Below are 139,827 nucleotides of genomic sequence, written 5' to 3' on the forward strand. Positions count from 1 at the left end.
TATAGTTCATACATTGTCTCCAATTACTTTCATGTGTCTGTTCCATCGTGTTTTTTGTTTCACAATTCTTTTGTCTCCACTGTCTCTGTCATTCACACAAAGAGTTCCCATCTGTGACACTGATAGATCACCCCGGAGGCTTCCAGCTCCATCTCCCCTCGCTGCCGACCTCTGTAGTGCTCTTCCCTTTCATCTCCCTCCTCCTCCTCCTCTTCCTCCTCTCTTTCACACCCTTATCCTCCCTCGCTTTCTTCTTCCTCTCACTTCGTCTCGGCCGTGACCTCTTATCTCATCCCTCCCTCCTTCCCCTCAATCACCTCTGTTCATTTGTATGTTTACATCTGCTGTTTGGATGGTTCAAAGCTGAGTTTTTTGACTGTTGTATCGTTACACTATAGGGCTTTTACACAGCACACACACTTTGAAATGCTGACTACGTGGACAAGAATAATGTCCACCACAAAATGATTATGTCACAATAACTAGCGCTGTCCTTGGCCAAAGAAATTCTTAGTCGACTAACACTCATGCAATTTTGTTGACTAATCGATTAGTTGATTTTATCGACAGATCTGTAACATTCAGTTTTACACCACTTTAAATCTTGTGTTTACCAGAGATGTGCTCATATAGGTTTCTTAGAAATGAGTCATTCAGCATAAAAAAAGCATAAAAAACGACTAATCGACTCAAGAAATCTTAGTCTACTAAGACCAAAACAACCGATTAGTCGTCTAATTGACGAAGAGGAGGCAACCATGACAGAAACAAGTATTATAATGACAAAGTAGCTTTATGTTGCTGAAGACATTAGACATTCACCTTTAGTAGAAAAGCGCTAGTTTTGTAGAAATCTAGCCGTTGTTTCGACATTTTGTTGATGATTTTATTTGAGCATGTAGTAACGATACGTTTCGCCTTGAAATATAATCTTTTACATGTTGTTGTATGAATTGTTAAAGCCCAGTTTTAAGATGACTTCTGGATGTCCTTTTACCTGCAAATCACCAAATTAATACTTACTGGATTATCTTATGATTTCACTTTCTTGCCGAGAGTTAGACGAGAATATTGATGCCCTTCTCATGTCTGCATGGTAAATATAGAGCTACAGCCAAAGACTGTATATAAGAAGTGGACGTAGTCCCTGTGACGTCAACCATTGGTTTGTGGACTACAGTTTTGAAGCCTTGAGTTCGGCATTTTGGCTGTCGCCATCTTGGTTTTATGGAACCAGAAGTGACACGAGAGGGTGAAGACTTTTTAGGCGACCAAAAGGTTCAAATTAACTTTCATGAACTGAAAACACACTGTGAAAGGGTTAAAGATCTAAGACGAAAACACGGACAACTCCCACACTACCAAGGCGCTACCAACGCCGTGGTAGCAACCAGTCAATCACAAGGTAGCCACGCCCTAAAGCATCCCCTGCTTTATGGTGTATTTGACTCTAAATGGGACCATCATTTACTAAATGAACATCATGCTGTATTGAAGAAGACTTGAAACTAGCGATTAAGACCGTAAACTCATGTTTACAATGTTTACTGAGGTAATAAATCAAGTGAGAAGTAGGCTCATTTTCTCATAGACTTCTATACAATCAGACTTCTTTTTGCAACCAGAGGAGTCGCCCCCTGCTGGCTGTTAGAAAGAATGCAGGTTTAAGGCACCTCAGTATTGGCTTCACTTTTCAGAATTGGAGGTAGGCGCAAGGCTCCAGCCTGCAGCCGGTTAGCTTAGCTTAGCACAAAGGCTTGAAACAGGGTGAAACAGCTAGCCAGCTAAAGTGATGAAAAGTTTTTGTTGTTTTTAATGATGTGGCTCACACTGTATTTTAAAAAAATGCATCTATAGTTCATGCAGCAATAATTACTTCAACAATTACAAACTGCTCTCAAGGTGGACGTTTAGACTCGTCACATAATGAGGCCATTAACATTATTAGTCACACAGGTGTAACTAATAACATCATTAATTGCTCGGCTACATTCATTTGTGCCAGCTGAGCCGGCGTGCACACAGAGGACTCAGCTGGCAAACCTAAATGGAACGCTATTTCCTGCCGTGCCATGACAAAATGACCACCATGAGCACCTGCTGTTTTGTTGCAGTGATCTTGACCTGTACACGATTCTGTTAACTCCTTATAGAAACATAATACCTGGTAGTTTAAACATGTTTCTTTTTTACCATTCCCCTGAATAAATCAGTCAGCTCTGCAACATGTAAAATGTTGCTTCAAGAGTTGCTTCAAGGTCTCATTCTGTCACTTTTGAAATAGTGCCACGGCCACATTATTATAACTATACTGTATATAATATATAATATAATTATATTATCATAACGTTAATCTACCAACAAACACAGGACTTTCAACCTGGAGACCGGTGCTTTGTTTTATAAGTTACAGGGCTGTCAAAGTTAACGCGATAATAACACGTTAACGCAAATTCCTTTTAACGCCACTAATTTACTTTAGTGCATTAACGCAACTTCTGATTTTTAGGTTTTTGCGGGCTCCCTTGACCTCTGACCTCAAGATATGTGAATGAAAATGGGTTCTATGGGTACCCACGAGTCTCCCCTTTACAGACATGCCCCTTTGTGATACTACTACTACTACTACTACTACTAGTTGATGATAATCACATGCAGTTTGTGGCAAGTCATAGTCAAGTCAGTACACTGACACACTGACAGCTTTTGTTGCCTGTTGGGCTGCAGTTTGCCATGTTATTATTTAAGCATTTTTTTATGCTAAATGCAGTACCTGCGGCGGTTTCTGGTCAATATTGACGTTTGTGACGTGTTTCCATATCTATGTTATGTCGTTTCCGTACGTATTTTACTTAGTTTACGTACTAATTTTAAGGCAGACCATGACGTTTTTCCTCAACCTAACTAAGTGGATTTGTTGTGTAATATTCACACCTATTACACAATTTGGCGTAATATCGGGTTACTCTGCAAAAACAGGCCTGTTTTCACTTTTGTGCCACTGTGTTTTTCTGATAATTAAATGGGTTTTTATATAGTTTATTTAAGAAATTATTCAGACATGTTGTTGCATTGCTCATTTCAGTATTTGTATATAGCCTATGTACTGTATGTGTGCAAAAATGTCCACAACCTTCTACCATGTGTTTAGATATTTATACAATTTAAAAGCTAGATAGTGAGTTTTTTGCTCTCTGGAAAGGGTGCTAAAAACAGGGCATGTATATGTGTGAAAATATGTGACAAAGCCAGAAAGCAAGAAAAGTGTGTGTATGTATGTGTGAGCCCCATTGATTCCACTGGACTGGGCAATATTCCCCATATAGTAGTGATCACACCACGGTCGCACGTTAACCTCCCAACTGCACTGTACTCACTGTGAGTCCATTTAGCCACAGTCATGCATGCATTCACATCATATGGTAGCGCCTATACGATGTGAAAGAGTTTCATGGTCAAGAGTGCCATCTGATTTAGATTTGTTTGATGGCTTCTTTGAAAGTCTATTCTCTGTGCAGAGAATAAAGAGCGGCAGTGTTTCAGGCCTGTTTAGGAATGTGACTCGATGATATAAACCGTTCATTTGATCACTCTAAAAAGGCCTATCCATATCGTTCCATGAAGTTTCCTTGAAATTGCACACATGACAAGCAATAAAACATTGCACACCACCAAGGCTCAGACAACGTTTAGACAAAAGGCACAGCTCTGCAATCACTCATTTTAACTGTTACACACCATTCCCACATCCTTCATCTCCCCCCCAAGCGCAAGCTACAAAATCTTTTCCGCTCGTCCTGTCATCTCTCCATCTGTCAACTGCTCTTTCCATCTGTCTCCAGTCTTCTGTGGCTTGTTCATACACTCTCCATCCATCGCTTCATTCTCTCATTATCCATCCCCCCTCCGCTTGCCTGTTGTTCCCTTGTTAATCACAGCTCACCCTGAAGACGGCTGCTTATTGATTAGTTATCCCTCTTTCCTCTTTCTTCCTGCCAGCTCTCTCTCTTCTTGCCATCATTACCGAGCTACAAGACTCCAGGCAGGATAATGTCAATTAATAAAAGAAGCTGTGTATTGATCGCGGTTTGATCATTGGTAATGAAATTGTGGACAAGCTTATTTTACTTGTTCAAGTAGATTTCATTTAGGGCTTTAGGGCTGGGCAGTATGACGATATATATGATAAAAAATATATTAATTTATAGAGTTTTTGACCCTTGATTGGTCAAAGTCTCCCGCCACGGGCTAAAATTTTTAAAGCCTGAAAACAGAGACATTTGGAGGCGCAGAAGTTTAGTTTTCTCTTAGAACACTTGAATTACGATATGCTGAAAGGTTATTATGGATTTTTTTGCCCAACAATGCCACAAACTGTCTGCCTATTGACACTTTAATGGCATGCAAACGACCCACAGCCTCACTCTGCACCTGAGTGGATCCACATGGATTCGACCAAAAGCTCTTACAGGTTCCAACTTGGAAAACATGTTTATTCACTTTCACCAGTGCAGTCGAATGACAAAACATCAACAGAAACAAGACAAACATGGAGTAGCACTGCATTACACAAGTCAAGGTCAGTTAAGGTCGCAACACCTCGGCAGCAAACAAGAGCAATGGAGATTTTGTTGCGCAGCCTGATGTGAGGTATTATACATGTTGTTATTTGAAGGGGAACAGAAATAAAACCTTGTGGTTTTTTTGGGTGGTTGTTTGTTGTTATGATACGATGCCACCTGCTGGTGAGGAGGCAGCTGTACAGCAGCTGGATCAGGAATATATTTAATATTTTATACATTTTCAAGCTTTAACTGTAGTATCATGTCTGGTATTTTGTCTCAAGCCTGGCCTTAAATTCAAACCGTAGCATTATCACCTGCCAGGTGATAATTTGTTAAATGTTTTTTTACATCAAGTTAACACAGTCATCTAAAAAAACAATTTCTCTTACAATTTGTTTTAACATATTGGAGTGGCTTATAGCCCTGAGTTCAAACATACAATGTTATACATCGTTACATGTATCCTCAACTGAACTTGCATTTTGTCTAAATGTAACACAATCAGTTTGCATTTATCCAATGGCAAAACATATCCATAAAAAAAAAAAGTCAAATAAAAGAATGTCAGAGAAAAAGTAGGAAAAATCAAACTCGTACATTGTAAAATCCAGAAACAACTACTAGACTAATTTATGAATGTGTGTGAGAAAGCATTATCTACAATACGCTGTTTATAAATGTCCAGTCAATACAGCAGATATGAGCACATGAACATTGTGTACAAGTCTGGTGTGGAGATACGATCATACACAATCTGTGTTGTTGTGTAAGTGTGTGTGTGTGTGTGTGTGTGTGTCTGCCTGTGTAGTGTTTAGGACTCGTCTCCGTTGGCGCTATCTCCGTCGTCCTCTCCTTCCTCGTGCTCCTCGTCTTCTCTCCCTCTCATTTTCATCTGCACAGGAGGACAAATAACACTTTATTCATCGGTTCTTAGCTCCCGTCCTGGTTCCCCTCCCTCTCCTCTCCTCTTCCTCATCCCCACCGCTCACCTCGTCTTCGTCCTCCAGCAGATCTCCCTCCTCGTCCGAGTCGTTCAGCCCCCGTTTCAGGTCACCTTTCTTGCTGGAGGTGGAGGAGTTGAGGGGGGACACCTCGCCTGGTTCTGGTTGGCTCTTCATGTCTGAGGAAAAGGAGGGAGACGGTGGGGAAAATAGGATAAATAAAGCGAGGAAACTCTTATAGTAACCACAAAGCTGATTTGCAATTTGCGATTAATACATATTTTAATTGATTGACAGCCCTAGCAGTAGTAGAACGAATATTTGAACACCAATTTTGACAGCCCTAATTTGCAAAACTTGAACTTATCTCTGCACTAGACAGAACATCCTCTTTGTTTTTATTTTTTTCATTTTCTGTCTTTCATACAGCAGGTATAAATAAACTTTGCGTCACCATCAGCCCACCTGACTTCTTGCTGTGGTCCTTTTCCATGCGCTCTAAGCTCTCCAGCAGGTAGTCCACCTTGTGTTTGATCTGCGTGAGCTCTCTCTTGATGGTCTGCAGGTCATCGACCTTCACTGCTGATGGGAAAAGCAGGGTAGAATTACGACACTGATGTGGATGTGACGGAGAAGGCAGCTGACATTATAAGTGTGGCACCTTACTCGCACGGGAGGTCCTCTGGCTGGTCTTGGAGGAGGAGGAGAAGCTGGTTTTGGTTCGTCGGCTGCCTCCTCCGCTCACGCTGACCCTCGGACGCTTCGAGGGGATGACGGCGCGGGACAGGGGCGGAGGGGGAGGCGGCACCCGGGACTGGTAGGAGTACATCCTGAGATACACAGGTGCAAAAATATAACCAAAAAAACTTTGATTTTGCACAGAAACATTTAAACTTAATTCAAAAAGGGCTTGGAAATGGGCTGGACAATAAGGACTTCAGCAACAACACATAAACATGAGCAATTGTTCTTAAAAATATAAAGAACAGACAGCTTACCTATCATAATAATCTCTTTGAAAGTCATAGTCCAGGTCAACAGATGAACTGCGGAGAGAGCAGAGACAGGGTAGAGATATTAACTACAGCACTTATCTTTAACATTAAAGGTCCCATATTATAAAAAAAGTGAGATTTTCTGGTCTTTTATATTATAAAGCAGGTTTAAGTGCTATATAAATACTGTTAAACTATCAAAACGCTCAATATACGGAGTAATACACACAGCCAGTATTCAGAAATTGTGAGTTTGAAACAAGCTGCTAGGATTTCTGTCCATTTGTGATGTCACCAATATACAATATTTAGACCATTACACGGTTTTAAACGTAAACATTCTAAATGTGTCCCAGTTTATTTACTGTTGCAGTGTATGTGAAAGACATCAGCTGACAGGAAGTTAACTTATGGACCCAAGCTGTTGCCTAGCAACACAATTCCGTTGCAATACACTAAAACGGAGCGTTTCAGGCATATTCAGGCAGACAGTATGAGAAAAATAAAGTTTTTTTTTAACATTACAGCATGTAAATGGTAGTATTTAAAATGTTCTAGTAGAAACACAAAATACAAGTATGAACCTGAAAATGAGCACGATATGGGACCTTTAAGTCATTTGCGCTTCGAAGCCTCTCTGAATTACAGGAATTGCTGTGTTGCTGTTTTGAGCGTGATCAAGTGCGTCCTCACCTGTACATGTCTCCGGCAGAACGCTTCACCGTCTTCGATCTGTGAGGTTTTGGCTCGCCTGCCAGGTTGATGTCTGAGGGAGAAAAAAAAAAAGTAAAGGAGGAGTTAAGGGTTGCCAGGAGTGTGAGAAAACAGTCAGAAACATGTCATGTCAATTAACACATTTTATTGCTCCGTCCCTTCAACTGATGGTATTTTATTTTGGAGGACTAACACACGTTTTATCCCACTACCAGCTGATATTTGCAAATAAATACTACCATTTATTTGAACCTGTGTTACGGAAATTGTGGTGTTAAAGGTTCACGTGCATGTAATCTGAATGAAATGTAATCTGAATGAAAAGCATTCTTATAGTTTTGTAATCTTTAAGAAACAGATTTAAGCTTTAAGATGAAATAAATTTATAAAAACTGCAGAGTGTGGGAAAAGAGCTGGTGTTAGATTTCCTTTTGTTAGACTATGGAGGATGTTAACACCTGGCATAGAGAGGTGTTTTATGGTTGCTTTTATAAAGCTCTATGTCACTTCATTGCAGGGCGCTCATTCACTAGGAATGACACCAGGTGTGCACGCATTAAAGATCTAGACAGCAAACTGATTTTAAGTTGTAGCACTAGAGGGCAGCACAGCGGCTCAGCCTGCTCTACTGTATTGTGAAACAGAAAACAGGGTCCTGGGTTTGAATTGTAAAGTGAACTGAAGACTGTAAAATTGTGACAAATGTGACTGTAAGAGTGAATATATGTTTATCTGTTTGTGTCTAGGCCTTGCAAGAGATTCATGGCCTGTTCACGGTGTTTTCTTATCAATGTTATATTTAGTTTAATTTAAGTTCTTGTCATTCTGCTAACCCTGTGGCACACTATTCAATTACTTTTTAGAAGGGCGAGGTTTGAAAAACAGTGAAGTGCCAAGGGGCCAACATTTACATTTCCTATCTGATCTGCAAAGCTAGGAATTTAAATATGAAAACAAAATCTTAGTAGATTATTGTTTTAATAAACACAATGTTGTATTTAACATCTTTTTTTTATTCAGTTTGACTCTCCTAAATTCCCTCTGCTTGAATGGCCTGGGTTAAATAAGTATTTCTGTGCTTAACAAACATAACTACTTATTAGCCTACTAATAAAATGATTAATCAATGGTAATCACCCATAAACTTAAGAAGATAGCAGGTTATCTAAATTTAAAACACAATGATATAGCTTTTAACAAGCGTGAGTGGTAACGTTTATGAACAGGAATAAACTCTCTTATTGGAAGAAATCATTTATTCATATTTATAAATTATTCAAGGGGCAGTTTGAGGTTGTTAAAGGGCCCAAGGGCCGCCAATTAAATAGGCCTGCTTTAGAATAAACGTTGTATTACCAGGTTGTTGCCTCTGAGAATTTCGAGTTAAGAACATTGTGGTATTACATATGTGACCTCAGACTGTCTGCATATTAAGACACAAATATTATCAGGAACAACAGACTTATAAATTCTTGTTTTTCTTTAGAAACCTGTGAAAAAACGGTAGGTTTGGTGAGAATATTGCACTTTTTTTTCAATACAGCATTATCTGTCCCACCAGTGCTGATTTTAAGGCTCAGTACTGGACTTCCTGTCTTTGTATCTCCCATCACCCCCCCTTCCGCCTCACCTAGCACCTGTCCCACGATCATGCGGCCGTCCTCGCTGACCACGGCGTTCCGGGCGTTCCTCTCGTTGGCGTACTGCACGAAGGCGTAGCCCTTGTGCACGGAGCAGCCCACCACCTTGCCGTACTTGGAGAAGATGGCCTCCACGTCGGCCTTGGTGACCAGCAGGGTGTTGAGGTTGCCGATGAAGACCCGGGAGTTGAGGGAGCGAGGGTCAGTCTTGTTGGTCACATTGCTGCTGGCCATCGGGCTGGCGGCGTACGAGACGGGAGGCGAGAGGACGATGGGTAAGGAAAGGAAGAAGAACAGCAGACGTGAGATATTTTTTTTGTCTTGCTGTAACATTTGTAGATTCTGCACCAAGGTCAATGTGAGGTTTGACCTTGTAGCTCTTTAATAGTGGGCTGCCTAAGCTTTGAGCATGTGTCCAATTTAAAAAAAGATTTTCAGAATAAAGTCAAAATATTAGGAGAAAAAAGTCATAACTTTACGAGAAAAAAAGTCATAATATGATGAGAATAAAGTCATAGCAAGTCATCATTTTGCGAGAAAAAAAAGTCGTAATATTAAGAGAAAAATGTCATAACCTTACAAGAAAAAAAGTCATAACTTTACGAGAAAGAAAGTCGTAATATGAGAAAGTTTACGAGAAAAAAAGAAAACACGTAAAATTACTACTTTATAATATTATTGAAATCTCCGATTTATTTTTTTCCCTCAATGTGGCCCTAATACTCCATCGTACCATAGACCTACAAAATTGCTAAATAATAATGAAAATGTAAAAAAAAAAACAGCTATTCATTTCCATAAAAATCCACACGGAGCCACTGGAGAGGGGCTAAAGAGACGCATGTGGCTCCGGAGCCGCAGGTTGCTGACCCCTGCACTAGTTTATAAAATGTCAGAAAAAGTCCGTCACAATTTTGAAATTGCTTTTTTTGTACAATTTACTTTCCAAAACACAAAAATATATCAAATTTAAAATTAAAAAATAGAGAAAAGCAGCAAATCCTCACATTTGAGCAGCATTTTTTTAGTGAATCACTTAAACAATTCATCAAAATTGTTGTCTTTGTCGATCAATTTCAGCACTAATGACACGTTGTATGCTCATTTACTGATGTTATATATTATATTAACAAAAAGGCATCATAATCATCGATATACACATGGAAAATTCAAGGTGCTACTTTCTACCTCCTACAATAGGAGGGGTACTTTTGTAAGTCTTTCATTATGGGAGACCGGAGCCTCTAAAAGACAGCAGATAATAGAATAAATAGTGTGATCGGGTCATGAAGCAACCAGCACTCACTCCATCGTGTCTGTACTCGGGTTGGTGGAGGTCTGCCTGCCTGTGTGAGTCTGTTGGAGAGAAGAGGGGTTGTCGAGGAACTATGAGAGATGGAGTCTGTGGGGAGACATCTACTACACCTCCAAAAAAAGTTTGTTTTCTTGGATTTTTGGCAAAAAAAAAAACCTGGTCAGGAGGTGGTAGATGAAATGTTTAAAAAAATGGAGGCATAAAAAAAAACTGTGGGATAAATGGTTATGACAAAACAAGATATTGCATTGAAAGCTGCTTCTTTACTTTCTAAATTTGTATGTGTGAAAGTGATGACTTGTTCTATGTCTCTACAGAGCGTAAAGAAACAGAAACTCTTCCTGCAGTAAACACCCCGTTACTGAAGCTCATAGCTGCAGCATCCCGTTTGATCCATGGACATGAGTATCCCGGTTATGAGGTTTATCCCGGTTTTATATCATATTCAAGAACACAGAAATCTGGTTGTTCATATCCCTGTGTATACATGATAAATACTAGTATTAGTGCATGTTATTTGCACAGGAGCCTTAGCCATTCCTGCTTGAGAAGTTGTTTTGCCTCACTGGCCGAAGTTGATTCACAATTTCTCTTTCTTTTTACACGTTTTATGATCCCTTTCTTTCGTTTCTTTAAGTCACTGCTAGTGTCCCGATCTATGCAATTCAGATCTATGTCTATATACTATATACAATATATACTGGAATTTTAATTCCTGTTTTGCCCAATGTATTGCTGCATTAAAAAGGTTTACATTTGAATTGGAATTCCTGTTAATTTTGAAGATTTCTTTTTTTACCAAGTTGCTGGTGCAGGACTTATTATTTTAATAATAAATAACAATTCAGTGAAATTATATGTGTATTTATTTATTTATTCACATTTTGCTTACATAGTTTATTAATCAAACACTGGTAATCAAAGCCCGGGTATCGCTATGGAGACTGAAAAAGTCAGATCGGTGCATCCCTATACTGACAAGTAGAACCTCACCAGCACTAATCCTAAGACACCTTATTTGATATTTGTTTAATAAAGCTACTGACTGACATGAAAAATGATCATGGTTGTTATTTTGTCCACCCCCTGCACATGAATACATTCTTCACTTGTTTTTTCTTTCAGCATCATGAGTGTACGCTGGCTTTGACCTTGTGTGTGTCTATCTTGTTGTTTTTGCTAATTCCCTCTCCACCCTGCTCATATATTATCAACCACTTCAGCCATTACACCTGCCAGAGCCCAACGCTGCTGCCAGCTGGGCTCAACTGTAACCAGCAACAGCAGCAGCCTCTCTGGACGGTAGCTACCAGCAGGGATTACAGCAGGCTTTCTGCTCTCCGCAACATGCTTTGGCCGGGATGTGTCTATTGCTTGGCAAGCTGACAGAGTGTCTACAACAACGGGTGTGTTCAGGAGGGGGGGACTGCTTAGCAAGTGTTTCTAAATCTTTGTGGCATGTTGGGGTTCAAGGGGGAATATCCAGCGTCTGATACCGACCAATCCGAATATGGGAAAACATTTATAGGAGAATTTGGTATTTATTAGGGCTGACCTGAATGCTTCGAACCTTCGACCGTTGCCATGGTATTGGACTTCCAAATCACTATTCAAATGCTTCGATTTTTTAATATTTTTTTTTAATTTAAGTATGTAAAATTAATGTATAAATCCCAAAACAGCCCATGGAATAATCCCACATCATTATATATTATTGATATTCAACATGAATGATTATTAGTTATTCTCTGAGCCCAAAAACTGGTATTCGGGAAAGCCCTAGTATTTATTCATATTTATACACTGGGTGGACAAAATAGCAGAAACATCTTACATGTAATAGCCATGTAGATGAAGAATTGTAGTGCCTATACTATTTGTTTTTTTGTGTGCGCTATTAGAGGGGTTGATTCAACATAATCTTCAGTCATTGTTCAGTAAATATCCTATTTTTTTTTTTTAGATTAGATTCAATTTTATTGTCATTGCACATAGTACAAGTGTGGTGTGGCTATATGTGGTGTATATACATGTATGTACAGATTTGCAGTTAAAGTGAAAGTATAGACATAAGTTATAGTCTGATGAACAAGTTAAGTATAAGTTGCATACAGACGAAATATTGTATAAAAAAATATTGTATAAGAGTATTATAAAGAATAAATAACATATACAGGTGGAGTTATATTTATATCTATGCACAGAGAGGTTATGTACATAGAGCTATATGCATATGGGACTAAGTGGATATATATAAGATTTTATATATACAGGTTGAGTCATAAGTTACATATACACAGGAGAGGTTTGTACAGATGACAGTATATGTCCATAGGGACTAAATTAATATTATATAGGACGAATTATACATATGAGAATTGTATGTGTCTTTTTTGCCAGTTATGATAATCTACGTGTAAAGACAAATTTTCATGCGTTTGACACATGCAGTCCACTCGTTGGAGACTTTTCTCCATGCAACATTGATTTGATTATATATTTATATAATATGATTTGGTATGCATGAGCTTTAATAAGAGTTTGACATTCACCAGGCGTATTATTGAGACTATTTGGCAACTTCCTGGAAGTGAAACGAGTCCAGATAGTCCATCAGTTTCAATCAACACGTGATAATCTCAATAAAACAATATAAGCTTCATAGAGGTGGCGTTTATTGCAGGGTTATTATATTTGATTGCATTATATTGTAAAGGTCCCCCCTAGTATTTTCATTCCAAATTAAACATCTTAATTAGTGCCGCAATTAAATGTTTACTGTGGCCCCTCATTCATGGCATATTTATTATTATTAAAACAGCAATAAATGTTCCTATCCTCTGCCTCATCTGGGCATTATGGTGTTTACTAGTAGTTTCATTCTGACTGGTGAGTGGGTTCATTAAAGACAGATCAGTTACGTGAATGTTTGTGCTTTGACTGTGAAAGACGCTGCAGCAGCATCAGCAGCTCTCGGGACTCATGCTTGAAGACAGACAAGACAAAATGACAGAGTAGATATGGAGCTGTATGTGTGCATGTGCTTTATCGATTTAGGGAATCAAAATGAAGGAAATGATAAATAGGAATATACGATCTTAACCTTAACAAGGTTTTAGAGGCTCAGTGTAACTGATAATCCAACCTTAAAAACAGTTTCTACTGAAAATATTTGGATTTAATTAAAAAAAAGAAGAATTAAATCCAATCAGAATAAGTGATGATATGTTAGTAGCTTGTGGTATTCAGTAAGCATGCTTGTTTTAATGGATACAAACTTACTTTTGGGGGTGATGACGGTGACATAACTGTTATTATCTTTTGTCTGTGTGGGCAATAGACCAGATTTGACTCCATCAAATGGCATGCACAGTCAAAAAAGACAAAAAAAACAAAAACATTATAAAAGCAAAGGCAGCATTATTTTTGCCTTTGTCAGTGCCGGGACTTAATCCAAGGACTGGATGCAGGAGGGGAGTTGAGGGAGTGTTATTCAGCTACAAATGGGGCCTCGGCACTGACAATTCTGCATTTGATTATCATAAACTGGGAATGTATGGGGAAAAGCTCATGTAAGAGGCCACTAACAGCAGTTGATCTTCTACTTTCACAGCACAAAAAGAAAAAGAAAAAACTACATGCTACTTGCTCTAAATCCAAAAGGGGGGAGAAATGGGCTGAATCACAAAGGGGGGGTGAAAACGAAAGTGGAATATAAAAAAAGTGATGCAAAAGTTGAGGTGGAAAAATAAACCAAAAAAAAAAAAAAAAAGGTTGAGACCAACTTACGATTTGCCGCCGTTCAAAAAAGTGGCATCAAAAACTAAACAGGGGGGAAACAAAAACGGAATATTAGAAAAGAGGAAAAATGAACTAGAACTATAGACCTTTTTCAAACTTGACAACATAAACATTTGAAATGGGCCCTTTTGTATTTCCTGTTGCAATGGTTGTTAATGCGGTAGCTGACAGGAAGTGAACTCGGACCAAAGCTGTTGCCCTAGCAACAGAATAGCAATCAAAAAGTCTATCATTTCCACAAGTAAGGAGGGCAAACTGGAAGGGAAACTTATGGAAACTAAGTAAAAAAAAACTTTAAAATTAAACATATTTACTTAAACTCTGTTGAGATCAACGCTCTCATTTACTCAAATGTCTACTCATTTAAAACAAAAATCACATCTTCATCCTCATTTCTAACATTATGGCCTGAATATGAACATTTATCAGAAAAATATTAATTTAGGTGGATTTTTTTCTTTTAATAGTTATAAAATGCATGTGTACAGTAAAAGATTTTTGGCTGGCTGAGACTTTGCGGGCAGGCTACTACCAGATTGAACTAGTAATTATTTAATTAATGTATGTTTATCACAATCTGTATTTTTCTGATTAGGGCTGCACAGTTAATCCAAATTTTATTGAAATCGCAATATTTGTTATTGACATTTTCATATCGCACAAGGCTGAATATTTGTGTCAAAAAAAAATGTAAATTAATATATTGTGGTGCTGCAGAGATGTCCTGGCCTACACATCTACAGACTTAAGAAAACATCTGTTTTGTACAAATCCCTGCAAAAGATTATACTTTTTTAATATTTACATATACATTTTTTAATCACACTTTATAATAACCATAATTTATAAATGGTTAAGTGATAGTTAAATTAAACTGAGTTAATAGTCATTTTAATGTTAACAAACAAAGCAATGATAATAAATAATGTCTTCTAATTATTAGTAATGCTAGAACGTTGTGTTATTTTAACATTTCATTGTTGCACACAACATTTTATATACTAATATATAAAGGTATTTGCTAATGATTAGGCTATTATTTGTAAAACCTTAAAGAAATCGTTTGTAAAACATATATAAACATTACGTAAGCAGTTCATAATTGGTCTGTAAAACGTTTAAAAACATTATTTGTATGGCTATTAGAAAGTTCCAACTGGTGATTATAATAGCTTATTAAATGGTTAATAAACACTTTGTAAAAGCATCTATAAACATTATTTAGATAGCTTGTACTTTGGCAATGGTTAATAATTGGTTTCTGATCCATCTTTTACAAACAATTTCTGAACATTTTACAAATCATTTGTAAATGATTAATAAATACTTAATATTGTATATAAAATGTTATGTATGCAACAATAAACTGATAATATATTGGTTGATACAATTTTTTAAACTAATGATTTCATGTTACACAAACTAATCATAAAATAACAAATTATATCATTACTAATAATTAGTAAACATTAATTATCATTTCATTGTTTGTTAACAGTAAAATAACTATTAATTAAATTTAATTAGCTATCAATTGACCATTTATTAATGATGGTTGTTATAAAGTGTTACCAGTTTTTCAATGAAAATGAGAATTATGTCAAATTCCCACTAATATCTCAATTGCAATATCAGTCAAAAATAATCACAATTGGATAATATTTCAGAAATTGTGCAGCCCAAATTCTGATTTTGGTTTGTTTTCTCTCTAATGCTACAACTGCTCCAGATAGTGCCAGGGTTGGTGCATCCTTTTGCCAGATTAGTTGAGGTGTAGCATCACTAGGAATTCAAACGGTCATTCAAAAAAAGAGGGAATTAAAAATCTTTCCATATAGACTACTAACTCGTCCTGCTCAATTGTGCTCAGACTTCTACGAATATGGAAACTGACGTCAACCTTATAAGCAGGAAAGGTAACACTTCATTTTACAGGTCCACAAATTTCATGGTAATTTGGTGATTATTATCAAGTAATCTATTTGAAATTTCTTTGGAATTACTGCCAAATCACCCCAATATTTACCTCAGCATTTTTCGGAAATTATTTTATTATGAACATTATTTAATAATTATATGCTAAAATAGTATATAATGGTTAAAATAGGGTCCTTTAGGTTTGAGAAGGGGCTGTGCGCTGCTCTTCATCGGAGGTGGAAAACCAAAACTAATAGGAGACACAAATCTCACCATTGTGACTTATTGTCTACACAAATGTAAACTGGTAGCTACATGTAATGATTCAGGTTTTTTTTTTTTTTTTAAAGAATTTCAAAAAGTTATTTGCTAATTATTATCTATTTATCAGCAGACATGGAAATAAAGCATATCAATGTATTAAAAAAAAATTATTAAATAAATGACCAGCTATTGGAAAATAAAATCATTAAATAATGTTTATAATAAGGTAATTTTTGATCAATTTTGAGGTAAATATTGGGGTAATTTGGCAATAATTTCCAAAGAAATTTCAAATGGGTTACTTGCTAATGATCACCTAATTACCATGAATTATTTAATAATTATATGCTAAAATAGCATGTTAAAATAGAGCCCTTAGGCTTGAGAAGCAGCTGCTCTTCATCAAAGGTGGAAAACCAAAACTAATAGAAGACACAAATCTCACCATTGTGTGACATATTGTCTATGTAGCCTGGTAGCTAATGTAATGATTCAGGGTTGTTGTTTTTTAAAAGAAATTTCAAAGAAGTTATTTGCTAATTGTTATCCATTTATCAGCAGACATGGAAATAAAGCATATCAATTAACTTTGTATTCTTTTCCAGGAAATGTATTAAATAAATGACCAGCTATTGGGAAATAGCTGAATACAATCATTAAATAATGTTTATAATAAAGTATTTTTTGATAAATTGTCTACTGATAAATAGATAATAATTAGCAAATAACTTTTTTTGAAATTTCTTTTAAAAAAGCAAAAACCTGAATCATTACATCTAGCTACCAGGTTACATAGACAATAAGTCACACAATGGTGAGATTTTTGTCTTCTATTAGTTTTGGTTTTCCACCTCCGATGAAGAGCAGCTATTATGCTATTATGCTATTTTAGCATATCATTATTAAATTATGCTTATAATAAAGTAATTTTTGATAAATTGTGAGGTAAATATTGGGAGAATTTGGCAGTAATTCCCCACAAAAAAAGTGTTGCTGCAGGAAAACATCACACTGTAGTCAGCTTCAAAGTGCAAATTAGATCATTATCAGATTATGGTGCCCTCCTTGTAGGGGGGGGCAGAGTATAAAGGGTCAGCTGGAGAACAGCGCCCCCTGCAGCCTGGAGGGCCTCCTGCTCAAGGACACTTCCAGAGGACACACTTGGGGCCAATGGGGGGGGTGGGGCACAGCAGGGGAGGGGGGGGGGGGGGGTAAAAAAAACAAAACATGGATCTTGCAGTTGTGTGGGGGCAAATGCAACTGCAAGTCTACCATGCATTCTTACTGTAAACCTTTTTTGCATACGTTTTTCACAGATATGCATACAGCTGATCAGTCATAAAGCTATAAAATGATGGATTTAATAAAGAACCAGAGCAGTGTGGAGGCCTGGTTACAGCCCCTCTGTATAGGCCTCCCTTCCTGGGTAAAAAGCAGCCCCCTCAGCTCACCATAAACTCATACTGAATGAATCTAAATCTGCAAAATAAATGATCAGAATTACCAAAATGCACAAATTCTAAAGCAATCCCAGGTGTTAATGTTCCTTAAAAAAAAACTGAAGAGAAAAAAAAAACATCTTGCCTGAAAAATTACATCACTCCTGCAAGATTTTTTTGCTGCAGAAAACCATACTGTCTCTCTCTCAGCACTGCCAAAATCACAAAGAAAACAAGAGGGGAAAAATGTCAACGACTGCAATGAAGTTACAGGTGAAAAACCTTTTAAAAACAGAGCTCCAGAAAAAGGGCGACCATCTTTGCACACTGTCCAGAACAGACTGGAACCTTCTTCCATCTTTCTTGCCTCCATCACAAATCAAGATAAACAAACGAGGTAAACACAGCAGCCCTGCAAAAATATGGAGGTTTTTTTGAAATGTCTCACTCGAAAAACAAAAGCAAAAAATCTTCCAAACTAGTTTTCTTTCTGCGCAGCTCAATATTGCCAACCACAAAATGTACGCCACTATAAAGCTCAACACAGTCTCAGCAGGGAAAAATGCATTTAAAAATGAAAACAAAAAAGTCCCAAAGAGGTTTTCAAAGTCGAGAAAAATAAAAAAAATATAGGGAAAAAAAATCTCTCGGTTAAAAATACTCACCAGGGAGCTTAATACTTAAAAACGAGTAAAATTCAACGCTGTTTTTTTTTTTTACTTGAGTAGGTAAAGATCCGTTTACAGGCTCTTGCAGGCTGATTGTATCACCTTGAAACCAGTGGACACGAAATGGCGTCGAGTCATACACACACAACAGGAGAAGGGTAACGCCCACTTGCTCAGTTACAGCTTCTGATTGGATGTTTAAAACCGCCCCTTGTTGATATAACCTGAAGGGATTGGCTGATGCGCTCGCCAGTCTGGCTCACTGATGACGACACACGTAGGCTCATATAATACGTCACCTCATGCCCACACGCTACGCATTGAAGCATTGTTTCTCAGCTTTGAAAAGTTGATACTTTGATACTTTATTATTTTGCACCCTAATGTAGCGACGAAATGGAATGTAATACAGCAATTGAATACAAAGTAACATTAATAGAATGTTGGCTACTGAGAAATAGAATGTATTGCACCAATATGATACAAAGTAAAAACCTTATTAATAGAATGTAACAATGCAGAAAAACAATTTAACTTAACATGATGTACAACTCTGAAGTGCACGGAGGACATCTCCACAGCTACAACACATTGTTTTCATATTTTAAGGCATTATTTTTGGCAAAATAAAATGCTAATGCCCTACTGATAATGTTATATATAACATTAATAATTCATATATATAATATATATATGTATTATATATATATACTGTATATACATGTATATACAGTAAAGATGCATTAAAATCTGCTATCTGTCTATATCTATCTACATATACATACATATGGATGTATATATACACACATATACATATTCAGTATACACGTGTATATATACATATACATATACATGTATTTAATGTAAATATATAATGATAATATATATATATATACACATATACATATACATGTAAATGTAAATATATAATGATAATAATAGTAATATATATATATATATATATTTATATATATAAAGTAAAGATGCATTAAAATCTGCTATCTATCTATCTATCTATACATATATACATGTACATATATACACATATACATACTGTATATACACATATAAATACATATATACATATACATATATACACATATACACACACATATATACTGTATATACACACATATACACATATAAATACATATATACATATACACATATACACACACATACTATATATGTGTGTGTGTGTATATGTGTGATGTGATGACAGTGTGTGACAGATTTTAATGCATCTTTACTTTACAAACATGATTGATAGAAATTGAATGGCATGTGAAATCTCATGCACCTGTCCATTTTCTTACTACTAAACAAACGCTGTGCTGCAAACACGTCACCTTTAACAACAATGTCATAAATAACAATTACAAACAATTTCAAGTTCTAACACCCAAGTGATCGAATGGATCTGGAGAGTATATCAGCAGGGTCACCACTTCATTTTCCGTGAGAATGGACCTGGGGAGTAAAGAAATGTGGGTTCACGATGACACATTTGACAGATAAAGAAAAATAAAGTATATAAAGTACCTTGGATGTCAGCCATCCTCCTGCGGTTTCGAGGCAGAGTGACGTCCAGTCTTGAGTTGGATTCAGGTGTTCTCAGCACTTCCTCCAGTCGACACTGCTCCTCACTTTCCTGGTGGATCAACAGATAACGGGTTAACAAAACTAGTTAAGTCTAGAATGGGGCTTCACTTTGAAAGCATTCTGAAATACAAAACCTGTGTTGGAGTTTGTTGGCGTTTCCTCCTGCCTACGGGCGTGTTAGGGCCGGGGCTTTCTGCTCCACTTTTCTGTCTTTCTTCCCTCTCTCTCTGCAGGAGGATGGCCTGCTGCATGGTCCTGTACTCCAAAGAGAAGTTGCTGATGGTTTTACAGAAGTCCTCCGCTTTGGTGTCTCTCACCATAGCTCGGGAGTAGCCCAGGAATAAGAGGAAAGAGTGGAACCTGGAGGACCAAAAATGAAGAGGAGAACTGAAAGTTTTACTTCATAACTAAAACTTAAAGGTCTTATTGACAACATTTTTAAACAGAAAAATATTTTTGAAAAAATAATACATCAACAGAGCTTTTAGAAAGGTGCCGAATATAAGTATGGCTTTTCCTGAAAAAAGAAAATGATTATGGTTTGGTTCCCACTTCTAACAAGGCTTGTGAGCCAGTAGTATAAAAACGTTGGTATCATGTGATCTCTCTGTGTAGTCAGCGATCAAGTTGCCAGTTAGTGTGGAAGAAAAACTGGGGTTTGACGATAAGTGCCTGGCAACCACTTGTTGTGAAGTGAATGCAATGGAATGGGTGAGGGAGAATGCGACATCTAGTGGCAGAATGTTATCAATAGCACCTTTAACTACTTCAGCAATAAGAAGGACAACTTTTGGCCTCAGTCTCAAAAATTTTACAGGAAAAGAAAACACGGTAGCAACTGGATACAAAGTATGAGCAAATTTTTAACTTAAAGCACCACATCAAGAGCACTTAGCACAGAAAAAATGTCAAGAAAATGAAATGAACCATGCACACCTGTTGATAACCCGACGATGGACGGCTCTCAGGACCTTCAGCCTCTCCTCGCACTCTTTCAAAATCTGTGGCAGCCGGTAACGGAACGCCTCGTTTCCTTCTCCCCCTCCTCCTCCTCCTCTCCTCTTCTCCACCTTCCCTCCTTTCCTCTTCTCCTCCGCCTTGTCCAAAACCTTTAGCTGCTCCCATGATGCTTTGCACAGGGCCTCTAGCTGGGTGAGGTTGGACTGGACTAGGGAGTATTCGAACTGTAAAGCAGACAAAGAGAAGGGATATTTGTTGCATTTTGAAGTGGATTCACAGTGAATTGTTACTTCGATTCATTTCGAATGAATCAACATAGTTTATTGTCAATTCATACACACTCGGGAGAAAAACACAAACGCAACGACGCACCTTGCCAGCTTTCGTAACAGCAGTGATGTCAGAGTAGAGGTCGGACGATTGCGGGTAGAGCTGCAGCAGCAGCACGCAGACGTGGTGCAGCAGCGGCTGGCGGGTGTGAGTGTCCCTCACCTGGGAAAGCTTCCCCAGGTAGCTCAGCTCGAAACCACGGGCCTATAGGCATATTAAAAATGTGTGTTGTAAGAAAAAAGACATTCAATAGTGCATTAAAGATGGAGATTGGGATCGCTCACCTTGCACCCATTGAGAAAGTTACCGATCGCTAACACTGTTGCGAGAATACACCTAAAGGTCTGGCTGTCTGCGAGCTGCTCCATGGCCAACTTCAGATGGAAGAGAGGCTCAGCGATTTCCTGTCACGAGGAGCACAATGTAGTGATTCATACAGACGATCCATATCTTATTTTTAGTCTGGTGATATATTCGGTGAGTGGAAGTCATCACAGTGGTGTATTTGTACTGCATGCCTATGGGGACTGCTTTTCAATCAAACAGTACTGTGACGGTGGAATTTTTGATGATGTAGCTTTTGTGGGTGGCGTCGTGGCAGTCACGCTCATGATAACCACCTAGACCCGGTTTTATTTATGGAGCGGTTTCTACCTGAAGCATGACATTGAATCACTTTTGCATCATTTAGAGGGTAAAACAGACATCTGTCTTCTCGAAATGCTGTTGATTTATACATTTTAAAGAGGACCTATTGTTCTTTTGTGCTTTTCCTCTTTCCTTTATTGGGTTATAGTTTTTTTGTGCATGTAAAAGGTCTGCAAAGTTACAAAGCCCAAAGTCCAGGCCAAAGGGAGTTACTCTCCCCCACAGAAACACTGACTCCTGAACTGCCTTTTCTTAAGTAACGTGGTGATGTCACCAAGTAACAATTTGCATAATACCAGCCTGGCAGGTAGTTTGGCCCTCAAACAAAGCTAGTTAGAGCCATAGACTGTATATAAGAAGTGTATGTAGTCACTGTGACGTCACCCATTGGTTTGTGGATGGCCGCCATCTTGTTTTTTTTGCTGTCACCATCTTGGTTTTTTGCAACCAGAAGTGACACGAGAGGGCGGAGCTAAGCACAACCGAATGCTGAATAAGACATTTTTAGGCGACCAAAATGTTAATATTAGCTTTCACACTGTGAAAGTGTTAAAGTTCTAAGACGAAAACACGGACAACTCCCAGACCTGTCAATCACAGGGTAGCCACACCCTAAAGCATCCCCTACTTTATGGTCTATGTGACTCTAAATGGGACCATCATTTACTAAATGAACATCATGCAGTATTGAAGAAGACTTGAAACTAGTGATTGAGACCATAAACTCATGTTTACAATGTTTACTGAGGTAATAAATCAAGTGAGAAGTAGGGTTATTTTCTCTTTGACTTCTACACAATCAGACTTATTTTTGCAACCAGAGGAGTCGCCCACTACTGGCTATTAGAAAAGAATGCACTTCCTCATTGGCTTCACTTTTCAGACCCCAGAGTTGCCCGCTGGTTATAGAGCGGAGCTGAAGCGGAGTTCAAAGAGTTTGGTTCGGTTGACCAATCATGTCATGTGAAAGATATTCTAGTAGAAACCCAAAATACAGGTAAGCACCTGAAAATATGCATAACAGGTCCTTTTTAAGTGGCAAAATTACTTTTCATCACATGTTCATTCCACTTTCACTTACCCTCTCTAAGGAATCGTAGTCCAGAGCGAAGGCCCACAGCTGAAGCCTGGAGCTCAAATGTGGGATTTCCCCCAAAGTGAGCAGGCACAGCTCGGCCGAGGCGAGAGGGGAGTGGGGGTTCTGGGCCTTGGCCTCCTTGATCAGACACAGTTCCTCTTCTGTTGGGATTAGTGCGTTAAGCCGCTGTTTAAGAGAGGAATGTGGAGAGAGATCAACTCATACTGCAGGACTATTCACAGCTCGTAGCTGTGTCTATCCTTATCAGGTTTCATTTTGCCGTAATAAAGATACAGTGATTGCCTATCCAACGAAAGCAAACTTTAGAGGTTTAGCAAATGCTGAAGCTCAAATTCTGGGGGGACGTGACCTCTGCTTGTACCTGAACGTCCTCTCTGTCCAGCACGCTGCCGTCCATGCTGTAGATAGCTGGGGGGAGGAGACGAGGTGGTGGCAGACTGCTCAGGGCGATGGTTATGATGTTACTCCGCTTCATCCCCAACACTGACAATGACGGCTGCTTCTGTATGGCAATACAGAGAAGGATATGAGACACTTTCAATCAAGATACTGTACATATGTATTTCTGTCAGTGCATTTTAGGGTTGCCTTTAACCCCCTTTTCCCTCAACATTTCCCTAAAAGCTGACAAAAACTGAAAAACTGATGTATTGATCCCTAATTTACTAAATGCACATCATGCTGTATTGAAGAAGACTTGAAACCAGCGATAGAAACCATAAATTCATGTTTACAATGTTTACTGAGGTAATAAATCAAGTGAGAAGTAGGCTCATTTTCTCATAGACTTCTATACAATCGGATTTCTTTTTGCAACCAGAGTCGTCGCCCCCTGCTGGCTATAAGAAAGAATGCAGGTTTAAGGCACTTCCGCATTGGCTTCACTTTTCAGGGTCATGTCTAGAAGGTAACAAATTGTGAAAACTCGCAAAAACTCTTGCAAAACTCGCTGCCCGACCACCTACCCTAACCTTAACTCTTCAAGGTCAATGCCTAACCCTAACCGTCTCGCAAGAGTTTCGCAATTTGCGCGTTACAGTCTACACAAGACCACTTTTCAGAACCGGAGGATGCCGCCTGGGTAAAACACACAGTTGCTTCATAAATCTGTATTTTCTGTAAAAGAAAAACAGATATTGCAAGATGCAGAAAACATGTTTTTGTTTTGTCAGCATAATCTTGCTGTTTTCCTGAGGCAGCCTCCTGTCTCATCAATCTTACCTGCCTCCCAGAAGCCACATTAAAACTGGTGCTACTGCCCTTAGATTCAAACAGGTACTCCAGCCGGTTTGTATCCAAATGGACCGGCTCAAGTCCGGCCCAGATTGTCTGAGTCCCGAAGCGCGTCATCCTGGGAAGCGGAGCTACACTCTGCAGTTCCCTCCAGTGGAGCTTCAAGGTGCGACATTTGATGGCCGCACCTTTGTGGGAGGCCGAGGGCAAAGGTGAGGCACGCGGTGGAGGGGGAGGAAGAGGAGGCGGTGCAGGAGGGGCTCGGAGACACGCTGACGATTCACTGGTTGAACTGGCTCCCTCGTCCTCTGTGCTGTCTTCCTCGTCCCAGAGGTCCGAGAAGTCCAAGGTGTCGAGGCAAAGACGTGCAGCTGGTTTTAGGAATGAACCCCAGGATTGGTCGAAATCCCACGTCAGGGGGTTATCCTTGGTTTGGTCCGACTCCTTCATTGGGCTTTCGGAGCTGTCTGTGAAGTTCTGCTGATATTCAGTAGCATTACCTTGACAAACCAGGTTATAATTAATGTTCTGTGCTTGAAGAAAAAGCATGCTCCTTCCTCATTTTAGATAAAAGCAAGACCTTTTTTTGGATCAGATCAGATTTCGTCCTTATGTTCCACACAGCAGATCCCTTCCTTGTCTCGTCCTCTCACCGTGCAGTCAGCAAAACCCATGCAGTCAGATGCACATACAGAGTTATGTGCATCTGGACGTCTGTGGATGCTCAGCCTCACTTGTCAAACCACAGAGGCACATAACTCACACGACCAAATCTTCAATCTTCGAAACCACCTGTGGGTGTTCTCACAGCACCGTAACCTGCAATTGCCTCGGGTGCAGTTCTAAATCTAAAAACTCCGATGCTTTGATCCAAAACTCCACTGTGACCTCAGTCAAAAGAAAAAGAATTCATGCGAGTTGTTTTTTTGACGGGTTGTGTTTAGTCCTTCATCCAATTCTGATAAAGAAAAATCCAAGAAACGCCGTTCTGCAGCACTTCCAGAATATCCAAATGACGTGCTTCTGTGGCTATCCCTTGACTTTCATCTCTCTCTCTCTCTGATTCTCTTTCTATAAAGTGACGGCGAGCTCAAAAAAGAGAGGTTTATTTGAGTTGCACCCTTTCCCTTAATTTCCTTATCGAGCCTGCATCTCCTGTTTGTATTGCTACTTGTGTATACACAAACTTCTCTATCTGCCTCTGAAGATCTGTAACTCCCCTCCTCCTCTGCCTCCCGTTCTCCCATGTGAACGCAAAAAAAACAGCACGACTTGCCCTGCATCCCTTTTTTTTTATTACATGCAACTTTGTGGATGACACATCAGCATGCAGTAATGCAATCATGCATCCTCGATGAGACAAGTTACAAAACATGGTCCTAAATTGGACATTATATGGACAGCATTGCATAAGGGCCGGCATGGGCATCAACATCTTAAAAAGGAAGAAATATTCTTTAAGAAAACATTAGCGCGCAGTTCAGCAATTGCGAAAACATCACAAAGTGTCTGTTGAAGTACATACAGTACCCGGTTATGTTCACAGGGGTCATTTGCATGGTCGACATGCAGCCATAATGAGGATCCCTCCCTCGACCATTAGGTCGCCCCTAATTACACTTTATCTCGTTCAGTGGCCCTGCTGTCTGGAGGCGGCGCTGGGGCTCATGGGACATTTAGGCACAAAATTAGGTCTACTTGGAAAGATTTATTTATCAACAGTGTTTTCGAGCCTGCTGCAAAAGAGGATATAGAAAGTAAATGCTCTTTTTCAGCATCTCGTTTGTAATATTTTGAGTTTTTTAAGTGACCAATCTAATGACTAATGATAATAAATATGTGTTCAAATTAGAGGTCGACCGATTAATTGGCGTCAACAGGACGTTTCACAAACTGTCGTTATCGGTGGAACTGGGTTCTGATAGTGGCTGAAGGTTTGTGACCCGGCAGCCATGTTGAGATCAGTTGAGGAAATACCAAGCACTGCCCACCAGCCGGAGCACAGCCAATAGGAACACTCTCTCTCTAAAATGACCTGTGATTGGCCAAAGTCTCCCGTCACGGACTAGATTTTTTAAAGTCTGAAAACAGAGCCATGAGGAGGTGCAGAAGTGTCTCAGAACACTTGAATTACAATATGATGAAAGATTATTATGGAATTTTCGCCCAATGATGCCAAAAATATTCTGTCTACTGAAGCTTTAATCTAAGCAACTGTTAAAGACCCCATGAAAAGATCCTCTTACTAGGCACCATCTCAACTGTCCTAGCTGGGCAGTATTTTGGTGATGAGATGTCGCAGCTACTGAAACAGGCAGACGTTTCCGGGGGATTTCCTTTGATCTAACAGGCCTGGGAATTTCTCTGGGTGTCTCTTCTGATCTGTTTCTCTGTCTGGATGTAGTTCAACTCTCTCAGGGCCGCTACAGTGCAAGATAAAGATCAAGGCAAAAAATGACATGTAATCACTCCCAGTTTGCTTTGAGAATATTAACATTTTTTTAAGTTGTGAGGGTCAGGAACAGCAGCTGGGATTTTGTCGGGTAAAGGAAATTTGGAAACCACTCCCAAACCACTCAATACACACCTTTGAATGTGAAGCATTTTTCTCAAAGCAACTAAACGTCTCATTTTCCTGAAAGACAATTGCATACCGGTGTACCACACTGCTATGCACCACGCATTCATTGCAACAATACAGTGGCAGTAGGCTCCCTCCTTTGGACCTGATGATTGGTGGGTTCACAAAACTACTTTCAGATCATGACCAAGGGGCGAGAACCCAGCCTGAGGTAGAAGATAGATCAAACTGAAAGTATGCAAGTCTGGATTACCAATTGAAAGAGAATATGCACCACTAAAACACAGTATAAACTAACATAATATGCTCCTAAAGGTCCTGAAAGCTGCTCAGTTTTGTCCTGGGACCCCATAACAGATTAAACCACTGGTATGATGGTGACGGTATGATTTATATCTGTTGCTGCTTGCCTAGGGCAGTGGTTTATAAATTTGGGTCCAGGGACCTCCATGGGTCCTTGAAGGAATTCTAGGGGGTTACCAGCTTTAAGGGAAATAATTTATTTTCACTATAATTTCAGTTATAAGTAACACAATGACAGAATGTATGACTATTTTGGTCATGGGTTTCATTCACTTTCTGTAATAAAATATCTAAAAGTAAAAATCCTATGGGGGAACCCTGGGAGAAAATCTGATCAAATGGGGGTCTGTGGTCAGTTTAGGGGTCCTTAACATGAAAAAGTTTGGGAACCTGTTATTTACTAACCCAAGATGCATTTATGTTCAGTGGCTTTATAACAATATAGGGATATAAATATGCTGTAAAAAAGGTGTCAAATACAGACGCTTTGTCACAGCCATCTGAGACCGGTGGTCAAAACGTTGTCACATTTTCACTCTTTTTTCGGTCCACCACCTAAATTAACTTTGTTTTTAATTTCTTTTTCAAATTAGTAGCAAATGAAGGAAAATAAAAGTGGCAATACTAATAATAATCATAATCTTAGTCAAACAATATCACATAAAAAAAAAGCAGGGGCGAATAAGCTGGCCACCTTGACAACATATAAACAAATAAACAGACAACAACAACAACACAAAAGAGTGGACATCGACACATGTATGTAAACAAACAAATATCAACAATGACAGAAAACAACAAGTTGACAGACATAGAACAGAAACAGAAATAAAAAAATAAGGCCCATTTTTTTTTTTCAAACGTAGTAATTTTAAGCCCAACCATGTTGTTGTTTTTTCAAGTGGTTTTGTTGCCTAAACCTAAACAAGTGTTTTTGTTTAATTCACAACATTAAGCACATATTTACTGCGAATATTAATTTGAATTTTTGCATCAATTATTTTTGTAAAACATCAAAGAAATAAACTGGGGAAAAAAGGTTTGGAAACTTGGGTTTGGTGGATTATTTCTCTGTTGTTACAATGCTAATTGGCATTGTATTTTACATCGTTGGAAAGCCTGTTTATTTACCTTCACAATGATGTCCAACTTGTAAGGATCATGCATTTGTGGGATGAGCAGCACAGCTGATTATGTGGGGAGTGCCCAAGAAAAATTTGCCAAAATTCTCTGCCAATGGTCATCCCACAAATGCATGATCCTTACAATTTGGACATCATTGTGAAGGTAAATAAACAGGCTTTCCAACGATGTAAAATACAATGTCAATTAGCATTGTAACAACAGAGAAATAATCCACCAAACACAAGTTTACGAACTTTTTTCCCCCAGTTTACATACAATATATAATATGCAATATATGTGTAATATATGTCGATTATGATTAAATAATTACTTTTGATGATATTCAATAAATTCATTCATTGTTATAAAGCCAAAGAATACGGGTAATAAGGTTGATGTTGTACCACTGTCTGAAGATACACATAGTTATATTCAAACCCCTATACCTGTTGTTTGACTTTCTCAATACTGCACTTTTATTTTGAAAGTCCCAAACGGAAGTCCCCCCCTCCTGCATTCTTTGCGCGCTCCCGCGTTGCTTTGGGAACATTCGGCATCATTCGAACTGTCTGTCATCATCGCTCGCGCTGACATCACACAGAAGGATTTGCTACAATGTCAAACATTCCAAAGCAGCGCGAGCTCATCACGGCTTCCCCGCGCCACAATGAGAAGCACCGCCGCGTGCTGCTGCTCATCCTCTGAATACACAACTCCATTCACCTTTTTATTTATGGGTTATTTATTCCAGGTGCCTGGACGGGATGCGTTTGAGGTAAAAACAGGCTATTCTATTTTTTATTATTGCTTAGAATTATTTTTTTTACCATACATGTGTGTGTGATAATGATTTCATGTGTTGTAATATAATTAAAAAAAACATGATGTCTTCATGTTGAGAGCATCTTTATTTGAAAAAGTTGTCTGGCTTTTTAACATTGACTGTCGTATAGGCTATTACGTAATGCGAGTGCGGACACAGCTGGAGCAGATGTCAGTGCTTGCGTAAAGACAGCATCATCTGTCCACCACTGGAACAAAAATAATAAATAAATATCTTCACTTTGAGGGGAAAAAAAAGATAATTTTCCCAGTTATATGGGAATTGTATGTTAGTCTATATTAAAAAAAAATATGTTAATAATTATATACCAAACCCTTTATACAGATTATTAGAAAGTGGTGCCAATTAGAATTCATTAGAATAAATTAGGTCATATCATTAATTGGGACAACAGAATTGTAAAACAATAATATTATGGGATCATTATGACATATTTTTACAGGTAATATTGAATATTGTAGGCTTTCAATACTGTCACAATTTTTAAATATAATAAAAAATATATAACATAGCATTTGCAAAACAATGCAATTAGGAAAATTTAATAAGAGTATATGTATGGCTCAATAAGGAAGCTGGTTAACAATTAATAATTGACTTATGGAGAAGGGGTGGGATTAAATAAGTTTATACTTCTTCTCACTCCTTTTCGAATATGTAAATCCAGGCATCAAGTGTTGACAATTTATTTTTCTTATGCTTTTCATTGTATGTATATACTACTTGTTTCTGACTGTCCACTTGTCGGTATGATCATTCTTTTTCTTTATTTCTTTCTTCTTTTTTTTTTTGGTATTCTACATGTTCGAAATAAATTTTGAAATGAAATGAAAACGAATGAAATGAAATGAAACAATCAACAAGCCTCCCGAACATCAAATCTTCAATGTCAAGGAGGGAAAAAACTTTCACAACAACTTTGGTTAATGTTACTGAGCTACTTTCTGTGCTGTTTATGTGCAGCAGCAGCAGCAGGTCTATATGAGTGTGTGAGCCAGGTCGGAGGTCATGCTGCGGAGGGAATCTGACTCTCACGGCCTCTTTTCCTCCGGAGAGACGTCTGACAATGACTGCGAGGTGAGGTCATCTATTTTTACCTGCTACCTGCATACTTTGAGAGTTTGTTTATGATACAACAGCACGCTTAGAATCACACATTGTGGCCTGTAATAGGCACAAAGTTACACTTAAGCATTAAAGAGGACCTATTATGCTCAGTTTGGGGTGCATACTTGTATTTTGGTTTTCTACTAGAACATGTTTACATGCTTTAATGTTCAAAAAACACTTTATTTTCCTCATACTGTCTGTCTGAATATACCTGTATTTACCCTCTGTCTTAAATGCTCCGTTTTAGCGCATTTCGACGGAATTGCAACGAAATTGCAAAAGAATTGCGTTGCTAGGCAACAGCTTAGGTCCATGTTTACTTCCTGTCAGCTGATGACATTCACATACACTGCAACCAGGAATAAACTGGGACACATTTAGAATGTTTACGTTTAAATCTGTGTAAAGGGTCTAAATATTGTATATTTGTGACATCACAAATGGACAGAAATCCTGACAGCTTGTTTCAAATGCAGAGTTTCTGAATACGGGCTGTGTGTATTTCCCTGTGGATTGAGTGTTTCAATACTTTCACAGTATTTATATAGGACTTAAGCCTGCTTTATAACAAAAAAACATGAAAATCTCACTTTTTTTATAATATGGGTCCTTTAAGCGTCGGTATCTAACTCCAACGGTCGTGACGAAGCGTCGGTATTTGACGCCCTGGGAATGAGAACGGGCTGATATACCACAATGTATTTAATTTCTGCTCTGATGTTCTTTGACTGAATCACGTGGATTTATCAGCCCTCATAACTCAGATGTCTGGCAGTGCCAGTCAACTCCTCCACTTTTGGGCAGTTTAAAACGCGAGTAGGTGGAAAAGGTTCAAATCGCATCACCGAGCCGCCGACAGGGATGCATGAAATGAGAATTTTCGCTGATGATATGTGACATTATCTACCAATGTTTGTGTCCACCAAAGCTCCGATTCTTTCCTTTAACTTACTTTGTTAATATGCTGCTGCTGGCTTAACGTTAAAAGGGACGAGAAGCTTCACATTAGCCAACAGTAGTTTATCTTCTCTGTCTCTCTGTCTCTCTGTCTCAGATGGGGGCGAGTTGTGGAGAGGTAGATGTAGTGTGTCTGTGCGAGGCCGGTCCCTGTACACTTTATTCAGAAGCACACACGCCTACGCCGGTAAGTGCTCACACTTAAGTGTCTGTGGCCGTCGCTTCTTCATCTGTAATCATGCTCTTAATACAAACCTTTCACTTCCCGCTGACCTCTCTCTCTATCTATCTGCTGCTGTCTGTCATCTTTACTGTATGTTTTAAAGGAACTGTCCATGAGGCTGTCAGATTGTCATATTTCTTCGCTTTCTGTTCTCAGGACACACTGCTGTGTGAACACTGTGGAAAAAACAGGGTGATGATAACCAGGTACTCGGAGGGATACGGCACAGAGGTAATGTGTGACATGTGTTTCTTCATGACAGGCGTGCGCATGTAACGATTTACTTCAGAAACTTGTAGAGTGTGACCTTTATTTGAGCTTGCAGCTGTGGTTTCATTTCAAGGTTGCAGCATGTGAGACATACAGTACATGACAAATACCAGGGTTCATTACATGTAGGCCAAAAAAAAATGACAGAGATTTTTTGAAACTGAGATAATTTATGTTCCCAGTCACAAACAAACCTCAGAGGACACAGTGTTGTACATGGGAGCCGTATTGCTACTCACAATAGAATTGGAAAGGATACTTTTGATGTGTTTCCACTGTTTTATTTAAAGGAATAGTTCCACATTTTGGGATATATGCTGGTTCATGTTTGGTTCACGCAAACTGTTTGTGAAATATGAAGCTTCAGCCAGGAGATTAAAGGGGCTCTATGTAAGAATCAGAAGTTGCTTATTAACAGTGACACCTGTGGCTGTTAAGTCAACGACTTACAGCGTCCTGTCGCTCGCGCTTGTGCTCGTACTACGATGCGAGCGAGCATCGGTCAAAACAGTGAGGAGACACCAAACGATGATCCCTCCATGAATCAAAGGCCCGGCCGATGTCGATCCTAGTTTTTCCCCCGACGTCGGTCACATTCCTATTTTACAAGACGGACTTCAATAGATATAACTTTGATTTTTGTGCTTCCGTGGTTGCAGCCAAAAATGAAAACAGGGAATACGCATATTTGCCAAAAATGTGCAACTATCATGCTTAATTAACAAAGTGTCCTTTCCACAAACGAAAAATGTAGCGTTCATAATACTACTACTACTCACTACGTTTAGGTAAAAATCCCTTGTTTTAATTTTTCGATAATACATGTATGATGTAGAGTTTTAGGGTTAACAAAGTAACCAGTACCAATACCTTATTTTATACAGGTTAAAGGTGCAGTGTGTGGGATTTGGCGCAATCTAGCGGTGAGGTTGCAGATTGCAACCAACTGACACTTCAAGCGTGTGCCAAGTGTGTATAAAACAACGGTGGCTGACGCAAAAACGTGAATGGCTCTCTCTAGAGCCAGTGTTTGGTTTGTCCGTTCTGGACTACTGTAGAAACATGGCGAACTCCATGAAGAGGACCCGCTCTCTATGTAGATATAAACTGCTCATTCTAAGCTAATGAAAACACAATGATTCTTATTTTCAGGTGATTATGCACTAAAGATACTTATTAGTATTATATTCCAGTTCTGACAATAGATCCCCCGTAATGCTACACACTGTTCCTTTAACTACTTTGTTAATTTAAGACAAACTTCAAAAATGTTAAGTGTAATTTAAACACAAGCAGTCATTGAACTTTGCCTAAATATTATATTATAGAGTATATTGGCAAAATGTTGATCTAAATCTGTAAACTGATTAAAGAATAAGACAAGACTACTTATGATACTTGACAATTTGATATTCAGATATATACACATTTTGGTTGGTACCCCAAAAGCATTGAGGTTCGATGCCCAGCCCTACCTGTCAATGACGCACAATTACGAAGATGAATTATGTTGTCCAGAACCTAAAAAAAAAGAGTGTTTTTATGTACGCAGTACTTATCAATGAATAGTGAGCTATCAAAGTAACATCAGTAGGAAGCAATGAGCAGATTAGATGTCTCTGAGCTCATTAGTCATGTAGAGGTGTCAGCTGATTCATGCATAATAACAATGGTGATTACAAAAAGTGACGCACGAGAACACGCACGCAGGCAAATGTCAAGTGTTGTTGTTTTTGGTTTACAAATAGTGGCGGTCGGTGATGAGTCACTGGGGCTCGCTGGTGTTTCATTCAACTCCTACAAAATAAAAGCCCCCATAAAGTAATGTGGAGGTTGTTTCTATAAAAGGCAATATTTGTCATGCTTAACCCAAAATAACAGCTTCTAACATGTTATATGTATATTATATTTGTCATACATTTTTTGTACTTAATTACAATTTGTATATTTTTTTGTGTCGTTCCTGTGCAGGAGGAGTGTGTATTGTCCGACCCTCAGGGGGAGAGTGATGCAGATGCTGATATAGAGGACACAGATAGCAGGTTTGATGTGCTCGCATACACAAAAAAAACGCTCACATACACGTGCATATTCATTCACACACCGTATCGCTGACCTTGTGCCATTAACCTGATTGGTCCAGACTCCAGGAGCCAGGTTCTCTCCAGCGAATCAGCTCACGGAGACGCAAGCGTCCACGGGTGGCACGGCAAGACACCACCGAGAGCGAGGACGACGGCGGGCGAAGCCACAGGTCCGATCGCTGGAACCTCAGGCTCAGTCCTGACAGAGCAGACAGCAGGACCATACTGGAGGTAGAAGAGACAGCGATGTGAAGTCTAATTAGACTGCTGCTCACCATGAGAAAATAAATTAGTCAAACTTGCTGTCTGACATTGTATCTGAGTAGCGTAGCTGCGGTTTAGAATGGGTTAAGCTGGACCACAGCTTAACCGGATGTATTTACCCTCTGAGACCCACTTAGACCCAATTTGTCTTTTTTAGGGGGGTACAGGTGGTCTTTAGGGGGAGATAAAAGGTCAGCAGTAGATGTCACATAGAAGTGGTGAACATCATCTGAAAGCTGGGAACCTGAAAATTAATTTGAGATGCAGCTCAGCACTGTGTGTCAAGTTGTTCTAGTCATAAATCAGAAATAAACATTAATGAACGAATTGAAATAAATTGTGAAAGTGTATAAGGGCTTAGAACATAATGATGGAAGTATATGATGTCCATTCCCATGCTCTATTATGTCTCATAAGTTGTTGCAGCATTTGTTATAGATTTGGTGATAAATTTAACAATTTTTTACCACTCGAGAATCGATAAAAATTATCAAAAATCCAAAATACCACATTAAAACACCAAGACCTTGAGGAACACCATAGAAAAAAAGCCATGCTGTGATTTGCCGTCCATCCTCTGAATGCCCTACGTCTCTAGTTTTTGGTTGTAACGTTTCATGAGGCTGTGATTATCCTAGAGGTCAGAACAGGTCATTTTATACAATGAATGAATGAATACAATTGGGCTCATTGGATCCACAAGAGTCTCACAAGAGTGATACCCAATTTAGATAATTCCAAAACTGTTTAGGGACCCCAGTATGCAGAAATATTCAAACACATAATTTTTAAAATAGGCGAAAATAACACATTTATACTGCATTCAAAAAACTGCATGGTTTTTGCCCCAAACTGCGTGCGATTATCATAAAGTGGGCATGTATGTAAATAGGAGACTCGTGGGTACCCACAGAACCCATTTTCCTTCACATATCTTGAGGTGAGAGGTCAAGGGACACCTTTTAAAATGGCCATGCCAGTTTTTCCTCGCCAAAATTTAGCCTATAACTTCTGAACCTGCTACAGCTTCTGAAAGGCGGTCGGGATTGCGGGTCTTAGAAATAACCTTAAAACACATGGAAATTCAGAGAAAAGCTGCAAATTAGGGTTGTATGTACATTATTATTGGAAAAATAGTTTTCACCCTCAGATTGCTGCTAAGGAAAGACTTTTAGAAATAGCACTGGAACAATATGCAGTTTGTACAATGTAATGTAAAAAATATACAATATGTCGTAGAACATTTTGTCCCTGCAATAACAACTCCCACCTCTTTCTTCTTTGTCTTCCAGGAGAGCATATCACAGGTCAGGCCACTGGTCATCTGCCGGTCAAACGTGGAGAGGCAACAGGGTGCGGTCGAACTGCCCCGAGGCTCCAAACGTCTGACGTCTCTGTGGCCATCTTCGCCCTCTCTCCCTCTCGTCCTCCTCCTCTTGCTGCCTCTCTCCCTCTCCCTCGTCATCGTCATCGTGTCGTTCCTTCTGCCGTGGGCCAGCACTTGACCCGACATTTCTATTTCAAGAGAATAGTTTCACTATACGAAAAGTTCCACTAACTCCTACAAAGCACAAAATGGAACAAGTATATGGTGCTTTACACAGTATAGTTACTTAAAGATGTTTTAAAGGGGACGTATCATGAAAAACTTCTCAGATTTGGCCTCCCTTCCTATAGACCCCTTTTCTGTTAGAAAACATGATGACGTATTTTGTGGGCAGAGCGTTAAGTGGATGCAGAATAATTCTCTGAACACGTTAGTTAACGCTGGCTAGCAAGTTTTGTTGGCCTGTTTTTAACAATGGCTGAAGAAAATCCGAGTTTCTCTCATTATGTTCAGTCACTCACTCTCCGGGACCATGAGTAGTTGACCAATTAGCTGACCCCTACGCCGCTGACAGACTAATGCTACTTCCGGAGGAGAGGACGACTGGCTAGCTAGCTTGTCCAGAGACTGACAAGATAGCTAGCTAATGCCTGCTCTCCTCACGGTGAAGCCCAGTCTCCGAAGAGTGAGGCAGAGAGTCCCTCTTTACACCTAGCCCTGCTACTGGGCTCATTTTGTGTAACCAGTGTTGCATGACAGCATGGCGGAATTAACAAGCTCGCTAAGTAGCCAGCTGGCCAGCTGCAGCGCTGTAAAGACAAATTGATGGCGTATAAATCTTTGGATGCCTATAGTCAACTATCCTACAGTAAAGTCAGTCAAAAAGAGAGTTGTGCAATATCGGCGAAGCGTTTCAGAGACGGAAAGAAAAGATTGCTAATAGTTTAGCCTTCTGCTAAACGCAGCCGTGAGCCATTGGCTGTGGTTAGCAGAAGGCTAAACTATTAGTAATATCTTCTCTCCATCATCGAAACGCTTTGCCGATATTGTAGCTGCTAGATTTCAAATGTATGCGATATTGATTTTGGCACCCAACCTTTTGGCACCCAACCACACAGCAAGATGACATTTTAGATGTGTAATTTTAGCCCTTTACTCTGAGGTGCTTCGTGTTTGCCTCCAGTCTTGCCTTTGTTTTGCCTCCAGCTAACACCGTGATGTAATCATGACGTCAGCTGTAAAAGGGTCTATGTCAAATGCAGGCTCATTAGCATATCTCAACCACAGCTTGAGAACTACCTTTGCAAAGATGCCCTTTATTTTTCTCGCAAGCCAATCAGAGTAAACTGGGCTTTTTCAGGAGGAGGGTCTTAAAGAGACACGTGCTAAAATGGAGCATTTCAGACAGAGGCTGAATACAGGTATATTCAGACGGACAGTATGAGGAAAATAATGTGTTTTTTGAACATTAAAGCATGTAAACATGTTCAAGTAGAAACACAAAACACAAATATGAACCTGGAGATGAGCATGATATGTCCCCTTTAATAGTTTATTTTTTCTGCCAGCATATACAGATTTTAAACATTTTGACTTTTTGGGCCTTCCGGCTTCAATAAAACCATAAAGGCACAGGTTCAAATACATTCGTTCTGGGCCTGTTAAAACCACTCATTTACATACAGAATATATTCACGATGAAAACGACATCAGCTTGCTTTTGCCTCATGAAATCTCACCTTCCGTCTCACTTTCTCACCCCCTCGTTTGTAAAAATAGACCTCTCGTCTCGCTCCTTATTCTAACGAGCCACAGGAGTGAGACGCGGGGGAAAGGTTTCAGGGCTGCACAGGTACATTCAGAAAGGGAAAAAAAGAACCAGGCTCAATAGGAAAATATGACGATGCTGATGCTGAACTATGCAATTCTTCTGTTCCTACCACAGCATCTTAACTGCTGTTAAAAGAAGTCTCCTATTTCTTTGGCACTGTCATCACCTTCTTGGCCCCTTCCCTTTTTCTCTTTGGAATACAGGGAGTTATGGCTCTAAAATAGAGCATGACCCAATTTAAAAAGCAATAGCAGAAGAGATCTGATATAGCTCATGATCTGCAGTGCATCTGTTGTTTTTAATGAGCGGATTACATGTCTTATTTTACTTGTTGCAGACTGACTTAAAGACAGATGGATCTTTCTTCTACTTCTTGGTTGCACTTGGTGTATGTTTTCAGTAAAATAAGCAGACCTCCTAATAAATTGAGCTTTTAGTGGAAATTAATTATGTTAAAGCAATTTAAACACTTAAAACAGTCTTACAGTTATATTTATTAATAATAATATTTATGTTATATCTGTATTTATGAATTATTATTTAAGAAGAAGCTTGACAATCAGTCACGCTACTTATTCCAAGCTGAAATAATTGGAAAAAGACGTGGCTTTTTTATGTACTCTGTGTTTAATGTTATTTGTATTGTTTTAAAAATTGTGATTATCCTTTTTTTCACACCACACTGGAGTTGCTTGCGTTGTTGTAGAGAAATATTCATTCCCATTCATTGTACTGTATGAGCCAATTTGATTCATGTTTAATAACTTCTTATCTCCCAGCCTGTTGTATTGCCTGTCTTAAATTGTATCTCCGTGTGTGTGTTCATCTCTGTGTTTTATGGGGCCATAGAAGTTCAATAAATCTAGATTGTATTTTGACAAAAAAAAAGCTTCCTTTTTGTATACAACAGTAGTGTAAAAACAGTAAGTCGTAGTTTTGTGATGGGTTATGTGCGGGACTATTTCTTTGCCGGGCACAATGACTTTCTGGAGTCTCTGGTGGTCGCCTGGCAACGTCATGGTACATCAACCCCTCTATCTACTAGCAGAATGTTATAATATTCATAACTATATTTTCTTTAGTGTATAATCACCTGAAACTAAGAATTGTTGTGTTTTTGTTAGCTTAGAGTGAGCCGTCTATATCTACATAGGGAGCGGGTCCTCTTCACGGAGCCGCCATGTTGCTCCTCCATGTTTCTACAATAGCCCAGAACGGACAAACAAAACACTGTCTCTAGAGAGTGCTTTTTGCGTTTTTACGTGAATGCCACAGTAGTTCGACACGCATGTGAAATTGCGGTAACGTGAGATGCAGAGTGCAAAACTGTGGTTCCACCAGCCGCCGTCTAACTTCCTTATTGTTATTATGGTAAGAATGGCCTCTGAGTGAGGCGAACGGCGTTACCACGGTTTTGCACTTGGTGGCTCACGTCACCTTGTCTTGGAAAGGGAGAAGTGAGCAGAGAGGTATTCAGTTGGTTGCAATCTGCAACCACACCATCTAGATGCCGCCAAATCCTACACACTGCACCTTTAACTAGAGACCACACACATTTTTTTCTCCAGGACCACATTTTACCACATTAGCTTCATATTACCTGTACAGACATACACATGTGGAACTTTTTCCACAGTTGCTTTCATTTCAGAGTAAAAGCGTTCATACAGCTTTAAAAAAAGAAAAAGGAGTGAAGGCTTTGATAAGTGAAGACAATGCTTTTTTTCTATTAAGAAGAAGGATATAAAGAGGAATGCAGCTCGGCCTCTTCTTGTCCCAGCAGTGTTTGCTGCTCTTGAGGAAAGGGCCTGAGGGGGAGGGTCCCATAACGAGGTTAACGCTCTTCACTCCTCCTCCTCTAACTGCGTGCGTCGTCATGGTAACAATCAGGACTGTGGAGGAAACAGATTTTTCATAAGTAGATTGTGAGCTGCTGCCCAGAGCAAAACACTCACTGTGGGGTGGTAATGTGAATGCCGCAACATCTGCACATCTGCTGTGTTACAAACTCAGGATGGCGGTAAACAAACATGTTGTTGCAATGGAAATCTGCTCTCCTCCAATATCACCTTGTGTTTTGCTATGTAGCACTTTAACGCTTTACTTCTGAATGCTTCAACATGTAAAAGTATTTAGCTCTCAAGTAGTTTAGTTCTCAATTTATTTAAATGCATTCTCTTTTTTGCGTAGGGTTGAATAATAACCTGACTCATTTGTCTGCTTGTTTAAACCTCCCTGTGTGTATGCACAGTAAGTATGTATATGTGTGTGTGTGATGCCTCACATGTGAACGACTGTGAAAAGAGCAGAGTCATTGTGTCCTCAGGTAGGAGTGTGTTTTAAAGCGAGGTGTTGCCCACCAGTTTCATTTCCAGCTCACCCACTCACAGCGCTTCAACTTCAAAGCATCTCAATAGAAACTCACCCTGTGTTGATAGAATTGAAGAGCTGTTATTTTAGAGCATTAGAAGCCCAAGATTAAAGCTAGGGTGGGTAATGTATTTTAACACCTTTTGTTATATTTGTTGAAATTCTCTTTACATCCCGACAGTAATCAATAAATCAAATGCTCTGACAAAAAAAAAGAGCGGAAAAAATACAGTAACTGTGGCTGTCACAGGACTGTCATAAAGCCGTCCAATCATTTAATTCGGCCCGAATAAACTAATTGGAAGGTCTACCTGCCTGTCTAACTACTTACCTTTCTCCTATGTTACCTGCCCAAACTTTAAAGACAAGATGTTTAACCAGGGAACATGGATTTGTACCAACCCGATCTCATGGGAAGGTGTAGGGTTTTCGCATGTCATTTACATGCCACAGGCTTAATGTTGTGAAACAACTTCTTGCGAAACCACTTAGGTTTAAAAAGAATCATGGTTGGACTTAAAATAAGCTCGTAAACTATGTCAAATTTGTCCAAAACCAAGTACGGAAATCACGTCACAAATGTCACTGTCCACCTTAAGCCTGGTTACAGACCTCTGAATTGTATCTTAGATTAATTCAACGATCACGGCTGTTTCTGTCAGTTGGAGAAAACAATCAACCTATCATAAGAATGGGGACATTATCAACATTCATGAAAAACAGCAACAGCAAAATGTTAAATTGTCAATTTGCTCCTATAGCAAGCACTACCACAACTGCAATTGACTCACTCAGTACTGAATGGTAAAGGCAAAACAAAACTCTATTTCCCAACTAGAATCAACCAACATCAACCAACATTAGCTTCCTAATATGACCTGTTGAACAGTAACAGAGGTACGAAATGCAGGCTACACACAAAATGCTGTTAAATAATGCTAACATTAAATAATGAAATGCTTTCCAGCAATCGATTTGACTAAAGTTGTTACTAAGAAGTATTATAGGAGCAATCTAATTTAGTACATCACTAGTTTGAAACTAGGCGGTAGTAACTAAGAATTTAGGAAGGACTCAACAAACAAACAGCTGTGAATATACGGATAGCTGATGCAAACCAGTGCCATTCTAACAATGTGGTACAATACAAGGAATGAGTCATCCACTGTCAGCTACTGTACTTGTGACCTGTGCAACTATATTTCAAGTCAAGGTGACAATGTGACCCAGCTGTTTGCTTTCACTCTCGCCGCAAAGAGCAACAGGTGTGGCGTTGTTTTGTTTCGGCCTCCTTCTTTCCATCACGTCTCTCGATCCTTGACCCAGATACCACTGCTCTTGGACGTGGAGGAGCAACGTGATCCCGCTGGTGACCCTCAGGGCATTTAATACTAATCTCAGAGTCATATGGTCCAGAATTAAGGCGCCAAGGCCCCCCCAAGACATTTTGGTTCAGACGGGAAGAAATCCAGCTGCCTCTAGGTCTAGATCATTCCCTTTTTTTATTACTTGCTTGGGTCAAATCTTTATACTATAAATTTAAGAACTGATCTCTACAAGAAAAGGCTACAAAGTGAAATCAATAAAAAACCAATAGGATAAATTGCATGGCTTGTAAATATACTGTGTATGATAGAAAGTACAAATTGAGGAAACAAAACAATGTAGTAAAGTAAAAGAAATCCGACACATCACATCAACCCGCCACAAACCTCTGTTAGGTCTCAGACTGACATCCTCAAAAAATCTTGAATCCCGATTACCTCGTGATAAAGTGTCTGAATATAGCGACTTCTTTATGAGTAATCATGGGTTCATGTGCCACTCAAACATGGAACACATGCAGGAGGAGGAGGGAGAGGCAGGAGAGGAACAAACAGACAAAACAGCTGGTGTCTGCAGACGGGGTAAAGAGGTGAAGCGGTTTGCAACAATAACAGCAGCATCCAAAGAGCGGATTACTACTTGACATGCTTGACTTTTCCTTTACATTCTTCCTCATAAACAGTGCCAAAAAGTAAGTCATCTGCAATCTTTTGGCTTCGAGAGTTGTAATTGTTTTGAGGGATTAAAGGGATTAGCACGCAGGTGATATTGGACAGTATGGCACTAGCTGCTAATCTAAGCCTCCTGGGCTGGGATGAGTGGGGGAGACAGATGCTGGAGAAGAACGAGGGGGAAGAGGTGAAGAAAGCAGAGGAAGGGGAGGAAAAGGAGAATGAAGTGGAGAGGGAGGTTAAAGAGGTTGGGGAGGTGGATGAGATGGAGATGACAGAAGCAAAAGAAACGGAGGAAGAGCAGGATGAAAAAGAAAATGAGTTTGAGAGGGAGGTGAAAGAAGCAGAGGAACTTGAGGAAACAAGGGAAGAAGGAGTAAATGAGGTAGAGGATGAGGTGGATGCGGAGGAAGATGGGCAGGTGAGGGAAGAAGAGAAGGCCGGGGAGGAAGACGACAGGGAAGAGGAGCGTATTGGACAATATCACCTTGCAGAGCAATTCAGAGAACGTATCAGAAGACTTGAGGATGAAAACATTCAGCAAAACCAAGAAAGTGTGAGGCGAGAACATAATGAAGAAAACTTGTCTGATTCGGTGGAATCCGATAATGAAGATTCTGACTCAGCGGGATATGAGGATGAATTTTACAACTTTGACGGAATAAAAAATGGAGAGAGAGCTGTTGAGAAGAAACATAAGGATCCCAAGGAACTGGAAGATCCTGATGAACGGTCATGGAGGAATGAAAATAGCATCCTAGAAACCTGTACTTCTATGGAAAGAAAAGAAGCACAAGATGAAGGTGAGAATTTGACAGATTGGAAAGAAACGGTTGCAGAATATTGGACAACTCAAGAAGAAGAGTTTCAAGTTGATCAAAAAAAGCTTCAAAATGAAGAGGAAGAGTCTACGGTAGACGAGGAAGCAGAACATTCAACGGACAAAGAAGCAGATAGTAATGATGAAGACGTGGTAAAGATTTATTGCAAAAATGATTATCGCACGGACATATTCCGTACATTGACAGAGTTCAGGGACTCCTCCCTTCTCACTGACCTTACTTTGAGCACAGAGGGCGGGAAGAGTTTCCACGTACACTCCCCTGTCCTGGCTGCTGTCAGCTCCCTTGTCCGAGAAAGTCTTAGTAGAAGTAATGTAGGTAACGATAGAGTTGGTGAAAGAAAAGATACAAGTGTTGGAGTCCACAGATGGTCAGTGTCTCTGGGTCCAGAGGTGGATCATGTTGGATTGAAGGCAGTTGTGGAGTTTGCCTACACTGGACTCTTATCATGTTTGAACAAGAACACTTTGCACCAGATAACGGTTGCGGCTCAATCAATGGGTGCCCCCAGGGTGCTGGATCTCTGCAAAAAGGAAGAAGAAAAGTCCACAAAAACCCAGAAGAAAGAGGAAAGGATCTCGGCTGCAGAACAAATGACGATCAGTCTTCGGTCCATCAAACAGCTGTGGATGGACAGTGTGGGCTGTGATGTAATTCTGGAAGCTGTTGGAGGATCACTTCATGGTGAGTAGAGTATAATAAATGCAGCAACTTTAGAGGATACGATCCTTCGATCTGTACTGAAAAAGTATAGTCCTGTACAAATTAGTTGGGATTACAGTTGGTTTATACTGTGCTTACCATCCTCCCTTCAGTCCACAGAGTCATCCTTGCTGTGTGCAGTGACTACTTCCGTGGCATGTTCACCTCTGGGATGAGGGAATCCCGTCAGCCCCATGTGACCCTTCCCTTCCTTTTGGCTTCAGAGCTGGAGGTTCTGATTGGTTGCTCCTACAGCGGGGCTCTTCCCCTCAGCTGGAGGTGTGCCTACGAGATCACCAGCACCGCTCTCCAGCTCCAGTACCAACCTGCCCTCTCCTTGTGCCTTAACTTCCTGCATCAAGAAATAAACCCTCACTCCTGCCTGGATGTGGCATCTTTTGCCGAGGCCTACGAGATGGCGCAGCTCCTTGAAGTCGCAGACGATTTCGTCCTGCGGCAATTCCAAAAGGTGGCATGCATCTCAAAGTTCAAGGACCTGCCAGCCAAAAAGCTCCTCAAATACCTGAACAGTCGCTCGCTCTGTGTTCCATCTGAGCTCGTTGTGTTCAAAGCAGTGGTGGCATGGATCCAAGCAAAGCCTAAAATAAGGCTGAAGTTTGCCAAAGAACTAATGAAAACCATCCACTTTCCCCTGATGACATTCAAGGATTTCAAAGAGGTTCAATCTCTGAACATGTGGTCTGATCACAGCCTGGCAGAGCTCTATGAAGCAGTTTTTGAGGATTTCTGCTCCAATGAGAGTCCGTGCCGAATCTATCTGCCGCAAGAGAATCTGGTCTTGATTGGAGGTGACCAGATTTCTGAAGACCTGAGTAGCCGCATCATCAGCAAAGATCTCTGGTTTGGGAATTCCCTAAGGAACCATACTGGGATAATTAAGACTATGGAGTGGAGAAAGCTGGGAGAGATGCCAGAGCTAGAGAGGGTCTGTCATGAGGTGGCTGTCCTCAAAGGACAACTATATATCTTTGGAGGCAAGAAGTATTATGGCATCAACGACACCCTGAATTCTGTTTACAAGTGAGAGAGGTGATAATTACAGTTTTAAAGACATGTTTCAATACCTCTTTACTTATATGTGTCTCATTTCACCACATCTGTAGGTATGACCCCCTTCAAAACAGCTGGGAGTGCCTGGTTGAAATGCAGGAAAAGAGATCCTCTTTCTCCGTGGTTGTTCTGGACGGAAAGATATATGCCATCGGCGGACATTGTAACCGTGAATATATACAGAGTGTGGAACGATACTGTCCCACTGGAAACTCTTGGAGGTACGTTGGAAGGGATATTAATTTTTCAAAACAAAGTGTGCTATATGCATCAAGTGTATATTCTTGCTAAAAATGTTACGTAAAACAACCGTAAGTAAAAAGCATAAAAGACTTGTTAAGACGGGGCGGCTGTGGCTCAGAGTGTCAAATGTCAATGTGTCCTTGAGCAAGACACTTGACCCCAAATTGCTCCCGAAGGCATAACCATCGGTGTGTGAATTAGTATTTAGATTAGAGTTGGCACTTTAGCAGCCTCTGCCATCAGTGTATGAATGGGTGAATGCTGACATGTAGTGTAAAGCGCTTTGAGTGGTCGGAAGACTAGAAAAGCGCTATATAAATGCAAGTCCATTTACCATTTACCAAGACTCATTCACTTGGCTACAAAAGTAGTAACATCCAATTATATTCCTTCAGGTTTACAGTACGGCCATTATAATGTGATACTTCTCATTTGATATAAATGGTCAATTATGTGCAAAGTATTTTTAAAAAATGTCTTCTCTTTCAGCTTCACGTGGCCCTTGGATCTGCCTATGGCTGGCCATGCAGCAAAAGTTTTACAAGGGCGGATCTTTGTCTCAGGAGGGCTGAGCAGTGACTGCCAATACCTTGCATCCATGTTTCTGTACCACCCAGAGACAGGAAGCACTTTTTTGGCAAACATGGATAAACCCCGAGCTCGTCACTGCATGGAGACCCTGGGCGAATGTCTTTATGTAGCAGGCGGGATCTCCGCAGATGATAAAATGGGTATTGTTGACCAGCTAGCTTGTGAGATGTACAATCCAGTAGCAGACTCCTGGACTGCCTTCGCATCTTTGCCAGTGCCACATGTAGGAGCAGCAGGTGCAGTTTTAGAGGGAAAGTTTTATGTGCTGGGTGGATACAGCCAGGAGGACTACAGCGACACCAAGATGGTCCACAGGTATGATCCCACCACGCAGAGGTGGGAGAACATGGGCAGAATGCCCGGGCCGAACAGTGACATACGAGCATCTGTGCTGTGTTTGCCACCACAATTCCGATCGTAAGACATGGTGACATATGAATGTCATTACTGTTGTTGTATAAAGTTTAATGATACTGAATTTCCAGTTACTTAATGCATGTTAATAACAGTTTTGTAATTTAGAAAACATTGTTGTTTGTAGCCGATGTAAGGATATTTACATGCAAAAAGTAGGGTATCTTTGTAATGTAGAACATTTTTGGTGCTATATATTCCAATTAACTCAAAACTGTAATGAAATTATTTGTTTTAGTTAAAGATGGGATGGCAGTTATTTCCATAACAAACAAAGAATAAAAATGTTTACACCAATTACTGCATTAACAAACTACAGTATGAACACAAGAGGGAGTTGCTCCCTCTTGTGTTCATAGTTGGCATACTTTATTCATTGCAGAATGTGCAGAAAGCTGTGTTTAGTCACCAGAGACAGGACAAGAGACAATATAAGTATTTTGCATTTATTGTTCTGAAGAAGGTTCACACATTTGTATTTTCATTAAAATGTACTTGTTGAATTGAAAAAAAATCCATGGGTTTTTTAGATTTTTCAATGAAAGCTTGTTTTGATTTTTGATAGGATAATCATACTGTGTAATTTTCATGTCAGCACATGCTTTGGAACAGAGCCACAATGTAAAAGAAAGCAAATTCACAGATGTCACTTGTTGCATAATCATCTTTCCTGAGAGTAAAAGCACAACACAATGCATTGTTTCTAATCATTTACACAGGGAAGACAAGAAAACCACTGAAGGTCGTTTGTCCATTCAAGTTGTCGAACACTCTGCCGTTATCCCACAGTTCCATGTACACCTTATCACCAGCAGCCAACTGCAGAACAACAGCATTACTACTGCTGTCTGAGCCGTCAGCTGACGGATTATCATAGGTTGAAATTTGGCGAACGCCGTCTTTCATTAAAATGGCCCCCATGACATGAGTGTTGTAGCCATAGGTACTGAAGCTAAAGAAGTAGAGACCGTTCACTGGTGCTGTGAAGATTCCTGCAACGAAGACAAACAGATGCAAGATTAGTAACTCAAATTACAAGTAGTTTATTTCAGAGGTGCTTTGGAGACAAACCTTAGTTGGTGGAGCCATTGAATGGTCCCAACAATTGAGGTTTGACTCAACTGATAACATTCTGTAATAAAAGTCTGTCACTAGTAAACACTAGAGACCTGAGTCAAACAGTATCAGCAAATTATTCTCTTTGTTTGTTCTTGTTTTGAAATACCAGAAGCAGATGTGTGAGTTTTACAGCCTTAGGACATTTAGTGTCTACAAGTAGACTTCCAGCCATAAAAAACAGGAATTGTATCTTAAAAATCTGCTTAAAGAGGACCTATTATGCTCATTTTCAGGTGCATACTTGTATTTTGGGTTTCTACTAGAACATGTTTACATGATTTAATGTTCGAAAAACGCTTTACTTTTCTCATATCGGCAGTGCTGCAGCACCTCTTTTCATCCTCTGTCTGAAACGCCCTGTTTGAGCTCCTGTTCCGCCCCCAAACAGCCCAGTCTGCCCTGATTGGTCAGCTGGCCCACTCTGTTGTGATTGGTCCATTGAACCAAACTCTTTGGACTCCGACTCAGCTCTGCTCTAACCAATTTGTTTGAGGTCGAGCCAAACTATAGCCCCTATCCAGGTACAATGCAAATGTGTTACTTGGTGACATCACCACATTATGGAAGAAAAGGCGGGACTTCAAGCAGGGCGTTTCAGGCAGTTGAGGAGCAGTGTTTCTGTGGGGGAGAGTATCTCCCTTTGACATCGACTTCGGGCTTTGCAATTTTGCAGACCTTTTACATGCACAAAAATCTATATAACACACTAAAGGAAAAGGCAAGGAAAAAGCAAAAAAGCATAAATGATCTATTATGCTTTTGTGCTTTTTTAAATAATTAAAAATAATTCTGATATTGACTGAGTTGCTGTTCTTTGTCAAACCCTTAGAAATATGTTTAAAATAAATGGTAATTATCTACAAGGATATGGACATACATGATGTAAGAGTGCACAGTACCTGTATTTTGGTCATAACCATTGCCAGTGTTTGAGAAGACCCTTTTGAAAATCAGGGCCTTGTCCGTGCAGGGTCCTCTGTAAATCTCCCCGACGTTTGCCAAAGAGGCCGAGAACGCGATCTGAGGGGCGGCTGTGGACAGTTACATGGAGAAATTAATGCAAAAGATGCAAATCGATCAGTATGATCACATATCGCATTATTTTCTGGTTTATTGGTAACACAGAAACTTAAATACTATAAGTTTGATCATCTCACCTTTGCTCTGCTTCAGCTTATCAATCTCCTCCTCTGTGGCATCCAGTCTCGTTTTCAGGCCTGTGCGAGTAAAAAATAAATGAATTTAATGACAAAATGGGTGGGAATATATGTGGTAATATTTCATCAACATGAATCATTGTACCTTCATTCTCTTTCTTCAGCCTGTCCACTTCAGCTTTCTGTCTCGCCACCTCATCTACGGTCGCATTGAGCTTGGCCTCAAAAGCTTCAACATCATTCTGCCGTTTTTCTACTTGTTTAAGTTTGTCCTCCAAGTTCTTTATTAATTCCACTTTATCTCTGAACCACTCATTGATATCCATGTCACCTTTGTCCAAACCCCAACTCCACAAACGAGAGTCCCAGGAAGGTAAGCAGAAGCGAAGCCCTGAACTCCATTTCCTCGATCTTTAAATCTGTAGTCTCTTGGATACTGTCCTCCGCAGGTTTTGGAGGGTGGTTTTTTTTTCAGCGGCTTATATACCACTGAGAAAAGTCCTCGAATGTCAGTGAGTAAGCAGTGTTGAGGCCCCTCAGGGAGCCCAGTTCTGGTCGTGTCCCAACAAGCCTACTGGGAGGACTTTGTGAGTGTGATTGCCAGTAAAATCAGTGGAGGATGTGACATATTTATATCAATAGATATCATATAAACCAATGATTCTCAAAGTGGAGTCCGTGGCAATCTGTTAGGGGCTCCGTGAAATAATTTGCTATAAATGATAAAATTGTGCTGTGTCATTAAAAAGTACATATCTACAGATGGGGTCCATTTGCGCTTATAAAACAAGCATATTGTGTCCATTACTCCCACCCACGTTATAGCTTTGGGGCAAATAACTCCGATATGATTGTGACACATCACGCCAATCTGCCATGAATCCGTCACTTCACTCAGGGTGCAACGAACCAAAACATTTTGAGAACCCCTGATATAAACTATGGATAGTAAACTATGTCTGTTAAAGTAATCTGTTAATGTTATTCTAAAGAGCAATAAACCGAGCAAATTATCATATAGCTTAGTTTGGAGACTATGTTTCTATGAGCTTCAAGAAGCAAATGATGAAACTAAAAAGCAAGCGAATGATAGAAAGATGAGAGATTACAGTGTTCTTTGTGCAACATCTCTGCAGAGCAGCAGAGGGCAGTGTTGCTTGAAACTACTGACACCTGTACAGTATAAAAAGCCTGTATGTATGTATTTATGATGTTTTCACAAGTCATATTATTGACAATTTATTCCTTATTTTATGAGAACTTATTTTAGAATTTGTTAAACAGCGCCATTTTTTAAAAAGATAAAGGTCTATGGTGTGTTTTAGACCAGTGTTTCACAAACATTTAGCTGGGGACCCACGTCTTAAAAATGACAAACCATTGTGACCCAATAATATATATATATATATATTTATATAATTATATATATAAAAAAGAAAAAAAAGAAATTCAATAAATAAATACATTTATTTATATAATATATTATATTGTGACCCAATATAACATATTATATATGTATATAACTATAAAAAATGGAAGAATTTATTTGATGTAATATAATGTCCTTAGACCCACCTGTGGGTCCCAACCCAGTCTTTGAAATGACTGTTTTAGTCTGTCTGATTCACAGTTATATCATCACTTAATCATCCCTATCAAGTGATAAGGCAGGTTTGACTTGACATCGTGTGGTTGATGTGATCTGTCTGTTACCATAGCAACCTGTGCCATCACTCATCAGTAGCCTATAGAGCAAATTGTCTCGTCTACATCCTCATTCCAACATGAAACACATAACCATTGTTTTTCTCCATCTCATGTTCCTCATTCTTCTGACAGCTGACATGACAGAGTTCACTGTTCCTCAGTGAAAACTATCAAAGTGTAACATGTGATTATCCAGATAGGACTGTACTGTATTATCAGATGATTTTGGCTTGTTTTTAATCACATTATTATCGACCTGCAGTGTCACTTAAAGTGTTATGTGCACAATAGAATAGAATAGAATTTATTTATTTATTGTCATTGCACAGAGTACGACGAAATTAAATAGCAATCCTGACGGTGCATGCACATATATTAAACATTAATACAAATAACGAAGAGTAAAAAAAGAGATCGATTTCTCAGTCAAATTCCATCAAATGGAAGAACTTTTTAAAAAAAAACTATGATTGATTGTTTTAAAGAGATTTCCTGTCTGTTTCCTGGTTGTTTGATTTCAGAGGCGAGGGGCATTCCCTAGTGTAAGAAAGCTCTTGTTGTCATGAATGGGCTGTCCCATCAAAGGTAAAAGGAGCTGCCTCAGAGCCAGCTCTGGCACATCTTATCTCTGAAAATGGTCACCAAGGCGGTTTTCCTTCTTGCACTATTTGGAGTTGCATCTTCCAAACTCCCACACAGACGGAGGTGTGACCCGGAGCAAAGACGAGAGACGCCAACTCTTTGCTCAAATTACAAAAACATTTTACACCTGGATGATATCCAGACAAATCTCGAAGAGAAACAAATGCTGCTGCAACAAAGGATGGACGCTATGGAAGGTAAGACCAGACTGCAGTTCGAGTCGTCAAACGGCAACATCAGCGCACTTCAGAGATTAGTGACAAACCTTTCAAGTGCACTAAAGGAACTTGAAAGGATGAAGTCACAAACTGAGATGGAATTCAGAGACGCAAAGACACAGCGGGAGAGACACGAAGTTGACATTGGCAGCCTGAAGAGAAAAGTTGGAGAACTGGTCGAACACAGGGAAAGAGTAGGGAGAAACTTCAGTGAGATTGAGGAGAGACTCGATACAACCGAGAGGCAGTTAAGAGAGGAAAAAGCCAAGCTCGGAAATCTGGAGACTGAAACTGTGGCTGCGTTTAGTGACACACAGAGACTCCTGAATCTATATAAGGATGAACTTTCCTACCTTAACTCGACGGAGAAGGAGCTTGAAGTCAAAGTCGAAGCCCGACTGGATGCCACGGAGATGCGACTTGAAGCTAAAGTGAAGAAAATACAAAACAACAGTGAAGGTAATTTTAATTCTCAACATTTAAAGGATCAGTGTGTAACAGTTTGGGGTATCTATTAGCAGAAATGGAATATAATATTCATAAATATGCTTTCATTTACCAGTATATAATCACCGGAATCGTTGCGTTTTCGTTAGCTTAGAATGAGTCCTTCATATTTACATAGGGAGCGGGTCCTTTTCACAGAGTCCACCATGTTGCTCCACCATGTTTCTACAGTAGCCCAGAACGGACAAACCAAACACTGGATGTAGAGTGCAAAACCGCAGTACCGCCAGCTGCCATCTGACTTCCGTTGCTCCTAAAGTGATGTTATTATGGTAAGGAGGTGAACAGCGTTACCACGGTTTTGCACTCAGTGGCTCACATTACTTCAGTCTTGGAAAGGGAAAGGTACTCATTGGTTGCAATCTGCAACCACACCATTAGATGCTGCCAAATCTTACACACTGTACCTTTAATATAGTCATGTTCACTTCTACGATCTGAATGCGCTTATGGTAATGTACGTTAAAACTGTTTTCATGAATTGGATTTGAAATTTGATAATGCTCGAACTCAAGCTTTCAGCGCTAAACTGAATGAAGAAAAAGCTGCAGTTGATGGGTTTAAGGATGAAACGGACAGCAAATTCAGGAATGTTGACGGACAGCTGAAAACACAAAAAGCTACAGTGGACCAGCAGAATGCTGACATCGACGCTCTCAAGAGCGACACTGCAGGTACATGTAAAAGTCACCAAATACCCCTTGAACCCCAATTACTCTTCCTGATGGAGTCTTTTCAACTTGTACCCTGTAAATAGAGTTGCTGCTTTTTTTCATAACTGTGGACATTACCTTTTTAAATGACGATCTGTTTCTGTTTATAGGAATAAAACACAGACTGGGGTCAACTGAAGAAAAGGTTGCTGAACAAATTAAACTCAAATTGGAGGTGAACAGCCTTAAAACATATGGTAAGGACAATTAACGATAGTTCAAGATGCTATACAGGTACACTACTGATCTTAACAATGTTTGCTTTACTTTCTTCAGTCAACGCCAAGGTGGCATTTTCTGCAACTATAATCGAATCTCACGATGTGGTCACTGGACCCATCACTGGCAACACCAGCATTATTCTGATCTTTAACAGAGTCTTCACAAACATTGGTAACGCTTACAACAGTAAAACAGGTATGTTCACAGTACTAAGAGTGGTTATTGATCTTCTCATCTAACTGAGAAGCTAATGGTTGTGTTTCCGCCGAGTAGAAAAACATATCAAAAATCCTCAAAAAGATGTTTTTCTAACTTGTTAAAATCATATGATGTCATTGCATTATCCTCGTTTCCTCACAGGGATTTTCACCGCTCCACTGAAAGGGGTTTACCACTTTTCATTCATGACTTTTGGCTACAACAGCCACACTTCAGGAGCCATCCTGGTGAAGAACGGGCATTACCAAGTGAGCACCTGGGAGTTCACAGGACCAGATACCAGCGACACCACCAGCAACACGGTCATCCTTGAACTGAATGTCAGAGAGACGGTCAACATCATCCTGTGGGACGGTGGAAAAATACATACAAGTGTCTTCAGTGGGTTCCTCGTCTTCCCAACGTCGTAGATGTTTGGGGGCTAAGAATGTGAACAAGATGCCAAGGGAGATGCGTCTCTTCTTCTTCTTCTTCTTCTTGCTTTCAGCAATTTGTCATATAAAGTGTAATCACGCTGAGAATGATTTCATATCAAGTATCATACATACTGTATCTTGAAATAATAAAAAAAAAAAAAAATTAAATAAGGGTGAAATGGTGTTTTTTGGCTTGTTACTTGTTATGCATCAGACAACTGCTACTACTAGTTAAAATATATATATAAACAGTACTGACGATCATGATGAAAAATGTGATAAAATGTATTTTATTTTTATCATTATCATAATTATCATTCTGGTTCTGTAATAAAATACCACACAAGTCGAACGCACAAGTTCAATGGACTGAGTTTGTTGAGATGATTATAGTGTATGTCTATCAAAAAAATAAAATTTTAAAATGTCTGATGTTGTGTCTAGTAGTATTTCTTTTTAAAAATTATGCTAACGGAGTCAGTAGATTGTATGTAACTGATTCATATACATTAGTTAACATTTCATTTTGTCACTCAACAATAAGGTACATGCAGAGATTCATATCATCATATTGTGAATATATACTGTGAATATATACTACTGATACATACTATTGATAGATCATTTAAAATAATTCTATTAATATAGCAACTAGTATTTGGGATTGTATATTCGATCCTACTCTTTAGGATACTATATTATATAGAAAGAAAAAAATACATGGTGTTTAAAACAATCATTCTGGATATAAAGTTCTATAATTTAGACAGCAGGGTATTTTTTACTGAACCACATTTGCTTATAATACATTACATTTGGGGAATAGATCACACCAAAAATGTATGTCAGTTTGTAAAAATTATAATCTTGACCAGCCAGTTACTAAAGTCTAAAGTGTTGGGGCAATCGGAGCAGACAGACCCGTATGTCAGTAACAGCCCCAGGCAGTTTGCCCATGTTCTCCCATCGCTGTGTGCTGGGTTCGAACCGGTGGACCAGTCCAGACTCACTGTAATCATCCTGGCAGTACCCTCCCAGTACATAGATCTTCCCCTCCAGGACGGCTGAGGCTGCACCCACATGGGGCACGGGCAGTGACGTGAAAGCTGTCCAGGAATCGGCCACAGGATCATACACCTCGCAGGCTTGTTGGTCAGTGTAAAACGTCCTCAGGTTACACACGCCACCGGCGACGTAAAGACGGCCTCGCAGGGGCTCCATGCAGTGCTGGGCCCGGTCATGGGTCATGTCTGCCATGTAGGTGGTTCCTCTCTCTGGGTGGTACAGGAACATGGACACCAGACATACATACTTACAGTTGAAACCTCCAGAGATGTAGATTCCTCCATCTATGACAGTGGTGGCATGGCCGCTCAGAGCCTGGTCCAGGGGCTGAACAAAGCTGGGAAAATGAAATAAAAAGGCATCAGACAGGAAGGGCAGTGGAGGGGTAAAACATTTCTATATCCTTGAGATTTCAGTACAAACTAGACAGGATGGGCAATTTGAGAGCTATTTTAACACCCATTAGAATAATCACAGTCATTCTACTATATAATTTACCATTAAAGTAAGGTAAGGTTTTCAATGCACTGAAACACTTAGAAGCAACTGTGTTGCAAATATTTCAGTCTGTAAGTATTTGATATAGTCAAAATGGTGACATCTGCTGGCCAACCTTTGGTATTACATTTGTATGGAAGGAGAGAGAGTCAACATATAAGTGAGCTCACAGCTTTCATCCTTGATATTTTGTCCAATTTTACATCATAAATATTGACCACTTTGTAATAGTATATGATTGCTTGTAAATATTGTGGCAGTTTCACACTGACACATCCCTGATTCATGTATTTTTGGGCATGCAAGCTTGGCATCGATATACCTTGCCCCGATATTTTAGGTTTTAAGATACTTTGGGATTAGGATCAAGGACTAAGTCAAGTCAAACCGTTCTTACCCCCAACTCGTCAAATACCGCTGCTTGGTAAAAGTCCCTCGGCTTCGGATATTGACGCACGGAGGCACCTTTTAGTGACTGTATGCGACGCACCGGGCTTTCAACTAACTCCATTGTAAACCCACTTGTGGCATTATTCGACGGTTAGAACAACTGACGTAGTATAAAGAGCGTGAGAGTCAAAATAAACAAACAAGACTTTCAACTAGGAGACCACAGTTCATGGCCCGTGTGAAACTGAAAGTAGCCGCTGACTTATTTTGTCACATTAGTCATTATTCACGTGGGTCGTTAGTATCGTTAGTTCTGCGAGTCATGTGAGTCACCAGTCACATGAGCCGTTAGTCACTCGGTAGTCACGTGGGTTATTGGTCAAATTAGTGAAGTTAACGTCAACCACAACCATTTCCTAACCCTACCTAAGTGGTTGTGTTGCCTCAAACCTAACCCGTGAAAATGTAAGTCTACTTTGAAAGGACACTGTGCATGTAACGAGCGTATATTGACATGTCGTCCCTGACCCGTCCAACAGTACCTCAAGAGGGGTACCCCGTGCGTCAGTACCCGATGCCAAGGGGCACTGACCAAGCAGCGGTACTTGATGAGTTGGGAGTGACCATATGTTGGTCAAGAAGTCTGCTTCAAGCGTAACATCACTAATCTTACCTCCAGGAGTCGTTGTCTGGGTTGTACATCTCAACGCTGTCTAGGTTGGTGTTGATCTCTTTATCTCCACCAATGGCATAAAGATGCTGGTCTTGTACCACCACTGAGAAGTTGCTTCTAAACTCCTGCATGTCAGCCAGCCTCTTCCAGCTGTCCTGCACAGGGTCATAACTAGCATGTGTGCGATGAAGGTAAAGATAAAGATTGATAAGGTGAGACCAAGGTTGTGCATCTGTGTGACTATCTAGGTTATTGAAAGTGAGAAGAGCATATTTGTGTTTCTTTTTACCTGTAGGTGGATTTCATCATGTCATCCTTGCAGTAGTAGTAACATCCTCCAAACACATACAACCTCCCCACCATTGCTGCCACTCCATGCCTGAACTTTGGCTTGTCCGGCATCTCACCAAACCTCCTCCACTCCATCACCTTCACTAGCCCTGTACCACTGCGTAGGGAGTTTGCAAACCACAGTTCCCTACTTGGTATGCGCTGACCCATATCTGGGTTCAGCTGGTCTCCCCCAACCACAACCAGAGTGTCTTTGGGACGCCGGACCCGGCAAAGATCCTGGGTTTCTGGGAGGCTGAAAGCAAATTCCTTGAGTGCTGAACCATGAAGTTCCACCTCCTTGTTTCCAAAGCACTCCAAGCGCAGGTTTATGGCCCTGACCTCCCTGAACTCTCGAAAGGTCATGAGGGGGAACCGGACTCCGGTCATCAGTACGCCAGCCTGGCCCAATCTCTCCTCAGGATCAGCCTCAACCCAGGAGATTACGGCTCGAAATACAGCCAACTCTGAGGGCACGCACAGATCATCACAGCGGAGGATGTCGAGAAGCTTCTCTGCCGGTAGGTCCTGAAACTTTGACGTGGCTGACACCTCCCAGAAGTTCCTCAGCACAAAGTCATTGGCTTCCTCAAGCAACTCCGGCATCTCGTAGGCTTCAGCAAAAGACGCCACATCCAGGCAGGAGCTTGCCTCCATTTCCTGTTGCATGAAGTCAAGGCAAAGCGAGAGGGCAGGCTGGAACTGAAGCTGGAGGGCTGTGCAGGAGATCTCGAAGATACAGTCCCAGCTAAGTGGAAGGGTCCCACTGTAGGAGCAGCTAATCAGAGCCTCTAACTCAGAAGGTGACAGGAAGGGAAGGGCAATACAGGTCTGATGGGATTCCCTCATCCCGCAGGTGAACATGCCACGGAAGTAGTCACTGCTTGCCGCCAGGATAATTCTGTGGACTGGAGACAGACAAAAGAAGAGTTGGTTGATCACTATCAAATGATCGTCAACAAGATACCTACAGATTTCATTTAACATGAATGTCTACTAACCATGGAATAAAGTCCCGTCAACATCCAAAATCAAATCGCACCCCACTCTGTCTGCCCACAACTGTTTAATGGACTGAAGAGTATTTTTTATCTGTTCTAGGGCAGAGATTGTTTGCTCTTCCTGCTTAGAACTTCCGCCTCCTTTCATCCTCTCCTCTTTGTTGCAGAGATCCAGTACTCTAGGGATGCCCAGTGCTTGAGCTGCAGCCATAATCGAGGCCATGCTGTCTGAATTGAGAGACGACACAGCTCCAGTATAGGCAAACTCCAAAACAGCCTGTAGCCCAACATGATCGACCTCAGGAGACAGAGACACTGACCGCTTTTGGACTTCCACATCCTTATCATTTTCTGATCGTTCTCCATTTTCATCCCTCAGCGTCTCTCGGATGAAGGAGCTGACAGCAGCAAGGATAGGGGAGTGTGCATCAAAGCTGTACCCGTTATCAGTGGTCAGAGTCAGGTCTGTGAGAAGAGATGAATCCCAGAATTCCTTCAGGGCCATGAATACCTCTTCAGGATAGATTTCACTGCGATATGTGTGGACATCATCAAGTCTTTCATCTCCACATGTGTCCTCCCTCATTTGCTGCACAATTCCTTCCTGACTAGTACCACTCACCGTGTCCTCTGACCCCTGTTTCTTACCCCTCCGACTCGTCAGCCCAATCCTGGAGTCATTATAAGCTACGATCCTTCTTAGCTCATTGTTGTCCTGTTCTATCCCTTCTTCGCCACCTTCTTCAATCAGTCTTTTCCTCCTCTCCTTCTCTCTCCTCCATTGCTCTTCCCATTCCATTGGAAGGTAACACCTGGTAAACTCCATGTCTGCTGCTCGGCTTAAGTTTCTCTTTGAACTACTAGCCACAGTGGTCTTTCTGTGGTATTAATAATTACTAATAGCATCCAGCAAATCGCTTGTCTTGATGAATTTACTTCGCTTTCTCATATTTACTTTTTCTGCCTTTACAAATCTTTCTGTCCCACTCAAATCCTCTATCTCTCTCAGACTCAACTTTCCTCATTGCATAAACAAGCAGCTATTTATAGATATTGGGTCAGAGAGATTCAGTTTCAGCCGAACCTTGGCACTCACTTCATTGTTATGTTCATCAAGGAAGAAAATGGAGATGAACTTGTTGATTAAGTTTATTGGAGTCAATAAAGAGCCAGGTAAAAGATTTCCCCATCAGTTCTGAAGAACAAACAACTGTCAAGGAGCCAGAAAGAAACTGGCTTAAGTGTATTTATGATAACTGAATGTTGCTGTAATTTCTGTTAATGATTATTGCTAATTGTCAGGGATCACACTTCAAGTTAAATGTCAGGTGCACAATTCTGAACGATAAGTGAACTAAGCTGATCTTATTCTAGAGTATGTATTTTCTAACATAAGAAATAAAGGATCTGGTCATTATGGACCTTGGTCATCTTGTTCCATCCCTTCAACTTCTTCATTACTTTTCACCTCCATCACTCATCTTCCCGCTCCATGGCCAGGTAAAAACTTGTATACTCATACGTGCCAGTGGTAAAGCTTGATTAAAAATAAAGTAATGGTGCTACAATTACTAATGTAACTCAACAAAATCCAATTCTTGTCAGCACGATCATTTTGATGTTCTGTCTTCACAAATCTTTCTTTTTTCCCACATCCTCAAATCCTGTCCCTCTAAACATCCGGGATATAAGCAGTTAGCTTTTAATAGCTACCAGAGACTGAATATAGGCACCTGACCGAATTAGCGCCAACTTCTAAGATTCACATAGCGGCAGCGAATGGAAACGTGCATCAATTTGCGTTTTCTTTTGCCAATTTTCTGTAAATTTGGTTGAAATTTGCTCTACGTTTGGATGGAAACCTGGCTAGTATCAAAAAACTGTTGGCATGCACTTTGTTTATCAAATTGCGTGAGATCAACTTCCACTTCAGACATCAAATATTAGAGGGCAATTAAAAAGCATAAAGGTAGAATTGCACAACACATGGACCTTGACTTGCTTTGATGTTGACTGATTAAGTCGTAATAAAATCCTGAACAACTGTCCGGATGCCATGAGGAAATAGGAGGTATTTATGCATTGCTTCCCACAAACAATTATTAACCTGGACTTTCTGAACTTTATTATAAATTCATATCTTCCCGCTGTCAGTAAACAGTCATTTCAATATATCTAAGAAGAACCTTCCAAGCTGAAGGATGGAGAGATTCTCAGTGATGATGGTTGTGTGTTTGCTTGCTGGTCTATCTGAGTGCAAGTCTGGATGTAAGGACAATCAGACCCAGATCACAATGCCAGACATTGTGACAACAAACTCACCAGCAACCCAGCCGAGCGGTGAACCAACCATCTACACAGTGCTGGAGGAGCTGGGGGCTCTGGAGAAAAAGCTTGCAACTACTGTGAGAGCTCTGGAGGAAACAAACAAAAAGCTGGAGGCCAGTGAGAAAAAACTGTCTGCGCTTGACAGCACGGTAACTGGACTATGTTCAGTGAATCAAGGTAATACAATATACTATACTAAACAATTGTTGTGTGAAGCTATACTTTGCTATACAAACCACCTGTTGTGAGCTGAATTATGCGCTTACACCAAAGTTGTGGTTGCACATAATTTCTTTTGGCAGAAAAAACCCTAATGTAATGAGTTAACCCTAAGAGAAACTAGAACCTAAGGAATCCATTGGTACCAACCATGTCATGCTAACATGTCGGAAAGGAAGCTAAAAGGAAAAACTGGCATGGCCATTTTCAAAGGGGTCCCTTGACCTATGACCCCAAGATAGGAAGATGAAAATGGGTTCTATGGGTATCCACGAGTCTCCCCTTTATAGACATGCCCAGCTTATGATAATCACATGCAGTTTTGGGCAAAAACCATACCGTTTTTTTCATGCAGTATAAATGTGTTATTTTTGCCTATTCTAAAAATGGTGTATTTGAATATTTCTGCATACTGGGGTCCCTAAACAGTCTTGAATTACATAAATTGGGTATCACTGTAAAGCTGAGACTTTTGTGGATCCAAAGAGCCCAACTGTATTCATGTGTGATGATGTTAGTCCCCATAGTAGCCATTTCATTGTAGTGAGACCCTTTTTTGAAACTTGACCTCACTGTATAAAATGACCTGTGGTGACCTCTAGGATACTCACAGCCTCATGAAACGTTACAACCACAAACTAGAGACATAGAGCATTCAGACGATGGATGGCTTTCCTAGGTATATTGACAATAAGGGGGTTTCTGAGCAGTTTACAGAACAGAAGTGCTCGCCATCTAATCGCCGAAAAATGCAGAAATCTTTGCAGAAATCTCAAAATGTCAGAAGTTTTATATACCAAATCACAGCATGGCTTTTTCTATGGTGTTCCTCAAGGTCTTGGTGTCTTAATGTGGTATTTTGGAGGTATTATTGATCATTCTTATCATTTTTAGATTGGTGAAAAATGGTTAAATTTAGCACCAAATCTGTGTAACAAATGGTATCAACCGAAAAATTGCTGCAACAACTTATGAGACATAATAGAGCATTGGAATGGCCATTTATTTCTGATTTATGACTAGAACAACTTGACACAGTGCTAAAGACCCCTAAAAAACACCTTAAAAAGACAAAAACGGGTCTATTAAGGGTCTCAGAGGGTTAACTGTGTTATGAATAAATCAAACGACATGACATCTCTAGGCTTCAAAATATGAGAAACCTTCTCTCGTACACTCTTGCTCAATGCATATCCCTTTGAAGCCATAAGCAGGATTTTCTTTTAAGGGGAGCTTCCCACTAAATTATTTTTGTTTTGCACTGCACACATCACATTGATATTTGTTGTCATATTATGCGAACACAATTATGCCAGCAATATACATACTTGTGTAATACATACATACTGGGGGCGGCTGTGGTTCAGTATTAGAGCAGGTTAAATGCAGAGGTTCGATTTTAGGTATGTATACTATACATGTGATGATTAAAATTAAGTTTAGTTTAGAAAAAAAAAAACTTTCTGCTAAAAAAAATTGCTTGTATGTGTCTGCTTGGATTTGAAAATGTGGATGTCACGCGTCATCAACGCATCATATCTTTGGGGTACAACACATGCACAGTAAAATCTGAAGCTGAGCCAATAGCGATGCACGACTGCAGCTCCAGTTAAACTGTGCATGTGTCATACTCCAGAGCTCAAAACCGTGTCCCAGCCTCTTTCAATAGGCCTTGGGTAACAGAGGGAGGAGGACTCAAACACAGACAATCAGGCAGATAAGAACAGTTCAGGTATTCATAGATATAATTAAGGTACATGAGCTTACCGGCATGGGTAGGAACAGGACAGGGAAAAGGTGCAGGCAGCAAGGCAAATATAGATTCCGGTTAGGTTCTGGTACAGGTTTTGGGGGCAATGACAATCTGGCAGCTGGATGGGGAAAAGAGGCTGCTATACTGACCTACCGGCTAATGAGGCAAATGGAGAACAGGTGATATGAATGGCAGGAAAAGGGTTTACTACAGGGCAGGAGGGAGTGGCTGGATTGAGGTGGAAAAGTCTGACGACATCTGGTGGACAGGTAGAGAATGGCAATGGCTAGAGGTAGGGATGGAGAGGCAGAGGTCCAATGTCCACACTCACAGACACTTTGAGGCGCGTTCTCGCAAAGTCCGTGACGGTTTAGGGCTGTCCCACTCTCAAATCATCAAGTCCTTGAGACATTTTCTTTATGAACACTTATCCCTGTAAGTCCCTGAGGGTTCAGGGCTTAAGGCCTTAGGAGGGACATCGGGATTGGGCCAGAATGTGACAGAAAGTTTAGTTTAGCATACATTCAGGCCAGGAGAATTATGTTCGTGGTACATTCACTTTCTTTCCCTGAGTTTATGCTTCAACTCTGGCTTAAATAATGTTTGTGGATACTCTATGTTTGAAAGCATGACCATGAAACTCTGATGTGCCATTTATTTTGAAGGAAATAAAAAAATTCTGAATAATGATGTATTCACGTTTATATCTCTCAGGACAGCCTCGGGTTGCATTTTCTACTGCAGAACCAATTGAAGATGGCACCATTGGTCCTCTAAATGTTCCTTACTCTCTTGTGTACAGACATGTTCTGTCCAACATTGGAGGACATTACAACCCAATCACAGGTCAGTATTTGGTGTGTACTTTTTTCCGTAAAGTACTGCCTGGTAACTCATTAATTATATTTCGTTGTTGTTGCAGGTTATTTTACAGCACCAGTGCAAGGAGTCTATTATTTCACCTTTTCTTCTTTGTACTGGGGTGGTGATGGAACCACTGGTGGCAGTTTGTACCGAAATAGTCAAAGACTGGTGTCATGGTATGGTCACGCTCCAAATCACCCCCTCTCTGGATCTAACAGCGCTATCTTGCACCTACAAGTTGGAGACCATGTCAACGTTCGTCTCTGGGAAAGTCAGAGGATCAGTGATAATGGAAATAAGTACTCTACATTCAGTGGATTTTTACTTTTCCCTGTGTGAAGTGTACGGAAAATATTGTGATTTCAAACAAATCAAACTTTTAATAAAGGTCAAAAGATTACAAAATATTGTGTGACTTTCTGCAGCTGTAAACACTTCATGTTCTATTTGTCAGTTAAATTTGGGAATGCAATTCTGTTTCATTTATTCTTATTTAAGGAAATGTGTAACATTTCGGGGATTAATTAGCAGAAATTGACTCAGTTGGATGCAATCTGCAACCACATCACTAGATGTCACCAAATCCTACACACTGTCCCTTTTACTGATATATGTTAGAGCATATTGGGAGCAATAATTCTTGTAAATTGTATACTTTTATAGATTAAGCAGTTTCCTTTTGAAAAACTATTTGAACATTATTTCTTTTTTGGTAGATACGTTGAAATGTGTGTATTCTGTACTTTGCTTTTACCACCATTTTCTGAAACCTTTGAATCATAATGAACCACCATCTGGAGCCGATCCCAGCCGACATTGGGCGAAGGCAGGGTACACCCTGGACAGGTCGCCAGTCCATCGCAGGGCTGACACATATAGACAGACAACCATTCACGCTCACATTCACACCTACGGGCAATTTAGAGTCCACAATTAACCTAACCTGCATGTCTTTGGACTGTGGGAGGAAACCGGAGTACCCGGAGAAAACCCACGCTAACACGGGGAGAACATGCAAACTCCACACAGAAGGGTCCCAAGCCGGATTCGAACCTGCAACCCTCTAGCTGTGAGGCGCCAGTGCTAACCACTGCACCACCATGCAGCCTATAATGAACCACAGAAATCATAATTTTAATGTGTTAAAAATGATTTGTAAATTATGATTTTTTTTTTTTTTTCATAATGAACCACAGAAATCATAATTTACAAATCATTTTTAATTATAAATCTTTTTACATTGTTAAGAAAGGTGTACTCCCTCTAAAATTGTTAATAAATGGCACGGTTACAAAAACAGACACTGCTCATTCGCTCCTGTATTCTCTGCCACCGTTCAAAGAAAAACCCTCTCTACTTTTATAATGTCTGAAATATCTTTACTTTGGATTCCTCTGTTACAAAATCGTCATCATTTAATTTGATTTTTTTAAATCAATATATTTACTACATATTTTTGGAAGTCTAGCATCAAAAATTGTACTTCCCAAATAACCAATTATCATGGTGCAGATGATTTAACCCCTGCTTGTTTGATGTTGGCTTATTCTTTTTTGCATGTATTGTGTATGTATGTGTATATATAGATATATAATATTTTACATAATATTCCATCAAAGTTAATTGGATAAATAATGCGCTAAAACTTAAGATGTATATCAATAAAAAAAAAAAATTAACCAAAAGAAATACTTCTCTCTTAAGTACTGTATCAATCAATGAGATCAAATAAATGAAAACACAATAACCCTTAAAGAACATCTTTGCCAAATTAACACACCGCTTATTAGGAGTTACATTACGATAACATAACATTTGCAAATACTGCTTTCAGATTTGGAAGATATTGAATATTTCAGGTTTTATATCACAATTTATATCACATATAAGTCAGAAAAATAGGATTTCTAAAAAAGAAAAGTATAATTTTGAGGCATGTTTCTGGGGTGCAGCTTTGTCCTTCAATACAAGGCTGACTATCTTGTCTATTTGTGACCACATCTGGTTGTTTTTGTTATACAATACTGTAAAAGGGCTTCTGTGTTGTTGGGAAATGAAAATGGCTGAAAATCTGCTCAGGAAAATACAAATTGAACATTAACAGAGAGTAAAAGTGTATGGCACATTCTAAGGTACAACTATTTTTGGTACTATTTAACCTGCAATCAGTTTTACTCATTTGAAGGTGATGAGGTATTCTGGGTAGGCCTGGTCATCGTGGAAGATCACAAACATGGCGGGCTGCTGCAGGTTGTTCACCAAACTGTCGAAGCAGTCGGTGGGGTCTGAGCCTCGGGCAGGGGTGCCTTTCATGGAAGAATTACCGAGTGTGTAACGGCCGGTCAGGACACGAGCCACGTACAGCCTCTTCAAGCCGGACGTGTCTGCTGGGGAAAATCCATTTGCTGAATAGTTTGCATTGACTGCAAAGTAAACTCCCTTTCCATACGCAGCAGCTATGATAGAAATACACAAGAAAAAGACACAACTTAAAGGAGTAGTTCAACACACTTTTCACTTTGTTACTGAAAGGTAGATGAGAGGATCGACACCACTCTCATGAAACTACAGCCCATAGACTGGATATATAGATGGACGACATGTCTCCACTTCTACAAAAGTGAAGTTAAAATATCCCGGCTAACATGGAGGGGGCGGGCTTTATGACCTGTACTGCAGCCAGCCACCAGGGGGCAATCAAGATGTTTTGGCTTCACTTTTGGGGAGCTGACATGTCGTCCATCTTTATATATAGTCTACAACCAGAAGCCGGTTAGCTTAGTTTGGCATGTGACAACATTCCTTACCATTTGCTCCAGCGTAGCTCCTGTTAAATCTGTCCCTTTCAATGCAGTCGCAGGACTCTGCTGATGTGCCGTGGTAGAGTTGCTTCTCCCCGAGTTCTGCTGGGCCATTCTTGGCAAGTATACGCTGCCTACTCAAAGCATAGGCGTGCCACAGGTAGAAGTTTTGCACACGCTCAATCTGAGATCAGAAAACAATCCATTACTTCTTCTGCACTGCAGGTTTTTAATGCTACCGTCATGTGAAACCTGTGTTTTTGTTTTATCATACTCACTTTGCGGATGTTGTATTTAGCCGTTTTGAGGAAGCCCTTGGCTACAGCCTGGTACTCCGTTGAGTTAGGCCGCAGCTCGACCTTTTTAAAGACTTCTCCGTGCATAGGTTCCCATTGTGTTGGCAACTCTAAGGCTAAAGTAGATGTCACATATACAGTATGAATATTATGGTTTGGGCATTTTTAACAAATTCAAAAAAAGAGGAGGGTTTTAACATAAGTTGCTGAAAACTAGAAAATGTGACATACTTGTTTCAGACTCGCTCCTTTTCACTTTGTACGTGATGCCCGTTAGCCAATTTGTGGCTTCTTGTTTCTTCAGGTTTACGGTCACCGTCATGCCGTCTGGTGCCGTCATTTCTACAGACACTTGCTTCTTCATGTGAGCCTCCTCCAGCATGTAGTTGTCATGCAGGCTCATCTCGTGCCACACTTTTTTTACATCCTGCATCGACCACTGGACATCGAGAGCCACCATTGCTTCTTCTTTATCTTGGAGGTCTTCGCAGAGTGACTTTTGAATTGCTCGGTTTAAAAGCTCAATGACGCTCAACACGTCCTCTTTTAGGCCTTTCAGCACATACACCTCTCTACCTGACCCCAACCGATCTCTAGCTTCAGCTCTGGCTGTGTTTCCTGCTCTGCTGTTGTTCACACCGTCAGAACTTTGACGTCTCCTGTGCTCCAGGCTTATTCCTAAGACTTTAACTTTGGCCTGCACTGCCTCCAGCTCCATCGCATCTAGCCTGGAAAAATCCTGCACATCCACCTCTCTCTCTACCAGCTGCTTCTGCAGGACGCCCTCCAAATCTCCCCTGATGGTCCTGATGGTGTCTGGACCACAACTAATCACAGTGATCACAGCCGGCGGTGGCTTTGAGGAGGTGAAGGTTTTGCTTTGAGGTGTTGAAGTTGTGGAGGTTCTTGAACACTTGTCTTGACACTTCTTGAGAATTTGTTTAGCTTTTTCTAAAAAAAAAAAAAAAAAAAAGAACAAATGTGGATGTTACACGTCATTACATCAATGATTTGAGGCCAGATGAGACAGCCTTCCCACTTAAAGCTTCAGCTTCAGAATGTTTTCGGCATCATTGGGCAAAAATTCTATAATAACCTTTCAGCATATTGTAATTCAAGTGTGCTGAGTGAAAACTAGAATTCTATACCTTATCATGGCTCTGTTTTCAGGCTTTAGAAAATCTAGCCCATGCCTCGAGACTCTGGCCAATCACAGGTCATTTCAGAGAGAGAGAGCGCTCCTATTGGCTGTTCATTCAACGGAGGTAGCTGTCAATCACTCACAAACTCCGATCAAAATATGAATCAATATTCTGTTAATGTAATGCCTATTTTCTCTCCTTAAATGTTTTCAAAAACATCTTGTAGTGTACTGTTTAGCTGTAAAATGAGAAAGTTTGCTCTGGCTGGTGGGCGGTGCTTGGTATTTCCTCAACTTATCTCAACACAGCTGCCGGGTCACAAACTTTCTCATTATCTAATCGTAAGGTCACAGTGACCTTGACCTTTGACAACCAAAATCTAATCAGTTCATCGTTGAGTCCGGGTGGACGTTTGTGCCAAATTTGAAGAAATTCGCTAAAGGCGTTCCTGAGATGCAATCATAATAATGGGACGGATGGATGGAAAACCTGAAAACATAATGCCTCCGGCCACGGTTGCGCTGTCGCAAAGGTATAAAAACAGAAATAAAACAATTATGTTGCCACAGCTTGTCTTTTTTTAACCACACGAGGTTGGCATTTGTGACTCTTCATTGGAGGACACATCTTGAAAACTATTGGTTGGATTGGCATGAAAGTCGCAACAGATATTCAAGGTCCCTAGAGCATAATTGCTAATACCTTTGGTAATCCCCAAAGTACAACATTTACAAACCATATAAATGAAAACAAACCTCTCAGGTTGAGGCGGTGAGCCACTGGTTGTCCCAAGCGGTTCTCCAGCTCTGATCTGTAAAAACATATTACAGGACAGGAAGTTTAAAAACACGCCCTGTAGACTGATCAAACAATGCAACTTTCCATTCCATTGTATGAGTGAGCTTTATATCTGACCTGAAAGCCTGGAAGACCGACGACTGGAGGATGACAATGCGGATGAGTGTGAGCGAATTTGGTTTCAAGCCCGTAATAGCTGAGGCCATGCCATCGAGCATGGCTTTACAAGCTTTGACGGAGTCCATACCAGCCATACCTGATGGGATATAAAGACAGTGATTGAGAATCCACATGGAAATGCCACCATTGATGCCACCTTTATTTTGTAAAAGCTTTGGTATTTTTCAACCTGGACCCTATTTTCACATGTTTTTGAATCTAAGCAACTAATAGGGACAACAATTTTTTAAACTTGAAGCGTCAATGTAACGTTACGTTCACCAAAAATGTGTAATGTCAGACACTTACAATAACAATCAGAGCCTGTCATGGCGAAAAGAAGCACTTTTAGTGGATGTAAATGACGGTGCCAACTTGCCCCAATAGCACTATATTGCAGCTCGTGAACAGCTGCCGTCTACAGCGCTCTCCCTCAATACTGGACCAGTTTCAGAAACTGTTGTCACTACTAGTCAGTTAGACACAAAAACATGGGAATATAGGCTCCAGGTTGAAAAATACAAAATGACCCTTAAACTTGATGTAAACCAGACATTTTTACCACATTTGGGTAGTTAAGACATATTAGGCGTTGACCATAATTAACAAATACAAATAAACACACACATGCACACAGTACAAACCAGTATTGATAGCTGGGAAGGCCGCTGAGTGGTAGCCTTTGCTCTCACACTGCTTCAGTATCTTTTTACAATTCTTCCGAAACATCTGAGGGTCACACTTAAAACTAGCATGAATGATTTCCCTGCAGCCAAGCAACCCGGGTCCTGTGGTGCACATGAGGTCTGCTGGAATGCCCACTGTCAAAAAACATAAAAACATTTGTGACTTAAAAAAATCATCATATTGGATATGTGTTGGGTGGTGAAAATGTATCAAAATGTAGCACACATTTTAACAAAATTTCCAGAAGGTCAGCAAAGGAAATGTGAATAATGCGTGTTTCCATCCTTTATTATTCTGTGAATATAAGGAGCTGCGCACGAATTCTCCAATCGGATGCCAGTAAACAATTGCAAAAGAGGAGAGTGCATGGTAATATTCCCCCCAAAACCTCTTAAAGGTACAGTGTGAGGATTTGACAGCATCTAGTGGTGTGGATGCAGATTGCAACCAACTGAGTACCCCTCACCTTTCCAAGACTGTGGCAACGTGAGCCGCAGAGTGCAAAACCGTTTTATACTCTGCGGCTCACGTTACCACAGTTTCACAAGCATGTCGGAGAACTACGGTAGCCTTCAGGTAACACACAAAAAACACAAAAGGCTCACTTTAGAGTCAGTGTTTGGTTTGTCCCTTCTGGGCTACTGTAGAAACATGGTGGGGCAACATGGTGGACTCAGTGAAGAGGACCCACTCCCTCTGTAGATAAGAAGGGCTCATTCTAAGCTAACGAAAACACAAAAATTCGTAGATTGAGGTGATTAGACGCTAATGATAACATAATTATGAATATTATATTCCATTTCTGCTAATAGATCCCTGAAAATGCTACACACTGTTCCTTTAAAAATATTTTTACAGTATTTTTTCAGCACCATCTTAAGGCTTACCTTGTGCTAACTGTGCTTGGACACTGGACCCTGCTGCAGTCAGAATAGCTTTAGACACACCTGTGGAGTTTGTGAACACACAGTTATTGTAGAATCTATTAATATAATGTATACAAAACTCCCCAAAATTACACCAGTCTGATTTGCTATGGTTCTCTGCATGTATGTTTAAAGTCAATTAATACATTTGGAAAATCAATCATACCAGCTTGGTTGGTAAAGTCAGTTGTGTTGATAATGGCATCAGTGCTCTCATGGATGATGTCACCGTGGACCATCTGAAGCTTGACTCCACCCAGCATGGCTGTGACCTCATTGTTAGTTGTGGAGACATGGCGATAAAAGGAGGCTAAAGTAATGCCAATGAAAAAGAAAGCATAATTATGGTTTAATATTTTCAACTGAATCTGCATTCATATTTTCATATTCACATTGAATCAAATCAAATGGCTCTGTATATATAAGGTTGATAATGCTGCAAAAGTGCTTTCTTGGATGCCCCTTTGGTAGATAAAACATGATGAAGTGCCCTCTAGGATGCCCTTACATAGAGAAAATACAATACAGTGCCCCCTAGGGCACCCTTAAATGGAGAAAACATGATACAGTGCCCTCTAGGTTGCCCTTAAATGGAGAAAACCCAATACAGTGCCCTCTAGGTTGCCCTTAAATGGAGAAAACCCATTACAGTGCCCTCTAGGGTGCCCTTAAATGGAGAAAACATAATACAGTGCCCTCTAGGTTGCCCTTAAATGGAGAAAACCCAATACAGTGCCCTCTAGGTTGCCCTTAAATGGAGAAAACCCAATACAGTGCCCTCTAGGGTGCCCTTAAATGGAGAAAACATGATTCAGTGCCCTCTAGGGTGCCTTTAAATGGAGAAAACATGATATAGTGCCCTCTAGGGTGCCCTTAAATGGAGAAAACATGATACAGTGCCCTCCAGGGTGCCCTTCCAGTAGAGCAAACATGATACAGTGACTAACCTTGGTCTGGGTTAGCATCGTTGGTGAATCCTCTGAGATGTATAGCTTCCTGGGCAGACTGGAAGGCCTGTAGTGACAAAGTGAAGGGTTTAATTTCAGTTCCACATGCAAAACAAAAAAAACTATTGCACTTCCTTTTTTGTTGCAAGGCACTGCTACTGCATGTTCTTTACCTTGCTAGATTCTTTGTCATTGGGGTGGATGACAATACGGACCAGGAAAGATGTTCTGCTGATTCGGTTCTGTTCAAATTCACGGACCTCCTCCAGTAGAACCTTGGATGCCATGTTGTGAGGAAACCGCAGGACTGCACCGGTCCCAAGCACAGGGAGAGCAACTGAACTAAAGCCTCTGATCTGACAGGAAGCCAGAAGTTTTCTGATGCAATGTTTCAGAGCCTAGAAGAGTTAACGATTATCAAGGTTACAACACCCCATAGTGAGGAGGAACAACGAAACGCAGACACAGAAAAGAGAAACCTGGTCGCACAAAAACCTACAAAAGACATATTTACTGAACACAATATTTCACCTGGACAGCTGTTCCATGTGGGTTATTGTCCCAGGGAATAAGGTTGAGGAAGAACACTCCTTTAGATCGAAGGGCAGGCAAGCCCTCCACTAGGACTGTGTCACCAGGCAGTGTTGCTCCACCTGCTTCATTATGAAACTTGGCAGTCAGCTGAGGTCCAACCATGTCTGACAAAGCGTTTCCAACACGGGTAGAGAGGGGATGATGGCCAACCATAGGGGATACCAGGCCATCCACCTAGGAGAATACAACAATCCAATTTCATCGAAGTTAGCACTTAAATGATCCTGATTATGGAGGACGGAATCTGTCAAAATTTAAAAAAAATAAATAAATAAATAAATAAAATGCCATTAAATGTATCAAAAATAACATTAAAAATAAATGTAGGCATTAATTAATTTAAAAATGTGACATAAATTGATATTTCTGTTTTAATTAGCTTTTTTATTTATTTACCTTTGTATTGATCTACTTTAATTTTACCTTTTATTTATTTGCATTTTTTCATTATTAAATTCATGTATTTATTTATGTGAAGCAGAATGCATAAAGAAATGTAAAAAGAAAATAATACATGAATAAATAAGTTTAATGAAATAAATAGGGGAAAATGCATGGAAAATCATGTAGAAATAAATAAATATATAAATGTAATAATGAATAAAAAAAAATGCAAAACTAAATTTAAAAGTTAATACAAATAAATAAATAGGAAAATAAAATAGAAGAGCACATAGATTGGGGAATTAATACAAATGTAAACAAATAAAGAAGCAAAGTAAAACAGAATGTCACATTTTGTTAATTAATTAATGTCTACATTTATTTCAAAATTATTTTTGGTACATTTGATAGCATATTTATTTATTTATCGAGTCATTTAATTTTTTTTTATTTTGGCAGTTTCCGTCCATCCTCCCGTTATCCCGAAAGTAGTTTCTGTAGCAATGGCTCTGCATACAAATAAACACCGGTACCCAGCAACTACATCAGATCCTGAATCAAGTAGCAAAATTTACATTCATACAACATCTCAGCAAAGTTTCTCACCTGCTGGGTCTCGATGGTTCCCTGAACAACCTCGACATGGACACCATCTTCAGGAGCTCCAGCTGTGGCTCCTCTTTGGAACCCCAGATCACTTGGTGCACTGTTTCCGGTACTTGTCCCTTGCAGAAGCCGGTCACATGCTTCCTGCATGGCCCTCACCACCTCTCCTCTGTTATCAATCAGGATGATTCTGCTCAGACTTCGCCCTCCCTGACTGCCAAACTCCTTAACAGCACTTACAATAGCCTCAGAGCACACAGTGACAGGAACCCCAAATAACCCTGAGCTGATACAGGGCATGGCTATAGACCTGAACTCCATCATCTCTGCTAAATCCAGAGCAGACCGAGCAGTTTTTTCCAGTAAGATCCTTTCTCTGCCACCTGATTTTCCACCTACAGGACCAACAGCATGCAGCAGTTTCTTGCATTTTAAGTTCCCCCCTGTGGTCACCACCACATCACCTGTAGCGATTTTTCCGGTCTGCTTTATCAAAGCTCTGCTCTCCTTCTGCACCTGAGGGCCACCTGCTTTACTCAGCGCAGCAGCAACCCCTCCACCGTGGTCCAGATCTTCATTGGCTGCGTTCACTACGGCATCAGCATCCTGTTTGGTGATGTCACCCTGACACACTAGCACCTGGAACCCATCACGAAGGCTGTAGGTAGCAACTGTTGTGCCTCCTGTACCAGATGCCAAAATCTGTCTAGTAGCATGAGGTTGTTCTTGGAGCTGTACGAGACACTTCTGAGAATGAGCAACACTTAAGATGTTGCCTCTTCCAGAGGGACTTTCGAAATACCTTATTGCTCCTGGCAGGTCAATGGTGACTCTATCCTGAACAATGGAGTCCAGAAATGGACCCAGCCTGTTTCTGACCTCAGTCACTTTGCCGGATGGGCCTTCCAGCGCCACCGTCGGCTGAAAGGAAGATGTTAAAGGATGGAAGGTAACCCCTGAATAGTCAAAATGATGCAGCTGAAGCAATTCTGGTAAGAGTTGTACCAGTTCTGGATAAGGGAGAATGACTTTGCCTTCTATGCTTGACTGGTCCAAAATAAACTGTATGACAGCTTCACTCAGCTCTTCAACCTCTTTGGTGTGGCCCAGTAGGCACACCGTGCTGTCTGAGCCAAACACCACATGAGCCCTGTATTGCCCTTGGTTCATCTCATTTGTCTTGGACTTAAGCTGTTCCCGAAGGTCAGATGGCACAGCGGAGCAGTTAGGAACATCAATCTTGACTTCCTTGAATTTCACCTGCAGTTTTTTTTCTGTATCATCCAGTTTATCAGTGGAAAGGGATAAGATACGTAGCTCTGTGTCTCGTAACTCTACTTCCAACTTGTCACCGTCAACCCCTAAAAAGTCACCTAGCACCCCTGGACCTCTATAAGCCTTCCTGAGGAAGGCCAGAAAATGTGTGCTCTTGTCAGAAACTGTCCTTTCTAAGACCAATTTCTCCTGATCAGAGATCCAATCTCCAGCTTTAAGTATCTCCTCCAGAGAACCTTCCAAAAGTAATTGACCTGCAGCTCCCTGCGTGACCTTCAATCCTGGAAAATCTCGCCCCAAACTGTGCTCAATCTCTTTCCAGAGGAGGCGAAGCTTGGCCTCACCCAGTCGACGAACGCTGGTTTGCTTCTCTCTTAAAGGAGACCCTCGTTTAAAATGCGAGCCCTCTACATCCATCAACCTGGCTTTCACCTGAGAACACTCCCCAACAACAACAGCCAGCCCAGCCTCGATGTACACCTTCACCTCATCTGTGGTCTGAGGAGAGCTGCAGGACTGACGCAAAGCTTTAACTTTGTGAGGGTCTGCCTCATAGTGCCACATGTAGCCATCAAAGACTTTGTCTACCTCTGCTTTCCAATTTCTAACTTCATCTGCAGAACCAAGTTGAGCTAAACAGCTAACTAAAACCCTCCCCTCCTCTGGAAACAGCTGAGCCGAGCAGGCAACAGAGGAGAGCTGTTTCTCTAGTTCTTTCCCAGCCTTGGGGCATTCCTTCAGGTAACGTAGAAGGTAAGAATCAGGTCGTAGCTCATATTCTTCATAACTTGTTTGCAGGCTTGAAGTAAGAACGTACTGCTGTCTCTGCTGTTGGAAAGCAGAACATCATATCAAGTTTGATTTTCAGTGCATGACAACAGTTTTAAAGAGTTGTTGATGTTCAATCCATAACAGTGTCTAATACACGCTAGAATCAGTGCTAGAAACAGCTGTTTGAGGCCCGCTAGAAACGGCTCTAGAAACAGCTGTTGATTGGGTTAATTTACCTAAACAAAAAATTATCCGCCAAGATACAGACGGCTCTTTCCCAATGTAAGTCTAATGGAAAAAGGTTTTTTTTCAGTGGCATCACGTCATTTGGCCACGACAAATTTGTTTCAAAGTCTGGCGCCCCTCCTGGGGGATTTCTCTACTAATAACAAACAGAGCTGTAAATGGTTCTAAAACAACAGTGCATGCATGTGATAGGTAAATGTCATAAAAAAAAGGTTATAAAAAATCTTATATTAGAATCCAAGTCACCCGGGAAACGGCCCCCCAACCCACCTGCTTCCGTTGTCTATGTTATTTTAGAAGACTTTCCACACTGACCTGTGACGGAGTTAAGTCCAGTTTTGGGCTAAGTGACTTGCTTGTAGTCGGGGTAGTGATGGGAGAGCAGGTGGAAGGTCCCGGGCTGTCTCGCACAGTCAGCACCAGAGGACCATCTGCGAACTTGAACACATGTTCAGCTCTCTGCAGGACTCTTTGCTGAGCTGAGAAAGGAAAAGAGACATTACCTTAGATAGATAGGCCTTTTGCCTTTCAGAACTAGTTTTCAGTTTTGTTGCCCCTCCATCCTCCACCATCTCTCCCTGCCTTTGTGTAGGTGTGTGTGTATTTAAATGTAATAAAAGTGCAAAATGGTCATTAATGACCACAAAGCAATGCAAAACTAGAAAGAAATGCAAAATGAACACAATGGAACTCAAAGCATCTACAATACTCAAAAAAATACCACAATGAGATGCAAAACAATCAGAAAGAGATGCAAAATAACTACAAGCAGACGCAAAATGGCATCAGAGTTACAAAATCAGTTGAAAATAGACACAAATTAACCACTAGGAGGTGCAAAACTACTACAAAGACATACAAAAGGAATACAAAGAGACAGAAAGCAACTACAAATTGATGCAAAATGGTCATTGATGACCACAAAGGAAAGCAGAACAACTAGGAAGAGACGCAAAACAGCCTCAGAGATGCAAAACGACCACAAAGAGACGCAAAGCATCTACAAAGAGACACAAAACAACTAGAGAGAGTTGCAAAATCACTACAAAGAGACACAAAACAATACAAAGAGGTGCAAAACAACTAAAGAGTTGTAAAAATCACTACAGAGGGACACAAAACAACACAAAGAGACACTAATCAACCACAAAGAGATGCAAAACAACTAGAAAAAGATGCAAACTCAAATACAAACAGACACAAAACAACCACAAAGAGATGCAAAACAACCACAAATACACACAAAAAAACCACAAAAAGACACAAAACAACCACAAAAAGATGCAAAACAACTAGAAAAAGATGCAAAATCAACTACAAACAGACACAAAACAACCACAAAAAGACACAAAACAACCAAAAAAAGATGCAAAACAACCACAGAGACACAAAACAACCACAAAGAGACAAAAACAACCAGATAGAGATGCAAAACAACCACAAAGAGACACAAAACAACCCAAAGAGATGCAAAACAACTAAAAAGAGTTGAAAAATCAATTAAAAGAAACACAAAACAACCACAAAAAGACACAAATCAACCACAAAGAGATGCAAAACAACTAGAAAAAGATGCAAAATCAACTACAAACAGACACAAAACAACCACAAAGAGACACAAAACAACCAAAAAAAGATGCAAAACAACCACAGAGACACAAAACAACCACAAAGAGACACAAACAACCGCAAAGAAATTCAACAACACAAAGACTTGCAAAATGCAACCAAAAAGAGATGCATTACTACACATTGGCACAAAACCACCACCACCACCACCACTTTTTATTATACGTCTGTGCACAGGAGCCCAGGCTGTGTCATAGTCCATCCATACTTTCAACCTGTGTGCAGTTTTATCATTTCAACTATCAAACTTTACAGCAGCTCTCTCTCTGTGCCATACCCTATGACTCTCCAGTAGAGGTGAAGATATCAGTGCAGTGACTTGCTGTGGTGCAGTGACTTGCTGGAATGAAGGCCTCGACATCTTTTTTTCATTTGTTGTTGATTCCTTTTGTTTTTATGAGATTTTCTCACAAATTATAGAGTTGACACACATATGAACTATTTACTATCAAAAATGTGAAACTAAAATGACATTGAAATTTAGACAGTGACAGTTCATATATAGACCTACAGTATGTTAAAAGGTTGGAAAAAAGTTTGGATGAGGCTCTGCAAGCAGTAATATTTGTCTCTTTCATTAAAAATAAATACAAAAAAAACAACAATAATCGATGATAAGATAAATGTTTTCCCAGTGCAGACATACTTTCACTTTCACCAGCGCAACACTGACGCACTTTAAAGAAAGCATCGACAAGGACCCACATTGAACAGATTTAAACATTTCTATTCTATAAACATTCATATCTCACCGTCTCGCTCATTAAAAGCGATGCTGTAAATTTGATCTTGTATGTTTGTTATCGATCCGCAGTCTCCTCCTCCTGACTTGCGACGGACATGGAAGTACTTCTCTATCGCCTTCCTTTGCTCTCCGTCCAGACTGGGACACTCGAAGAAGATAGGATACTGGTAAAGGTCCTCCATAGTGTGAACTCTTAATAATAAAGCTTATACTGCAGCAGCAGGCTGGTATAAGAGAATAAGAGCGCACTAAGCACCGGTCGAACCGCATTGAGCGCACCGCCTCGGTCTCATGCCACCAAGTGCATTAGTGATGTGTTGGTCGAAAACGAGTCGGTTCAAAGAGCTGGCTCTTTTGAAGGGACTGTTTGTAACTTTCAGAAATGCTTGTTAACAGCGACACCTGTGGCCGTTAAGTCAACGAAAGTCAGGGTCAGGCTCGCGCTTGTGCTCGCTCTAAATAGACATGACCGAGCATCGCTCAAAACAGTGAGGCGACACACGTCAGCTAAAAGCACAATATCACTCTATATTTCAGCTGCTTGGCAGTAATGTTAGCTGACCAGACTAAGGTCTCTCCATGAATCAATGCTGATCCTAGTGTCAATGCTGATCCTAGCCTCCGGGGCTGAAGCAGGAAGAGAAACGTTATCGTCTCTGACTGGGTGCCGGTGTCTCCCTCCAACACCCCGTCGGAGACGATAACGTTACCCGCTGCAGAGCCCCGTCACTTCACAAGACACGGAAAACCTCTGCAGGTCTGGAGGAGCTGCCACATTTATTTCTGCACAAACATCCACTGTACATTCACTAGATATTCTCAGAGTTATACTAACTCTTCTGCAGTGTGTAGTGTGCGCGCATGCACATCTAGAGGCGGAGCGAGACAGCGAGAACGCGTGTGGTGTGTGAGTGAAGGCAAGCAGGCAGAGGAGCAGAGACTCCGGCCACACGCAAGCGCGCACATGCAAGCGCGTATATGTGAGCGCGCATGGGATCCCGACCTGGTAGATTTATAAGTGATATATGTGCACACCCGCTAATCATAGGTCAAAACAGCGCTAGATTTGGCTGAATTATAAAAAGCAGAAGTGGTAAAACGAAGTGCCGTTTGAGAGCCAAAAGAGCCGGCTCTTCTTGGTGAGCTGAGCTCAAATGATCTGGCTCACTAAAAAGAGACGGAATTCCCATCACTAAAGTGCATGCGCGCTCCAGTATTTATAGATGACGTCTAGAGCAAAAAAAAAATTCAGTGACTTGCAATAACACTTCCTATTTCTCTGCAGGCTTACTTGTTGACTCAACAAAGCCAAAAGGAATGTGGCAGAGCCTCTTTCCTCACATGGGCGAAAGTGAAAGTAAATTTACTTCTTAAAGGAACAGTGTATGATATTTCGGAGATCAAGCAGAAAATGAAATATAATATTCATAACTATGTTTTCACCAGAAGTGTTTTTTCGTTGCCTTACAATGAACGTTTATATCTACATAGGGAGCGGGTCCTCTTCACGGAGTCCGCCATGTTTTCTACAGTAGTCCAGAACGGACAAACAGAATTTCTGACTCTAGAGAGAGCCTGTCATGTTTTTTACTAGGGCTGTGAATCCATTAAAATATTTGATCGTGATTAAGCGCAAATTAATTTTTTTGTATCTGTTCAAAATGTACCTTAAAAGGAGATTTGTCAAGTATTTAATACTCTTATCAACAAGCAAATATGCTTGCTTTATGCGAATGTATGTATATATTTATTATTGGAAATCAATTAATAACACAAAAAGGAGTAAAGGAGTATGCAAAAATGTACATTTTGTACATAATGCTACAATATATAACACAATATATGTAGAGTAACATAAATATTAGGGCTGTCAATCAATTAAAATATTTAATAGCGATTAATCACATGATTGTTCATGTTTGTTGTCCATAGATTAATCACACATTAATCACACGTCTTTTTTTATCTGTTCAAAATGTACCTTAAAGAGAGATTTGTCAAGTATTTAATACTCTTATCAACATGGGAGTGGGCAAATATGCTGCTTTATGCAAATGTATATTTATATTTATGATTGGAAATCAATTAATAACACAAAACAATGACACATATTATCCAGAAACCCTCACAGGTACTGCATTTAGTATAAAATATATGCTCAAATCATAACATGGCAAACTGCAGCCCAACAGGCAACAACAGCTGTCAATGTGTCAGTGTGCTGACTTGACTATGACTTGCCCCAAACTGCATGTGATGATCATAAAGTTGGCATGTCTGTAAAGGGGAGACTCGTTGGTACCTATAGAACCCATTTTCATTCACATATCTGGAGGTCAAAGGTCAAGTGACCCCTTTGATAATGGCCATACCAGTTAGTATGACATGGCACATATGACATTCTAAAATAAGGCAATCACTTTAAATGTTGAACATTAAACAAGTGTCAGAGGACTGCTCGATTGTTTAACAGTTTAATCAGCATCAGATTTTTTTTTTTACATAAAACTCAAAGTTATGATAATCACAGATATATGATTTGACATATTTTAAACATCACCCAAACTTAAACCTAAAATATTCCAAAGTTAGTAACGATAGCAAAGCAGTACAGGTTGGTGTATTTATTCCTATTTTCTCTTACTCTACCACACTGATGGGATGCAAAATACAACCTCAAGAGATGCATAAAAAGCCCACACTTTAAAAACAAAAATACGACAACATCCTCATTAAAAAACAACCGCTTGTTGTTATCTCTCATCAGAATCAGGACGAGGAGACAAGAAAAACACAACTTTAGTTTAGCCTCTTTCTCTCAATGTCTGATCTGCAGGTAACAAGTCTGTTAGTCATTTTGTTTCTCCCCTCTTCGGGTTGTGATTTCTAAATATTTGCCATATTGCCATTCAATAAATTCAGAGAACAGATACATACTAGTCTAGTGTCACTTGTTGCAGTCAAGAAAAATACAGCAGAAATATAAAGTCTGTCACCAGTGATTTAGGTTTAAAGCTTACTTTAAAGCACAGATGAAATTAAATGTGGAAGTGTCAGCTCTTTTGAACCACTTATTCGGTCCATCTTTGCCCATGGCTGCAGCCATTTCACACTTATCAGCCTTTTCCTCTGAGGCCCAGTTCTCATAGCAGACCAGGTTGTCATTGACCCAGAACCATGAATCCATACTGCAGGTGTAGCGCAGTCCCAGCCAGACGTACTCAGAGACGGCCTTCTTGGCTCTCTCTTGGACCCATCTCTGCTGGTGAGGGTTAGTGATGGAGACCAGGTCACGGTGGTTGCTTCTGCAGTAATTCAAGGCTTCCATCCACTCCATTTTCTCATTGATCAGGATCACTTTATCTGTCATAGTAGAAATGGAGACAAACACAGGATCACATCAGCAGCTTTATTGGTGTTCACTCTGTTGTTGAGAGTAGGGTGACCAGATCCTAACAAACCAAATGTGGGACAAAGGGTACGTTTGTGTGGGACAATGTGGGACACGTTACCAAGGCTGAGAGGCAATTTTGATATAATCTCTATCTACCTTAAATAATAAACATTTCTATTCTGTCCCTTACCTTTTAACAACTTTATGTTTTGCCTGAATGCATCCATAAATCGGCACATCTCTTTTTGAGCAGCACGTTTCTTGTGAGACTCACATGAATTGAAAAAAAAAGAAAAGAAAAATAACTGGCAAATTAAAAAAAACAACTCTGAGAATCGCCTTCCACCGGCTTATAAATACTTATAAGCAGTTTCACAGTCTTTGTTGTTCTAGCTGCTCCTCCTTTTCTTTGTGGTCGTTTCCATCATATTTCGCCTAAATCTGCAGAGCTTGTGACTTCCGGTCACATCTCTCCTGTATTTCTCCGAACTTATGGCAAATTTTCACACCTTCTTTTCCTTTTCATCATCTCAACCTGGCACTGTACAGCATATATAAGCCCTAATGTTTCAACCCGGATGACAATACAGCTGCAGTGCCCAAAGTTGGCCATCGTGGCGCGATGCAAGCTATCGTAAATAACGAGTTTCAGAGCGCAGTTGTGCCGTTGTTGTGTTGTGTCTGAAAAAGCCTTCAGTGAGTGAGTGATTTAGAGAGAAATGGAGTAGAGAAAGAAATACTCAACCCGGGGCAAAAAATTATGAAATTAATAAAAACTGATGAATAATAGTTTATGCTAGAGATCCACGCAAGTCCACGCCAGAGGCGCAATTTAGTCAGTTTCCTTTCCTTAAGTAAAATTAAAAGTAGGCCTATATTTAACATAAAAATGCTGTGGCATTGTACTTATTATTTTGTTATTTTCATTCTTTAAAAGTCACCAGGATGCAGGAAACAAAGTCTCAACCAAAGACTGTCAGACTCTGCTGCTGTAAAATGAGAGGTTTTCTAAAGGGACTCTGGTGCTCGGAAACACTACCTCTTTTGTCCACAGGGGGCGCCAAAATCAACACAAAATTAAAGTTCCTGGTAGTAGCTTTAAATCACTGTTTCTATATTTGATGCTAATGTTGAATATCTTTAAATGCATTAAGACATTTTATTTTAGAGCTAGCAATGTCATAGAGAGGTGAAGTCCCGTCCTTTCCGGTGGACCACCATTGGACCTTATTTCGGGAAAAATATGAACAGTAGTCAACAGCGAGAGACAAATATGTTTTTATCTTGTTTGAACTGCACCGTGAATCACACATATGATGTTTGCCAATTTAAAAGATAATTTTAACTTTTTTAATTTTTAACTTTTTAACTTAACTTTCTTGACTTGCAAAATTATCTTTTAAATTGAAAAACATCATTATATGCGATTCATGGAGCAATTGAAACAGGATAAAAAATATCTGTCTCTCACCGTTGACTACCGTACATATTTTTTCCGAAATAAGGTCCCATTGTGGTCCACCGGAAGGGGAGGGACTTCGGCTATCTATAACGCAGTCTCTGACATATACAGGATTAACAAAATAAAAGGGACATATGAAGATGAATAGATCATGTAACTGTGACATGATTAACTGATATTCAAATTGTCATAATATTTTGGTTGTTGTTGTTTTTTTTTAGATTTAGTATTTATGGCTTGAACTAAGAACACAGACAGAATCCACATGTGAAATCCTGTGTTTTTGGAATAAATATATTCACCACTGAATGAAATTCAACCCAAATAAGTAAGAATACTTATTTATTTATTCTTTTTATATTGCTTAATTAATAAATATTGTTAGATTGACCTTTGCAAAACTCACCGTTGTAGCAGAAGAAGGGTTTGGTGTTGTTACAATCATCGGAGCTCCATTTTCCATCTGACATGGCCATAGCACATTTCTTGTTGACTTCTTCATCTTCAAAAGACTCCAGATCCCAGTTTCTGAAAGAGAAATTGCTCTCATCTGACCACTTCCAAGTGTCATTGAACAGGCCGATCCACAAGCTCTTATTAGACTGCGTCTCCTCTTTTTTGAATTCTTCGTCTTCTATCTGTTGGAGTCCACTGGCCAGGTCAGTGTGATGTTCTCTGCAGTAGTTCTGAGCCTGTGGCCAGGTCATCTTAATCTTAATCAAATGGAATTTTTCATTGGGTTGCTTTGCATCTGTGGAATAAACAGAAAAAAGTTAAAAGAAATACAAATTTTACAAGTAATTTAGTCTCATAATAAAATCCCATTTTCTTACTTAAAACAGGTGAAACAATGATGTTAGATAATTCAACATGATTCCGCTGCACATTCACATATTTACAAGATGAAAGTGTGTTTGGTATGATAAGGTTTATCACAGAACTTATTGTGAAATAAAAGAAAAAGAGGCTTAAACTTAATGAGCATTCATTCGTGTACACAGTAAGCAGTAATGTCACTTGAAAATAAAAAGCCAATAAAAGGCTAGGATTTAATAGTTGTTTGGGCATCTAGCGGTGAAGTTGCAGATTGTAACTGAGTACTCCCGAGCCCCAAGCGTATAGGAGAACTACGGTGTCTGACGCGAAAACGTGAAAATGTGAAAACGTGAATGTCCCTATCTAGAGCCAGTATTTGGTTTGTCAGTTCTGGGCTACTATAGAAACATGGCGGTCGACTCTGTGAAGAGTTTGGAGGACGGAACATGCCAAAATCAAAAATAAATTAATAAATAAATAAATGACTCAATGAATAAATAAATGTCATTAAATGTAGCAAACATAATATTAAAAATAAATGTAGCCATTAATGAATTGACACAAAATTTGACGTAAATTGATATTTATGTTTTAATTTGCTTCTTTATTTATTATTAATTCCCTTATTTATTTACTCTTTTGTTTAATTTTCCTTTTATTTATTGATTCATTTTAAATACATTTTTGCATTCATGTATCTATTTTTGTGTTTATTCTTTACTTATTTTATATTTATTTTTAAATGTATGTATGTATTAAAAAAACAAATGACTAAATAAAAAATAAATGCAAAAATTAATAAATACCTTTAAAAATGTATAAAAAATAAATATTTAAATAAATAAAAGGGAAAATGAAACAGAAGAGTAAATACATAATGGAATAAATACAAAGATAAATAAATAAAGAAGCAAATTAAAATGGAAATATCAATATATGTCACATTTGATCAATTCATTAAAGGCTATATTTATTTTTAATGTTATTTTCGCTAAAATTAATGACATATTAATTTATTTATGGAGTCATTTATATATTTATTCATTTATTTTTGATTTTGGCAGGTTCCATACTCCATAAAAGAGGAATCGCTCCCTAAATTAGATATAAACGTCTCATTCTAAGGTAACGAAAACACAACGTTTCTTATTTTCAGGTGATTATCCAACCAAGAAAACATACTTATTAATATTATATTACATTTTTGCGGATAGATCCCCCTAAATGTTACACACTGGGCCTTTAATTCTATATAAAATTATGAGGTATGTGTCCACATAGAAAGCTATAGTTAGACAGGATGATATGCTGTATACACATAATAATAGCATTATTAGCCATATGTTCTCACCATAGCAGATAAATTCCAGATTCTCAGTAGTACAAGAGACATTCTTCCATTCGTGATGGTCCATCCGAACACAGTTCTCAGGAGGGTCGATATTATTCGGCTCACCTTTAGCCCATCTCGTCTCGCTCTTATTGAACTCCATTCCTGGCAGAGACCAGTGCCATGTCCCTTCGGCATCTGGGTGGTTCCGCAGCCCAATCCAGGCTTCACTTTGATTATTGCCACGGAGTCTCTTCATGGCTGTCATGTCTGTCATGTCAAACACTGTGGCCAGGTCAGTGTAATGCGCTCTGCAATACTTCTGGGCTTCTTCCCAGGTCTTTGTCTCTTCAATGAAGTGGTACTCATAGAGGTGACACACAAGGAAGGAGCACTGACCTAAAAGCAGAAATAAATATTATTCAGTATTGGTGGTGATAGAATAACAAGAATCTCATTATTAAATGACATCATGCCCCTTCATTTAAATGGGGCTCTGAGTGCAGTTACGGTTAAATAGTTACAGTTAAGTAGCAGATGATCCACTTACCTATCAGAATGAGCAGAAACAGACTCCCCTTCATCTTTGCTCTGTTAGATGAAACTGATATTTCAGTGTGCAGTGAACCAAACACAATGATTATAACAGCCTGTCTCTGGACTGTTCGTCCTGTTATACAGCATCACTCTTCCTCACTAGTCTAATAAAGAAGAGGAATGGTAGGAAATATGCAAACCATAGTCAAACCAGAACTAACAATGCACATCTATGAAGTTGCTTTTTTTAGCCCATGTGAGTTACTTATTTGAATAAAATACGGATGAGGAAAAGTGCAATACAAGAACCATAGAATAAATGTTTCTGTATAGACGCTTGTAATGTTCTGGTGTTTGCTGCTCATAATTATTGTCAATTCCTTCTGTCATGAATGTAAAAGTGCAGGCTGGTCTCATACGCCATTTGTAGCTATACTTACGAAAAGTAATGCACTTTGATTGTGTATATCCCAAAAAATCAATTTGTGTGTAATTCACGTAATCGTGAACCAGAAAATTTAAAGAGCGGCGAACGCCATGTAGGGAGGAGGTCGGGTGGATGGGCCGGTCAATGTTGATTTATTAGGTGATACAGGAACACCTCACAAAATGCAATCGGTCATGAAAATTTACCAAAACACCTCTGACACAATGTCATCAAAAACTGAACCTTGTACCGTGACCTTATTTTAATAATCGATTGCATTATATTTTCAGGTGTTTCTGTTATTGTGTCCACCATTTGTAAAAACAAAACAACAAATGATAACATAGATACCTTGTACTATTACTATAAATTATAAAAATCTGGTAAAGTCTGGTAAATGAAAAATTCACAAAATGAATTGGCCTCCGTTCAGCATCAACAGTTCAACTCATATACTGTAGACCTGTGATCTATTGATGATAAAGCATAGAAAGTATATGATACATATATATACTGTACTGTACTGTACATGAAACCTCAACAGAGTTTTAACCTACATCTGGTGGTTTCATCTCTCTTCGTCTCTGACGTCTCTTGTTGACGTGCTGATGTAGACTGCTCTCAATAAAATATTGCATACGCTCTACATGTTGCCACTTTACTGTCAGTATTTGAATATTAAAACACAGATCTCCGTCACTACCATAGATTACAAGGAGAAGTCTGTATCAGTTATGACGGAGGTCATTTACATGGTGCCATGGAAAACAAACAGGAGTGGACCTTGGACTGCTGACTGTCTAACAAGCATCAATTCAAAATGCTACACTTCCGTTCAAAAGTTTGGAATCAGCTGTTGGAATCAATGTTTTTCTTCTTTCCTTCAATAATAACTATTTAAACAGTATAATGCAGACACCAAATGTATTATTAGGGCCCGAGCACCGACAACGTCGGGCCAGCGAAGGCCCTATTGAAACTGAAATGTTTAATATTATTCTTTTTCTTAAAATGAATCGCCTTTTTGAGGCCTTTGCCATGCCCAAAAAGTTGGTAAACTTGGCACACTTATTAGACTATTTGTAACTTTCAGAAATGCTTGTTAACAGCGACAGCTGTGGCCGTTAAGTCAACGAAAGTCAGCGTCGGGCTCGCACTTGCTCGCTCTAAATATACCTGAACGAGCATCGCGCAAAACAGTGAGGCGACACACATCAGCTCAAACCACAATATCACTCTATATTTCACCTGCTTGGCAGTAATGTTAGCTGACCAGACGAAGGTCTCTCCATGAATCAATGCTGATCCTAGTGTTGGCTTTTCCTATGATAACGTTACTCGCTGCGGACCCGCTTTTCCTGCTTCAGCTCCGGCACCGACCCGCTTTTGCTGCAGCAGGAAAAGCGGGTCGGTGCCGGGGCTGAAGCAGGAAGAGAAACGTTATTGCCTCCTGACTGCGCCCGCAGGGAGACACCGGCACCCGGTCGGACACGATAACATTTCTCGTTGCGGAGCCCCGTCACTTCACAAGACACGGGAAACCTCTGTTGGTCTGGAGGAGCTGCAGCAGTTATTTCTGCACAAACGTCCACTGTACATTCACTAGATATTCTCAGAGCTAAACCATAACTTCTGCAGTGTGTAGTGAGCGCGCATGCACATCTAGAGGTGGAGCGAGACAGCGAGAACGCGCGCTGTGTGAGTGAAGGCAAGCAGGCAGAGGAGCAGTGACTCCGGCCACACCGACCCTGTACATTTATACGCTTAAAAAGTTACAAACAGTCCCTTTAAAGGGTCTCGGGCTCAAGTGTTGCAAAATGGCTCAATTTGGCAGACAGATGTAACATGTGGAGACGCACAAAAAAGCCTCTTGGAGGTATGCCCAAACTAAACAGGAAGTCAGCCATCTTGAATTTATTGTGCGATTGTCGCCCATTTTTAGCGTTTTATAGGCCGTGTACTTTAACAAACTCCTCCTACAGATTTAATCAGATCGACTTGAAATTTGGTCAGGACCATCTTAAGACCTTGAGGATGAAAAGTTATCAAAATGGTGAGTTTTCACTGAATGACCTGACCGTGGCGTGGCGGCCATTTTGAGCCATTCGCCATGAAACAGGAAGTTGTTGTAACTCAACTGTACATAGTCCGAACAGCCCCAAATTTCTCAGGCATGATGGTGGTCCAGTCCTGAAGACATGAACATGCAAAAATATACTCATAGCCCCGCCCCAAGAACTTAGCCACGCCCCCTTTCATAACTCATGAACCGTTTGTCGAAGAGTCTTGTGGGAGGTGTCATATCACTCGGCAGAGAGTTCCTGTTTCATTGGTATGGTTTCCCCCGCCCCCTACACATTATCCACGCCCTTTTTCATGGCGTCCCACAGTACCCCCGACGCGCGGGGAGGTGCGAGGGCCCGTTCATCGCTGCTCGCAGCTTTAATATACATTTGAAATACTTTTGGCCCCAAAAGAATAAGAATTGAATGATTCAAACTTTCATTTCATCAATATCCCCACAGTGTTGCACGACGGGGAAAATACTGTTGGAGTCATTTTTCCCCAAAATACGCTTTGATTTTGAATTTGTTTTCTAGTTTGTACCTGTTAAAGGCCGGCAAACTTCTTTTATCGGCTGCTCTCCGTTAATTTATCTCCTTCAGAAGGAGAAGGTAAAGAAGAGAGCGAGTGAGAGAGACAGTCGGTGTGTTGTGTTAAATCTGCCGGTGGACCGCACACACAAATGTCATAAAAATAAACAAAATAAACACACTAAAGTAAGGGGGAGAAAAAATTAAAATAAAATGAAAACCCACAGTTAGTTAATGCAACAAGTTGTTCTAGTTAACTAACCAGAAAGACAAACTGACAGACAGATAAACAGATTTCTCAGTTTGCTGCTGCTCAGACACAAACAAACATGAGAGCGCCTGCAGATTGGAGGGTGACGTATGACTTGTAGCTCCTACTGTAGTCATACGTCATATTCACATTTTACCAACAACCTTCTTTTCTTTTTTTTTTACTTTGAGCACAAAATTAGGTTATTTGGCAAAAATCTTTTGGCAAACAATATGGTTTATCAACTTATTCAGGAAATGACGCAAATAAATATGAAATATCATAGAAATACCAAAATACAGTGGAGGGGGGCTTTAAGTCTCAGTAAATCAGTTTCCACAGAACACAGCTGATCATGCAGCCTGGTAGGAACAGACAGGAATACTGAGCAGGACTACTTTAAAAGACAGATGAAGATGTTTGTCCGTGGTGTCAGAGGTCAACGGTAAATGAGGCAGTAAAAGGGAAATGAGCGGACTCCCTGCTGTGGTCAGTCTGCTGCCATCTGCTGGAATGATGGAGTACAGCATGTGAAGCCACTCACATCCAAGTCTATAACCAATTCAGAGACTGGGAGCAGAGGGGAGGCGGATGGTATGCTAAAACTACTGAATTACATATACTTAATTTCACATGCATTTAAAAAAAAAAAAAAAAACACCAAAAAACAGGAATTTGAGACCCAAAATATGACTATGTTTTCTGATCTGATGCCCTTATTAGCAGGTTAAAATCATTTGTCTGTGCCATACAAAGTTACTGTTGAGAAATAAATAAGTTTCATGATGTGACAACTCTATGCAGTTTGGGATAAAATAAGCTCTTGTTTAAATAAAAGACAGGATCACTCTTTGATATAACAGTTTATTTATTGAGCCACAGAGTAAAACAATTATCTGTTTACATAAAACCCTAAAATTGTGATCATCAAAGATTTAACATAATATAACCTATAACCACCACCGGATATTCACCAAAACTTGATAAAAAAAACAAAGAAAGAAGGTAAAGTGTTTTATATTGAATACATGAAAGTAAAATCAAACCAGCATGCTGTTTAGATTGGTGCAACATATCGTCATTCAGCGTTTCGTATGATATCTGAAAACGTATTCTTCATTTTTCTGTGCTTTTCCTACAAATGTCCAGCAACACGTGTCAAATTCCGCACATCACAGTCTTTTAAAAAAAAACTTCTGGTTTCACAGGAAAAAATTTAGTTAGGTTTAGGTAACAAAACAACTTAGTTAGGTTTAGGAAAAGATCGTAGTTTGGGTTAAAATAACTACAGGAGGGGACGTTCCTTAAGAACGGAAGTTACGTGACAATTAAATCAACGTTGACTACTGGTTTCACACGGGGTACAAACATCACTTCCTGCTTCGCGATTGCATGGATTACTTTGATTGATCAAATTGATTTTGTGGGATATATACAAATTATAGTGCATAATTTTACATAGGTATAGCTATGAACGGTGTATGAGAACAGCCTGCTTTAATCCTATTCCTACCATAAAGATGGGGGAAACAAAATACAACCTCAAAAGATGAATAAAAGATACACACTTCAAGAGAAAGACAATGGAACGTCAACTTCAGAAAATAACATGTTCCTGAATCAGAATAAGGAGAGAGAAAAACCTGTTTACAGGGTCACATCATCAGTTATCTTGTGATACTTCGTTATTGACTTAAGTGTAGCCACTCTCCCTCCCCCCTTAGGTTGTGATGCCTGCATTTCCCAGAATGCCATTCAGAGAACATATATAAGTGTCACACCACTGCAAACAAAGTGAGTAAATGAATAAAACGCCTGCTACCAATGAGTAGATGGGTTTTACTCCGTAGAGCAGATGAAATTAAACTCCCCGTGGTCAATCTTTTTGAACCACTTATGTTGCCCTCCGCGGTCCATGGCTCCAGACATGTCGCATTCATCCGTCTGTCCGGGTGAGTCCCAGTTCTTGTATTCGACTGCCTCGTCACTGATCCAGAACCAGAAACCCAGAGTGCAGGTGTAGCGCAGTCCCAGCCAGACGTGGGGTGTGTTGGCCATCTTGGCTCTCTCTTGGACCCATCTCTGCTCGTCAAGGTTGGTGATGGAGACCAGGTCATGGTAGTGATCTTGGCAGTAATATAAGGCCTCCTCCCAGGTCTTGCTCTCTTTGATCAGGATCACGTTATCTGCCATGGAAGAAATGGAGACAAACACGGGATAGTGTAAACAACAGCTGTAACATTACATTATATCAATGTATTATTATCATTATTAGAATTATGTATATAACTTTACATATTTCATATTTCTATTTCATGTATTATAATGGCGTATTTTGGCCATTGTAGGTTAAAAAAAATAATAATTACGGAGCTGGGGGAGAGGGGTAATATTCTGAGAAAAAAAAAAATCTCAATTTCCGAGATTAAAGTCGTAAATTTATGTGAAAACAAATCGGGGGATTCTTAGAGATTAAAGTGGCAAATTTACGAGTTAAAAAAAAATATATATATATGTGAGATTATAAATTCATACATTTATGAGAAACAAACTCGGAAAAATAGTGGAGTGCTAAACCGTGGTAACGCCAGCCACCGTCTGAATTTCGGTGCTCTTAAAGTACTGTTATTATGGTAAGGGTGGCCTCTGAGCGAGTTCTTTTCTCGTAAATTTGCGACTTTAATCTAGGAAATCCAGAGTTTTTTTCTCAAAATATTACCCATCTACAGAAGCCCTGAAAGGCAAGTGAGAACATTTTTTTAGTCTGATTTTTTTAAGTTACTTTTTGTTTTTGAATTTTTTCACCTGTTTCCCCTAAAACAGAAACTTAGAAAAATCAGTCTAAAAAATATTTTCTCGCTTGTCTTTCGGGGCTTTCTCCCCTCCCCCAGCTCCGTGATTTTTTTTCCTTTTGCTTTTTTATCTATAATGGTCCTAATATGGCGTCGTATATGTATTGTTCTACAATTTAAGAAATCAAATCTTAGGTGTGTATGATATAGTCCGGTGTGTCGCTGGGTGGATTAAATGTAAAATGTAAAGGCGATTTTTATTCCTATTCCGTCCCTGTAGCCTAACACAGGCTCTCTGACATAAACAGGACTTTACAAAGTAGAAGATGGACACTTAAAAGAAGACAATTATTATGTAAAAAAAACAATCAAACAAAAAAAACAAAATCATTAAACAGATGTTCATGTAGACAGAATGGATGCATGGATTACTTTGATTGATCAAATTGATTTTGTGGGATATATACAAATTATAGTGCATAATTTTACATAGGTATAGCTATGAACGGTGTATGAGAACAGCCTGCTTTAATCCTATTCCTACCATAAAGATGGGGGAAACAAAATACAACCTCAAAAGGTGAATAAAAGATACACACTTCAAGAGAAAGACAATGGAACGTCAACTTCAGAAAATAACATGTTCCTGAATCAGAATAAGGAGAGAGAAAAACCTGTTTACAGGGTCACATCATCAGTTATCTTGTGATACTTCGTTATTGACTTAAGTGTAGCCACTCTCCCTCCCCCCTTAGGTTGTGATGCCTGCATTTCCCAGAATGCCATTCAGAGAACATATATAAGTGTCACACCACTGCAAACAAAGTGAGTAAATGAATAAAACGCCTGCTACCAATGAGTAGATGGGTTTTACTCCATAGAGCAGATGAAATTAAACTCCCCGTGGTCAATCTTTTTGAACCACTTATGTTGCCCTCCGCGGTCCATGGCTCCAGACATGTCGCATTCATCCGTCTGTCCGGGTGAGTCCCAGTTCTTGTATTCGACTGCCTCGTCACTGATCCAGAACCAGAAACCCAGAGTGCAGGTGTAGCGCAGTCCCAGCCAGACGTGGGGTGTGTTGGCCATCTTGGCTCTCTCTTGGACCCATCTCTGCTCGTCAAGGTTGGTGATGGAGACCAGGTCATGGTAGTGATCTTGGCAGTAATATAAGGCCTCCTCCCAGGTCTTGCTCTCTTTGATCAGGATCACGTTATCTGCCATGGAAGAAATGGAGACAAACACGGGATAGTGTAAACAACAGCTGTAACATTACATTATATCAATGTATTATTATCATTATTAGAATTATGTATATAACTTTACATATTTCATATTTCTATTTCATGTATTATAATGGCGTATTTTGGCCATTGTAGGTTAAAAAAAATAATAATTACGGAGCTGGGGGAGAGGGGTAATATTCTGAGAAAAAAAAAAATCTCAATTTCCGAGATTAAAGTCGTAAATTTATGTGAAAACAAATCGGGGGATTCTTAGAGATTAAAGTGGCAAATTTACGAGTTAAAAAAAAATATATATATATGTGAGATTATAAATTCATACATTTATGAGAAACAAACTCGGAAAAATAGTGGAGTGCTAAACCGTGGTAACGCCAGCCACCGTCTGAATTTCGGTGCTCTTAAAGTACTGTTATTATGGTAAGGGTGGCCTCTGAGCGAGTTCTTTTCTCGTAAATTTGCGACTTTAATCTAGGAAATCCAGAGTTTTTTTCTCAAAATATTACCCATCTACAGAAGCCCTGAAAGGCAAGTGAGAACATTTTTTTAGTCTGATTTTTTTAAGTTACTTTTTGTTTTTGAATTTTTTCACCTGTTTCCCCTAAAACAGAAACTTAGAAAAATCAGTCTAAAAAATATTTTCTCGCTTGTCTTTCGGGGCTTTCTCCCCTCCCCCAGCTCCGTGATTTTTTTTCCTTTTGCTTTTTTATCTATAATGGTCCTAATATGGCGTCGTATATGTATTGTTCTACAATTTAAGAAATCAAATCTTAGGTGTGTATGATATAGTCCGGTGTGTCGCTGGGTGGATTAAATGTAAAATGTAAAGGCGATTTTTATTCCTATTCCGTCCCTGTAGCCTAACACAGGCTCTCTGACATAAACAGGACTTTACAAAGTAGAAGATGGACACTTAAAAGAAGACAATTATTATGTAAAAAAAACAATCAAACAAAAAAAACAAAATCATTAAACAGATGTTCATGTAGACAGAATGGATGCATGGATTACTTTGATTGATCAAATTGATTTTGTGGGATATATACAAATTATAGTGCATAATTTTACATAGGTATAGCTATGAACGGTGTATGAGAACAGCCTGCTTTAATCCTATTCCTACCATAAAGATGGGGGAAACAAAATACAACCTCAAAAGGTGAATAAAAGATACACACTTCAAGAGAAAGACAATGGAACGTCAACTTCAGAAAATAACATGTTCCTGAATCAGAATAAGGAGAGAGAAAAACCTGTTTACAGGGTCACATCATCAGTTATCTTGTGATACTTCGTTATTGACTTAAGTGTAGCCACTCTCCCTCCCCCCTTAGGTTGTGATGCCTGCATTTCCCAGAATGCCATTCAGAGAACATATATAAGTGTCACACCACTGCAAACAAAGTGAGTAAATGAATAAAACGCCTGCTACCAATGAGTAGATGGGTTTTACTCCGTAGAGCAGATGAAATTAAACTCCCCGTGGTCAATCTTTTTGAACCACTTATGTTGCCCTCCGCGGTCCATGGCTCCAGACATGTCGCATTCATCCGTCTGTCCGGGTGAGTCCCAGTTCTTGTATTCGACTGCCTCGTCACTGATCCAGAACCAGAAACCCAGAGTGCAGGTGTAGCGCAGTCCCAGCCAGACGTGGGGTGTGTTGGCCATCTTGGCTCTCTCTTGGACCCATCTCTGCTCGTCAAGGTTGGTGATGGAGACCAGGTCATGGTAGTGATCTTGGCAGTAATATAAGGCCTCCTCCCAGGTCTTGCTCTCTTTGATCAGGATCACGTTATCTGCCATGGAAGAAATGGAGACAAACACGGGATAGTGTAAACAACAGCTGTAACATTACATTATATCAATGTATTATTATCATTATTAGAATTATGTATATAACTTTACATATTTCATATTTCTATTTCATGTATTATAATGGCGTATTTTGGCCATTGTAGGTTAAAAAAAATAATAATTACGGAGCTGGGGGAGAGGGGTAATATTCTGAGAAAAAAAAAAATCTCAATTTCCGAGATTAAAGTCGTAAATTTATGTGAAAACAAATCGGGGGATTCTAGAGATTAAAGTGGCAAATTTACGAGTTAAAAATATATATATATATATGTGAGATTATAAATTCATACATTTATGAGAAACAAACTCGGAAAAATAGTGGAGTGCTAAACCGTGGTAACGCCAGCCACCGTCTGAATTTCGGTGCTCTTAAAGTACTGTTATTATGGTAAGGGTGGCCTCTGAGCGAGTTCTTTTCTCGTAAATTTGCGACTTTAATCTAGGAAATCCAGAGTTTTTTTCTCAAAATATTACCCATCTACAGAAGCCCTGAAAGGCAAGTGAGAACATTTTTTTAGTCTGATTTTTTTAAGTTACTTTTTGTTTTTGAATTTTTTCACCTGTTTCCCCTAAAACAGAAACTTAGAAAAATCAGTCTAAAAAATATTTTCTCGCTTGTCTTTCGGGGCTTTCTCCCCTCCCCCAGCTCCGTGATTTTTTTTCCTTTTGCTTTTTTATCTATAATGGTCCTAATATGGCGTCGTATATGTATTGTTCTACAATTTAAGAAATCAAATCTTAGGTGTGTATGATATAGTCCGGTGTGTCGCTGGGTGGATTAAATGTAAAATGTAAAGGCGATTTTTATTCCTATTCCGTCCCTGTAGCCTAACACAGGCTCTCTGACATAAACAGGACTTTACAAAGTAGAAGATGGACACTTAAAAGAAGACAATTATTATGTAAAAAAAACAATCAAACAAAAAAAACAAAATCATTAAACAGATGTTCATGTAGACAGAATGGATGCATGGATTACTTTGATTGATCAAATTGATTTTGTGGGATATATACAAATTATAGTGCATAATTTTACATAGGTATAGCTATGAACGGTGTATGAGAACAGCCTGCTTTAATCCTATTCCTACCATAAAGATGGGGGAAACAAAATACAACCTCAAAAGGTGAATAAAAGATACACACTTCAAGAGAAAGACAATGGAACGTCAACTTCAGAAAATAACATGTTCCTGAATCAGAATAAGGAGAGAGAAAAACCTGTTTACAGGGTCACATCATCAGTTATCTTGTGATACTTCGTTATTGACTTAAGTGTAGCCACTCTCCCTCCCCCCTTAGGTTGTGATGCCTGCATTTCCCAGAATGCCATTCAGAGAACATATATAAGTGTCACACCACTGCAAACAAAGTGAGTAAATGAATAAAACGCCTGCTACCAATGAGTAGATGGGTTTTACTCCATAGAGCAGATGAAATTAAACTCCCCGTGGTCAATCTTTTTGAACCACTTATGTTGCCCTCCGCGGTCCATGGCTCCAGACATGTCGCATTCATCCGTCTGTCCGGGTGAGTCCCAGTTCTTGTATTCGACTGCCTCGTCACTGATCCAGAACCAGAAACCCAGAGTGCAGGTGTAGCGCAGTCCCAGCCAGACGTGGGGTGTGTTGGCCATCTTGGCTCTCTCTTGGACCCATCTCTGCTCGTCAAGGTTGGTGATGGAGACCAGGTCATGGTAGTGATCTTGGCAGTAATATAAGGCCTCCTCCCAGGTCTTGCTCTCTTTGATCAGGATCACGTTATCTGCCATGGAAGAAATGGAGACAAACACGGGATAGTGTAAACAACAGCTGTAACATTACATTATATCAATGTATTATTATCATTATTAGAATTATGTATATAACTTTACATATTTCATATTTCTATTTCATGTATTATAATGGCGTATTTTGGCCATTGTAGGTTAAAAAAAATAATAATTACGGAGCTGGGGGAGAGGGGTAATATTCTGAGAAAAAAAAAAATCTCAATTTCCGAGATTAAAGTCGTAAATTTATGTGAAAACAAATCGGGGGATTCTTAGAGATTAAAGTGGCAAATTTACGAGTTAAAAAAAAATATATATATATGTGAGATTATAAATTCATACATTTATGAGAAACAAACTCGGAAAAATAGTGGAGTGCTAAACCGTGGTAACGCCAGCCACCGTCTGTATTTCGGTGCTCTTAAAGTACTGTTATTATGGTAAGGGTGGCCTCTGAGCGAGTTCTTTTCTCGTAAATTTGCGACTTTAATCTAGGAAATCCAGAGTTTTTTTCTCAAAATATTACCCATCTACAGAAGCCCTGAAAGGCAAGTGAGAACATTTTTTTAGTCTGATTTTTTTAAGTTACTTTTTGTTTTTGAATTTTTTCACCTGTTTCCCCTAAAACAGAAACTTAGAAAAATCAGTCTAAAAAATATTTTCTCGCTTGTCTTTCGGGGCTTTCTCCCCTCCCCCAGCTCCGTGATTTTTTTTCCTTTTGCTTTTTTATCTATAATGGTCCTAATATGGCGTCGTATATGTATTGTTCTACAATTTAAGAAATCAAATCTTAGGTGTGTATGATATAGTCCGGTGTGTCGCTGGGTGGATTAAATGTAAAATGTAAAGGCGATTTTTATTCCTATTCCGTCCCTGTAGCCTAACATAGGCTCTCTGACATAAACAGGACTTTACAAAGTAGAAGATGGACACTTAAAAGAAGACAATTATTATGTAAAAAAAACAATCAAACAAAAAAAACAAAATCATTAAACAGATGTTCATGTAGACAGAATGGATGCATGGATTACTTTGATTGATCAAATTGATTTTGTGGGATATATACAAATTATAGTGCATAATTTTACATAGGTATAGCTATGAACGGTGTATGAGAACAGCCTGCTTTAATCCTATTCCTACCATAAAGATGGGGGAAACAAAATACAACCTCAAAAGGTGAATAAAAGATACACACTTCAAGAGAAAGACAATGGAACGTCAACTTCAGAAAATAACATGTTCCTGAATCAGAATAAGGAGAGAGAAAAACCTGTTTACAGGGTCACATCATCAGTTATCTTGTGATACTTCGTTATTGACTTAAGTGTAGCCACTCTCCCTCCCCCCTTAGGTTGTGATGCCTGCATTTCCCAGAATGCCATTCAGAGAACATATATAAGTGTCACACCACTGCAAACAAAGTGAGTAAATGAATAAAACGCCTGCTACCAATGAGTAGATGGGTTTTACTCCGTAGAGCAGATGAAATTAAACTCCCCGTGGTCAATCTTTTTGAACCACTTATGTTGCCCTCCGCGGTCCATGGCTCCAGACATGTCGCATTCATCCGTCTGTCCGGGTGAGTCCCAGTTCTTGTATTCGACTGCCTCGTCACTGATCCAGAACCAGAAACCCAGAGTGCAGGTGTAGCGCAGTCCCAGCCAGACGTGGGGTGTGTTGGCCATCTTGGCTCTCTCTTGGACCCATCTCTGCTCGTCAAGGTTGGTGATGGAGACCAGGTCATGGTAGTGATCTTGGCAGTAATATAAGGCCTCCTCCCAGGTCTTGCTCTCTTTGATCAGGATCACGTTATCTGCCATGGAAGAAATGGAGACAAACACGGGATAGTGTAAACAACAGCTGTAACATTACATTATATCAATGTATTATTATCATTATTAGAATTATGTATATAACTTTACATATTTCATATTTCTATTTCATGTATTATAATGGCGTATTTTGGCCATTGTAGGTTAAAAAAAATAATAATTACGGAGCTGGGGGAGAGGGGTAATATTCTGAGAAAAAAAAAAATCTCAATTTCCGAGATTAAAGTCGTAAATTTATGTGAAAACAAATCGGGGGATTCTAGAGATTAAAGTGGCAAATTTACGAGTTAAAAAAATATATATATATGTGAGATTATAAATTCATACATTTATGAGAAACAAACTCGGAAAAATAGTGGAGTGCTAAACCGTGGTAACGCCAGCCACCGTCTGAATTTCGGTGCTCTTAAAGTACTGTTATTATGGTAAGGGTGGCATCTGAGCGAGTTCTTTTCTCGTAAATTTGCGACTTTAATCTAGGAAATCCAGAGTTTTTTTCTCAAAATATTACCCATCTACAGAAGCCCTGAAAGGCAAGTGAGAACATTTTTTTAGTCTGATTTTTTTAAGTTACTTTTTGTTTTTGAATTTTTTCACCTGTTTCCCCTAAAACAGAAACTTAGAAAAATCAGTCTAAAAAATATTTTCTCGCTTGTCTTTCGGGGCTTTCTCCCCTCCCCCAGCTCCGTGATTTTTTTTCCTTTTGCTTTTTTATCTATAATGGTCCTAATATGGCGTCGTATATGTATTGTTCTACAATTTAAGAAATCAAATCTTAGGTGTGTATGATATAGTCCGGTGTGTCGCTGGGTGGATTAAATGTAAAATGTAAAGGCGATTTTTATTCCTATTCCGTCCCTGTAGCCTAACACAGGCTCTCTGACATAAACAGGACTTTACAAAGTAGAAGATGGACACTTAAAAGAAGACAATTATTATGTAAAAAAAACAATCAAACAAAAAAAACAAAATCATTAAACAGATGTTCATGTAGACAGAATGGATGCATGGATTACTTTGATTGATCAAATTGATTTTGTGGGATATATACAAATTATAGTGCATAATTTTACATAGGTATAGCTATGAACGGTGTATGAGAACAGCCTGCTTTAATCCTATTCCTACCATAAAGATGGGGGAAACAAAATACAACCTCAAAAGGTGAATAAAAGATACACACTTCAAGAGAAAGACAATGGAACGTCAACTTCAGAAAATAACATGTTCCTGAATCAGAATAAGGAGAGAGAAAAACCTGTTTACAGGGTCACATCATCAGTTATCTTGTGATACTTCGTTATTGACTTAAGTGTAGCCACTCTCCCTCCCCCCTTAGGTTGTGATGCCTGCATTTCCCAGAATGCCATTCAGAGAACATATATAAGTGTCACACCACTGCAAACAAAGTGAGTAAATGAATAAAACGCCTGCTACCAATGAGTAGATGGGTTTTACTCCATAGAGCAGATGAAATTAAACTCCCCGTGGTCAATCTTTTTGAACCACTTATGTTGCCCTCCGCGGTCCATGGCTCCAGACATGTCGCATTCATCCGTCTGTCCGGGTGAGTCCCAGTTCTTGTATTCGACTGCCTCGTCACTGATCCAGAACCAGAAACCCAGAGTGCAGGTGTAGCGCAGTCCCAGCCAGACGTGGGGTGTGTTGGCCATCTTGGCTCTCTCTTGGACCCATCTCTGCTCGTCAAGGTTGGTGATGGAGACCAGGTCATGGTAGTGATCTTGGCAGTAATATAAGGCCTCCTCCCAGGTCTTGCTCTCTTTGATCAGGATCACGTTATCTGCCATGGAAGAAATGGAGACAAACACGGGATAGTGTAAACAACAGCTGTAACATTACATTATATCAATGTATTATTATCATTATTAGAATTATGTATATAACTTTACATATTTCATATTTCTATTTCATGTATTATAATGGCGTATTTTGGCCATTGTAGGTTAAAAAAAATAATAATTACGGAGCTGGGGGAGAGGGGTAATATTCTGAGAAAAAAAAAAATCTCAATTTCCGAGATTAAAGTCGTAAATTTATGTGAAAACAAATCGGGGGATTCTTAGAGATTAAAGTGGCAAATTTACGAGTTAAAAAAAAATATATATATATGTGAGATTATAAATTCATACATTTATGAGAAACAAACTCGGAAAAATAGTGGAGTGCTAAACCGTGGTAACGCCAGCCACCGTCTGAATTTCGGTGCTCTTAAAGTACTGTTATTATGGTAAGGGTGGCCTCTGAGCGAGTTCTTTTCTCGTAAATTTGCGACTTTAATCTAGGAAATCCAGAGTTTTTTTCTCAAAATATTACCCATCTACAGAAGCCCTGAAAGGCAAGTGAGAACATTTTTTTAGTCTGATTTTTTTAAGTTACTTTTTGTTTTTGAATTTTTTCACCTGTTTCCCCTAAAACAGAAACTTAGAAAAATCAGTCTAAAAAATATTTTCTCGCTTGTCTTTCGGGGCTTTCTCCCCTCCCCCAGCTCCGTGATTTTTTTTCCTTTTGCTTTTTTATCTATAATGGTCCTAATATGGCGTCGTATATGTATTGTTCTACAATTTAAGAAATCAAATCTTAGGTGTGTATGATATAGTCCGGTGTGTCGCTGGGTGGATTAAATGTAAAATGTAAAGGCGATTTTTATTCCTATTCCGTCCCTGTAGCCTAACACAGGCTCTCTGACATAAACAGGACTTTACAAAGTAGAAGATGGACACTTAAAAGAAGACAATTATTATGTAAAAAAAACAATCAAACAAAAAAAACAAAATCATTAAACAGATGTTCATGTAGACAGAAGTGAGTGTTTTTGGAAAAGATATACTCACCACTGAAAGAAATGTAACATAAACACATGTATAAATACATAAATGCTAATATAAATACATTCAGGTGGATCTTCAGACTGTTGCCAGTGCTGGAGCAAAAAATAGTAGAGGTGTTATGTTGTATTTAAAATATTCACCTTCATAGCAGAAGAAGGGTTTCCTTTTAGCGCAGTCTCTTTTCATCCATTTGTCATTCGACTTAGTCACAGCACATTCCTTACTGCCTGACCAACTGTCCCTTTGCCAGTTTCTGAAAGAGAAATTGCTCTCATCTGACCACTTCCAAGTGTCATTGAACAGGCCGATCCACAAGCTCTTATTAGACTGCGTCTCATCTTTTTTGAATTCTTCGTCTTCTATCTGTTGGAGTCCACTGGCCAGGTCAGTGTGATGTTCTCTGCAGTAGTTCTGAGCCTGTGGCCAGGTCATCTTAATCTTAATCAAATGGAATTTTTCATTGGGTTGCTTTGCATCTGTGGAATAAACAGAAAAAAGTTAAAAGAAATACAAATTTTACAAGTAATTTAGTCTCATATTAAAATCCCATTTTCTTACTTAAAACAGGTGAAACAATGATGTGAGACAACTCAACATGATTCCGCTGCAGTTTCACATATTCACAAGATGAAAGTGTGTTTGGTATGATAAGGTTTATCACAGAACTTATTGTGAAATAAAAGAAAAAGAGGCTTAAACTTAATGAGCATTCATTCGTGTACACAGTAAGCAGTAATGTCACTTGAAAATAAAAAGCCAATAAAAGGCTAGTATTTAAAAGTTGTTTATTTGCCAGTATTTGGTTTGTCCGTTCTGGGCTACTGTAGAAACATGGCGGTCGACTCTGTGAAGAGTTTGGAGGACGGAACATGCCAAAATCAAAAATAAATTAATAAATAAATAAATGACTCAATGAATAAATAATTGTCATTAAATGTAGCAAAAGTAATATTAAAAATAAATGTAGCCATTAATGAATTGACACAAAATTTGACGTAAATTGATATTTATGTTTTAATTTGCTTCTTTATTTATTATTAATTCCCTTATTTATTTACTCTTTTGTTTAATTTTCCTTTTATTTATTGAATTAATTTTAAATACATTTTTGGATTCATGTATTTATTTTTGTGTTTATTCTTTACTTATTTTATGTTTATTTTTAAATGTATGTATGTATTTAAAAAACAAATAACTAAATAAAAAATAAATGCAAAAATTAATAAATACCTTTAAAAATGTATAAAAAATAAATATTTAAATAAATAAAAGGGAAAATGAAATAGAAGAGTAAATACATAATGGAATAAATACAAAGATAAATAAATAAAGAAGCAAATTAAAACGGAAATATCAATTTATGTCACATTTGATGAATTCATTAAAGGCTATATTTATTTTTAATGTTATTTTCGCTAAAATTAATGACATATTAATTTATTTATGGAGTCATTTATATATTTATTCATTTATTTTTTATTTTGGCAGGTTCCATACTCCATAAAAGAGGAATCGCTCCCTAAATTAGATATAAACGTCTCATACTAAGGTAACGAAAACACAACGTTTCTTATTTTCAGGTGATTATCCAACCAAGAAAACATACTTATTAATATTATATTACATTTTTGCGGATAGATCCCCCTAAATGTTACACACTGGGCCTTTAATTCTATATAAAATTATGAGGTATGTGTCCACATAGAAAGCAATAGTTAGACAGGATGATATGCTGTATACACATAATAATAGCATTATTAGCCATATGTTCTCACCATAGCAGATAAATTCCAGATTCTCTATAGTACAAGGGACATCCTTCCATTCGTGATGGTCCATCCGAACACAGTTCTCAGGATGCTTGATATTATTCGGCTCACCTTCAGCCCATCTCGTCTCGCTCTTATTGAACTCCATTCCTGGCAGAGACCAGTGCCATGTCCCTTCGGCATCTGGGTGGTTCCGCAGCCCAATCCAGGCTTCACTTTGATTATTGCCACGGAGTCTCTTCATGGCTGTCATGTCTGTCATGTCAAACACTGTGGCCAGGTCAGTGTAATGCGCTCTGCAATACGTCTGGGCTTCTTCCCAGGTCTTTGTCTCTTCAATGAAGTGGTACTCATAGAGGTGACACACAAGGAAGGAGCACTGACCTGAAAACAGAAATAAATATTATTCAGTATTGGTGGTGATAGAATAACAAGAATCTCATTATTAAATTACTCCACTTTTTCTTTTTATTAACAAAGTGGTATTTATAGAGGCGACATGTGAGGTAGGAACACTGACCTAAAAACAGAGTTTCTTGATTATTTTACTTATTATTACTATTATGCTGTCCAAGTGTTATATGAATCCCTATTAATAATTACAATAATTTCATGACAGCAGCAGTAGCACTGCCGTAGATCTGATAAGATGATCCACTTACCCATCAGGATGAGCAGGAACAGACTCCACTGCATCTTTGCTCTGTTAGATGAAACTGATATTTTAGTTTGCAGTGAACCAAACACAATGATTTTAACAGTTTAAAGGGATAGTTTGGATGTTCTGAAGTGGGGTTGTATGAGGTACTTATCCATAGTCAGTGTATTACCTACAGTAGATGGCGGTCGGCACGGCCACAGTTTGGAGAAACAGACAGGAGTTACCGCACGGAAGCAAAGTGATTATACTGCTGTGGATGGGGGCAGCAAAATGTATTTTAGACACCTATAAGAAGGCTCACCTAAAAAAAAATCAATATCAGGTTAAGTGTGCGCTATATTTAGCATATTTTCGCCGGTTTACCTTAGCGTCAGATAGCTACAGTATACAGTCTATGTTTCTGACGGAGAACTGAAGCCGTTATCTATACTCTCGCCAAAGCCACCAGACTCCATTGAAAAAAAACAGTCATTTTACCTCGCAGAATATAAGGGTCGCTGGTCTACCGCTGCCTTGAATCGATTAGTTTGTTTGTGTTATTGTGTGACTTTGGTTAGTTCGGATTTACCAAAGTCACACAATACTGCAACCATAAAAAAAAAAACTGCTCAGCAATAGTTAGGATTTAAAACATCCCTCTGACACAACAAAACAGGCAGTATTTACTGAACACACAGACAACACTTTATCATCATTAACGAGTGGTAAATTGATAGTTAATAAACTTTAGTTAATAGTTAATTTACTATTAACAAGCAATTAAGTGATGATTAATGTTTATTATTAGTCATGCTATAACTAGTTTTTTTTAACAGTGTATTGTTATACACATTATAACATGTTATATACTATATTAAGTATCTGTTAGTGATTACTAAATGTTTTGTAAACCTTTAAGAAATTGTTTGTAAAACATTTGTAAACATTACATAGACAGATATTTGTAACACGTTGTTGTAATAAATACTTTGTAAAGCATCTATAAATATTATTTAAATAGATAATTAATACTTTGTTAATGGTAAATAATTGGTTTCTGGTCCATCTACCTGTAAAAGGTTTATAGATGTTTTACGATTTTTTAAAGGTTTAAAAATCATTTGGTAATCACTAACACATACTTAACATAGTATATAAAATGTTATAATGTGTACAACAATAAATTGTTAATAGTTTACTAATGTAATCAGAATGCAATTGTTATTGTCTTGTATCAGCTATGACACAATATTTAATTAATGAAGTAATTATTTCGTATTACATAACTAATGATAAAATAACAGAAATCATAGCATTAGTAATAATTAGTGAACATAATTAATTATAATTTCATTGTTTGTTAACAGTAAAATAACTCTAAACAAAAGTTTAATTAACAATTTACCATTTATTAATTATCGGTTATTATAAAGTGTTACCAAAAAGCATTGTATTTGATTGCAACATATTGCCAGTTGTTTTAGTTATTGTGTCTAAAATTATTTTTAGAATGCAAACATGCGACTGCAAAACTTGTTTTCAGTATAAACAAAATTATTATTATTGCACAAATTAGATTTTACATGCACTGGGTTGAATAGAATATACTGTATATACTCTCCAACATTAAAACTCAAATAATACAGTGATGTCTTAACTTACATCTTCCGATTCCTGCTCTTCTCCGCTTCACTCTGCTCTGATGTCTCTCCATTCTGTGCTGGTGAACAACACTGTGCATGTTCTGTTAATACACTCTTTGTCACATTGCTTACCATTTGAATATGTAATAACGGCGGTATCCGATCGTTATCATTGCCAGGAAACTGTTCACTGTGTTGACACGAATAAGTCCTTTTCCTTTAGGACAATTCAGTTTTATAGAAAGCAAACGTATCACAATATTACATAGATGAAATGTATATTTCACAAAATGCAGCCTGTAATAATAGTGCAGGTTAATGATGTCTGAAAGAAAAGGGGTCAGAAAATCGAGCCCATTATGGGGAAAATATTGAATTTGCTTTACATGTGACTCAATGTTTGAGCTCTGAAGATAGTGATTTTTGGGATCCTAAATAAACAAATTCAAAGACAATGCTTCTCTCATGCCAGCAATAATTTTTCCTTATTTTTTTAATTATTTTATTAGGATTCAAATTTCAGACACATCTTACACAGCTTATGGCCGACACAAATAACTCACAGGCTATGTGATGTCACATCATTTTGTAGGGAAATAATCAAATATCACATATAGAACGATGTACTGTAAAAGCAAAACATTATCAAGCTAGAATCCAATTATTTGTAAAAAAAAAAAAGAAAAGAAAATTGATATTTAAAGGGACTGTTTGTAACTTCTTACACGAATAAATCAATCCGGGTCGGTGTCCCATGCACGCTCGCGTGTGGCTACGCTGTTCAGAATTAAGACTCCAATACAAACTACACAGAAGCACCAAAACCGCAAAGTTATATCTAGTGAAGCCCGTCTGTTAAACAGTGTTGGCCGCGGTCGGAGGACGCGAGGGAGACCGTAGCTTTGGTCTCCAGGGCCGGAGTCTCTGCTTAACTGCCTGACTGCCTTCACTCACACACCGCGCTCGTTCTCGCTCTTTCGCTCCACCTCACGTGCATGCGCGCACACTACACACTGCAGAAGACTTAGTTTAGCCCTGAGAATATCTAGTGAATGTACAGTGGATGTTTGTGCAGAAATAACTGCTGCAGCTCCTCCAGACCAACAGAGGTATTCCGTGTCTTGTGAAGTGACGGGGCTCCGCAGCGAAAAACTTTATCGTCTACGACCGGGTGCCGATGTCTCTCTCTGGCTGCGGTCGAGAGGCTGAGGCAGGAAAAGCCAACACTAGGATCAGCAGTGATTCATGGAGAGACCTTCGTCTGGTCAGCTAACATTACTGCCAAGCAGGTGAAATAAAGAGTGATATTGTGCTTTAAGCTGACGTGTGTCGCCTCACTGTATTGAGCGATGCTCGTTCATGTCTATTTAGAGCGAGCACAAGCGCGAACCCGACGCTGATTTTCGTTGACTTAACGGCCACAGGTGTCGCTGTTAACAAGCATTTCTGATTCTTACAAACAGTCACTTTAAAGAAATTAATAAATTGGTTATACAGTACAAGTATAAACCACTTTTCCTCAGAAAGATCCAAAGTTGAAATCTGGTAAAAACTCAAAGGTACTCCAGCATGCTTAGAACAATAATCAAGTGTTATGTCACATGTACAAATGGCTCAGTAACTAGCTAAAGTTATATTATAATATAGTTATTTACTATCTATGTTACATTTCTATGCTACATTTCTGCCATTTATTTTGCAATAAATGATGTACACTTCGTTTAATGTTCACACATACGGCAATTAGTGGTTTTTAAATACAAAATTCCAAATATGCAATGAAATTCTTGCTAAAATGTATTAATTTTGTCTCAGATTGTCATTCAATATTCTTAAACTTTCAATATATATTCTCCAGATTCGTTCTCAGATAATAGACACTCACAGCAGGCTTTTTGTTAATTGTTAACAGGCGAGATGGACCCGGTTTGTTTCGTGTACCCGCGACTAGCAGGGTAAACGAGTGCACTGTATAGCATACATTTCATATTCATAACTAGGGCACTGAAATAAAATAGCGGACATTGTACAGTATAAACTAATTATGCTATATCATTTAGTAATTATACTAATAAGCATCTCAAGCTTAGTAAATAGCACTAACTTTACAAAAACTAGCAAGTTTTGAGAAGCTTGTTTCTCAAAACAAAAAGGACCAAGAATAGACCCTTGTGGGACACCTGTACAAACCTCAAAGGGTAACTTTGATATTTTTCAAACTGGACCCTATTTTCCCATGTTTTTGTGTCAAACTGACTAACAGTGACAACCATTTCTGAAATTGGTCCAATATTGAGGGAGAGCTGCTTACAGACTGTAATATGATTCTATTGGGGCAAGTTTGGAGCGTTTGCTACAAGCTAGTATGACATGGTTGGTACCATGTACCAACGTAGTTCCATATAATGCCAGTATCTTCACTCTAGCTTTAAAACTGAGCCCGCTACAACCTAAAAATCGCAAGTTGCGTTAATGCGTTAAAGAAATTAGTGACGTTAAAACAAATTAGCGTTATTATCACGTTAACTTTGACAGCCCTAATACAGAATATAGTAAATAGGGAGTTATTTTGGAGTGATGAATTCCGTTAACAGCATGATACAATATGTACAGTATATATACATAGATGGGAGACAAATTAAATGAAAAACTTGGATAAACGACTAGAGAAGCAAAACAAACAGATACTTCCATTAATAAGCTATGTAATGAATGACACAAGCTATGGCTCAAATGCTAAGGCCTTCACAGTCACCAGATTTGAACGTTTACGAAGGATTGTGGAGCGACGTGTTAAGACGAAGCCAAATGAGGGAATGTCTTTTTCGAAGAGTGGTGTTCATCCCTTTAGTAGATTTCCAGAGATTTATACCAAAGAGCAATGTAGCCGTTCTGGAGGCTCATGGTGACCTCATTAAGAAAATCTCATATTGGTTTTTGGTGCAGTGTCAGTAGCTGCTGAAGAACACATACTGGCTGTTGCAGGGTTGGAAACCTGTGAACAACCCAGGACAGCACAGTTTGCATAGCCACTCGGTATCTCAGACTACTTTACCATCTGGATGAAAGTCGTTCTCTTTGAGTCTGGGTGCATCTTGTATCACTTTTTTTCTAATTTGGTGTCCCTGTAAGAGAGGATTCACTGGCAGTAGAAAGTGAGCACGTTCTGCTGGTTTCCTCGTATCAGCACCGCGGGGCAGTGGAGGCCACAGGTCAGAGTATCCAGCCAGGCCATGTACAGAGCACTGGGGCAGTCGCTGTGTGGCACAGGAAGGCTCCTGGAAAAAAACATCATATTTACACAAACAAATTCAAATGGCACAGCAAGAACAAACACTGTTCTTATGTGACTTACTGTATGAGGATAATTATAGTCAAATAAGTGCACGCTATGGTTTGCACGAGCCCAAAGACACATTATCTTTCCCATCTCTTATCTGCAAGGGAAATTTTGCATCCCTGTGGACATCAGACGATGTATTGTTTTCATTTCCTAATGCTAATAGAGAGGCCTGTATACATGTTTCACTACTATTATGTAAATATTAAAACTAAACTAGAAGAGAACAAGAACAAGACCACTCACAACAAACAAAAAGGTTACAATTAACTTCCATGGACCAAAAACAGACTGTGAAAGGGTTAAAGTTCTACTATGAAAACACGGACAACTCCCAGACTGGACAACGGCGCGGTAGCGACCTGTCAATCACAAGATAGCCACGCCCTAAAGCATGTGAGCGTGAATGGTTGTCTGTCTCTATGTGTCAGCCCTGTGATAGTCTGGCGACCTGTCCAGGGTGTAACCCGCCTTCGCCCAATGTCAGCTATGGATGGATGGATGGATGAGTGGGTGAACGTACCTGCTTACAACTACATTATAGTGTCCAATAAACTATTAAATAAACTAAATTTTGAGACAGAAAGTGGGAATATATCTCCAATATATCTTAATATATCAAAAATACTGTCCGCCCTCAGTTAGAAGTCAGAGGTGCAGGATCTCAGGATGTTATGTGCATTAAATATGCCCAGTTAGCAGTAAATCTGATGAGCCTTGATGTAATATTTTCATACCCTGAACTGATAATGTAAACTGTGTACTCACACAAGCACAAGAGCAGCATGTTGTGAATTCCTCCGGATGATTTCATTCAGCCTCACTTTTCTCTCAGACTGTGAAGGGAGGAAATGAATATGAGACATGTGACACAGTGGATGACACCAACCAGAATCAGAATCAGCATGTTGTTACACATGTTGGACATGAATGATGTATCCGTCAACACACACCTTAAGTTTGAAGGCCTCAAACTCTTTGTCTGTTATTTCCCATGGGGCGCTTTGTCTCAGCTCGTGAACTGAGACACCTTCCTGCTGTTCATCATGGAGCATGAAGGGGGCGACACTGTCCACAAACCTACTGAGGCTTAGAAGCAGCAAGAACAGAAGGACAGAAGTCAGCGTGAGATGAAGGACAGAGAAAAAAAATGTATTGAAATACAAACAGTTCTAACTCTAAAAGAAATTTAGTCTTGATTTTTGAAAGTTCAAAGACCTCTTAACATTTGTTAAACGCCAAGTGTCTGCCGATCATTTATGATGGACAAGTTTTGGTGAAATTTCCAGGGCTGTTTCTTATTAATCAGAAATCATTTTTTGATCGGGGGGAAATTGGTATGTTACAGTTGTTCTTATATATATATATATATATATATATATATATATATAGCATAAAGAAATATAATAATAAATAGTAAAAAAGGAGTATGTAAAATGTACATTTTGTACATAATGCTACAATATATGTAGAGTAACATAAATATTAGGGCTGTCAATCGATTGAAATATTTAATCGCGATTAATCACATGATTGTCCATGTTTGTTGTCCATAGATTAATCACACGTTTTTTTTTTATCTGTTAAAATGTACCTTAAAAGGGAAATTTGTCAAGTATTTAATACTCTTATCAACATGGGAGTGGGTAAATATGCTGCTTTATGCAAATGTATGTATATATTTATTACTGGGAATCAATTAACAACACAAAACAATGACAGATATTGTCCAGAATCCCTCACAGCTACTGCATTTAGCATAAAAAAATATGCTCAAACCATAATATGGGAAACTGCAGCCCAACAGGCAACAACAGCTGTCAGTGTGTCAGTGTGCTGACTTGACTATGACTTGCCCCAAACTGCATGTGATTATCATAAAGTGGGCATGTCTGTAAAGGGGAGACTCGTGGGTACCCATAGAACCCATTTTCATTTACATATCTTAAGGTCAGAGGTCAAGGGACCCCTTTGAAAATGCCATTTGTCAGTTTTTCTTCGCCAAAGTGTTGAGCCGGCTACAACTTAAAAATGCCTCAAAGAAATTAGTGGCGTTAAAATTAATTTGTGTTAACGCGTTAACTTTGTCAGCCCTAATAAATATATAATACAAATAAGAAATATGTACAAATATGTGCATCAAACACATACAGTTTACAACCACAGTGCAAATAAGTAAACAAAAAATGCTGAGAAGTGGGATCTATTAAGTGTATTGAATATAAATGCAAGAATAATATATGAGTTAAATAAGAATATTTCTTGAAATAAACAATATAAATGTAGCATTGGTGCCCAGTTGAATAATTGCACAAATGATGGTTAAAAGCGCATTAAAAGCCCAATGTGGTGCATTTGTCTTAAACCTAACATTTTATGTGATTATAGCATGTGTTCGTTTGTGGAACAATCCATGGGGGTGTCATCTTGGAAACCACCACTGGGGGACGCCAGAGTAAAAACTAAATACTGCACATGGAGACTGTTTTGTAGTTTGTTTGCTCAAAATTAAAGCTAAATAGTGAAATGGGCAGCCTGTTATTACAGACTGATCCGTTCCTTTATCAGCACAACTGTTCATATTTCAGTGTATGTTGTGACAGTGAATGATTTCAAATGTTTTCTGGACATACTTCTTGGCGTGTGGACGCCTCTCGCTGTCCGTCATGACTGTGACATCATTGAAATCCAAACGAAACCTCTTCAGCAGGGCGATCATCCTAAAAGCAACACGAGTCAAAGTTTCAGCACATCACTTTCCATAGACCACCTGTTATATACTGCAACACAAACGTATCCATGAAATCTGAAATGCTTATGTATCGCACAAAATATCCCAGAAATCTACCAGTTTATAATCCAATTAATCTGCATGAAAAATATATTTAATCTAAATAAAAAAATGGATTTAATATAAAACTATCTGGTTTAAAAAAAAAGATACAATTGTATAAATGCAGATCAAAGTCCCTACTGAAAATCAACAGGTATCAACGTATTTCATGGGGAAAACCATTTAGGCTGCATTCACACAAGCTCAGGTGGTGCGGCGAAAACGCAAGCTTTTCCATTGATTTTGAATGAGGGTAGTGCTGTGGCGGCCGCATGGGGTGCCAAAAAAAATGAAAAGTAGAAACAGAATTGACTTTTGGAGAAAAAAACCCAACATCACGCTGAGGTGGCCAATCACATAACCAGTGATACAGAGCTTTACAACCCAGCCATGAGGGAACAAAAGACGTTAATCGTTAATGGTCCATTAAAGGGACTCGCCCAAACCTCAGCACAACCCTGTGGCGAATCGTTGAAACGCCTGTGTGAATGCAATGCAGCCTTAGTCATTATTACTTGTAATTTTACCCATTTCCTCAATTTTCTTCTTACTTTTCCAACAACACTAAACTGTATATGGAGTTGATGTTTAATTACAAATAGGTGCATTGTGAGTTAATTTTGTAGCTCAGGAAAAGTGGCATGACCAAGACCTTTTTTTTCTCTTTTGGTGTTTTTGGTAATCATCAGGATGGGAAGCTATCTCATGCTCACCAGAAAGTGTACTTATTATCATTATATTATTATTCACTTATCCCAGAAGGTTTAAAAAGAGAAAAACCTACTCATTGCGGCCTTCCTCCATGTTTTGTTCATCTCCTACAATGAAGACCCGGACCTTACTGCGGTGCCAGCGTTTCCTCCTGGTGAGCAGGTAAGGAACCAGCAGAGTCAGACCTTAAAAGAGAAGAAATACTGCAGCTAAGAAAAGATGTGTGTCCACTGACCATTATTGTACTAAAACTATACAGTTGAACAGTTTAAAAAATATATATAATAATAATAATAATAATAAATATTGTGCTTGTTTTGTCAGAACTAACCTCCATCGTCAGCTATCCAGTAGACGTCGATGGTCTTCTCCCCCTGGTCATTCTGAAACACTGTCTTGATCTGATCACTGTCGCCTTTATCGGAGATGTCGTCAGCTGTGACAGCGTTATTTTGACGAGTTGGTAGTGAGAACGGGTTGAATGCATATAAAAATATGTGAATGGTCGTTTGATTGAAAATATTGATTATAGCCCGTTAAAAATAAAATGTGTTTCCACTGATGTCATGCGGCATTACAGTACATCTCAAAATGTACTCAGAGGATGACTGACTTTATTACGTCAGGTATGTGTGACTGACTGAGGGAGTATTGTGTACTTTATTTATGCATGCTCACCTGATTCCCTCTCAGGAGATTGCTGGTCATCGTTTTCAACAGATTCATCGGGCTCAAAGCCCTGGTTCACTGGAGGACAGACATTACATACTTCACCATTGTTGTTGTTTTCTACAAATATGTCATGTATGAAAGCGGAGAAAATTCAAAGAGTTGATGAAGTCTGGATTTCTAACCTTCAAAATCAAACTGGTCAGAGATATCCTGCCCGTCCATCATCCTCAAGATACACAAACAGTAGTTGGAGTCGAAGGTATCGCTAGAGAAAAGAGAAGAAGAGGTGATTAAAATGGGAGTTTTAAAGTGGAAATGTTGATACAAATTAATAACAATCATTATTATTGCATCTGTAACTAAAGAGACTGGAGTAATTAGTTTGCAATATTTCCACTTTAGAGAGTTTGACAATCTTTCAATGCCAGTGAAATCGAGAAAGTCAACACCATTTTTTTTGTCTTGCCTTTAAAGAGGACCTATAATGCTTCTTTTTAGGTGCTTACTTGTATTTTGGGTTTCCACAAGAACATGTTTACTTGATTTAATGTTCAAAAAATGCTTTATTTTTCTCATACCGGCTGTGCTGCTGCACCTCTTTTCACCCTCTGTCTGAAACGCTCTGTTTGACTCGAAAAGCCAAGTCTGCTCTGATTGGTCAGCTGGCCCACTGTTGTGATTGGTCGACCGAACCAAACTCTTCGGACTCCACTCCAGCTCCGTTCTAACTAGCTTTGTTTGAGGGCGTTATGCAAAGTGTGTTACTTGGTGACATCACCATGTTACAGAAGAAAAGGCGGGACTTCAATCAAGACATTTCAGGCAGTTCAGGAGCAGTGTTTCCGTGGGGGAGAGTAACTCCCTATGGTGTGGACTTTGGGCTTTGTAACTTTACAAACCTTTTACATGCACAAACAAGTATATAACACAATAACAGAAAGGAAAAAAGCACAATAGGTCCTCTTTAACTACACTTACTATATGGTGTTGATATAATCTTCAATGCTTTCAGGAGAACTGTCCCTCCAGTTTGCCTTGAAACCCAGAACCAGAGTGTTTGGCTTCAGCTTGCCAAGACCAGAAGCCTTGAAAAAATGTAGAAATGAGGAAAACAATAATATTTAAAGTTTCATAAAAGACAAATAAAAACACAGGATAGACGATGTGTCCTAAGAAAAAAATGAGAAGAGATATAAGTACGAAAAAGACAAAATTACAAGTCATCATCCTAAACAGAATCTGAAGCCAGATAAACTCCCAGTAAATGGGCTTTGTACGATTGAATTGATTCCCACAGATAAACACAAGCAGATGTTTTACCTGCAGCAAGTGTCGAGCTCCAACTCTGAGGCTGTCGGCAGTGAAAGGGGTATAAAAGGAGCGCACCTTCCTCTTGTTCATCCACTTCACCAACCAATCTGTGGCATCCTGCGGCCGAGTCTGCCTCTCCTGCTCCTGGAGGACAAGGAGATTTGATGATGAAAAGCTACTGTAAGGATGTTGAGGATTGGATCGTTTCTTTGACATATGAATCATCTCTCTTCGTTGCCTTTTTGGGAACAGAACTGTCGAGATTGACTGACCGTGATTATGTCTCCACAGATCATGAGGCTTATGTGCTTGGTGAAGGATCCAACAAAGTCCACCAGGGCTGGTCGCTGGTTTGGTGGCCCAGTCAGGACGAGACATTGTGGTCTGAAGGAATACAGATCAAATTCCAGTTAAAAAAAATGATTAGACAAATACTATGGAGAGAAATCTATATACTGACTGAGGTTTTTGGTCACTCACCTAAAATTCTTGACATGATCCTCAACACCAGACAGAGAGACGGAGTATGACAAAGCCATGTTGTATGTACCCGCCTGGACTGACGAACCCCAGTTTACCTCTGTGGACATCATAACGCACATAAGTGAGGTGACAAAAGAGCAATCATACAGTTCTGACTTGTTCCACTCTTTAATCTTGGCCGTGCTAGTCTTATCAGAACACAAACATACCATCTGTTTTGGACTTACTTGGCTTGTTGTAGTTGACGTATCCAAAGAGGAAGAAGATGATGCAGAAGGTGGTGAGAGCTGCCCACCAGGTAAACAGGAACATCAGCACCACAGAGATCACCGCTCCAAACAAAGCTGTCCATTTGCTGTAGTAGTGGAACGATGGCCTCCAACCTAAAGGGGGGCGACAATGAGAAAAGGATGACTTTCATAACACATAACCTCTAATCCACCAAGGCCTATTGAAGGAGGCTGGGTCACGCGCCAGCAGCCCATCATATCTTTGGGGTACAACACATTTACAGCGCACTAAAATCTGGTGTGCACTTGCCGAAATTGAGCCAATCGCAACGCACGACCGCAGCTCCAGTTACACTGCACATGTGTTATACCCCATACCCCAAGACCCATGTCCGCCCGTGACCCAGCCTCCTTCCATAGGCCTTGTAATCCACATAGCCACACCTCTGTCCAATATAGCAGCCAGAAGGCAAATGGCTGTCATGACTTTGCATTTAAAAAAACAATGAAAAACTTGTACCAAGTTTGATTTCTTAGAACATAACACCTCAATTTTGGGATTTTGGGCAAATATGTCTTCTTTCAGACTAGTCAGCTCTAGCCCTTTTGGTGCACTGGGCAAAATTTGGATTAGGGGTTTGAGGCATGAAGTTAAGGACCATGAAGTGCAACATATTAGGAAGGAGGCTGGAAAGCCAGAAAAGCTTGTGTGGGTCGTTTTGGAAGGCGAAGACAAACCGGTAACTCACCGGGGGAGTTGGTGATTGAAGCGTGAAAGCAGCTGAAGTTGATGAGGCCGTAGGAACACAGGAAGAAGTTGGAGATCAAGGCTGCGATGGTGTTCAGCTTAGCTGTAACGAGAGAAATCAGTCAATCAACACATTACGAATCCAGAGCTCGATAAAGCTAATCACAAACTTATGAAATTTCTGAAATATTTGAAAGAACAAAAACACCGTTTTTGGGAAGAGATTAGCATATAAAAGCAAACATGTGAATCAATAATTCCAATAACGAAACAGCGACAGTATTAGATCACATTCACCTATGAGAATGAAGGCCACGGCAATGACGTAGCAGAGTATATAGGCCCGGAGTGGCTCATCATTTTTCCCATAACCCTTTGCAAAGAATCCAATGTATGGGTATATATTGTCTCTGCACAGACACTGACAGATAAGGCAGAAAATATAAGCTTATTAATATGTGTATCATGTTAGATTTTACTACATTTATAAATATGTTAGAATAGATATCAAGCATTTAATGGACTGTTTCTATTGTTGTACATTTTCTCACATGTTGTTCCCTTTTGATAGATACATTTCACAGTCTGACATTACCATAAAAGGCTACATGAATATGACTAGATTCGACCCTGTCTTTGTCACTGGTCATGGTCCAGCAGTTAAACAATGTGATAAATCCTTGAAAACCTTAGGCTATGTCTAAATTCAGTAGGGTCTAATGATCAAAAGTAAACAATTGGTCTTAATTTAGACAGACTTCAGGTGGTGCTGTCGATTTTTTTAATGCATCAATTTACAAACATGGAGTGTGAAACATATCCGACTATACTGGTTTTCTATACTGGATAGGTGAATCCCAGCATGAAAATATCTTTATAGCACCTTTATATACAGACAATATGCCAGCTGTTTTTGTTGGGAGATACTCTACAATACAGAAGAACACATTAACCATGTTTAAAAACACAGTGTACCAGATTTTAATAGCTGAAAAGATGACTGTGGTTTCTCACCTGAAAGACTTTAGGGGCGGAGACGAGGAAGCCGAGGGCAGATGACAAGCTGGCTGCGAAGACACCAGCGGTGATGAGGTAGTAATAACCTGAAATTTGACCCAGTACCTGGTTGAAATAGTCAACACTGAGAATGAGTATTTACATTATTTCATATAATAGTTTGTGAATAGAGATAACAACATTTACACGTAAGGACAACTGGCTCATTTTACAAACCCAGGGTAAGAGTTTTGGATTTTAAAAAACATATCATTATTTCATGTTCAAGGCCTTCTGAATTGAATGGTACCTTTGAATTTTTGGCCAAACCATATTTACAAGACTGCGACTGGATGCACTCTGTGAAGTTCCAGCCCAGGTTACATCCAACACCCACACAGCCGTCAGTGATGTTTCCATTCAGAATGTCACTTATATTACCGGAGGCGTCCCGCACCACACACGACGCTGGAGGAAGATGAAGATGTAAACATGATAGTCATGATACAACTCCAATAATTGCTTTATTGGGTTTCTGGCAACATAGCTTGTGAATGTACCATTTTTCTGTAGCTGGCTCTCTTATCTTGGATGATTCTTTGTACAAACCAACACAGAAAGTTCTTAACAGTTTTCTGCCACTGTAGCTTTAGCAGATTTAGAATCAGAAAAAAGTATTGTCCAGCGTAAGGGGATGAAAATGGCTCACAAGTACAAACTAGAAGTCTTCACAGGTCTCTAGGTTCCTAGTAACTAAGACCCAACCTGGGAACCTTGATGATTTTTTGGAGGTTTGTTTCTTTGCCAGAGGGACTTTATATTGGCACCGTGGTGAGGTTTGAAGGGTCCTGTGTTACATCATGAAGTGTTTATGCCATTAAGTGTTTATGCCATTAAGTCTGTCACGTCCCTCCTTTTTCCACCATTTTGAGCCGATAAATCTTTTTGTGCAGTATGCCGATGACACTGCCCTTAATATGAGTGATAAAACCTCAGGCCTCCTATCTCTCCCCCCAAACTACCTAGCACCTCAAATAATCCCCACCAGTCCAGATAATTACACCCATGAAATGAGAAGCAAATTAATACAAGATAAAAGCATGTTGAATGAGTAGCTTACCAAGAGTTACAGATATAGCTAGATAGCTGAATGTAGTCCAGAAAATGGCCATGAGGGTGCCTTTGGGGATAGCAGTAGCAGGGTCCTGCAAAAGGAAATAACACACAAGTCAACATTCTTGTATTCCTTGTTGGTGGCTGTGATGTAACAAGTATCTCTCCGCCTTCTTTCTCTTCATACTTTGAGGTCTCCAGAGATGTTGGCTCCAGACAGGATGCCAATGGTGGAGGGGAAGAAAATGGCAAACATCTTGAAAAAGTCGCCTTCAGGTCCTCTCCAGTCGGGTTTCAGGTTCGATATGAGGATCTCACCTGGTGACAGGCAACAAAAAACACTCTCGCTGATAAATATAAAGTATATACACTCTAAAGCTGATGATGACGTGCTGTATTAAAAGGCAGTAGTTTTTCCAGAGAAGCCTGAACTTACTGCGGTATCCAAAGATGCCCTTGGCGTTCTTCTCTTGACTGGGAGGGATGATTGTGCCCACAAAATAGTTGGAAAATGAGACCAAGAGGACTATAAAGAACAAAATCTGGGTCTAACAGATAGAGACAATGAGAGAAGGGGGAAAAAAAGGAAAAGCATATGTCGAAGAGTAAAAGTTAGTGAGAGATAAGGAGATTTATGGGACAAATCTAGCAAATGAAGTGAGATGTGTCAGGATGTGCTCACCTTGGACTCCCACTCCATTCCAGCCAAAGAAATGAGCAGAAGAAGAGTCACCGTGATCACGCCCACAATACGGACGTCATTGATTGAATCAACCATGACAAAACCAAACTCCTACATTAAAACAACCAAATTTTTCCAAACATTAAATGTATGTATATACAGTCAAAAGTCAACGTTGGGCCTTTGTTTGACAGTTAAAATATTTTTGAGTTCACATATTGGTATATAACTTTGCAATAATCATTTATTCATTTCAAGATGTCAAATTCCTCAAAACAGTTTAGTCTAAAACTGTGGCAAAATTGGCAATTTCATCCATTAAAAGTTACATACAGTTGCAAAAAGTGAAGGGATCTAAATACATTCTGAAGCCACTGTATCTAATTTTTAGAGCATTTACACATAATAAGTACCTGCATTAGATCACGGACCACCTCTGCAAAGCCAACGGTGTTGAGCGCACAGGCCAGAGCGTTGGCGAAGGAAAAGACCATCCCAATTGGTCCACCAATTTCAGGGCCCAGAGAGCGGGAGATCATAAAATACGCCCCACCTGAAAATGATGTTCAACCAACCACAAAAGAGTGGCACAGAGACAAGGTTGTTATAGGATACTGCAGTTTTAAATGGGACAGGAAAAATTACTACCTAATAAATTATCATCTTATAAAATTACATATTTATTTCTTTTGTCTTCTATCTGTTTTAGTTCAAATACAAGTTTCCCGTCTTAAAGGCCCAATCAGCTATTTTTAGAAGTAAAAATTAGAAGTGTATCACATATCTATAACAACTTTGACTGACCTGAGATCACCCTCCCGTTGGTGGCGATGGCAGAGATGGAGAGGGCAGTTACTGAAGTCACCATCACAGACATCAGGATAATAAGCCAGGTCAACACTGAGACGAGACGAATGAAGGTATTCAACATTACCACCATACTACATCGATATTTTTGGGTATTTATTAGGGCTGTCAAAGTTAACGCGTAAATTCCTTTTAACGGCACTAATTTCTTTAACGCATTAACGCAATCGATCTTTCTGAGGTTGTAGCGGACTAAGGAATCCATTGGTACCAACTATGTCATACTAGCTTGTGGCTAAGGCTAAATAACTCTCCAAACTTATGCAAAATTTTGGCTAGGAAAAACTGGCATGGCCATTTTCACAGGGGTCCCATGACCTCTGACCTCCAGATATGTGAATGAAAATGGGTTCCATTATGTTTTGCAGGGAATTGTTATTTTTCCCTGACTTCAGGTTTTACCGTGCACCTGAGATACAGCTCTACCAGCAATGTGCACACACTATTCTCATGCAAAATAATGTGTAAAGGTTATAATCAATTAAAGTCATAGATGAGAGGTTACAGCCACAAAACACAGGACTGAAAAGGGACCTATGTATGGAGGGAATGAACTCACAAATGCCTGCCTGAGAGATGATACACGAGAGGCGGAGGAACAGGATAACTCCCCAAATATTCAGCATGCAACGAACCTGTGACAAAAGTTCAATAAAAACAGCTCCGTAAGACGTTTTTATAAGATTGTAGTAGTCAAACATTCAAATACACACAAGTTTTGCTCACCATGACTCCAGTAACCCAGCCAAATCTAACAGGAGCTTTCTCCTGGTCGGCTTGCGACTCCTCATTTCCACTGTCTGGCAGACTACTAACTCCTGAGTCTGTGTTGACCTCCAAGTCCGACTCTACATCCTGAGAAAAATCCATTTTATACAAAGAAAATATGTTTTAAATCTGTAAGATGCTGTGAGGTGTGAGGTGGAAAACTTACCTCAAATGCCCTACGGAGAGCCTCAAGAGATGGACGGCTCCTCGCCTGCCGGTGTGGCAGCGGGCTGGCATAGTGCTCCAGCTGTGGCACCAGGTCTAACGTGCTGTAGAAGGAAGATCTCCGCAGCTCCATCCTCGAGCCCCGGTGCTCTGATGTACTGTTGGATAGAAGGTCCGAGCAAAAGTGTTAGTTTAAAACAAACGGGGGGAAAAAATAACAAGCAGTAAATGGTGAAGGTAATTTGTAATTGTCATGAGCTGCAGTTCCTTTAATGGCCACTAGATGCTGCTAGATGCTGAGAAATGATTGTGATGTGACCAGGGTTGCAGCTGGGCTGGAGCCGATCCCAGCTAACTCGCCAGAATATCACAGGACTGACACATAGAGACAGGCAACCATTCACGCTCACATTCACACCCAGAACAGCATAAACTATAAAGGTCATTAGTTAATTTGGGTATTACTTTTATGATTACTTTCATTTTGTAGTGTAAGAAACTGATTACTCAGTTGATTTGGAAAGTGAAAATGGACACTAGAAGTTGACAACACAAACCTTGAATCCACGTCCGAGACAATGATGGTTGGAGGAATTTGGAGGTTACCATTTTGTTGTTGGCTGCTGGCGTCAAAATCTTGCGAAGAGTACCTGGGAGGTCCTTCCTCATTGGTCGAGAAGTGGACATGAGGGAGAACGCCAGGGACCAACCCGTCACGTTTGGATGTGAACTGCCCCATCGGCACGTCTGTGCAACTTTATGGAGAAAAAGGAGCTGGCAAAGTCAATAAATAATTCATGAGAAACTTGTTTTTTACAGAGATGATGGTCCTAAAAGATGCCACATTGGCCCTCTAACAGTGACCATGTCTGTAAATAAATGTTACTAAATCATCTGGTCTCACTTGGACTCAACTAAGGTGGTTTTAGTTCAATCTTGACCAGACTGGTAGGGTACCCAAAAGTCAGAAATGTCTGTTGGTCTCTTATAAAATAATAAAATGTTTCTCATAAAATGTCTTCAGAAACATCTTGTAGTGTACTGTTTAGCTGTAAAATGAGAAAGTTTGTGACTCTGCAGCCATGTTGAGATCAGTTGAGGAAAAAACTTTCTTATTTACAGCTAAACAGTACACTACAAGATGTTTCTGAAAACATTCGAGGCGTGAAATAGGCATTACAGTAACAGAATATTGATTCATATTTGTTCAGCGCTGCCTAGTTTGACCGTTTCATTGATGTTTGCAAGTGATTGATAGCTGGCTCCGTTGAATGAATAGCCAATAGGAACGCTCTCTCTCTGAAATGACCTGTGATTGGCTAAAGTCTCCTGTCACAGGCTAGATATTTCAAAGCCTGAAAACAGAGCCATGAGGAGGTGCAGAAGTCTAGTTTTCTCTCAGAACACTTGAATTACAATATACTGAAAGGTTGTTATGGAATTTTTGCCCAATGATGCTAAAAATATTCTGCCTACTGCAGGTTTAAGTAGCGCCACTTCCAGTGTTATTTTAAGCCAAACCACAATCTTTTCCTAAACCTAACTATGTAGTTTTGTTTACTAATCCTAACCGAGTTGTTTCCTATGGCGACGGAAGTTTATTTTGAAAAGACTGTAGGCATGTAACAAGCAGAAATTGACATGTGCTGCTGGATATCTGTAGGAAAACGAACAAAAAAGAAGGAATAACTTTTCGTAACATATCATACATTCTTTTATGAGAATACGTTGGCTCGTTACACGCATATGTCTTTTCAAAATAAACTTCCGACGTAGGTTTACTTAGTTTTTAGGTTTACTTACGCAACAAAAGTACTTGGTTAGGTTTAGGCAACAGAAGTACTTCATTAGGCTTAGGAAAAGATCGTGGTTTGGGTTAAAATAAGTACGTTTGGTACATAACTGGCATTAGTTAAGTAAAGTTTGTTTTTTTCATTTTCAAACTTGAAGTGTTCAGCCTTAACCGCAGCTGACTTAAGTGACATCACCTGAGGCAATTTATCAGACTTCGTGCAGCTCCCTGTGGAGCCACAAAAGGCTTTATAAAATTATCAAATATACAGTAGTACTCGAAGAACTGTAAACAGACTTTGTTTCCCTCTCATAAAAATGATCAGTGCAACTTTAAATACATTGTAAATATTCTCCACTGTAACCATGTGGATTCATTATTTCATTTCACCGATACTGATTCATACTGTTAAAGGGAACTGCTGTTTGACTAATTACTGATCCAATATAAGTCTTGAATGCAGTGTGGGCGTCAGGGCGTCATCTTTTCTTCTAGATACTGAGCTCATCTATGATGCACCTGCATAAGAAATAATGAATGTGCGCGTCTTTTATAATCTGCTAGACAACCTTCAGTTTGACAAAAGATCGTGAAATTGTTAGGGTTATATTATGTGAGATTTCCTCTGTAAACATATATCTTTCCAGTAAGGCAAAAAAATATATTAAAGGTTACAGATTGTTGCAAATACAGTAATTGAGACATAGTGCATTGGTCATAATACTGTAATAACCTATAATAACTAATGATATAACTCTGCATTTGGTTTATTTTTACCTAAATAAATTTCTATGTTGAGTTAGAAATCAAAGGACAGTGATACACTTCATTTAAACTCACATCAGTAACCTAACATTTATTCAATTCAATTAAACCTTTTAAATGACCCTGATATATAAAAACATTCAATTACTATACTATTTAGTAGAAAAATGAAAGCAAAAGTCTACAGTACTCACACAGGTTCTTTTTTCCAGATGAATAAGGTGTTGTTGAAATATGCTCCTTTTATTTCACACTGCGACTCTTTATATTTATACCATCAATGAGGTAGGGGACATCCCCTCCCATCTTCCTCAGCTTCCTCCCTTCACCTCACACATACCTTCATCATTATGTACACTAAAAGAAATGTAAGATAATTTCATAGAAGATAATTTTCCTTCTTTCTGATGTCATTTAAGTTCATGCCAGAAATTATATTTTATTATATTATTATTTTTCACATAGTAGAATAAACATTATTGAGTGATAATGCAAAAATTTGTAATATTTTTTCCAACCTATACCCAGGCAACCTCCACCAAGTGAGTGGTAAATGATGAACACCATTGCTGAACAGATTTTAAAACGTAAAAGTTATGTACTATGTACCGTAAACTCTGATTTTCTCGGAAGCACAGCAAAAACGTCACATTAATGATGGTATAGCACAAAAATGTTGACAAGAAAAAACAGTAAGAAAAAACGGTACCACCAAAATAATTACCTATTTAATTCGGCAACACTTAGATGACGTGAATATGAACATTTTTATAATGTTTGTTTTTTTTTTATTTTGGGATTTATTTTCAAAATGTGTAATTTTCACTTATTCTGGCATTCAAAAAAATGCATGTAAATTTTGTATTATTCCAATTTCTTCCAAGATAAATGTTTTAAATTTAGACTTTATAAGGATTTTTAAAAATGTTATCCCTGTTTTAGTTTTTTTAAATACAACAATAATCAATAATGACATAGTGCATATTTTCAAATGTCTAGAGATGAGGCAACAGCTGAGGTGAAGAGTTTGTTTGTTGACTCAACCTTCATTCTTTCTAAATGAGTGACTGTACATGACCTAGTAATGTTTACTACGTCAATAAGGAAACGCCAGGTCCTCCTCTACTTTCACAACATGCACACTAAAAATAGTACGTGGTATAAAAATAGTATTCTAGTATGTCTTACCTTCGCCAACGCTTCAGCGTGGACTTCAGTCATTCTAAAAGACCGTTTCATCAGTCAAACGTCTCTCTAAAGACACCCAACAATGTCAATCAATATCTATTCAAAAACTAGCTAATAATTGTTTCATTTTAAACATAGTGTGAACACAACAAATTGTGAGGTACAATAGGACTCCTAACATCCACTCACATGTAAACTCACACAGACAGTTTTTATGCTTTAAAATATGCGGCAAAAAATTGTACATTATAGCCAAATAGAATAATGTGTTACTTAGAAACAGCAGGAGTAGCAGACGGGGGTCTAGAAAGCTTATGTTGTTGTTGATGTTGACACTTATACACATTCAATTAAGTATACATTTTATTCCTGGAATCTTTTTTATTTTCCACTCATTAATTTAATTATCATTATTATTATTATTTTCTCCTTGCTTTCATTTAGTTTACCTTTTTTTCCTCATCCCCCCACTCACATAAAATACTGCTTTTGGATCTAATAGTAAATAAAAAATATATATATATATAAATAAATAAATATATACAAATATAAAATAAAAAATAGATAAATAAATACCTTACAATTTGAGAAATAGTTGTCCATAAACAAAGGAAATATCTGGTTGTTGGGTAAGTGAAGTCTGTAATACACTTAAACTTGATTATGTAGGTTTCTTGAAAATATAATATATTGAAATATGGCTGACTGCTCCTTTAATTAAAAAAAAGTAGCCTCTTTAATTTAAAATTTGCATTGAAAATAGACAAAGCTTTGTCTAAACCTGTTTACCCTTTCAGCTGGTTAGACTGTCATCAGGTCATTAAATGGGCGTTATCAGCCTCCTAGATGTGGGTCAGTAGGTGGCTAATACACCCACTAGTAGGTTTTATCACTGCTTTACATGGGCAATCACCGAAAGAAGGAATAAAAGGACACGAAAGTGACCTCTCGTGACTGTAATTATGACAGGAGCAAAAGCGAAAGTCAGGCGCTGTAGTATAGACAGCATGAAACTCCATATGGGGTGGAGGTCGGGGGCAAGACAGGACCTGGGGTTTGCATCCTGTGTGAAACCAACAACATGTAGTTGTCTTTGTCTTCACAACCTCAAGTTTCCCTTTTCAAACATAGTTATTTTAAGGCAAAACACGATATTTTCTCCTAACTTTTTGTTTCCTAAACCTAAAGAAGTTGTATAGTCTTGTTCCCTAAACCTAAACAAGCTGTTTTGTTTAAGTTCAAAACGTAATGTTTTATTCAGTTTAACAATGAGTTGCTTTTAAGTTTCGCTTTCATTATCAGCTCAATGTAGTAGGTGTAGTAGGCCCCAGCTGACCCACATCTATGGGGCTTATAACGACTGATAACGCACATTTAATGAGCTGATAACAGTCAAATCGGGTGACCCTTTGGTCTAAGGAAAAACAGACTTTTAGACTCCATACTGACTGACTTACTTAAGGTAGGAAACTTCTTGCAGTGTATTCATCATAGTGCCGGTACCCAGCTATTATTAAACCTGCACCCTACATGCTCACAATGCCATTGTGCCCTGGTCAAAGTCACTTGTTACACCCACACTGGTAGAGGAATCACTAAGGTAGGTGTCTACGCAGAGTCTTGTTCCAAAATGGGATATTAACCATTTATAAAAAAAGTGAAGACTCCACTTACAATAGTTACTGCTGGTGTAGAAATACAAAGTGGTTTTCAAATATTTGGGTTAGGGTTAGAAAAAAAATTGGATATAACTCTGATATTGACCACTGTGGAGTATAAGGTTGTGCAACAGAGCGACGGTTGTGTATTGACACATTCTCTTGCAGCATTGCTAAAGAGAGTGACTCAGTCGTAACCTCTAGTGAACTTGGGAGCGTCCGTCATAATGACATTGTTTACAGATCATTTTGTAGGTGAGGTTACATTTAGAGAGCCGAAAAAGACACCTCAGGGGCCACGAGGGCAATCGATCTAGTGACGAAGTAAATAAGTGCAATGACTTTGTATGTACAGTATGTGACACTTCCAGGAATGCAGCATTCAGACTGATCATCCCTACTGTCTCTGTTCTTGCATCGTGACAAGCAGGTGAGCCAGACATCAGTGGGTGCAGCAATACATTTATGGAGAGGAACCAAAAAGGAGGAGGAACAAGAAGAGGAAGAGGTGGAGATTGTAGAACAGATATGGATGATGTTGGGCAAAAAGGAACACCAAGGTCGCCACCAAAACCAAAAACAAACCCTCTTCACAATCCCCTTTGCATTTTTACACTCAAACGCAACTCTTTCCAAGATGCCAGTCAAACCCCTGATGTAGCTTTTGACTCCACAAAAATGTGGGCTTGGAGCATAGACTGTATATAGGAAGCGGACATACAGTAGTCACAGTGACATCACCTATTGGTTTGTGGAATGCCGTTTTGAAGCCTCTTGTTTGGCATTTTGGCCATCGCCATCTTGTTTTTTTGCAACCAGAAGTGACACGAGAGGGTGGAGCGAAGTACAACTGAACACTGAGTGAGACATTTTTGACATTAAGACATTATTTAATGAACTGTAAACACACTGTGAAAAGGTTAAAGTTCTAAGACGAAAACACGGACAACTCCCAGACTGGGCCACGCCGTGGTACCGACCAGTTGTTGTTTCCTGATAAGACAGAAGTTTATTTTGAAAATCTCGTATGCGTGTAATGAGCGGAATGTAACACGTGTCGCTGAACATTTGTATAGGAAAACTCACGAAAAAGGAGGAATAACTTAAATTTCTCTATCATATATCATACAAACTGTTTTATGAGCATACGGTGATATTTAAAAAAAAAAAAAAAAATACTTACAAAAGCAGTAGGCAAGATTGGGGCAAATATGATTTGAAAAAGTTATTTTTATAAAACGGTCACTATATCCTGACAGTAGTGCATGAGACAGGTAATCTGAAAAAAGAAATCATGTGTCTCTGTGTCCTCCAGTGCTCCTAATGGCATCTGCAGGATTTCACAGACTGGAGGAAAACAACCAATCAGAGCTGATCTGCAGCCTGATGTCTCTGAGCAGCTGTCAATCACTCACTAACTCTGAATAAACATCAAACTAGGCAGCGCTGATCAGATATGAATCAATATTATGTTACTGTAATGTCTTTAATGAGTAAAATTTCTCATTTTACAGCTGAACAGTATGTTCCTGGAAACATTTGAGGTGAGAAATAGGCATTACAGGAACAGCATATTGATTCATATTTGATCAGCGCTGCCTAGTTTGACCATTTGATCGGAGTTTGTGAGTGATTGACAGCTACCTCCATTGAATGAACAGCCAATAGGAACGCTCTCTATCTCTGAAATTACCTGTGATTGGTCCAAGTCTCCCGTAATGGGCTAGATTTTTTAAAGCCTGAAAACAGAGCCATGAAGAGGAGCAGAAGTCTAGTTGTCTCTCGGAACACTTGAATTACAATATGCTGAAATGGTATTATGTAATTTGTGCCCAATGACGCCAAAAAAAAACTTCCAACTGCAGGTTTAATAATAGTTAAATATTGTCTGTGAATGATTTCTTTTTTTAAGTTATGGCAAGCCGGTATCTGCTATAAACAATAGTTCAACAATAGATCTCTAATTTCTAATGTAACTATTGTTCACAGGTCCACAGTTAGTACGTCTTTATGTTGTTGGCCATATCACAGCAGCATTTCTGCCAGCCACTCTGCATAGGGTTTGAAAATATGCCACTTTGGCTCCATCTTGTGGTTCATACAAGAATGACCCTGTGGCAGACAGCAATTGCTGGTTCTAGCATCTGAAATGAGAGGATCTCCTTTCATTTTATGACATCGGAAGCACGATATCTTGGGGATTTTTAACTGTTTGATTTTGACAATTTATAGAACAAACTTTAAATCCATCAAGTTTGTGAATATGAGAATTTTGTTATTCACTCAATAAGGTGGTGACTAATAACTGTGGGGGTAGGTTTGACTCACCCATAGTTGCAGGATTAGATCTGTATCCTGGGTGCTAAGCAACATCCTCCTGTAAAGCTGCTGGCGTAGTTTGATCTAGGCAGTCCAGGTTTTATTTCATGGATAAAAGGTAGATGTCAAAGTCGCTAAATTGTCACACAGTCCTAAAAAATGAAACCCTTTCAGGATTGTCTCAGTGTGACACAACTCTACTCCTCTGTTGATCCTGGCTTCTCCAAGGTGTTTCCCATCAGTCACTAATTATGAGACAGAATCATCTCCTGGTGTGCTGATCCTCCGGTCTGTTCTAACCTACCAAACTAAAAGACTTTTTACAACAATAAACTTAGATTAGTGCCTGACATGCCAAGTATCCAACAACTTTCCAATCACAACGATTATGCAACATCCGGCTTGATGTCTTGAAAGAGATGATTCAAACATCAGTCACTATCTACAGTTCCAGTGAAACTGTCTGGAAAAATTGATTTCTGTTGCAATAAAGTTTTATTTCCTGCCATCTGCTCTCAAACGACTACCAAAGGGACTACTTTCCTGCTGTGTGTGTGTGTGGACGGTAACGTCTTCGCTCTGGGTGGTAACCGTGACAATAGCCTGGATGCTGTGGACACTTTTCCTGACTTGGATTAATCAAATTATGTGGTCCTCCATCCTCCATCTGTCACCGGGGGCAACTGTGCTTGATGGACCATTGTACGTGGTGGGAGGGTCTTCAGCAGACACAGCAAGGGATGCTGGGAAAACCTGGGGGCTGTGCCACATCCGTACATACATCATCTAGCAGCTTGTTTCGGGCCACTTCCTGAAGTCTTTTGCAGCAAGAGGGTCGCAGGTTCAAACCCTTCTGTGTGGAGTTTGCATGTTCTCCCCGTGTCAGCGTGGGTTTGCTCTGGGTGTAATTCTGTTGAAAGAAGGAACTCTAACGCTTTAGGGCAACCAGGCCCTATGTTGATCACATCTGGCACATCAGAGACTTTGAACACATTGAACGAGCCTCAACGACAGCAAAGCTGTAGTCAAGATCAAGAGTCTGAGCAATTTCGAGATTGGGTCAAGGCAAGACACCCCAGGCTAAAAACATCATTTTTTCATGCACTGTCAATTTTGTTTTCTTGGGCAATTTTGCTCCCATATCATGTCTTTTTCCACTAGTGGAAAGAAAACATCCAAAATACACATTCAGGTGTTTATTTTACTACTTTGTCTATTTGCGTTTGTAGATTTATCCTAAATTCACCAAAAGTTAGCATTAGATAATGCCTCATTTGCATATTTAAACATAAAATTTCAGAAAACTTGTAATAGAAAAAATAATTGTCTTAATGTCAGTAATCAACTGGGGAAGTTTCATGGTGATATCTAGTAGTTGATTTTTTTTTTTTTTTGTAACCTATTCACCTGTAGTGTCTTCAAAATGTATGGAATTTTACAATATCTGCAATTTTTCTCATACTCTGAGCCAGAAATCTCCCCTTCAGCAGCACTTACATACACCATTTTCCCAGTTTCATTGCTGTCTATATTCTGAAGGTTTTTACAGAGGGGTTTGTTCATACATCATTCATAGCCTGATTTATAGAACATTGTATTCCTAAAAACATGGCAGAAATTGATTGGTTTATGGCTGTTGACTGTATTTTCTGATTTATGGACTGATACAAAGAGATATCCAAAATTGAGATATCAAAACCCTTTGACTATGTTAAAACCAAAACTTTTTTTTACAGCTTTGGCCAAATGACATGTGCACTGACTGTCAGTAGCAAACGCGGTAATGGACAGCAGTCCCTGGTGTTAAAGTCCAACATCTTGTCGCTATCATCCACCTTGATTTTGGCTCTCTAAAACCGACACACCGAACACGACTGACGCTGTTGTTTTTCTTGACATAGAGCACTCGTCAGTCAGTAAGAAACAGTTGTTTGATGTCTTTTGTGGGTCTGAGGAAATAACCCTTTGTGATCTTGTGATGATGTCATCAGAAAACCTGTGTCTAAATGTGAACACCACATAACACTACATGGAAATGTAAAACGAGGGCACATACAGTACTATATGCACCAAAGCAGTTACCAACGTCAAAGTAAACCAACTGACATTTATGTAAATTCCAAGAACGTGAAATAATTTTTTTCCACTTCACCCACCAACACTTCAGTCAACCGCTTCAATCCAAAAGTAAGCTGAACAAGGTCACACAAGCCACAACACTGAGTCTAGGGACTTTCATACCAGTCCTTTCATCAGTGATAGAAGTTGCCTACAATTAGAACTGGGGCGGGTGTGAAGATAAGGAAATTAACTTTTATAATACTTCAAAGTATTTTCTAATCTTAAATCTTTTCAATTACATTTACTTCATCCTCTGACTTCTGTTTGGCTCTTTATCTTCTTGCATTTCCTTTTTCTGTTAGAAACTATGTCATCAAAAGGTCAATACTCTAAAGCCAGTAGCTGAGTAACCTTTTAGCCTACAGGTTTACAACCTTTTACCTTTTATTTCATCTCCAAATTTTCCATTTCAAATTCGCAGACGTCTTGAAAGAAGAATATCAAAAGGCGGTGTTATATGAACTGTAATGGCGTGCTTGATCTCAAGAGTCATGTACGGTTATCAAATCAGCAATGAGAGATGGAGGGAAAAAGATAAAGATTAAACAGAAAAGAAATGAGGCAACTGATACTGTTGCTCTTGAGTACTCTTTGGCCTGACCACAGATCTAATCATCGCTCTGATATGTTAGAGAAAATAATCAGTGATTTTTATTTCCTGCCCGGCTGCTTCTTCCTTTGTGGGCATACTTTGTAAACCTGGAAATGAGTTAGCAATTTAGCGCTTCAGGTTACCTCATCTCGTAGTCAATGGGTTTTTAGTTAGATGCCTGAAATAAGGTCTGTGATTGAGATTTTAACGTTTTGTTCGACGATATAAAATATGTCAGTAAATATCTTACTCGTGAATTTTAACTTCTTTTTTTTTATTTTAAGTGGCTAAATGAGACTACTAATCGTCATCACACTGACTCCGCCTCCTTTAGAGCCTAGTTGTGTATACTCGCGCTCATGTGACCGTGGTGTAACGTTAGCTTTTTACTTCTGCCGATTGCATTCTCGCTTCAAAAATCATAAAAAGTGGTGTTCATTTGTGAAGATTATCTCGGTGAACAAAACGTGAAAGTATCATAAACGCGTGTTTGCAATAATCCAAAACCCAATGGAAAAAACTCATTGGCTTTTTGTTGCGGGAGCACTCTATTGCGGATTTTTTTTTTTAAAGCAACTTTATTTATAACAAAAAATGTAAGGCAGAAGTAAGGCTCCCTGTCCAAAACAGAATCACACCTCTTAAGATGGGAGTTTTCAATTTACTCACAATCAAACAGTGACGGCGGATGTTATTGACGGCCCAATGGTGCGCTGCTTTAAATGTTGCTGCCGCAAGGAATTGTGGAACGGCATTATCTCCTTTTCTTTCGTAAAGGATGGTCCAGTGTATCTTATAGTAAAGGAGATAAGAAAGGAAGCATTGAAGCACCTTTCCTTAGCATTTAGACCACTTAGATACTCAGTTAAGAACCTTTCTAAGCAAAAAAGACTACTCCACTGTCTGGCAGAAAGCATCAGAAACACCACAAAGTCCAAAGTGTTGAGAATTTGTTGTCAAATGGTTAAGAATGAACCTTCAAGCTTGAGATTCATCATGGTCCTTGAAGGCCTATAACAACTATTTGAGGATAGTGTGTGTTGACCTCTTTAGATGAACGTGGCTACATCCGTGGCTATCCCAGCATCAGGCCTATCGGTTGCTACAAGTAGGGTGTTGACACTGTTACTAATCCACCAACATAATGTCATCATCCTGTACCACAACTAGGATGCTGTCATTCTAAGATCTCTTGACGTCCATTCACTGTGACTCACCAGCTTTAAATATGCCACGCGTTTCCTGTTAAATTTGATTTTGTCATTTGAGTAAATTTGAGGCACGCTCTGAAAAGGAGGCAACACAGGTGTTATGAAATAGTGGACAGAGATGATGCAGGGTACAGGGTGAAAGGAAGGATGCTTTGCTGAAATGTTTCTTATGTAATGATCTGCACATGCAAGACATTTCATTTTGCAAGCCAGTACTTCATGTACTCGTCTGGACCTCTTGTGGAAAAATACACAGCAGCAAAAATTCAATATAAAAAAAGCTTTATTAAGTTAACAAACGTTACCTTTTGTTGTTGACTACAAACGACCAAACACATTACTGAAATATCTCAAAAAGTATATGTGATAATTTACATATCCAAATAGACATAAATTATTATTATTATTATATCAAGTTACTGCCATACAAAGTTAAACATTCTTTTTTAGGTTTAGAACAAAAAAAAGACCATGACTAGAAATCATATAAAATATACAAAAAAATGATTATGATTTTGTAAATTTTTCAGACCAACCAAACAAGCAAAGACAAGTAAAAACATTTTTTTGGGGTGATGGTTTTACCTGCTTCCTTCTACACAGCCATGCTAGCAGCTATGTTAGGCACAGTGGGGCTTTGAGCAAAATGTTCACCATCTTGCACTTATTTGGTCATAAATATTAATGCGTGTACCAAATTTCATGACAATCAATCCAATGGTTTTTGAGGCATTTCATTCAAAACCACAAATGCCACCCTCATGGTGGCCCTACAGGAAAAGTCTTGGGATCACCAAAGTCATTGAGAATCATCATCTGGGAACCAGGAATGTTTTTACAAAATTTTGCACCAATGGTGGCAAAATCATATAGGACCATATATATCAATATCACACACATTCATATCACGTTTTCTCTACTGGAAGGGCACCCTAGAGGGCACCTTATCATGTTTTCTCTACTGGACGGTCATCACGTTTTCTCTACTGGACGGGAACCCCAGAGGGCACTTCATCACGTTTTCTCTACTGGACGGGAACCCTAGAGGGCACTTCATCACATTTTCTCTACTGGACGGGAACCCTAGAGGGCACTTCATCACATTTTCTCTACTGGACGGGAACCCTAGAGGGCACTTCATCACGTTTTCTCTACTGGACTGGACGGGAACCCTTGAGGGCACTTCATCACGTTTTCTCTACTGGACGGGAACCCTAGAGGGCACTTCATCACGTTTTCTCTACTGGACGGGAACCCTAGAGGGCACTTCATCACATTTTCTCTACTGGACGGGAACCCTAGAGGGCACTTCATCACGTTTTCTCTACTGGACTGGACGGGAACCCTTGAGGGCACTTCATCACGTTTTCTCTACTGGACGGGAACCCTAGAGGGCACTTCATCACGTTTTCTCTACTGGACGGGAACCCTAGAGGACACTCAGAGGCCACACTTTTTATACCAATTTTTTATAGAAATCCATCCAATAGTTGTCGAAATATTTCCAAATATAAAAGTAATGTAAGTAAAAGCTCAATAATGCAAATTACAAGTCAACACAGTCTGTGTCTAATCAATTGATAAAGTAAAAGTAGTCCAAGGAAAACAGCTTGTGTTTGGAGCATAGCTTAATTGATCTGCTCGACACTGGCCAGAGTCTTGAGTTCAGGCTCGTCGACTTCTTGGCCCGCCACACTGCTGCTTCTGTCCTTGCTTTTAAAGGGCCTCCCCAGTTTGGTCGACAGAATGCGCAGGACAGAGGTCTCATCCGGTGAAGACCCGCTGCGGCTGAAGACAGAGGTGCTCCTGCTCTCCGAGTTGGTGGCTTCGAAGAGCTTGCCCATGAAGCTGAAGCCGGCCTGGCGGATGTGGGAGCTGCCGGCGAACACGTAGAGAATGGGGTTGACGGCGCTGCTGAAGTAAGCGAAGGCCGTGACATTTGGACGGGCTGTAAGGGCCGCCTTGGTCACTGACTCACTGCCCGTCAACAGACCGACCACCTGGAGGAAGGAGAATGGGGAGGGAGGTTAGAGGAAGGGAGGAAACAGTAAAAGCCAAGTCATACTCATCACTCTGCAGCTCTGAGTTTTTTTCTCTTAGTAGGATTACTGTTCTTTCTCACTGTCCATGAAATTCAACATTTCCTGCAGCCGTTTCGCAGTAGAAGCTATGAGGAAAGGGAGGAATTATGCCCTTAGAGTCACTGTGAGTCATTTAAGTTGAAATATCTGTGCAGGAAGTGTTGCGTTTCATTGCATCATGATATCTACACCATTAAATAGTGAATGAGAACAGTATTTGTTGTTAGTAGGGCTGTCAATCGATCAATCAAATGTTTAACCGAGATTAATCGCATGCTTATCCATAGTTAATCGCAATTAATCACCAATTAATCACACAATTTTTACCTGTTCAAAACCTTAAAGGTACCTTAAAGGGAGATTTCTCAAGTATTTAACGCTCTTATCACACATCAAATGTGCTCAAATCACAACATGGCAAACTCGAGCCCAATGTGATTATCATAAATCATAAATGATATGTCAAAGTAAGCAGCACTGAAATGATGGAACATTTTAAACGGAAAATGTATATTTAAAGTGCATCGCGTCGCATTTTTTTCAACATTTTACTAAAACGTCAGTAGTTTGGTTGACTGATGATGATAAACGATGGTTGAAGGTTATCGCCGACCCATCTGTTTATCAATCACGACAATGTGGTGGTCACACTGTCTGAAACGGCCATTATAACAGGGTGTTTGGTGGATTTAAAGACAGTAATGTGTCTCTAATGTTACCTGTTATAACTGTTCTGGGTCAAGATGCATTGTGAGCTGTTAACCATAAAATAATCCCAATAACCTTTTAATGTCCTGTTATGGGAGCATTTTACCTCAAAAATCATGGGGGAAACATCACATACCTGTCTGAATACTTACACGTTTTTAGCATCTAATGGAATCAGTAGCCATTTCTAGCCTATACAATTCAAACTCTGACCCTTCAACAAAAAGCTTAATAAAATCACCTCTATGATGTTGACGATGAAATAGGGCAGCCAGAATATTGCAAAGGCAATGATGATCATCAAGATGAGGCGGCTGCCTTGTCCTTTGCGCTGGAACTTGGCGCTTTGCAGGCGGCAGATGACGGTTGTGTAACAGGTGTTGATGAGGGAGAACGGCACCAGGCAGCCCATGATGGTCTCAAACAGGTACTGGAAGACCTTGTGACCCACGCTGCCCCAGTGGTACGGTACGCAATAGCTGACAGTGGCATTGTTCGTCTTTTTCAGATTACTGTCAGAGAGGAGGAGGAAGAAATACACAAACAGAAAGTTAATGTGACACTAGATATAGCGACTAGAGACTGTCAGGTCTGTAACAAAATATAATTATTAATGAATTTATTACCACTAACTTATAACAGATATATCAACATTTTTCTTAGCATATACTAAAATATGTGACAATTGAAAGACAGAGCTTCTTAAATAGTTTTACCAACAATTCAGCTACAGGTATGGAAGTTCATTAGTGACAAAACTATTAGGCAACCCAACGTTTCCTCATACAGCGGTTCATATGATATCTTATTTTTTGTGCGTTCTTCTCCTTTCCGATTACATTTAATTTAGTTATGAAACAAACTAGAAATTCAGACAAGAGGGCAAGTATTTTTATTTTCTCACTTGCTGATAAGATATGCCATATCTTTATAATCTAGGATCTATAAAGTTCTGAACTGTCACTCAATTTCTCCAAAGGACACCCAAGTTAATACTAGAAATGACACCTTTAACACAGAGAACCAACAATTGTGCAGGGTTTTTGCTTTTAGAAAGGGATTGCAGAAAACTTTTTCTTCACTTTTTTTGACATATATCATATCACATATATCAATTGATTTGACTGTAGTTCCCTTCATCAGTGCAACAGCCATGAAAAACTCAACTTAATAGAGGAAATTTTAGTCTCACCTGCGGTAGAAAGGCATCGGCACTGCCAGGATGAACGCTAACACCCAGACCCCCAGCAGGAAAGCCAGCAGGGAGCGCTTGGTTCTCATTCTCTGGGTCAGAAAAGGCCTCGTTACGGCCATCCAGCGGTCCATGCTCATCAGGCAGATGAGGTAAATGGACACGTACATGTTCACATTCGACAGGTAATGCACCAGCTTGCATGCTGCCGAGCCAAACTCCCAGCCCCGGCCTCCAGCCAGGTAGCGCAGGAAAAAAGGGGCGCTGAGCAGCACGGAAGCGTCCGCCAGAGCCAGATTCAGCACTAACAAACAAGTCACTGAGCGCTTCTTCACACGACAGAACACCGACCAAATCACAAACAGATTCCCCGGGAAGCCCAGCACGAACGCCAGCGTCAGGATGGCTATGCCGACCTGGGCGCTGATGGGAATGGAGCCAGAGGAGGACTGCTGGGAGATGGTGGTGTTGGTGATATTGGATGCCATCATGAAAGCCTCTGAAGAATCTGAGTTTAGCTTCAAACTGACACAACCTTATAACGGACAAACAGGCAGGAAACAGGATATGTTGTGTTAAGTGAATGTGTGTCAATGCCGCCAAATATTGCACAATATAATTTTTTTCTCATCTTTGTTATTGTATCTCTGCACGTCATTTCTGGAACGTTGTGGCCAGTAATCATCAGGCAAGCAAAAGAGAGGTCATGAACTGCCTCTTTAGAATTGGTAGGGTTTGATACTGTCTCACTTTTAGTGTCTTACTATCTGATAACGATGTGGTAACATTTATTGTATAAGACTATTGTGAAGCAAGTAGGCTAATATTGCATTTTCATGTGGTGAAAGACTGATTATATTTAATTTTCTTGCATTTAGTGCATATATTTGTTCTTTTTTTTGCCATTTGTTTGGCTAAATAAGTCCAAGAAGGAGGGGAAAGCTGATGAAATTTCTTTATTTGAAAGGAGCAGTGTGTAGGATTTAGAGCCATCTCGTAGTGAGGTTGCAGATTGCAACCAACTGGATACTCACAACTCTCTTTCCAAGCATGTCGGAGAACTACAGTGGCCTTCAGGTAATGTCAAAAATGCAGACTCTCTAGAGACAGTGTTTGGTTCGTTCGTGTGTTCTAGGCTACTGTAGAAACATGGCGGACTCCGTAAAGAGGACCCGTGCCCTATGTAGATATGAAGGACTCATTCTAAGCTAACGAAAACACAACGATTCATAGTTTCAGGTGATTATACACTAATGAAAACATAGTTGTGAATATATTATTCTATTTCTGCTAATAGATATCAGTAAATCCTACACACTGTTCTTTAGGTTCTAGCTTGTGAAGGAGCACAATATATGTCGATTGAATGTGGCTAGTAATTAGAACTTGTGTAACAGTTCTGTTTTGTACCACATAATAAATAATAGAGGATCACTGAAAACCTTTCCTTTCTTTTTTTCAAATTAAAACTTTCATCAAGCTCTTCTAGTCTCTAAGCACTCATGTTCTACAGAAAGCTGCAGCCTTTGTGTTACAAAACAAAAAAGATAATTAACAAAAAGCCATGAGTATATTAAATATAAATTTTGTTTTTTCGGACTTTCATTTTGACATTTTATATAACCTACTACTGAGATTTCAGTTCCTTCTCTTATACTTGTGTGACAAAATGTATAATTACTATTATTACTAGAATTATTATGACTATTATTTGGTTTTGTTATAAAAAAATAAAGAAAAATATGAATATTTTTGTCAAACTATATGATCTCCAGTGGAAAATGTATTTTGAAAATTAGGAAAGTTTTACTCATAGAATAGTTTAATAAATTTAATTTCCATACTGACCTTCAACTGCTGATCTTTTTTAAGGCCACAACGGTAAATCCACTCCAAAAGTTAACCAATTCCCATCTATTTTACACCTTGCGTGATCGACTGTTAACTCCTGGGCTTCTCTCTTTACTTTGAAGACTGCGTTTGGAGATTAAAAAAAACAAAAAGTACATATATTGCGTAAGAGGCTTGTTGTGAGAGGAAGAGGAAGTCAGCTTGAGCTCGCTGGGTTTCGACATTTTATTCTATTATTGCTGATCAGTGGAATGATACTGGTACAGCTTTATGGAAAAATGTTGATGCACCTGCTGCCGTGTGTAGAGCAGCAACAATACGCTACAGCTGATTGGCACACACCTCATTATGGAAGAGAAAATGCGGATGACATGTAGAGCCACAAAATGTTGTGTAACATAATTTTTAAGGGAAGAGCAGGAATGAACAGCACAAAAGATCATAATCAGGGTGAATATGTGAGGGGGTGAATATTCCAGTAAACTGTCAGGATCTTGTTGATACATGAGCCAGTCATCTTCAGTGTCTGCTCTCTTGCACAAGACATCATCTGATTTACAGCATATTTCACTTTCGACATAACCCAAACTGCATCACAAAGTTGTAATGACTGCTTATGGCAGGTGGGTGAGTAGGTGATGTGGATGGGTCCAACAAACACAGGACTTTCAACCAGGAGACCGGTGTTAATGTCCCAAAGTGTTGAGTTATTTTTAAGTTATGTTAGTGACGTTAGTGGCGTGTTGTTTTAGTGACGTGTTTTCCGTGCTTCTGTTACGTTGTTTCCGTACATCTTATAATTTTATTATCTCATACTAAGGGATTTTGTTGCCTCAACCAAACTGCGGCCGTTACCGTAGTTTTGTTGCGTGGCATAAAAAATGACACACAAAAGAGGCATACAAATGACGTGCGAAAAGGCAAAAATGCATTCTCATGACACACAGAATGTCCTTGTAATGTTGTGCTATTTATACGCCTTCCCGTGAGATTGGGTTGATTTTTCTCAGGAGACCAAAACAGAGCTAAAAGGAGAGACTTTTATTCATGAAGTGGCCAGAAACACGGCTCCAAATGAATCCTAATGATGCTCTGTGTCTGCTGGACGTGTAAACTGACTACTAAAGCGTTCACCATATCAACTTTATAAGGTGATTAAATGTCAATGTTGTGTTTACAGCTTTTTCCACTGCCCCCCAAGTGGCCAAGAAAATCAATTCATACAGCTTTAAAACAAACAGATGTAAGAGAGAAGCACGCAAAGCGAACACATTAGTGCGAATATTACAAAAACAAAATCAAGTGCCACTCCGTCAAACCTGAGCTCTCAATGTGCACTCGTCACTGAGGTATAACAATTTTCCCTGTTTCAATTTATTTTGACATTTCGGTGCTTCCGTCAGGCATTTTGACCGTAAAGATGGACGACATGACAGCTCCACAAAAGTGAGGCCAAAACATTTTGATTGCCCCCTGGTGGCTGGCTGCAGTATAGGTCATAAAGCACGCCCCCTCCATGTTAGTGGATAGGACATGGGCCAGAATAAAAAGTCAAAGTACACATTAAATACATTTTTCCCAAAGACGGTTTCTGTCATTTTAGGTAGTTCTGAGTACACTGATGTATGTTTATCAGTGGGGTTTTTTTTCTGATAAATTTGCTTTTAATTAGTTATTTGATGCTATAAAAAGGGGTGTGTCATGATTGGCAACTGTGAGTCTCTCTCGCTGATAAGCTGCGGCCGTCCTCAGCCCGTGATTGGCTCGGGTGTGTGTGTGGGCGGGACCTCAATACCGCGGCTCCAGTCTTCCCAATCACTACTGCGGCAGACTCTGGCTCCAAATGACTTCAAAATCTTAAGATGGCAGCTCCCGAATCCCAAATATTTTAACTTCACTTTTTGTAAAGTGGGAGGAAGTGGAGACACGCCGTCTGTCTTTATATACAGTCAATGATTTGGACGAATAAAACATTCCTTGAACAAAATAGCACAGAAAAATGTTGACATTACAGTAACAATGTACAGTAAACATAAGGCATTAACTGGCCCTGGATTATACTCCACAGTTCTTCCTTATAAAATAGTCCAGAGCAGAGTAATATACAGTTGTGTTTTACCCAACGACTCAAACACAGCAATCTCATTTTAAGGATGCATCGGGCTGTTCCAGGATCAGTATGTCCAGTGACATCCCTTTCAAAGTTTGTCTCATTTGGAAAGAGGATTGACGTTATGCAGCAGCTGCTGAATGTTTTCTTGATCGGCAGGAACCAGCTGTGCACGATGAGCCCTGATTAATTTGACCCTCCAGAGGAACAACACCAGCTTCAAGCCTGCTCAGTCTTGCCATTCTTCACCGGTTTGGTATTAGAGTTCGAGTTGGTAACGGAGTCTCGATCTTTGTCCTTTAGCATGACGGCATCCGCCTCTTTGTCTTTGTCGCGGCTGTTCTGGCTGTTCTGTCGGCTCTTCCTGGTGGCCGAGTCCAGCCCCGTGCCCTCGAACAAGCGGGCCATGAACGCCAGCCCTTCTCGCCGGATGTAGGACTTTCCTGCGAAGAAGTAGAGCACCGGGTTGGCACAGCTGCTGATGAAGGCGATGGCGGAGGTGATAGCTCGGCAATTGTGCCATATTGAATTCAGCCTGGAGGGTGGAGAAGTGAGGAGAGCATTTCATTAGAGACAAATGACTGACTTTTTTTTTTTTTTTATCAGAATGTACATTAAAAGGGTCACAGAATATGCATAATGTATAGAAGTACTCAGATATTTTACTTAAGTAAAAGTAAGAATACCACAGTGTACAAATATTCTATGACAAGTAAGTCAGGCTAGTGGTTTCTACCTCTATTAATCTTCATTTGGAACTCTCGGTAAGAAAATAACATTTTCCAAAATGTTGCATTGCCAGTGATGCATTAAACGGCTCAATTTGACTCAAAAATGTTTTCACGGTTGTATTTCCTCATCAGGAGTTTTTAATGGCCTTTCACTGGCGCAAGGTTGTCTCCCACATCACTTTTTCATTTCAAAAACCCATCCATTTTGTGTCACTGCATCTGTTTTTCACACATTTGTCTCTACCTGATGATGTGTCATGATTGGCATTTAACTGGTAGTTGAAATTATGCATTTTAATTTGATGCTTTTTATTTATGTAAATTCCTGAGCACATTCAGATTTAAAAATAACTACCTTTGTAAATTACCAATTTTTTTTTTTTATTTAACCATTAAGTAGTACCTCCACTAGATGGTGCTCTAAGACCCAGTGGTTGAGAATAGCTGTTCTAAAAGTACTCCCAACTGTAAACCATTTAAACTGTGACAACACAGCACCTTCTCATTCTCAAGGCGTAAATTACCGACACTTTGTCACGCCCCCTTGGCGTGTGATACCAACGCACAAGGTACCCTTTAGCGCCTGTATAAGACGGTGCGGGCATTCAATTAACTGCAACGTGTGGATAAGTAATGGATAATGTACAGCTAGCGGGTCATTGTTGTAAAATAAACCCCAACAGGGCGATGCAGCGATGCATCACCCTGAAGGTGTTTATTTCACAACAATGACCTGCTAGCTGTACATTATCCCGCTTATTCCACGACTACTTACTTAAGAAATCAATAATTTGACATAAAAAACGGTCCGCCAGAGTCCGACATCAGAACTGAACCCATAGCAACGGTCTGTTATACATAGCAACGGTCTGCTATAAAAAAAAATAACAGACCGTGGAACGCCGTGATTGACCGATCAGAATTGAGTATTCAGCAAAGCCGTGTAATAACACTGATGATTGTTTTGTGTTTTGTATTTTAATATTAGCTATACAAAATAAGGTGCACGCAAATGTTGCCACTTACTTGTTTTTTATAGGACCCTTTGGATACAAATCCCATGTAACCTGAGGACAATAAAAGAATTGCTTTGTTAATAACAGTGAAAACTTTAACGATCAGCATCTATTTTATAAATAATATTAAAACCTGGATGCATGCTGAATACATTTAAATGCTCTTCACTGTATCCATAATGCTTGGAAGAATGTGTTACTCGTAAAAACAGGATGTATGACATACTTGCACCATGTTGATGAGGTGGTAGGGCAACCAGAAGAGACAGAAGGTCAACACGATGGCAAGGATGAGCTTCTCGCTACGAATGCGCCGGCGGAACTTGGTCTGTCGGAGTCGCCGTAAGATGCAGATGTAGCTGACTAAAATGACACTGTAGGGAATTAAAAAACCCAACACGAGCTCCAGCGTATACTGGAGGACCGCCTCCTGCATGGAAGATAAGATGAAGAAATAGAATTTAATATTCTAACATTCTTTACTTTTATGCGTAGGCATTTTCTGTTTCACTAGTTTACTAGTTTTACTAAGTTTGAACACACTGGACAATGTCAACCAGTGTTTGATGATGAAATACATATGAGCCCACAAAATGTTATATTGCTTCACCCTTAGGTGACGCTAAAGCAACATGCTGAAGTTAATCACTGCGGTAAAGTGGTAATGAGTCTGACTCATGTGACTCATTTTGCTGCAGATCCTGAAGCATTATGAAAACATTTTATACCTATTTATTATTCAACCAACACATTTAGAGGAATGTACAGCCTTGGTGAATGGTGCTTAATTGTTATTGATAGTATGAAGATAATCAGGTTTTTATTCACTCACATATTTTCCTTCGGTGTGGAATGATTCGCACGTGTTGTTCTTTTCTGCCACCTTTCTGAAGATCATCGCAGGAACAGAGGCGACCATCACCAGGACCCACACCACCGCCAGCACCCGTAACACAGCCTTCCGGCCGGTGAAAAGAGTGACGCGCCGCGGCCACAGCACCGCCACCATTCTGTAGACGCTCATGAGCATGATGAGGTA

General features: G+C 39.4%; 18 protein-coding genes across 26 annotated transcripts in view; 4 read left to right on the plus strand and 14 right to left on the minus strand.

Annotated features, from left to right (window-relative positions):
* Positions 1-4,465: 4,465 nt before the first annotated feature.
* LOC119481374 (heterogeneous nuclear ribonucleoprotein C) lies at positions 4,466-18,401 on the minus strand. Of its 3 annotated transcripts, none has more exons than XM_037758230.1 (10): positions 17,657-18,401; positions 13,453-13,993; positions 10,162-10,211; positions 8,846-9,093; positions 7,195-7,267; positions 6,505-6,552; positions 6,173-6,336; positions 5,972-6,085; positions 5,555-5,685; positions 4,466-5,457 (listed from the first exon to the last, which is right to left on the minus strand). In XM_037758230.1, the coding sequence occupies exons 2-10, from the start codon at positions 13,525-13,527 to the stop codon at positions 5,377-5,379; spliced, it is 984 nt and encodes a 327-aa protein (XP_037614158.1). In that variant the 5' UTR covers positions 13,528-13,993; positions 17,657-18,401; the 3' UTR covers positions 4,466-5,376. The 3 variants fall into 3 exon arrangements, with proteins under 3 accessions (XP_037614158.1, XP_037614157.1, XP_037614159.1); XM_037758229.1 differs by having other exon boundaries at positions 5,972-6,088; positions 17,657-18,396; XM_037758231.1 differs by lacking the exons at positions 10,162-10,211; positions 13,453-13,993; positions 17,657-18,401 and having other exon boundaries at positions 5,972-6,088; positions 8,846-9,335.
* Positions 18,402-19,382: 981 nt separating this feature from the next.
* On the minus strand, positions 19,383-25,198 carry si:ch211-63p21.2 (FH1/FH2 domain-containing protein 1). 2 transcript variants are annotated; one of them, XM_037758189.1, is made up of 9 exons: positions 24,120-25,198; positions 23,260-23,400; positions 22,881-23,063; positions 21,436-21,555; positions 21,194-21,355; positions 20,798-21,045; positions 19,996-20,221; positions 19,802-19,910; positions 19,383-19,706 (listed from the first exon to the last, which is right to left on the minus strand). In XM_037758189.1, the coding sequence occupies exons 1-9, from the start codon at positions 24,678-24,680 to the stop codon at positions 19,648-19,650; spliced, it is 1,809 nt and encodes a 602-aa protein (XP_037614117.1). In that variant the 5' UTR covers positions 24,681-25,198; the 3' UTR covers positions 19,383-19,647. The 2 variants fall into 2 exon arrangements, with proteins under 2 accessions (XP_037614117.1, XP_037614118.1); XM_037758190.1 differs by having other exon boundaries at positions 19,384-19,729; positions 24,120-25,197.
* Positions 25,199-28,694: 3,496 nt separating this feature from the next.
* si:ch211-63p21.1 lies at positions 28,695-36,623 on the plus strand. Of its 2 annotated transcripts, none has more exons than XM_037758255.1 (7): positions 28,695-28,915; positions 29,951-30,061; positions 31,149-31,238; positions 31,431-31,505; positions 33,516-33,586; positions 33,688-33,859; positions 35,185-36,623. In XM_037758255.1, exons 2-7 carry the CDS (start codon positions 29,993-29,995, stop codon positions 35,395-35,397), a joined length of 690 nt encoding a protein of 229 aa, XP_037614183.1. In that variant the 5' UTR covers positions 28,695-28,915; positions 29,951-29,992; the 3' UTR covers positions 35,398-36,623. The 2 variants fall into 2 exon arrangements, with proteins under 2 accessions (XP_037614183.1, XP_037614182.1); XM_037758254.1 differs by having other exon boundaries at positions 28,696-28,915; positions 29,948-30,061.
* A 4,713-nt stretch (positions 36,624-41,336) lies between these two features.
* LOC119481345 (kelch-like protein 33) lies at positions 41,337-45,743 on the plus strand. The gene is made up of 4 exons (XM_037758175.1): positions 41,337-42,943; positions 43,075-44,002; positions 44,086-44,253; positions 44,765-45,743. Exons 1-4 carry the CDS (start codon positions 41,524-41,526, stop codon positions 45,285-45,287), a joined length of 3,039 nt encoding a protein of 1,012 aa, XP_037614103.1. The 5' UTR covers positions 41,337-41,523; the 3' UTR covers positions 45,288-45,743.
* A 222-nt stretch (positions 45,744-45,965) lies between these two features.
* LOC119481390 (complement C1q-like protein 4) lies at positions 45,966-48,127 on the minus strand. Its single transcript, XM_037758259.1, has 4 exons — positions 47,702-48,127; positions 47,557-47,616; positions 47,299-47,430; positions 45,966-46,272 (listed from the first exon to the last, which is right to left on the minus strand). Exons 1-4 carry the CDS (start codon positions 47,880-47,882, stop codon positions 45,992-45,994), a joined length of 654 nt encoding a protein of 217 aa, XP_037614187.1. The 5' UTR covers positions 47,883-48,127; the 3' UTR covers positions 45,966-45,991.
* A 1,770-nt stretch (positions 48,128-49,897) lies between these two features.
* LOC119481361 (kinesin-like protein KIN-12E) lies at positions 49,898-52,221 on the plus strand. The gene is made up of 5 exons (XM_037758201.1): positions 49,898-50,582; positions 51,146-51,304; positions 51,454-51,540; positions 51,620-51,760; positions 51,926-52,221. Exons 1-5 carry the CDS (start codon positions 49,898-49,900, stop codon positions 52,192-52,194), a joined length of 1,341 nt encoding a protein of 446 aa, XP_037614129.1. The 3' UTR covers positions 52,195-52,221.
* A 253-nt stretch (positions 52,222-52,474) lies between these two features.
* On the minus strand, positions 52,475-57,211 carry si:ch211-63p21.8 (kelch-like protein 33). Its single transcript, XM_037758178.1, has 4 exons — positions 56,158-57,211; positions 55,116-56,064; positions 54,827-54,997; positions 52,475-53,602 (listed from the first exon to the last, which is right to left on the minus strand). Exons 1-4 carry the CDS (start codon positions 56,981-56,983, stop codon positions 53,083-53,085), a joined length of 2,466 nt encoding a protein of 821 aa, XP_037614106.1. The 5' UTR covers positions 56,984-57,211; the 3' UTR covers positions 52,475-53,082.
* Positions 57,212-58,107: 896 nt separating this feature from the next.
* LOC119482159 (complement C1q-like protein 2) lies at positions 58,108-61,894 on the plus strand. The gene is made up of 3 exons (XM_037759579.1): positions 58,108-58,662; positions 61,172-61,303; positions 61,380-61,894. Exons 1-3 carry the CDS (start codon positions 58,359-58,361, stop codon positions 61,658-61,660), a joined length of 717 nt encoding a protein of 238 aa, XP_037615507.1. The 5' UTR covers positions 58,108-58,358; the 3' UTR covers positions 61,661-61,894.
* Positions 61,895-62,520: 626 nt separating this feature from the next.
* Positions 62,521-75,625, minus strand: LOC119481338 (protein mono-ADP-ribosyltransferase PARP14-like). 2 transcript variants are annotated; one of them, XM_037758154.1, is made up of 15 exons: positions 75,335-75,625; positions 73,269-73,432; positions 70,662-72,761; positions 69,609-69,845; positions 69,251-69,475; positions 69,078-69,144; positions 68,297-68,440; positions 68,092-68,151; positions 67,162-67,338; positions 66,476-66,614; positions 66,316-66,371; positions 64,650-65,369; positions 64,401-64,534; positions 64,129-64,306; positions 62,521-63,777 (listed from the first exon to the last, which is right to left on the minus strand). In XM_037758154.1, exons 1-15 carry the CDS (start codon positions 75,507-75,509, stop codon positions 63,497-63,499), a joined length of 4,857 nt encoding a protein of 1,618 aa, XP_037614082.1. In that variant the 5' UTR covers positions 75,510-75,625; the 3' UTR covers positions 62,521-63,496. The 2 variants fall into 2 exon arrangements, with proteins under 2 accessions (XP_037614082.1, XP_037614081.1); XM_037758153.1 differs by having other exon boundaries at positions 70,662-72,764.
* A 2,219-nt stretch (positions 75,626-77,844) lies between these two features.
* On the minus strand, positions 77,845-80,929 carry LOC119481391 (macrophage mannose receptor 1-like). The gene is made up of 2 exons (XM_037758260.1): positions 80,590-80,929; positions 77,845-78,690 (listed from the first exon to the last, which is right to left on the minus strand). The coding sequence occupies exons 1-2, from the start codon at positions 80,888-80,890 to the stop codon at positions 78,344-78,346; spliced, it is 648 nt and encodes a 215-aa protein (XP_037614188.1). The 5' UTR covers positions 80,891-80,929; the 3' UTR covers positions 77,845-78,343.
* Positions 80,930-82,114: 1,185 nt separating this feature from the next.
* On the minus strand, positions 82,115-82,982 carry LOC119482160 (L-selectin-like). Its single transcript, XM_037759580.1, has 3 exons — positions 82,880-82,982; positions 82,351-82,728; positions 82,115-82,119 (listed from the first exon to the last, which is right to left on the minus strand). The coding sequence occupies exons 1-3, from the start codon at positions 82,911-82,913 to the stop codon at positions 82,115-82,117; spliced, it is 417 nt and encodes a 138-aa protein (XP_037615508.1). The 5' UTR covers positions 82,914-82,982.
* A 4,034-nt stretch (positions 82,983-87,016) lies between these two features.
* On the minus strand, positions 87,017-88,330 carry LOC119482161 (asialoglycoprotein receptor 1-like). Its single transcript, XM_037759581.1, has one exon. The coding sequence runs from the start codon at positions 88,328-88,330 to the stop codon at positions 87,977-87,979; it is 354 nt and encodes a 117-aa protein (XP_037615509.1). The 3' UTR covers positions 87,017-87,976.
* A 1,187-nt stretch (positions 88,331-89,517) lies between these two features.
* On the minus strand, positions 89,518-90,153 carry LOC119482162 (asialoglycoprotein receptor 1-like). Its single transcript, XM_037759583.1, has one exon. It carries the CDS (start codon positions 90,151-90,153, stop codon positions 89,800-89,802), a length of 354 nt encoding a protein of 117 aa, XP_037615511.1. The 3' UTR covers positions 89,518-89,799.
* Positions 90,154-91,340: 1,187 nt separating this feature from the next.
* Positions 91,341-93,798, minus strand: LOC119482163 (C-type mannose receptor 2-like). Its single transcript, XM_037759584.1, has 2 exons — positions 93,447-93,798; positions 91,341-91,969 (listed from the first exon to the last, which is right to left on the minus strand). The coding sequence occupies exons 1-2, from the start codon at positions 93,796-93,798 to the stop codon at positions 91,623-91,625; spliced, it is 699 nt and encodes a 232-aa protein (XP_037615512.1). The 3' UTR covers positions 91,341-91,622.
* Positions 93,799-96,805: 3,007 nt separating this feature from the next.
* On the minus strand, positions 96,806-100,990 carry LOC119481371 (C-type mannose receptor 2-like). The gene is made up of 4 exons (XM_037758226.1): positions 100,914-100,990; positions 100,258-100,635; positions 98,623-98,958; positions 96,806-97,434 (listed from the first exon to the last, which is right to left on the minus strand). The coding sequence occupies exons 1-4, from the start codon at positions 100,945-100,947 to the stop codon at positions 97,088-97,090; spliced, it is 1,095 nt and encodes a 364-aa protein (XP_037614154.1). The 5' UTR covers positions 100,948-100,990; the 3' UTR covers positions 96,806-97,087.
* Positions 100,991-105,655: 4,665 nt separating this feature from the next.
* LOC119481346 (solute carrier family 12 member 3-like) lies at positions 105,656-117,586 on the minus strand. Its single transcript, XM_037758177.1, is given in 25 exon segments — positions 105,656-105,812; positions 106,643-106,710; positions 106,828-106,963; positions 108,508-108,594; positions 109,492-109,603; positions 109,750-109,905; positions 110,249-110,355; positions 111,069-111,175; positions 111,411-111,545; positions 111,674-111,785; positions 111,882-111,981; positions 112,112-112,267; positions 112,864-112,965; positions 113,160-113,283; positions 113,877-113,984; positions 114,169-114,326; positions 114,979-115,063; positions 115,159-115,289; positions 115,408-115,519; positions 115,654-115,764; positions 116,067-116,206; positions 116,458-116,553; positions 117,080-117,155; positions 117,247-117,375; positions 117,455-117,586. Coding segments are annotated over 25 exon segments (2,919 nt in total). The 3' UTR covers positions 105,656-105,673.
* A 12,802-nt stretch (positions 117,587-130,388) lies between these two features.
* Positions 130,389-136,469, minus strand: ltb4r (leukotriene B4 receptor). Its single transcript, XM_037758218.1, has 4 exons — positions 134,929-136,469; positions 133,081-133,615; positions 132,130-132,400; positions 130,389-131,099 (listed from the first exon to the last, which is right to left on the minus strand). The coding sequence occupies exons 2-4, from the start codon at positions 133,569-133,571 to the stop codon at positions 130,728-130,730; spliced, it is 1,134 nt and encodes a 377-aa protein (XP_037614146.1). The 5' UTR covers positions 133,572-133,615; positions 134,929-136,469; the 3' UTR covers positions 130,389-130,727.
* Positions 136,470-136,535: 66 nt separating this feature from the next.
* Positions 136,536-139,827, minus strand: part of ltb4r2a (leukotriene B4 receptor 2a) — a 10,544-nt gene continuing 7,252 nt past the window's right edge. For all 4 annotated transcript variants that reach the window (XM_037758225.1, XM_037758223.1, XM_037758221.1 and 1 more), the window contains 4 exons: positions 139,621-139,827; positions 139,015-139,218; positions 138,799-138,839; positions 136,536-137,576 (listed from right to left, as the gene is read on the minus strand). The exon at positions 139,621-139,827 is cut by the window's right edge and continues 336 nt beyond it. In XM_037758225.1, the coding sequence (XP_037614153.1) occupies positions 137,261-137,576; positions 138,799-138,839; positions 139,015-139,218; positions 139,621-139,827 (768 nt within the window). In that variant the 3' untranslated portion in view covers positions 136,536-137,260. The remainder of the gene's footprint in view (positions 137,577-138,798; positions 138,840-139,014; positions 139,219-139,620) is intronic.

Source organism: Sebastes umbrosus, chromosome 22 (assembly GCF_015220745.1).
Source record: "Sebastes umbrosus isolate fSebUmb1 chromosome 22, fSebUmb1.pri, whole genome shotgun sequence".
In the NCBI taxonomy this organism is placed as follows: Eukaryota; Metazoa; Chordata; class Actinopteri; order Perciformes; family Sebastidae; genus Sebastes; species Sebastes umbrosus.

Bases quoted from the DNA above. Each gene is read 5' to 3' on its own strand.
- si:ch211-63p21.8 (XM_037758178.1), bottom strand. From the start codon at position 56,983: ATGGAGTTTACCAGGTGTTACCTTCCAATGGAATGGGAAGAGCAATGG. The intron at 56,065-56,157 runs GTTAGTAGACAT...GTCTGTCTCCAG, and splicing joins TGACGGGACTTTATTCCATG to TCCACAGAATTATCCTGGCG. The intron at 54,998-55,115 runs GTAAAAAGAAAC...CACACATGCTAG, and splicing joins ATGATGAAATCCACCTACAG to TTATGACCCTGTGCAGGACA.
- si:ch211-63p21.2 (XM_037758189.1), bottom strand. From the start codon at position 24,680: ATGCTTTTTCTTCAAGCACAGAACATTAATTATAACCTGGTTTGTCAA. The intron at 19,911-19,995 runs GTTTTGTATTTC...TTGATCCACCAG, and splicing joins GCCAACAAACTCCAACACAG to GAAAGTGAGGAGCAGTGTCG. The intron at 19,707-19,801 runs GTACTTTATATA...CGGAAAATGAAG, and splicing joins GAGGATGGCTGACATCCAAG to TGGTGACCCTGCTGATATAC.
- si:ch211-63p21.1 (XM_037758255.1), top strand. From the start codon at position 29,993: ATGCTGCGGAGGGAATCTGACTCTCACGGCCTCTTTTCCTCCGGAGAG. The intron at 31,239-31,430 runs GTAAGTGCTCAC...TTCTGTTCTCAG, and splicing joins AAGCACACACGCCTACGCCG to GACACACTGCTGTGTGAACA. The intron at 33,587-33,687 runs GTTTGATGTGCT...TGATTGGTCCAG, and splicing joins ATAGAGGACACAGATAGCAG to ACTCCAGGAGCCAGGTTCTC.
- LOC119482162 (XM_037759583.1), bottom strand. From the start codon at position 90,153: ATGGCAGATAACGTGATCCTGATCAAAGAGAGCAAGACCTGGGAGGAG.
- LOC119482160 (XM_037759580.1), bottom strand. From the start codon at position 82,913: ATGAAGGGGAGTCTGTTTCTGCTCATTCTGATAG. The intron at 82,729-82,879 runs GTAAGTGGATCA...TTCTGCTTTTAG, and splicing joins GTTTCTGCTCATTCTGATAG to GTCAGTGCTCCTTCCTTGTG.
- LOC119481371 (XM_037758226.1), bottom strand. From the start codon at position 100,947: ATGCAGTGGAGTCTGTTCCTGCTCATCCTGATGG. The intron at 98,959-100,257 runs GTGAGAACATAT...TTTATTCCACAG, and splicing joins TCTGGAATTTATCTGCTATG to ATGCAAAGCAACCCAATGAA. The intron at 97,435-98,622 runs GTGAATATTTTA...CTTCCATGGCAG, and splicing joins ACCCTTCTTCTGCTATGAAG to ATAACGTGATCCTGATCAAA.
- LOC119482161 (XM_037759581.1), bottom strand. From the start codon at position 88,330: ATGGCAGATAACGTGATCCTGATCAAAGAGAGCAAGACCTGGGAGGAG.
- LOC119481374 (XM_037758229.1), bottom strand. From the start codon at position 13,527: ATGGAGTCAAATCTGGTCTATTGCCCACACAGACAAAAGATAATAACA. The intron at 6,337-6,504 runs GTAAGCTGTCTG...TGTGTATCTCAG, and splicing joins CAAAGAGATTATTATGATAG to GATGTACTCCTACCAGTCCC. The intron at 5,686-5,971 runs GTGGGCTGATGG...CCTTTTCCTCAG, and splicing joins GGACCACAGCAAGAAGTCAG to ACATGAAGAGCCAACCAGAA.
- LOC119482159 (XM_037759579.1), top strand. From the start codon at position 58,359: ATGGAGAGATTCTCAGTGATGATGGTTGTGTGTTTGCTTGCTGGTCTA. The intron at 58,663-61,171 runs GTAATACAATAT...TATATCTCTCAG, and splicing joins ACTATGTTCAGTGAATCAAG to GACAGCCTCGGGTTGCATTT. The intron at 61,304-61,379 runs GTCAGTATTTGG...TTGTTGTTGCAG, and splicing joins ACATTACAACCCAATCACAG to GTTATTTTACAGCACCAGTG.
- LOC119481390 (XM_037758259.1), bottom strand. From the start codon at position 47,882: ATGGATATCAATGAGTGGTTCAGAGATAAAGTGGAATTAATAAAGAAC. The intron at 47,431-47,556 runs GTGAGATGATCA...AACTGTCCACAG, and splicing joins TAAGCTGAAGCAGAGCAAAG to CCGCCCCTCAGATCGCGTTC. The intron at 46,273-47,298 runs GTACTGTGCACT...TCTTCGTTGCAG, and splicing joins TGGTTATGACCAAAATACAG to GAATCTTCACAGCACCAGTG.
- LOC119481391 (XM_037758260.1), bottom strand. From the start codon at position 80,890: ATGACCTGGCCACAGGCTCAGAACTACTGCAGAGAACATCACACTGAC. The intron at 78,691-80,589 runs GTGAGTTTTGCA...CTACTATGACAG, and splicing joins ACCCTTCTTCTGCTACAACG to ATAAAGTGATCCTGATCAAT.
- ltb4r (XM_037758218.1), bottom strand. From the start codon at position 133,571: ATGATGGCATCCAATATCACCAACACCACCATCTCCCAGCAGTCCTCC. The intron at 132,401-133,080 runs GTGAGACTAAAA...CCTCTCTGACAG, and splicing joins CCGATGCCTTTCTACCGCAG to TAATCTGAAAAAGACGAACA. The intron at 131,100-132,129 runs GTGATTTTATTA...TCCTTCCTCCAG, and splicing joins TCATCGTCAACATCATAGAG to GTGGTCGGTCTGTTGACGGG.
- LOC119481338 (XM_037758153.1), bottom strand. From the start codon at position 75,509: ATGGAGGACCTTTACCAGTATCCTATCTTCTTCGAGTGTCCCAGTCTG. The intron at 73,433-75,334 runs GTGAGATATGAA...TTCCTTTCTCAG, and splicing joins CGCTTTTAATGAGCGAGACG to CTCAGCAAAGAGTCCTGCAG. The intron at 65,370-66,315 runs GTTTGTTTTCAT...TTTTTTTTTTAG, and splicing joins TCACCGCCTCAACCTGAGAG to AAAAAGCTAAACAAATTCTC.
- LOC119481361 (XM_037758201.1), top strand. From the start codon at position 49,898: ATGGTCACCAAGGCGGTTTTCCTTCTTGCACTATTTGGAGTTGCATCT. The intron at 50,583-51,145 runs GTAATTTTAATT...CTCGAACTCAAG, and splicing joins AATACAAAACAACAGTGAAG to CTTTCAGCGCTAAACTGAAT. The intron at 51,541-51,619 runs GTAAGGACAATT...TACTTTCTTCAG, and splicing joins GAACAGCCTTAAAACATATG to TCAACGCCAAGGTGGCATTT.
- LOC119481345 (XM_037758175.1), top strand. From the start codon at position 41,524: ATGGCACTAGCTGCTAATCTAAGCCTCCTGGGCTGGGATGAGTGGGGG. The intron at 44,003-44,085 runs GTGAGAGAGGTG...CCACATCTGTAG, and splicing joins ACCCTGAATTCTGTTTACAA to GTATGACCCCCTTCAAAACA. The intron at 44,254-44,764 runs GTACGTTGGAAG...CTTCTCTTTCAG, and splicing joins CCCACTGGAAACTCTTGGAG to CTTCACGTGGCCCTTGGATC.
- LOC119482163 (XM_037759584.1), bottom strand. From the start codon at position 93,798: ATGGCAGATAACGTGATCCTGATCAAAGAGAGCAAGACCTGGGAGGAG. The intron at 91,970-93,446 runs AAAACCCATCTA...CTTCCATGGCAG, and splicing joins TTTCATCTGCTCTATGGAGT to ATAACGTGATCCTGATCAAA.